At 42.3% G+C, this 121773-nt stretch overlaps 5 protein-coding genes and 1 pseudogene across 9 annotated transcripts; 2 read left to right on the top strand and 4 right to left on the bottom strand.

The window, feature by feature from the left end:
- Window positions 1–1094: 1094 nt before the first annotated feature.
- On the bottom strand, window positions 1095–13078 carry LOC129821209 (interleukin-1 receptor-like 1). Of its 2 annotated transcripts, none has more exons than XM_055878590.1 (12): window positions 12999–13078; window positions 7389–7436; window positions 7079–7178; window positions 6699–6939; window positions 5322–5505; window positions 4993–5143; window positions 4610–4678; window positions 4386–4515; window positions 4060–4208; window positions 2588–2668; window positions 2056–2220; window positions 1095–1949 (listed from the first exon to the last, which is right to left on the bottom strand). In XM_055878590.1, exons 2-12 carry the CDS (start codon window positions 7407–7409, stop codon window positions 1513–1515), a joined length of 1728 nt encoding a protein of 575 aa, XP_055734565.1. In that variant the 5' UTR covers window positions 7410–7436; window positions 12999–13078; the 3' UTR covers window positions 1095–1512. The 2 variants fall into 2 exon arrangements, with proteins under 2 accessions (XP_055734565.1, XP_055734564.1); XM_055878589.1 differs by having other exon boundaries at window positions 1108–1949; window positions 2588–2719; window positions 12999–13073.
- On the top strand, window positions 8274–14286 carry LOC129821487 (GTPase IMAP family member 8-like; annotated as a pseudogene).
- A 4093-nt stretch (window positions 14287–18379) lies between these two features.
- Window positions 18380–31502, bottom strand: LOC129821208 (interleukin-1 receptor-like 1). Of its 2 annotated transcripts, XM_055878588.1 has the most exons (12): window positions 31421–31502; window positions 26392–26439; window positions 26080–26179; window positions 25700–25940; window positions 24770–24953; window positions 24441–24591; window positions 24058–24126; window positions 23895–24024; window positions 23573–23721; window positions 23333–23464; window positions 22808–22972; window positions 18380–22701 (listed from the first exon to the last, which is right to left on the bottom strand). In XM_055878588.1, the coding sequence occupies exons 2-12, from the start codon at window positions 26410–26412 to the stop codon at window positions 22265–22267; spliced, it is 1779 nt and encodes a 592-aa protein (XP_055734563.1). In that variant the 5' UTR covers window positions 26413–26439; window positions 31421–31502; the 3' UTR covers window positions 18380–22264. The 2 variants fall into 2 exon arrangements, with proteins under 2 accessions (XP_055734563.1, XP_055734562.1); XM_055878587.1 differs by having other exon boundaries at window positions 23895–24126.
- A 5527-nt stretch (window positions 31503–37029) lies between these two features.
- On the bottom strand, window positions 37030–57835 carry LOC129821207 (interleukin-1 receptor-like 1). 2 transcript variants are annotated; one of them, XM_055878586.1, is made up of 12 exons: window positions 57638–57835; window positions 44678–44725; window positions 44368–44467; window positions 43988–44228; window positions 41497–41680; window positions 41168–41318; window positions 40785–40853; window positions 40561–40690; window positions 40235–40383; window positions 38339–38419; window positions 37800–37964; window positions 37030–37687 (listed from the first exon to the last, which is right to left on the bottom strand). In XM_055878586.1, exons 2-12 carry the CDS (start codon window positions 44696–44698, stop codon window positions 37242–37244), a joined length of 1737 nt encoding a protein of 578 aa, XP_055734561.1. In that variant the 5' UTR covers window positions 44699–44725; window positions 57638–57835; the 3' UTR covers window positions 37030–37241. The 2 variants fall into 2 exon arrangements, with proteins under 2 accessions (XP_055734561.1, XP_055734560.1); XM_055878585.1 differs by having other exon boundaries at window positions 38339–38470; window positions 57638–57834.
- A 2852-nt stretch (window positions 57836–60687) lies between these two features.
- Window positions 60688–64680, top strand: LOC129821532 (GTPase IMAP family member 8-like). Its single transcript, XM_055879202.1, has 4 exons — window positions 60688–60818; window positions 61015–61719; window positions 61879–63087; window positions 63203–64680. The coding sequence occupies exons 1-4, from the start codon at window positions 60791–60793 to the stop codon at window positions 63502–63504; spliced, it is 2244 nt and encodes a 747-aa protein (XP_055735177.1). The 5' UTR covers window positions 60688–60790; the 3' UTR covers window positions 63505–64680.
- Window positions 64681–70085: 5405 nt separating this feature from the next.
- Window positions 70086–119007, bottom strand: LOC129821206 (aryl hydrocarbon receptor-like). Of its 2 annotated transcripts, none has more exons than XM_055878582.1 (11): window positions 118637–119007; window positions 117013–117200; window positions 85659–85774; window positions 81778–81867; window positions 80490–80625; window positions 79456–79592; window positions 78949–79151; window positions 78532–78641; window positions 76280–76421; window positions 74241–75942; window positions 70086–72106 (listed from the first exon to the last, which is right to left on the bottom strand). In XM_055878582.1, exons 1-11 carry the CDS (start codon window positions 118675–118677, stop codon window positions 71957–71959), a joined length of 3015 nt encoding a protein of 1004 aa, XP_055734557.1. In that variant the 5' UTR covers window positions 118678–119007; the 3' UTR covers window positions 70086–71956. The 2 variants fall into 2 exon arrangements, with proteins under 2 accessions (XP_055734557.1, XP_055734559.1); XM_055878584.1 differs by having other exon boundaries at window positions 85659–85771.
- Between the last annotated feature and the right edge of the window lie 2766 nt (window positions 119008–121773).

Below are 121773 nucleotides of genomic sequence, written 5' to 3'. Positions count from 1 at the left end.
CAGATTGCTTGAGATTTTGGCTACTTTTCTCATTGTATAAGCACGATTTGTGCCGCTAAATATGCACATTTTCGAACAAACTCTATATGCATTGTGTAATATGATGTTACAGGACTGTCATCTGAAGAATTCTGAGAAGGTTAGTGAAAAAATTAATATATTTTGGTGGTTTACACGTTATCGCTCTTTTTGCCTTGAATCAATGCTGGGGTGATGTTTGCACATGTGGTAAACTAATATAACGCTATATTGTGTTTTCGCTGTAAGACACTTAGAAAATCTGAAATATTGTCTGGATTCACACGATCTGTGTCTTTCATCTGCTGTACGCTGTGTATTTTTAAGAAATGTTTTATGATGAGTAATTAGCTAATACACGATGGTCTCTGTAGTTATTCTAGTCGTTTTAGTGAGAGTTGTGATGGGGGCTGCAATAGTAAACTCTGATTTATACCTGAAATATGCACATTTTTCTAACAAAACCTATGCTATACAATAAATATGTTATCAGACTGTCATCTGATGAGGTTGTTTCTTGGTTAGTGGCTATTTATATCTTTATTTGGTCGAATTTGTGATAGCTGCTGATGGAGTAAAAAAAATGGTGGAGTATGGAAGTGGTGTCTTTTGCTAACGTGGTTAGCTAATAGATTTACATATTGTGTCTTCCCTGTAAAACATTTTAAAAATGATGGCTTGAAATGATGGCTTGATTACCAAGATGTGTATCTTTCATCTGGTGTCTTGGACTTGTGATTTAATGATATTTAGATGCTACTATTTACTTGTGACGCTATGCTAGCCTATGCTAGTCAGCTTTTTTACTGGTGGGGGTGCTCCCGGACCCGGGTTTCTGAGGAAGTAGAGGTTAATTTCTGTTTAGTGTCTGTTCACCTGGCAGAACTGTTTCGTTTTCTCTTCGTGGCTATTTTGTGTAGTGTTCAGTTTTTTCAATTAAAATATGACGAACACTTACAACGCTGCATTTTGGTCCTCCTCTCCTTCCACCAACGAGAATCGTTACACGTGTGCACAAATACGGAGCAAACAGAACGGGTTGGTTTAGATTGTTGACCAAATAAACTATATTTAGTCTCCAATGTTTATTGAAAACATAAAAAAGTTTCACAATGAACACTTGTTGTCTCTCAAACACATCGTTACAGTTGTTGGTTAGTAAGCAAGTACATTTTTGCCATATTAGCATAGACGTGACATCAGTCAAAATACCTAAAAACAAGACATGGTATCAAGAACAAGATAAAACTAGCTGAAATGAGCCACTTACATTCCCCACATGGCAGTTTCTTGTCATTGTTGCCATCCAGAATCACAACAACACACGGCCTTTTGCCACATTGTACATCGTTTTTGTGACGTTCTCAACTAACCTGTGTATATTGCTACACAGCACTGGAATAATTAATGATATTTCTATGACTGGAATAAGGATTATCAGAGAACCTGGGGGTGTTCTCTTCTATAACAGACTCCCAGACCTCCAACCGCACTTCAAGCCCTTAGACCTTCTGATGGTTCACATAGAACAGTCATTAACTGGTTGTTATAACTAGTCGAGTGGCGCGGCCAAGGCATCATGTAACGCACCCTCTTCCAGAAGCTTGAGTTGGGCAGCATCGACCCACGCCTTCCCTCCTGCCACATTAAGGGGACACTCTTGCGCACCAGGTGCTGCAGGCCGGGGGGCAGGTGTGTGTAGCCACCCTCCCCCATGTCCCCCAGCTGGATGAGGATGACGCTCATCTCACTGTGGACCAGAACCTGGTAGAGCCCCACCTGACAGTCATAGTCATCTGCTGTGGTCAACGAAGACGAGCATCCCCATGACCCTTGACCTCCTGAGGCTGACCATGTGCTTGAGCTGGGGGTCAGGATGACAATCAGCTTCCTGCTCAGCTGCATACAGGCCTCCACCAACTCCATGCGGTCTGGGGACAACAGAACAGAGAGGAGAAGTTAACTTTTGACTTCAGTACTGTTTATTACTGTTACATTTGCTTCTTAGAGGGTAGGACACAGTCTGAAAGAACCAACCTTCTCCAGGTAAGTCGTCTCTGCCATGGATGAAGAGTCTAAAGCCACACTTCTGCTCCAGGACAGTGGGCAGAACGCTGCTCACAAAGTGATACACTTTCTCCTCCATGTCTTTGTCTACACCATCCATCTGGTAGACAACGTAAGCATCATAGACCTTCCCATCTGAAAACACAGACAAAGAGGTTTCTGTCAAACCTCAGCAGGAAAGGAGTAGATTGTACAGATTTGATTAAATTCTATTTGAACTGAAATTGAGTTTAATATAAATTTGCCCATTACTAATACACTTGCAGTGGGATTGACCCCAGCCGGGACCTGTTGAGAAGGGCCTACTGCCTACTGCAGACAACTGCACTGCACAATCAGTGGGCCATGCTTCAGTGTGGTGACTAAGAACTAAATGTAGTAATATGTTGATATGGTATCCAATACTATATAGATCATGTAGGCTGAAGAAGCATTTCTGTACAATGAAATATCTTAGTGAAATAGCATCATTAAACTTCAGTGGGTGGCTAGATGTTCTTACCCTCAGATCGACCATAGCATTTGAAAACTCCACGGAAGAAGAGCGCCAGATCGATGTCAAACACTTTGACGGCCACAGCAGCTAGCAAGAAGAAAAAGACTAGCACCACACATAGACACATAAACATAAACCCTGTGGGGGGGAAGACAGGGAGAACACAACACCAAGAAAGTTAGAGAGTGCATGTGTGATTTTGTGTGTGTGTGTGTGTGTGACATATACAGTTGAAGTCGGAAGTTTACATACACCTTCGCCAAATACATTTAAACTCAGTTTCACAATTCCTGACATTTAATCCTAGTAAAAATTCACTGTCTTAGGTCCGTTAGGATCACCACTTTATTTAAAGAATGTGAAATGTCAGAAAAATAGTAAAGAGAATGATTTATTTCAGCTTTCATCACATTCCCAGTGGGTCAGCATTGCCTTTAAATTGTTTAACTTGGGTCAAACGTTTCGGGTAGCCTTCCACAAGCTTCCCACAATAAGTTGGGGGAATTTTGGCCCATTCCTCCTGACAGAGCTGGTGTAACTGAGTCAGGTTTGTAGGCCTCCTTGCTCGCACGCACTTTTTCAGTTCTGCCCACAAAATTTCTATAGAATTGAGGTCAGGGCTTTGTGATGGCCACTCCAATACCTTGACTTTGTTGTCCTTAAGTCATTTTGCCACAACTTTGGAAGTATGCTTGGGGTCGATGTCCATTTTGAAGACCCATTTGCGACCAAGCTTTAACTTCCTGACTGATGTCTTGAGATGTTGCTTCAATATATCCACATAATTTTCCTGCCTCATGATGCCATCTATTTTGTGAAGGGCACCAGTCCCTCCTGCAGTAAAGCACCCCCACAACATGATGCTGCCACCCCCGTGCTTCACGGTTGGGATGGTGTTCTTCGGTATGCAAGCATCCCCCTTTTCCCTCCAAACATAACGGTGGTCATTATGGCCAAACAATTTTTTTCTGAGGTCTTCTGAGGTCTTCCCTGACTTCTTTTGATTTTCCCATGATGTCAAGCAAAGAGGCACTGGGTTTGAAGGTAGGCCTTGAAATACATCCACAGGTACACCTCCAATTGAATCAAATTATGTCAATTAGCCAATCAGAAGCTTCATAAGCCATGACATCATTTTCTGGAATTTTCCAAGCTGTTTAAAGGCACAGTCAACTTAGTGTATGTAAACTTCTGACCCACTGGAATTGTGATACAGTCAATTATAAGTTAAATAATCTGTCTGTAAACAATTGTTGGAAAAATTACTTGTGTCATGCACTAAGCAGATGTCCTAACCGACTTGCCAAAACTATAGTTTGTTAACAAGAAATTTGTGGAGTGGTTGAAAACCTTAGTTTCAATGACTCCAACCAAAGTGTATGTAAACTTCCGACTTTAACTGTATTTCTGTGTGATGTTTGTTTAAGAGTGTTTGTGTGACGTGCGTCTGTGTGATGTTTAAGAGTGTGTGCACTAACCTCTTAGCTTGAGAGTAACCACTGCATAAATCCATTTCTGGTCGTTCATTGCAACACACGTGAACTTTGACTGGAGGTCCTTCATAGTCACTGTGTTTATGGTCAGGATAGCCGTGAAGATACTCCGCATTGAAGATACCTCCACCTCGCTATAGTAACACATACACACAAAACATTCACACAGCGAATTGTCAACAGTGAATCTGGGGTCTTGTTTTCAAGGAAATGTTTAAATTATGTTACCTTGTTCTCAAGAACAAGTGTGTGTGTGTGCTTGTGTGTATGCATGAATCCATGTGTGTGTGTGTGTGCATGTGTGTACCTACCTGGTGGTGTTCACTGAGTAGCCTTGCTGCTGCGAGCGCACTTTCACTCCATTCATCTCCCACCACACGTGACAGTTGTCCTCAATGTTCTGCCCACAAAACGCTTCACACCTCAACTTCTTGGTGGTGTCTATGAAGAACAAGAGATACTATGAAGACAGAGAGATTACCGCGCAAACCAAATCAAGCACAACACAAGTATTTGATCCAGGTGTGATCCCTACACAGGTCAGTGGTCTCTGTGCTTCCGTTTCTAGGCAGGTTGATCTGAGGAGGATGTGAGGCAGAGGGAGCTGAAGGAGACAAACACAGTTTAGTCAGAAAGATACTTTTGGATACATTCAAAACGTTGTCACTGATGTTATTGATGATTGTTGCTGCCACAAAGACCACATGTGATATGAGGGTTGCTTTTGCTTCTGTTTGTTTGATATAAATGGAGCCTAATGTACCTAGTGTAGCCTAATAACCTGCTGTAATGTAGCCTAGAGTTTCCATGTTTGCTGACCCTGCTGCCATCTTGGATGAGGTTTCAGCAAAGCTCAAATCAAATAAATAAAATGCTGAGAGAATTGACAGAGCTGTTATCAAGCCACAACCTACATACCTCGGATCTTTAGTCTCCTGGATGCAGAAGTGTTGAGGACCGTACCATTGTGCTCCCACGTGCACACACACGTATAGATGCCCTCGTCTGCTTTGGAGGCGCCGTACACCCACAGATTTCTCTCAGACTCGTTTGGAATGGGACTGAAATTCTGAAGTTAAAGACAAACAATTTCACAAACTTCTTTGCTGAAATAGCAGTAACACACCTGATTCCACTCATCAAGAGCAGGTGCAACCTTTAGGAGCTATAGGACAGGAGTTGAGAACCAATGGTAAATAGTTTTACAGGCTTGAGGTTTGTGTTAGCATTCCGGTCATGTTCAGTACCTTATACCAGGCTAAGTTTTCTTTTCCATCTTGGCACAGTTTTTCCACGGGCTCAGGACATGGGATAGCGATGTTGTATGCGGACTCTGAGATATTGTTAAACAGGACTGAATGATCGAACGGTTGGGCTTTGACCACAATCACCTCTGTCATAAAAATATGGCAGGTGTCTGCTGCCTTTCTCCTGGAACATAAGCATACACAGTGTACCAGTTACCCAAAAGGGAACCAACAGGCTTCTAACTGGGGGCCAGCCGAAGAACCCATTTAGGCTGTAGATAGCAAATGTTTTTTTCTAATAGTATATACAGCCTGAAACTAAGCAGTTTAAAAATGTTGAACATTTCCTTACGAGTCAGAATGCTGAATAAAATTGTATTACATGTTACCCTACCAGTTGTTTGTGTGGTTGGTCCTTAAATGGGTAGAATTTTGAGACAAAATATCCACATGAAAGTATTATTTACCCAACTTTTTAGAGTGCCAATACTGCCGTTGAAATTTCTATCACCTGTCACATGCTCAAAACCATGTAAACACCTGCAAAATTTCCATCAGTATTCATGCATCATCGTGCATGTCCTTCCGTCTTGTGCTTGGCCTTAGGTCAGGAGCAAACACATCTTTATTGCCACACACAGAGTTCTGCGTTTTGAAGTCGGTAATAATAGTTTTCTGTGGATATTATTATTTTTATTTTTTTCTAAATTTTTTTACCCCCTTTTCTCCCCAATTTTTCGTGGTATCCAATTGCTAGTAATTACTATCTTGTCTCATCGCTACAACTCCCGTACGGGAGAGACGAAGGTCAAAAGCCATGCGTCCTCCGAAACACAACCCAACCAAGCCGCACTGCTCCTTAACACAGCGCGCCTCCAACCCGGAAGCCAGCCACACCAATGTGTCGGAGGAAACACCGTGCACCTGGCTCCCTTGGTTAGCACGCACTGCGCCCAAACACTCCCTAACCCGGACGACGCTAAACTAATTGTGCGTCGCCCCACGGACCTCCCGGTAGCGGCCGGCTGCGACAGAGCCTGGGCGCGAACCCAGAGTCTCTGGTGGCGCAGCTAGCGCTGCGATGCAGTGCCCTAGACCACTGCGCCACCCAGGAGGCCCTTCTGTGGATATTTTGTCTCAAATTTCAAATCGGCAGAGTAAGTTCAAATAGAATTTTATTCAACGTTTGTGCAAGTCAAGTGATCCTTAAATTTTTTCTTTGTAAATGTGCATGCCTACCCTAGCCCTATGTACACATTCAGTTTCAACACTAACCCTAGAATCAACCCTCACCCTAACCCTCCCAAACAGGGCTCCCCCGCTCTCAATTACCAATCTAACCCCTACACACATGCACACACACAGTTGTTGTATTACCAGTAGGTGTAGTACTGATCAGAGTCGTTGATTAAAAGGGGGAGGAAGAAGAGCACCGGTCCATGATGATGCACACGCTCTTCCTCAGAGGACGGGAGCTCTTGGGTTCTGTTTCTGTACCAGGTAAACTCAGTCACGCTGGCCCAAACCAACTTACTCAGGTCATAGTAGGCTGGCAAACTAAGGGCCTCCCCCTCTGTCACAGTAGTTTCATACTTGTCAAGTAGTTTACATGGGGACTCTGCCAAAATACGAACATACATTACCCGATTAAGTTGCATGTGAAGGAAAAGAGGTCTATTGTTCAAGGTACAATATATTCACTATGCCTTGTAATAATGGGATGTAGAAATGTGTGAGATATGAAGAAGATGCTATACCTGTGTAATGACCTATTGTAGTAGGGTTTAAGGACATTTCTCTCTGGGCAGAAATCCTAGTCAAACTGAGGAGCAGAAACATGAGACCACCATCCACCAACTAAAAGACAATGGGAACAAAAAGAAGAATGTTACCTTATTGTAAAGTCGAACAGGAACTATCATTCCACACAAGACCCTATAATAAAACATCAGGACCATGCTTTACTTGTTTTTACAATAAAATACATACCTATTTTCAAGAGGGAATAAAATACATATGCAGAAAACCTTTTAAGGTTCAGAGTGAAGAATTACTGAAAGAGCTTACCCTGAAAGTGAAGGAGCACATTTTCTGCAAAACAGGAACTTGCCTCCACTGATAAGAAAGAACAAGAGTCATATTCAACATGTTGTTAGGATATCCTGTTATAGATACAGCAGAAATGATGAAAACTGAAATGTTAACATAGTGGCCATGTATTGAAATGGCCATGTAACATATTAAGCTTGAATGAAGAAACCATGACATGCAGCAAGACCTCTATGGAAAATAACCTGTGTTTGCTACAATTTTTGTTCAAATCGCTTTGGTGCTATTTTCACAAACATGTGGTGAATTTTCAAAACTCTTAGTACAAAACTCCAAACTGGTAACACTTTTAATGCAGAAAGTACTATATTCTTACACTGTTTTCACATTAGGCAATACACTTGCACTACCCATCAAAATTTACTGAAAATCTTATTGTCACCATTTCTATCCCATGTGCGATCAAAGGTGTGTTCATAGATTACATATTTCACAATAATTGATGCAAAATAGAAATGTATTGTTCAGATATAATTACAGCTAGGAATTCATCTTTTCCCCAAATTCTAACAAGTTTTAATCAAGGTAATAATTAATATTTATCCAGTGACCATTTAAAGCATTTAAAACCAAGATATGGTCTCCATGTCAGGGTTCTCCCCAAATAAGAGAGCGCTGAGCCACCTTGTTGACTTGGCTGTGCCACTACGTAATGATTTCAGAGCAAATTAAACTGATATTTAGTCATGAGTATATCTCTGATCGCCAATGACATTGTTGTGAATTTTGAAACAGGCCGTTCATAAATTCAGAGTGTTATCATGTTCCTCAATTAATTCCAGCCAGGTCACCCGTGATACATGTCAGTATTCGACGTCCATCCATGTCTGAGGACACAGGGAGATGAAGAAACCGGCCACTAGGGGCAACAGTGAGGGATGTTACCTTCAAGTAGGTTTCGGGTTTTGCTAAGGCGTTGTGGATGGGCGTAAGCATCTGCTTCTGGTGTAAAAGGTTGCATATTTCGTTTTAAGCCTATCCAAAACCTTAACCATTCTGAGCTAATACCTACTCTTAATATTTTGGAGGTAATGACTAAACTCAACCTTAAACACTTTGAAATTTGACGTTTGGAACAACTTCGAAATTGGCGTATGAAAAACATGAATGAATGTCTAAGTCTTGTTGCAGCATTCAGCGCATTTCAGCAGTAGGCTATTGTGGGAGTAAATGGTACACATAGAGACAGATATGACAATATTGAGCAAAGACAGGTGTACATTAGACCACAAGAGGAGAAGGCGACACTTGAGTGCATTTGCCATTCTGGAAAGGACAGGAAACCAAAGATTAACAGACATAAGTATAATGGCCAAAGCCATAAGTGCATAAATGCTTAGGGTAAAGAGGAGGAGGTGACACTTAAGTGCATTATCTATTATGGAAAGGGCAGGATACCAAAGATTAGATAAAGAGGAACAAACATAAGTATATTATTCAAGGCCATAAGTGCTTAGGGTAAGATAGACATATATTATTTTTAGGACACGAAAGGGTCCTACCACCATTATAATTGAATCAAGAGCAGACATAGGTGTTATTGGGCATGAACAAGCAGGAAGCCTGAACTAAAAGATAATGGTGGCAGATGACCTGAGGGAAGTAACTTAATTTACATGTGGGATGGACTCATATGCTGTGTGTATAAATACAGAGCCAGTGCTCTAGGAAAGTGTGTGTTCCGCAGACCATCTAGGCTTCTGATATACTTGTATTAAAAGCCTATATTGAATTCACAAGTTCTTGTAAGTGTTATATTTTGAAACTATTATCCACCACACTCTCAACACAGAGTGCGCCCAGGAAGCGCAGAACACATCCCGAGTATAGCTTTGTTGAATCATAAAAACTTTGTAACTGTAGTCAAACAAAAGTCCATTGAGCAAAGTCGCTAAGCTTGCTAGATAACATCCTTCAAAGAATGACAGAATACAGTGCATTATTCAGACCCCTTGACTTTTCCCACGTTTTGTTACGTTACAGCCTTATTATAAAATGGATTCAACAGTTTTTTCACACAATACACACAATACCACAAAATGACAAAGCATAAAAGTTTTTTTAGAAATGTTTAAATATGAGTCTTTTTGGGTATGACGGTACAAGCTTGGCAAACCTGTATTTGGGAGTTTCTCCCATTCTTCTCTGCAGACCGTCTCAAGCTCTGTCAGGTTGAATGGGGTGCGTCGCTGCACAGCTATTTTCAGGTCTCTCTAGAGATGTTTGATTGGGTTCAAGTCTTGGCTCTGGCTGGGCCACTCAAGGACATTCATAGACTTGTCCCGAAGCCACTCCTGTGTTGTCTTGGCTGTGTGCTTACAGTCGTTGTCCTGTTGGAAGGTGAACCTTTTGCCCGTCTGAGGTCCTGAGCGCTCTGGAGCAGGTTTTTATCAAGGGTCTCTCTGTCCTTTGCTCCGTTCATCTTTCCCTTGATTCTGACTAGTCTCCCAGTCCCTGCCACTGAAAAACATCCCCACAGCATGATGCTGTCACAACCATACTTTACCGTAGGGATGGTGCCAGGTTTCTTCCAGACGTGACGCTTGGCATTCAGGCCAACGAGTTCAATCTTGGTTTCATCAAACCAGAGAATCTTGTTTCTTATGGTCTGAGAGTATTTTAGGTGCCTTTTGGCAAACTCCAAGCGAGCTGTTCTGTGCCTTTTACTGAAGAGCCACCCAAAGGCCGTCTGGCCACCCAAAGGCCTGATTGGTGGAGTGCTGCAGAGATGGGTTGTCCTTCTAGAAGGTTCTCCCATCTCCACAGAGGAACTCTGGAGCTCTGTCAGAGTGACCATTGGGTTCTTGGCCCTTCTCCCCCGATAGCTCAGTTTGGCCAGGCGGCCAGCTCTAGGAGAGTCTTGGGAGTTCCATACTTATTCCACTTAAGAATGATAGAGGCCAATGTGTTCTTGGGGACCTTCAATGCTGCAGAAATGTTTTGGTGCCCTTCCCCAGATCTGTGCCTCGACACATTCCTGTCTCAGAGCTCTGCAGACAATTCCTTCGACCTCATGGCTTAGTTTTTGCTCTGACATGTATGACTAACCGAGGGTGAAGAGTGGAAATAGTTTAAATATCAAGGTATTTTAACGGAGGCCAACTCTGTCTAAAAAATATCCATAGCCTATCTACTGTCATATCGTTTGATGATCACATATTCTCTACCAAAGCTCTCATATGGGCAAGTAATATGAGACAGCACAGACAAGCGGGGAAAATGTTATAGCGGTATTTTGACATGCATAGGCGAGAGACGTGCTTTGATAATGCAACCTACAGTAGGCTATGTCTGTGACAGAGGTGCCTATGTAATGAATTGTCCATAGGCCTATCACATTTGTGACTGTCTGAAGAGACACAATGACAGCTCAAAGAGGCATACAGTGGGGGTTTTCAGTAGGGTTTATGAACTGCATATGGGTCGCGTGTGCAGTCCAGGGGTGTCAATTATGCTTGTGCTTTCAATTAATGGCGACTTTGTGTGTAAACACCCTAGGTTAAAGGCTTCAATGTGATAATCTGTCTGGAGAATGTGCTGTTATTTTTTGCTAATCTGATGCTGCGTATGTTGTGTATTTTGTGGAATTTAATTATTGCTGACATCGGGGAAAAATGCTGAGTCTTCCTGAGTCTTGTCATTACATTTTTGGAGGAAAAATGAAGTGTTCCCATGACAGCCCTGGGATCCCGGTCACCCATGTTAACCCCTAATTACAAAATAGGTGTACTGTAATCACATGAAACAAATGAAATGAAAATGAAACCAACATAACGTTCAGCAGGCACTAGTTTGCATCAAGCCTGTCTTTAGCATTTGGCCAAAGGTTCTCATCGACACAGTAACTATCCTTATTGTTCATGAACCTGGGGGAATTTTTTTTGTCATGGCGAATCCAAGCCTGACATGCTGTAGGTCTGGATTAATGTCAGTATATGCTTCATCCATGGCCCGAAGGAGGGTGGCTCATGGGGGTGGCAATCATACACATTCTACCTGTATTCCAATCCTGTATTGTATTTAACAATATTATGTTGCACTTATATATTTTAATAATAATAACAATAATAATAATGTATTGTATTTATATAGTGAGAGGGAAACTCACCTCATATACCACCAATGTGTGGCACCAATTTGGGTGATGATGCACAGCAATAATTTTGTGCCAGAACGCTCACCATACATTAACTAGCACTGTGGACAGGTGAGGTGTGATATACAGTGAGCTCCAAAAGTATTGGGACAGTAACACATTCCCTGCTGCTCTGGCTCTGCACTTCAGCACCCCAGAACCGAAACGATACAATGACCACCAGGCTAAAGTGCAGACTGTCAGCTCCAACCAGAGAGCATTTCACTGTAAGGTTTACAGCTGTTCTATTCGGCTCATGTGACGAATAAAATTTGATTCCATTTGATTTGATCCACATTGGGCGTACCGGCCATAAACCACAGCACCGTCTGTTTAAGACCTGGAACAAATTCACCCATACGTGCACTAAAGTAGTAAAAAATTCAGCACCTGGACCCACATTCCCAGCATGCAACAATACTTTTTTGTGGTCCTGTGTGGCTCAGTTACTCAGAGCATGGCACTAGCAACACCAGAGTTGTGGGTTAGATTCTCACTGTGGTCACATATGAAAATGTGTTGATTCATTTTTGTCACTTTGCATAAAAGTACCTGCTGTGGCATATATTACGATAGTACAGTACTGTACTGGCAATGACATTTCAGCAAAGCAGTGTGAAACCTTTCCTTCATAAAGATCCCAGCAACTTAATTTGTGATACATGTTTACTGTTTAGGAGATGCATTTGTTACATACAATCAATATAATTTATTTTATCATAATAGTCATCATCGTAATAGTATATATATATATCATGCTTTATATGTTTTTACATTTTCTTACATTTTCATTACTTAGTGCTCAAAATCTGCAGTAGACAAACCAGTTTAAAATCTATAAATTTACCAAACAGTTAAGTGATTATCAATTTTGAGCAGTCGGTTTAATTAATAGTAAAATGTATTTTAACAAATTAGAAGATAATCTTATCAAAAATTATGTGAGCATTGTATTGTAAAAACAATTATTTTATTTGATTATATGAAATATATTCTAGATGGAACACTGATTAAGTTTGGTGAAAAAGTGTCTGTATTATTTTGACAAGTGTATTTTATACTTAGTCAATAGAAAATGTGGTTCGAATTTTGAAACTGCCTTTTAAATTATCTCTTGAGTTTTGTACAAAGCGTTGTGAAAACTTACCACATTCGCAGAAAAAGTAATCTGACAAAATAGCATATTTTACAATAGTTTTTCAAATGTTGTACTGCACTGCTGGTGTACTGTAGATACTTGCTGATTAGACAACCATGAACCATATCCTGATGACAATATTTCAACCATTGGAACCTAAACATCACATAAACAGCACAATTTCAACATAGATGCATACTTTTCCACATATTGCCTGTTGAAGCTTACTCAGCTTTGCACAGAAAAAAAAACACTAACTGAACTGTAATCCAATCAAATGAATTGCAAGCCTTACCTACGCAGTAATCCTCCCTCAGTCTAAAGTAGCATCTGAGTAGAATTTACACAGTAGGTGTATATCTGGAACTAGAATCGGCTAAATATGAGCAAAATGAGCAGTGTAAACTTTTCTTGTAGGTCGGAGTATGGGCAGTGCTTTCTAGCAGGTATTTGCATATTTCTATTAGGGAAAGCCTATTCTGTGACGTGCGCTTGTGCAATAACTCAATTCTCCCTTACAGTCCTTCTTAACAATGCAAGTTAAGACTTTGGCAAAGGATAAAATCTACAACACTTAGTCCACTCTGTTCGTATCAGATTCCGGTTTTGGGAACAGAAAATTTGTATTGAGATCAAGTGTTTCATCATTGAGACAATTAACATAATGTAGGTCAAATTCCATCTGGCTCCATCTTCTCCCACTACCACTGGGCTTCCTCTCATCACCATATTTGGTAGTGATTGGAAACCCCAACCGGATGCTTCACACTTACATATATTTTTTATTTAACTAATATTTAACTAGGCAGGTCAGTTTCATTGCAAAACTGACATTTGGTCATGCTGTAATGCAAAAATTCAAGTGTGTTATTTTTCCTATAACATGCACTCTTTTCTCTAATAGGGGACCAGTATAAACTCCCTGAGCTGAGAATCATCCTCCTGGGTAGGGATTGGCTGGAGAAGAGACAAACAGGAAACACCATCCTGGACAGGAGGGACGTGGAGATGTGTATGAGGAGAAAGGGTTTAATGGACGGCCGGCAGGTCACTGTGGTCAACACATCAGACAGATGCATCCAGTACTCCGTGCAGGACCCTCTCCTTGTCCACCGTAACATAGAAGCCAGCATGTCCATGTGTCAACCATGTCCCATGCCTTCCTCATGGTCATCCCTTTGAACTCACACAAAGGCAGGGTATGGGCAGTAGAGGGCCCCCTCAAGCTTCTCAACCACATACTTTGGAGACACGTGATGGTAGTGTTTACCAGATGTGAGAAACTCAGGGCAATGTCACTGGAAGAACACATAGCGAGACATGGGTTTCTCCAGGAGATGGTGGAGAAGTGTAGGCATAGGTACCATGCTTTAAACACTAGGGCCAACACATGGGGCAATGATGTCACTCACGTCCCAGAGCTGCTGAGGAAGATAGATGAGATGGTGGCAGGAAACAGGGAGGGGAGTGATCGTGGTTATGTTGTCATGAATGAGAGGTTTTCAATGGAGACTGAGGTGAGGAGGAGGGCAGAGGAGGGAGAAGAGGGTGAACCTCAGATAGATGAATGTTCAGAGATATAGGGACACACTCAGATTTCTGCCCAGGGAAAAGAATATCAATTTTTAAATCTAATGTTTGTTACCAAATAAGTTCCCCCAAAACTTTGAGGCTGGTCACATGACATCACACAGTGTGACATCACCATGAGGGAAGTCATAGTGGTGGAGACACCCAGGTGGCATGGGCGATAATGCACTGAGGACATTTCAGAGGAAGTTAGACGGTGCATCGTGCATCTCTTTGTGCTCCCGAGCTGTACTTGAGGTTGTACAAGTGACAAAACATTCACAGTGACAGACGGGTCAAGAGCAGAAGAACAACTGAATCTGATTGGTAGGTCAGTCTGGAGTCAAACTGTTATGATTTTTATGAATAATGACTAAATTATGTATACATTTAACGTAAAACTATAAATTACAGAATTCTACCCTGTCTCTGTATAATGATAAATAATGTTTGTCCATAAGAAAGAGGGACTGTTAGCAGGCAAGGAACTGTGGCAGACAACTTGTGACCACTGTGGAATTGATAACAGGGAATGAATTCTCCCCACCCAGGGAGGGGAGAAACCTTGGGCTTGTAGTAGATTGTATAACAGGTGGCAGGTAATATAGAGTGGGGCAAAAAAAGTATTTAGTCAGCCACCAATTGTGCAAGTTCTCCCACTTAAAAAGATGAGAGGCCTGTAATTTTCATCATAGGTACACTTCAACTATAATAGACAAAATTAGGAAAAAAAATCCAGAAAATCACATTGTAGGATTTTTAATGATTTTATTTGCAAATTATGGTGGAAAATAAGTATTTGGTCAATAACAAAAGTTTCTCAATACTTTGTTATATACCCTTTCTTGGCAATGACAGAGGTCAAACATTTTCTGTAAGTCTTCACAAGGTTTTCACACACTGTTGCTGGTATTTTGGCCCATTCCTCCATGCAGATCTCCTCTAGAGCAGTGATGCTTTGGGGCTGTTGCTGGGCAACACGGACTTTCAACTCCCTCCGAAGATTTTCTATGGGGTTGAGATCTGGAGACTGGCTAGGCCACTCCAGGACCTTGAAATGCTTCTTACGAAGCCACTCCTTTGTTGCCCGGGCGGTGTGTTTGGGATCATTGTCATGCTGAAAGACCCAGCCACGTTTCATCTTCAATGCCCTTGCTGATGGAAGGAGGCTTTCACTCAAAATCTCACGATACATGGCCCCATTCATTATTTCCTTTACATGGATCAGTCGTCCTGGTCCCTTTGCAGAAAAACAGCCCAAAAGCATGATGTTTCCACCCCAATGCTTCACAGTAGGTATGGTGTTCTTTGGATGCAACTCAGCATTCTTTGTCCTCCAAACACGACGAGTTGAGTTTTTACCAAAAAGTTATATTTTGGTTTCATCTGACCATATGACATTCTCACAATCTTCTTCTGGATCATCCAAATGCTCTCTAGCAAACTTCAGACGGGCCTGGACATGTGCTGGCTTAAGCAGGGGGACACGTCTCGCATTGCAGGATTTGAGTCCCTGGCGGTGTAGTGTGTTACTGATGGTAGGCTTTGTTACTTTGGTCCCAGCTCTCTGCAGGTCATTCACCAGGTCCCCCCGTGTGGTTCTGGGATTTTTGCTCACCGTTCTTGTGATCATTTTGAACCCACGGGGTGAGATCTTGCATGGAGCCCCAGATTCAGGGAGATTATCAGTGGTCTTGTATGTCTTCCATTTCCTAATAATTGCTCCCACAGTTGATTTCTTCAAACCAAGCTGCTTACCTATTGCAGATTCAGTCTTCCCAGCCTGGTGCAGGTCTACAATTTTGTTTCTGGTGTCCTTTGACAGCTCTTTGGTCTTGGCCATAGTGGAGTTTGGAGTGTGACTGTTTGAGGTTGTGGACAGGTGTCTTTTATACTGATAACAAGTTCAAACAGGTGCCATTAATACAGGTAACGAGTGGAGGACAGAGGCGCCTCTTAAAGAAGAAGTTACAGGTCTGTGGGAGCCAGAAATCTTGCTTGTTTGTAGGTGACCAAATACTTATTTTCCACCATAATTTGCAAATAAATTCATAAAAAAATCCTACAATGTGATTTTCTGGAATTTTTTTCCCTCATTTTTTCTGTCATAGTTGAAGTGTACCTATGATGAAAATTACAGGCCTCTTTCATCTTTTTAAGTGGGAGAACTTGCACAATTGGTGGCTGACTAAATACTCCCCCCCCCCACACACTGTATATCTTCAAATATAACTAATTGGAACACAAAAGCACTAATTCAACATGGTGAATATAAAAACTCAGTACACAGAAAGCACAGTATGTGTGGATGGTGTGGTGTGTTTTTTTTATGTTTGGGAAAGTGTGGCGTTGAGTGAGAAAGGAAATGGTTGCATATCCCAGAACCAATGTATTGCTGTGAGCGGGGATGTGAGAGAGCTTTCAATGTTGTTCAGATGATGGATATACTTTTTTTATAATGAATTATACGTCTTATTTATTTATTTATTTATTTATATATTGTCCTATCATGGTGGAACAGTGTTTTAAAATAAGTTATACATTGAATTTATTTATTGTCCTATCATTGGGAACTACATTTTTCAAATAAATTATATCTAATTTATTTATTTATGATCCTATATTGATGGAACGGTCTACAAACCTATACCGTAGACACCCACCTGAATGACCCAGATACTAATGAGTAGTCCCTAACTGTTTTAGGGGCCTGCTGTAAGTGGTCTGTATGCAGCCAAAATGCGGTCAGAGACCTAGAGCAGCACTGCCCCCTCAAGATTTTGAGCCTGCTTGGCAGGGTTGGTCCTGCAAAGCCAAAGCCCCCTAAAGGGAGAGCATACTATACAAGGACATTCTCAAAGCTGCTAATGAGAACCTTGATGACCTTGTACCTAGCCAGTGGGGATTCCGGAGGGGTGCCCCCACCCAGGAAGTGGCAGTGCTGGCAACACTAGCTGCAGTAACCCATGGGGAGGGGGTCACAATCGAACATTCAAAGAGGAGGTATATTATTGTGGCCCTGATGGCACAAAATCAAAAGTCTGACTGCATAGAGATGCTTGGGAATATGGTCAATACAGGGGACCGTGTTGTGGGTGTTTCAGGCAAAAGGTGTACATTTGACCTCCATCATCTAGGACGTGACAATGGTTAATAAAATCTCAATTTCTGCTCATTATTTTAACTGTCCTGCAGGCCTTCTCATACAGCTGCAACTGTATATGCATTTGTAAATCAAGACCTTTCTTGAGTTGGGCTCTGGGATGGTGCAACTGTTGAGAATGTGAGCCTATGGTTGTGTGTGGGGAAAGAGTGGGGGTGTATGTGCGTATCCCACAACTGTTGCGAAGGAGTAAAAGAAGTTAGGGACAATATAGGATGATTCACAATAATTGTTTGCTAATATAATAAATGCTTGCAATAATGTAATTTTCGTAATGGCGAGACTGGTGAGAGGTAAAATCCTTTGCATAAATTGCCTACATGACTACAAATATTAATAGATAATTATGGAAAATAAGAAACAGGATTTTTTTTTAATATATATTTTTTGATGGCTATATATAATACAAATCGAGGTGAGGGTGATGGAAATGCATTTGGCGGTTGATCTACTTCTGTTCTGCAAATGGCACTGTGTGCTCTTTTCGAAGGATGGATCCCAGTCTTTTCAGGGCTATGGGCTACGGGGGGTCAGGGGTGGTCTGCCGGGCATTGGGATGACAACCCAACTCGGGATGAGGAGGGCTTTTAGCGGGTGGAATAGTGGGGACCAATTGGAGGTTTACTTAGTAGCACTGCAAATATCATGGTACAGTTATATAGACACTCAATCATCATGTTACTTTTTAATGGTACGTTTACAAACATATATTTTGATGAATTGAAAGTTGTGTCTCACTATGGTAAGTGGTGAAATAAGTATAGCCAGTTACAATTGTAATGGCTTAGCAGATAATAAGAAAAGACGATCAGTATTTACCTGGATAAAAGAGAAGGAATATAATAATCTATTGTTTACAGGAAACTTATTCAACAATTTTAGATGAAGGTTTGTGGAAAAAGGACTTGGGGGGGTGAAATATATTTCTCCCATGGTCAAAGAAATTCAAAAGGAGTGATGGTTTTAATTAACAGTAATTTTGATCCAAATGTGCAAATTGTCCAAACAGATCATCAAGGTATATGGATTATTTTAAATATGTTATTGGACAATTAACAGATAAGGCTTATTAACCTATAGGGCCCAAATAATGATGATCCAAGCTTCTTTGAAAATGTCTATAAGAATTGATCAACTCTACAAGCAACACTAGACTCTATTATTATGGTGGGAGATTTTAATACAGTCTTAAATACCTCTATGGACCAAAAATTCAATCACACAACAAACTATCACCCTCAGGCACTTAAGAAAATCATGAATGTCATGGATATATTGGAATTAGTGGATATTTGGAGACTTAAATACCCTGACCTCTCTGGCACCAAAAGTTTAAAAAGTGTTGATAAGGGACAGAATGCGGTCGGATCATCACATAATTGGCATATATATTACTCTTACAGAATTTCCAAAAGATCAACAGAGTCCATATTAACAAAGGAAATCGAAGGACAACAGTACAGTTAGATAGCAATAAAAACGGTACCATAGAGGCACAGAATAAGTTAGAGGAAAAAGAAATTGAGGAACTTATTCAAGAAAGATCCAGTGTAATATATTATAAAAATAAAGCGAACTGAATGGAATATGGGGAAAAACGCACCAAATTCTTTTTCAATCTTGAATATAGAAATGCTACCAATTTGTTTTTGTTTAAACGTGTAACAAATGATGGAGTCATGCATGATTCACCAAATGATATTTTGAAAGAGGAGTACTTTAAAGATATGTTTTCATTTCAGTCTCCTCCATCTCCACTAACTGAAACTAATTGTATGGATTTTTTACTTAATAATAATGTCAAATTAACAATTAACACATGTACAAAAAGACTCATGTGAAGGCCAAATTACAGAGGAGGAACTTCTTGATGCATTTAAAGCCTTTAAGGCTGGGAAAACTCCAGGGCTAGATGGCATACCAGTGGAAGTATACACAACTTTTTTTTGATATACTCAGAGGACCATTATTAGCATGTTTTAACCACTCCTATATAAAATGGTAGATTATCAGACACGCAACAAGAAGGTCTGATATCATTATTTCTGAAACAGGACCCAAGTGGTATATATAAAGATCTCGTCAATTAAAAAAATTGGAGACCTCTTACAATTCAGTGTTGTGAAGCAAAAATCCTAGCAAAATGCTTGGCGCATAGAATTAAAAAAGTATTGTCAGATATTATTCATCCTAATCAGACAGTTTTTTTTACATGGACGATACATTGGAGATAATATAAGACAAGTACTGGAAACAATAGAATACTATGAAATATAGGGGACACCAGGCCTGGTTTTCATAGCTGATTTTGAAAAGGCTTTTGATAAAGTATGACTGGAGTTTATATAGAAATACCTACAATATTTCAATTTTGGGGAACCTCTTATAAAATGGGTTAAAGTTATGTATTGTAACCCTAGGTGTAATATAGTAAATAATGGCTACATCTCAGAAAGTTTTGAACTATTTAGAGGAGTAAAACAAGGTTGTCCACTATCGGCATATCTATTTATTATTGCCATCGAAATGTTAGCTGTTAAAATTAGATCAAACAATAATATTAAGGGATTAGAAATCCGCGGCTTAAAAACTAAGGCGTCATTGTACGCTGATGATTAATGTTTTCTTTTAAAACCACAATTAGAATCTCTCCACGGCCTCAGAGGATCTAGATACCTTTGCTATCCTCTCTGGATTAAAACCAAATTATGATAAGTGTACTATATTACGTATTGAATCACAAACAGAGATGTGATAAACAGACAGAGAGGAAATAATCTCCAAAATATCGTCATTTTTTAAACCAGCCTTAGAAAGTTGGTTGCAATTTCAGTTTAATCCACCTGAAAAGACAGAACAAATAATACAACAAATATTGTGGTTAATAAATCTTCTTCTCAATAGGGGGTGCTATTTGCACTTTGTAATAATTTCGTTCCCAAATTGAACTGCCTCGTACTCAATTCTTGCTTGTACAATATGCATATTATTATTACTATTGGATAGAAAACACTCTCTAGTTTCTAAAACCGTTTGAATTATGTCTGTGAGTGAAACAGAACTCGAGTTAGAGCATTTTTCCTATGAGGATGTGAGAATGCAGAAATCTTCTTGCTGTTCTGAGATCTGTTTATAAATCTGCCTGTCTTCTATTGGTTGAGATGCACTGCATACATCTTCCCCTGGGTGTCAGCGAATAGTGAGAGTTGAAATGGGGTTGCTAGGCAGAACTGAGAGCTTATAAAAGACCTCAGAACAAAGTGTCCGGACATTTTTCACTTTGCTCTGACGCAGGAAGGAACTCTGGCTGTGGCTCTAGAACGCTCCGGTTATAGGCCTTTAGATATATCCGGTCATGTTTTTATTCATTATAGGTGTTAAAGACATCATAAGGTAGTTAATTTAAACCGACTTATAGCAGTTTATATCAGTTTATTGCGATTTTCTGGAATTCTTTGTCACGCGCTTTCACGAGTTGGACACCTCTCCTGCACATAGCTAGCGTTAGCTGCTATTTCTACAGGAGAAGAGGACATCTTTCAACCAAAAGACGATTGTTCTGGAGAAAGGACACCTTGCCCAAGATTCTGATGGAAGCTCGTCAAATAGTAAGAAGTCTTTATGCTGTTAATTCGTATTTATGTAGACAAATGTCAAACAATAATTGCGCCATGAATTTCGGTGCAGTCTCGCTTTAGCGCACGCTGTATTGCGCAGTAACGTTAATTTTAAAAATCTAACAAAGCGGTTGCATTAAGAACTAATGTATTTTTCATTTGCTGTCCAACCTGTATTTTTTTGTCAAGTTTATGAATAGTTTTCGATTAGATTAGGTGCCTCTCCAAGATGGCGCCGGACAGATTGCTTGAAGTTTTGGCCACTACTCATATTGTATAACCACGATTTGTGCCGCTACATATGCACATTTACGAACAAACCCTATATGCATTGTGTAATATGATGTTACAGGACTGTCATCTGAAGAAGTTTATGAAGGTTAGTCAAATTATATATCTTTTGCTTGCTTGTTACGATCGCTAACCTTTGCTGCTGGTAAATGGTGTTGTGTTTCTGGCTATTGTGGTAAATTAATATAATGCTATATTGTGTTTTCGCTGTAAAACACTTAAAAAATCTGAAATATTGGCTGGATTCACAAGATCTTTGTCTTTCATTTGCTGTACGCTGTGTATTTTTCAGAAATGTTTTATGATGAGTATTTAGGTAATTCACGTTGCTCTCTGTAGTTATTCTAGTCGCTTTGGTGAGAGTTGTGATGGTGGCTGCAATGGTAAACTATGATTTATACCCGAAATATGCACATTTTTCTAACAAAACATATGCTATACAATAAATATGTTATCAGACTGTCATCTGATGAAGTTGTTTCTTGGTTAGTGGCTATTTATAGCTTTATTTGTTCGAATTTGTGATAGCTACTGATGCAGTAAAAAAATGGTGGAGTAAAAAAAGTGGTGTCTTTTGCTAACGTGGTTAGCTAATAGATTTACATATTGTGTCTTCCCTGTAAAACATTTTAAAAATCAGAAATGATGGCTGGATTCACAAGATGTGTATCTTTCATCTGGTGTCTTGGACTTGTGATTTAATGATATTTAGATGCTAGTATTTACTTGTGACCCTATGCTAGGCTATGCTAGTCAGCTTTTTACTGATGGGGGTGCTCAAAGATCCGGGTTTGGGAGGAATTAGAGGTTAAACGCACAGCACTGGAATAATTAATGATATTTCTATGACTGGAACAAGGATTATCAGAGAACCTGGGGGTGTTCTCTTCTATAACAGACTCCCAGACCTCCAACCGCACTTCAAGCCCTTAGACCTTCTGATGGTTCACATAGAACAGTCATTAACTGGTTGTTATAACTAGTCGAGTGGCGCGGCCAAGGCATCATGTAATGCACCCTCTTCCAGAAGCTTGAGTTGGGCAGCATCGACCCACGCCTTCCCTCCTGCCACATTAAGGGGACACTCTTGCGCACCAGGTGCTGCAGGCCGGGGGGCAGGTGTGTGTAGCCACCCTCCCCCATGTCCCCCAGCTGGATGAGGATGACGCTCATCTCACTGTGGACCAGAACCTGGTAGAGCCCCACCTGACAGTCATAGTCATCTGCTGTGGTCAACGAAGACGAGCATCCCCATGACCCTTGACCTCCTGAGGCTGACCATGTGCTTGAGCTGGGGGTCAGGATGACAATCAGCTTCCTGCTCAGCTGCATACAGGCCTCCACCAACTCCATGCGGTCTGGGGACAACAGAACAGAGAGGAGAAGTTAACTTTTGACTTCAGTACTGTTTATTACTGTTACATTTGCTTCTTAGAGGGTAGGACACAGTCTGAAAGAACCAACCTTCTCCAGGTAAGTCGTCTCTGCCATGGATGAAGAGTCTAAAGCCACACTTCTGCTCCAGGACAGTGGGCAGAACGCTGCTCACAAAGTGATACACTTTCTCCTCCATGTCTTTGTTTACACCATACATTTGGTAGACAACGTAAGCATCATAGACCTTCCCATCTGAAAACACAGACAAAGAGGTTTCTGTCAAACCTCAGCATGAAAGGAGTAGATTGTACAGATTTGATTCAATTCTATTTGAACTGAAATTGAGTTTAATATAAATTTGCCCATTACTAATACACTTGCAGTGGGATTGACCCCAGCCGGGACCTGTTGAGAAGGGCCTACTGCAGACAACTGCACTGCACAATCAGTGGGCCATGCTTCAGTGTGGTGACTAAGAACTAAATGTAGTAATATGTTGATATGGTATCCAATACTATACAGATCATGTAGGCTGAATAAGCATTTCTGTACAATGAAATATCTTAGTGAAATAGCATCATTAAACTTCAGTGGGTGGCTAGATGTTCTTACCCTCAGATCGACCATAGCATTTGAAAACTCCACGGAAGAAGAGCGCCAGATCGATGTCAAACACTTTGACGGCCACAGCAGCTAGCAAGAAGAAAAAGACTAGCACCACACATAGACACATAAACATAAACCCTGTGGGGGGGAAGACAGGGAGAACACAACACCAAGAAAGTTACAGTTTATATGTGTGATTTTGTGTGTCTGGGTGTTTGTGTGATGTTTAAGTGTGTGTGCATTAACCTCTTAGCTTGAGAGTAACCACTGCATAAATCCATTGCTGTTCGTTCATTGCAACACACGTGAACTTTGACTGGAGGTCCTTCATAGTCACTGTTTTTATGGTCAGGATAGCCGTAAAGATACTCCGCATGGAAGATACCTCCACCTCGCTACAGTAACACATACACACAAAACATGCACACAGAGAATTCTCAACTGTGAATCTGGGGTCTTGTTTCAAGGAAATGTGTAAATTATGTTACCTTGTTCTCAAAACAAGTGTGTGTGTGTGCTTGTGTGTATGCATGAATAAATGTGTGTGTGCGTGCATGTGTGTACCTACCTGGTGGTGTTCACTGAGTAGCCTTGCTGCTGCGAGCGCACTTTCACTCCATTCATCTCCCACCACACGTGACAGTTGTCTTCAATGTTCTGCCCACAAAACACTTCACACCTCAACTTCTTAGTGGTGTCTATGAAGAATTTGATCCAGGTGTGATCCCTACACAGGTCAGTGGTCTCTGTGCTTCCGTTTCTAGGCAGGTTGATCTGAGGAGGATGTGAGGCAGAGGGAGCTGAAGGAGACAAACACAGTTTAGTCAGAAAGATACTTTTGGATACATTCAAAACGTTGTCACTGATGTTATTGATGATTGTTGCTGCCACAAAGACCACATGTGATATGAGGGTTGCTTTTGCTTCTGTTTGTTTGATATAAATGGAGCCTAATGTACCTAGTGTAGCCTAATAACCTGCTGTAATGTAGCCTAGAGTTTCCATGTTTGCTGACCCTGCTGCCATCTTGGATGAGGTTTCAGCAAAGCTCAAATCAAATAAATAAAATGCTGAGAGAATCGACAGAGCTGTTATCAAGCCACAACCTACATACCTCGGATCTTTAGTCTCCTGGATGCAGAAGTGTTGAGAACCGTCCCATTGTGCTCCCACGTGCACACACACGTATAGATGCCCTCGTCTGCTTTGGAGGCGCCGTACACCCACAGATTTCTCTCAGACTTGTTTGGAATGGGACTGAAATTCTGAAGTTAAAGACAAACAATTTCACAAACTTCTTTGCTGAAATAACAGTAACACACCTGATTCCACTCATCAAGAGCAGGTGCAAACCTTAAGAGCTATAGGACAGGAGTTGAGAACCAATGGTAAATGGTTTTACAGGCTTGAGGGTTGTGTTAGTATTCTGGTCATGTTCAGTACCTTATACCAGGCTAAGTTTTCTTTTCCATCTTGGCACAGTTTTTCCACGGGCTCAGGACATGGGATAGCGATGTTGTATGCGGACTCTGAGATATCGTTAAACAGGACTGAATGATCGAACGGTTGGGCTTTGACCACAATCACCTCTGTCACAAAAATATGGCAGGTGTCTGCGGCCTTTCTCCTGGAAAATAAGCATACACAGTATACCAGTTACCCAAAAGGGAACCAACAGGCTTCTAACTGGGGGCCAGCCGAAGAACCCATTTAGGCTGTAGATAGCAAATGTTTTTTTCTAATAGTATATACAGCCTGAAACTAAGCAGTTTAAAAATGTGGAAAGTTTCCTTACGAGTCAGAATGTTGAATAAAATTGTATTACATGTTACCCTACCAGTTGTTTGTGTGGTTGGTCCTTCAATGGGTAGAATTTTGAGACAAAATATCCACATGAAAGTATTATTTACCCAACTTTTTAGAGTGCCAATACTGCCGTTGAAATTTCTATCACCTGTCACATGCTCAAAACCAAGGAAACACCTGCAAAATTTCCGTCAGTATGCATGCATCATCGTGCATGTCCTTCCGTCTTGTGCTTGGCCTTAGGTCAGGAGCAAACACATCTTTATTGCCACACACAGAGTTCTGCGTTTTGAAGTCGGTAATAATAGTTTTCTGTGGATATTTTGTCTCAAATTTCAATCGGCAGAGTAAGTTCAAATATAATTTTATTCAACGTTTGTGCAAGACAAGGGACCCTTAGGTTTTTTCTTTGTAAATGTGCATGCCTACCCTAGCCCTATGTACACATTCAGGTTCAACACTAACCCTAGAATCAACCCTCACCCTAACCCTCCCAAACAGGGCTCCCCCGCTTTCAATTACCAATCTAACCCCTAAACACACGCACACACACAGTTGTTGTATTACCAGTAGGTGTAGTACTGATCAGAGTCGTTGATTAAAAGGGGGAGGAAGAAGAGCACTGGTCCATGATGATGCACACGCTCTTCCTCAGAGGACGGGAGCTCTTGGGTTCTGTTTCTGTACCAGGTAAACTCAGTCACGCTGGCCCAAACCAACTGACTCAGGTCATAGTAGGCTGGCAAACGAAGGGCCTCCCCCTCTGTCACAGTAGTTTCATACCTGCCAAATAGTTTACATGGGGACTCTGCCAAAATATGAACATACATTACCCGATTAAGTTGCATGTGAAGGAAAAGAGGTCTATTGTTCAAGGTACAATATATTCACTATGCCTTGTAATAATGGGATGTAGAAATGTGTGAGATATGAAGAAGATTCTATACCTGTGTAATGACCTATTGTAGTGGGGTTTAAGGACATTTCTCTCTGGGCAGAAATCCTAGTCAAACTGAGGAGCAGAAACATGAGACCACCATCCACCAACTACAAGACAAGGGGAACAAAAAGAAGAATGTTACCTTATTGTATAAAGTCGAACAGGAACTATCATTCCACATAAGATTCTATAATAAAACATCAGGACCATGCTTTACTTGTTTTTACAATAAATGACATACCTATTTTCAAGAGGGAATAAAATATATATGCAGAAAACCTTTTTAGGTTCAGAGTGAAGAATTACTGAAAGAGCTTACCCTGAAAGTGAAGGAGCACATTTTCTGCAAAACAGGAACTTGCCTCCACTGATAAGAAAGAACAAGAGTCATATTCAACATGTTGTTAGGATATCCTGTTATAGATACAGCAGAAATGATGAAAACTGAAATGTTAACATAATGTGGCCATGTATTGAAATGGCCATGTAACATATTAAGCTTGAATGAAGAAACCATGACATGCAACAAGACCTCTATGGAAAATAACCTGTGTTTGCTACAATTTTTGTTCAAATCGCTTTGGTGCTATTTTCACAAGTATGTGGTGAATTTTCAAAACTCTTAGTACAAAACTCCAAACTGGTAACACTTTTAATGCAGAAAGTACTATATTCTTACACTGTTTTCACATTAGGCAATACACTTGCACTACCCATCAAAATGTACTGAAAATATTATTGTCATCATTTCTATCCCATGTGCGATCAAAGGTGTGTTCATTGATTAAATCTTTCACAATAATTGATGCAAAATAGAAATGTATTGTTCAGATATAATTACAGCTAGGAATTCATCTTTTCCCCAAAATCTAACAAGTTTTAATCAAGGTAATAATTAATATTTATCCAGTGACCATTTAAAGCATTTAAAACCAAGATATTGTCTCCATGTCAGGGTTCTCCCCAAATAAGAGAGCGCTGAGCCACCTTGTTGACTTGGCTGCGTCACTATGTAATGATTTCAGAGCAAATTAAACTGATATTTAGTCATGAGTATATCTCTGATCGCCAATGACATAGTTGTGAATTTTGAAACAGGCCGTTCATAAATTCAGAGTGTTATCATGTTCCTCAATTAATTCCATCCAGGTCACCCGTGATACATGTCAGTATTCGACGTCCATCCATGTCTGAGGACACAGGGAGATGTAGAAACCGGCCACTAGGGGCAACAGTGAGGGATGTTACCTTCAAGTAGGTTTCGGTTTTGCTAAGGCGTTGTGGATGGGCGTAAGCATCTGCTTCTGGTGTAAAAGGTTGCATATTTCGTTTTAAGCCTATCCAAAACCTTAACCTTAACCATTCTGAGCTAATACCTACCCTTAATATTTTGGAGTTAATGACTAAACTAAACCTTAAACACGTCGAAATTTGACGTTTGGAACAACTTTGAAATTGGCGTATGAGAAACATGAATGAAAGTCTAATACTTGTTGCATCATTCAGCGCATTTCAGCAGTAGGCTATCTCAACATAGAGTGCGCCCAGGAAGCGCAGAACACATCCCGAGTATAGCTTTGTTGAATCATAAAAACTTTGTAACAGTAGTCAAACAAAAGTCCAATGAGCAAAGTCGCTAAGCTGGCTAGATAACATCCTTCAAAGAATGACAGAATACAGTGCATTATTGAGACCCCTTGACTTTTTCCACGTTTTGTTACGTTACAGCCTTATTATAAAATGGATTCAACAGTTTTTTCACACAATACCACAAAATGACAAAGCATAAAAGTTTTTTTAGAAATTTTTAAATATGAGTATTTTTGGGTATGACGGTACAAGCTTGGCAAACCTGTTTTGGGGAGTTTCTCCCATTCTTCTCTGCAGACCCTCTCAAGCTCTGTCAGGTTGAATTGGGTGCGTCGCTGCACAGCTATTTTCTGGTCTCTCCAGAGATGTTTGATCGGGTTCAAGTCCTGGCTCTGGCTGGGCCACTCAAGGACATTCAGAGACTTGTCCCGAAGCCACTCCTGTGTTGTCTTGGCTGTGTGCTTAGGGTTGTTGTCCTGTTGGAAGGTGAACCTTTTGCCCCAGTCTGAGGTCCTGAGCGCTCTGGAGCAGGTTTTTATCAAGGATCTCTCTGTCCTTTGCTCCGTTCATCTTTCCCTTGATCCTGACTAGTCTCCCAATCCCTGCCACTGAAAAACATCCCCACAGCATGATGCTCCTCACAACCATACTTTACCGTAGGGATGGTGCCAGGTTTCTTCCAGACGTGACGCTTGGCATTCAGGCCAACAAGTTCAATCTTGGTTTCATCAAACCAGAGAATCTTGTTTCTTATGGTCTGAGAGTATTTTAGGTGCCTTTTGGCAAACTCCAAGCGAGCTGTTCTGTGCCTTTTACTGAAGAGTGGCTTCCGTCTGGCCACCCAAAGGCCTGATTGGTGGAGTGCTGCAGAGATGGGTTGTCCTTCTAGAAGGTTCTCCCATCTCCACAGAGGAACTCTGGAGCTCTGTCAGAGTGACCATCCGGTTCTTGGTCACCTCCGTGACCAAGGCCCTTCTCCCCCAATAGCTCAGTTTGGCCAGGCGGCCAGCTCTAGGAGAGTCTTGGGGGTTCCATACTTATTCCACTTAAGAATGATGGAGGCCAATGTGTTCTTGGGGACCTTCAATGCTGCAGAAATGTTTTGGTGCCCTTCCCCAGATCTGTGCCTCGACTCATTCCTGTCTCAGAGCTCTGCAGACAATTCCTTCGACCTCATGGCTTAGTTTTTGCTCTGACATGTATGACTAACCGAGGGTGAATAGTGGAAATACTTTAAATATCAAGGTATTTTAACAGAGGCCAACTCTGTCTAAAAAATATCCATAGCCTATCTACTGTCATATCGTTTGATGATCACATATACTCTACCAAAGCTCTCATATGGGCAACAACTACGAGACAGCACAGAGAAGCGGGGAAAATGTTATAGCTGTATTTTGACATGCATAGGCGAGAGACATGCTTTGATAATGCAACCTACAGTAGGCTATGTCTGTGACAGAGGTGCCTATGTAACGAATTGTGCATAGGCCTATCACATTTGTGACTGTCTGAAGAGACACAATGACAGCTCAAAGAGGCACATGTTATTTTATAGGCTATACAGTGGGGGTTTCCAGTAGGGTTTATGAACTGCATATGGGTCGCGTGTGCAGTCCAGGAGTGTCAATTATGCTTGTGCTTTCAATTAATGGCGACTTTGTGTGTAAACACCCTAGGTTAAAGACTTCAATGTGATAATCTGTTTGGAGAATGTGCTGTTATTTTTTGATAATCTGATGCTGTATGTTGTGTATTTTGTGGAATTGAATTATTGCTGACATCGGGGAAAAATGTTGAGTCTTCCTGAGTCTTGTCATTACATTTTTGTAGGAAAAATGATGTGTCCCCATGACAGCCCTGGGATCCCGGTTACCCATGTTAACCCCTAATTACAAAATAGGTGTACTGTAATCACATGAAACAAATGAAATGAAAATGAAACCAACATAACGTTCAGCAGGCACTAGTTTGCATCAAGCCTGTCTTTAGCATTCGGCCAAAGGTTCTCATCGACACAGTAACTATCCTTATTGTTCATGAACCTGGGGAAAAACTTTTGTCATGGCGAATCCAAGCCTGACATGCTGTAGGTCTGGATTAATGTCAGTACATGCTTCATCCATGGCCTGAAGGAGGGTGGCTCATGGGGGTGGCAATCATACACCTTCTACCTGTATTCCAATCCTGTATTGTATTTAACAATATTGTGTTGCACTTATATTTTAATAATAATAACAATAAAAATAATAGATTGTATTTATATAGTGAGAGGGAAACTCAGCTCATCTACCACCAATGTGTGGCACCAATTTGGGTGATGATGCACAGCAATAATTTTGTGCCAGAACGCTCACCATACATTAACTAGCACTGTGGACAGGTGAGGTGTGATATACAGTGAGCTCCAAAAGTATTGGGACAGTGACACATTCCCTGCTGCTCTGGCTCTGCACTTCAGCACCCCAGAACCGAAACGATACAATGACCACCAGGCTAAAGTGCAGACTGTCAGCTCCAACCAGAGAGCATTTCACTGTAAGGTTTACAGCTGTTGTATTCGGCGCATGTGACTAATAACATTTGATTCCATTTGATTTGATCCACATTGGGCGTACCGGCCATAAACCACAGCACCGTCTGTTTATAGTCCCCCCACCCCAGGGGAGCAGAAGACCTGGAACAAATTCACCCATACGTGCACTAAAGTAGTAAAAAATTCAGCACCTGGACCCACATTCCCAGCATGCAACAAAACTTTTTTGTGGTCCTGTGTGGCTCAGTTACTCAGAGCATGGCACTAGCAACACCAGAGTTGTGGGTTAGATTCTCACTGTGGTCACATATGAAAATGTGTGGATTCATTTTTGTCACTTTGCATAAAAGTACCTGCTGTGGCATATATTACGATAGTACAGTACTGTACTGGCAATGACATTTCAGCAAAGCAGTGTGAAACCTTTCCTTCATAAAGATCCCAGCAACTTCATTTGTGATACATGTTTACTGTTTAGGAGATGCATTTGTTACATACAATCAATATAATTTATTTTATCATAATAGTCATCATCGTAATAGTATATATATATATCATGCTTTATATGTTTTTACATTTTCTTACATTTTCATTACTTAGTGCTCAAAATCTGCAGTAGACAAACCAGTTTAAAATCTATGAATTTACCAAACAGTTACGTGATTATCAATTTTGAGCAGTCGGATTAATTAATAGTAAATTAGAAGATAATCTTATCAAAAATTATGGGAGCATTGTATTGTAAAAACAATTATTTTATTTGATCATATGAAATATATTCTAGATGGAACACTGATTAAGTTTGGTGAAAAAGTGTCTGTATTATTTTGACAAGTGTATTTTATACTTAGTCAATAGAAAATGTGGTTCGAATTTTGAAACTGCCTTTTAAATGATCTCTTTTGAGTTTTGTACAAAGCGTTGTGAAAACTTACCACATTCGCAGAAAAACTCATCTGACAAAATAGCATATTTTACAATCGTTTTTCAAATGTTGTACTGCACTGCTGGTGTACTGTAGATACTTGCTAATTAGACAACCATGAACCATATCCTGATGACAATATTTCAACCATTGGAACCTAAACATCACATAAACAGCACAATTTCAACATAGATGCATACTTTTCCACATATTGCCTGTTGAAGCTTACTCAGCTTTGCACAGAAAAAAAACACTTAGACTGAACTGTAATCCAATCAAATGAATTGCAAGCCTTACCTACGCAGTAATCCTCCCTCAGTCTAAAGTAGCATCTGAGTAGAATTTACACAGTAGGTGTATATCTGGAACTGGAATCGGCTAAATATGAGCATAATGAGCAGTGTAAACTTTTCTTGTAGGCCGGAGTATGGGCAGTGCTTTCTAGCAGGTATTTGCATATTTCTATTAGGGAAAGCCTATTCTGTGACGTGCGCTTGTGCAATAACTCAATTCTTCCTTAAAGTCCTTCTTAACAATGCAAGTTAAGACTTTGGCAAAGGGTAAAATCTACAACACTTAGTCCACTCTGTTCGTATCAGATTCCGGTTTTGGGAACAGAAAATTGGTATTGAGATCAAATGTTTCATCATTGAGACAATTAACATAATGTATGTCAAATTCCATCTGGCTCCATCTTCTCCCACTACCACTGGGCTTCCTCTCATCACCATATTTGGTAGTGAGTGGAAACCCCAACCGGATGCTTCACACTTATATATATTTTTTATTTAACTAATATTTAACTAGGCAAGTCAGTTTCATTGCAAAACTGACATTTGGTCATACTGTAATGCAAAAATTCAAGTGTGTTATTTTTCCTATAACATGCACTCTTCTCTCTAATAGGGGACCAGTATAATCTCCCTGAGCTGAGAATCATCCTCCTGGGTAGGGATTGGCTGGAGAAGAGACAAACAGGAAACACCATCCTGGACAGGAGGGACGTGGAGATGTGTATGAGGAGAAAGGGTTTAATGGACGGCCGGCAGGTCACTGTGGTCAACACATCAGACAGATGCATCCAGTACTCCGTGCAGGACCCTTTCCTTGTCCACCGTAGCATAGAAGCCAGCATGTCCATGTGTCAACCATGTCCCCATGCCTTCCTCATGGTCATCCCTTTGAACTCACACAAAGGTAGGGTATGGGCAGTAGAGGGCCCCCTCAAGCTTCTCAACCACATACTCTGGAGACACATGATGGTAGTGTTTACCAGATGTGAGAAACTCAGGGCAATGTCACTGGAAGAACACATAGCGAGACATGGGTTTCTCCAGGAGATGGTGGAGAAGTGTAGGCATAGGTACCATGCTTTAAACACTAGGGCCAACACATGGGGCAATGATGTCACTCAGGTCCCAGAGGTGCTGAGGAAGATAGATGAGATGGTGGCAGGAAACAGGGAGGGGAGTGATCGTGGTTATGTTGTCATGAATGAGAGGTTTTCAATGGAGACTGAGGTGAGGAGGAGGGAGAAGAGGGTGAACCTCAGATAGATGAATGTTCAGAGACATAGGGACACACTCAGATTTCTGCCCAGGGAAAAGAATATATATTTTTAAATCTAATGTTTTGTTACCAAATAAGTTCCCCCGAAAACTTTGAGGCTGGTCACATGACATCACACAGTGTGACATCACCATGACGGAAGTCATGGGCGATAATGCACTGAGGACATTCCAGAGGAAGTTAGACGGTGCATCGTGCATCTCTTTGTGCTCCCGAGCTGTACTTGAGGTTGTACAAGTGACAAAACATTCCCAGTGACAGACGGGTCAAGAGCAGAAGAACAACTGAATCTGATTGGTAGGTCAGTCTGGAGTCAAACTGTTATGAATTTTATGAATAATGACTAAATTATGTATACATTTAACGTAAAACTATAAATAACAGAATTCTACCCTGTCTCTGTATAATGATAAATAATGTTTGTCCATAAGAAAGAGGGACTGTTAGCAGGCAAGGAACTGTGGCAGACAACTTGTGACCACTGTGGAATTGATAACAGGGAAGGAATTCTCCCCACCCAGGGAGGGGAGAAACCTTGGGCTTGTAGTAGATTGTATAACAGGTGGCAGGTAATATACAGTGGGGCAAAAAAGTATTTAGTCAGTCACCAATTGTGCAAGTTCTCCCACTTAAAAAGATGAGAGGCCTGTAATTTTCATCATAGGTACACTTCAACTATGACAGACAAAATGAGAAGAAAAAAAATCCAGAAAATCACATTGTAGGATTTTTAATGAATTTATTTGCAAATTATGGTGGAAAATAAGTATTTGGTCAATAACAAAAGTTTCTCAATACTTTGTTATATACCCTTTGTTGGCAATGACAGAGGTCAAACGTCGTCCTGGTCCCCCTCATACCACTCTCATGGAGTCTGTTTCTGACCGTTTGAGCAGACACATGCACATTTGTGGCCTGCTGGAAGTCATTTTGCAGGGCTCTGGCAGTGCTCCACCTTGCACAAAGGCGGAGGTAGCGGTCCTGCTGCTGGGTTGTTGCCCTCCTACGGCCTCCTCCACGTCTGATGTACTGGCCTGTCTCCTGGTAGCGCCTCCATGCTCTGGACACTACGCTGACAGACACAGCAAACCTTTTTGCCACAGCTCGCATTGATGTGCCATCCTGGATGAGCTGCACTACCTGACCCACTTGTGTGGGTTGTAGACTCCGTCTCATGCTACCACTAGAGTGAAAGCACCGCCAGCATTCAAAAGTGACCAAAACATCAGCCAGGAAGCATAGGAACTGAGAAGTGGTCTGTGGTCACCACCTGCAGAACCACTCCTTTATTGGGGGTGTCTTGCTAATTGCCTATAATTTCCACATTTTGTCTATTCCATTTGCACAACAGCATGTGAAATTTATTGTCAATCAGTGTTGCTTCCTAAGTGGACAGTTTGATTTCACAGAAGTGTGATTGACTTGGAGTTACATTGTGTTGTTTAAGTGTTCCCTTTATTTTTTTGAGCAGTGTATATTTTTTGATGGCTATATATAATACAAATCGAGGTGAGGGTGATGGAAATGCATTTGGCGGTTGATCTACTTCTGTTCTGCAAATGGCACTGTGTGCTCTTTTCGAAGGATGGATCCCAGTCTTTTCAGGGCTATGGGATACGGGGGGTCAGGGGTGGTCTGCCGGGCATTGGGATGACAACCCAACTCGGGATGAGGAGGGCTTTTAGCGGGTGGAATAGTGGGGACCAATTGGAGGTTTACTTAGTAGCACTGCAAATATCATGGTACAGTTATAGACACTCAATCATCATGTTACTTTTTAATGGTACGTTTACAAACATATATTTTGATGAATTGAAAGTTTTGTCTCATTATGGTAAGTGGTGAAATAAGTATAGCCAGTTACAATTGTAATGGCTTAGCAGATAATAAGAAAAGACGATCAGTATTTACCTGGATAAAAGAGAAGGAATATAATAATCTATTGTTTACAGGAAACTCATTCAACAATTTTAGATGAAGGTTTGTGGAAAAAGGACTGGGGGGGGGGGGTGAAATATATTTCTCCCATGGTCAAAGAAATTCAAAAGGAGTGATGGTTTTAATTAACAGTAATTTTGATCCAAATGTGCAAATTGTCCAAACAGATCATCAAGGTATATGGATTATTTTAAATATGTTATTGGACAATTAACAGATATGGCTTATTAACCTATACGGCCCAAATAATGATGATCCAAGATTCTTTGAAAATGTATATAAGAATTGATCAACTCTACAAGCAACACTAGACTCTATTATTATGGTGGGAGATTTTAATACGGTCTTAAATACCTCTATGGACCAAAAATTAAATCACACAACAAACTATCATCCTCAGGCACTTAAGAAAATCATGAATGTCATGGATATATTGGAATTAGTGGATATTTGGAGACTTAAATACCCTGACCTCTCTGGCACCAAAAGTTTAAAAAGTGTTGATAAGGGACAGAATGCGGTCGGATCATCACATAATTGGCATATATATTACTCTTACAGAATTTCCAAAAGATCAACAGAGTCCATATTAACAAAGGAAATCGAAGGACAACAGTACAGTTAGATAGCAATAAAAACGGTACCATAGAGGCACAGAATAAGTTAGAGGAAAAAGAAATTGAGGAACTTATTCAAGAAAGATCCAGTGTAATATATTATAAAAAATAAAGCGAACTGGATGGAATATGGGGAAAAACGCACCAAATTCTTTTTCAATCTTCAATATAGAAATGCTACCAATTTGTTTTTATTTAAACGTGTAACAAATGATGGAGTCATGCATGATTCACCGAATGATGTTTTGAAAGAGGAGTACTTTAAAGATATGTTTTCGTTTCAGTCTCCTCCATCTCCACTCACCGAAACTAATTGTATGGATTTTTTCCCTAATAATGTCAAATTAACATCTGTACAAAAAGACTCATGTGAAGGCCAAATTACAGAGGAGGAACTTCTTGATGCAATTAAAGCCTTTAAGGCTGGGAAAACTCCAGGGCTAGATGGCATACCAGTGGAAGTATACACAACTTTTTTTGATATACTCAAAGGACCATTATTAGCTTGTTTTAACCACTCCTATATAAAATGGTAGATTATCAGACACGCAACAAGAAGGTCTGATATCATTATTTCTGAAACAGGACCCAAGTGGTATATATAAAGATCTCGTCAATTAAAAAAATTGGAGACCTCTTACAATTCAGTGTTGTGAAGCAAAAATCCTAGCAAAATGCTTGGCGCATAGAATTAAAAAAGTATTGTCAGATATTATTCATCCTAATCAGACAGTTTTTTTACATGGACGATACATTGGATATAATATAAGACAGGTACTGGAAACAATAGAATACTATGAAATATAGGGGACACCAGGCCTGGTTTTCATAGCTGATTTTGAAAAGGCTTTTGATAAAGTATGACTGGAGTTTATATAGAAATACCTAGAATATTTCAATTTTGGGGAACCTCTTATAAAATGGGTTAAAGTTATGTATAGTAACCCTAGGCGTAATATAGTAAATAATGGCTACATCTCAGAAAGTTTTGAACTATTTAGAGGAGTAAAACAAGGTTTTCCACTATCGGCATATCTATTCATTATTGCCATCGAAATGTTAGCTGTTAAAATTAGATCAAACAATAATATTAAGGGATTAGAAATCCGCGGCTTAAAAACTAAGGTGTCATTGTACGCTGATGATTAATGTTTTCTTTTAAAACCACAATTAGAATCTCTCCACGGCCTCAGAGGATCTAGATACTTTTGCTATCCTCTCTGGATTAAAACCAAATTATGATAAGTGTACTATATTACGTATTGAATCACAAACAGAGATGTGAGCATACTCAGTATACAAATCACAAAAGAAAGAAATGATCTCACTCAAATAAATTGTTATAGAAAGTTAGCAAAAATAGATAAGATCTTGCTACCATGGAAAGGAAAATACCTGTCTATTTGTGGAAAAATCACCCTGATTAACTCTTTAGTCATATCACAGTTTACCTATTTGCTTATGGTTTTGCCTACACCTAGTGACCTGCTTTTTAAATTATATGAACAAAAAATATTCAATTTTATTTGGAATGGCAAGCCAGACAAAATTAAAAGGGCCTATTTATATAACGAATATGGGCAGAAATGATCAAATACTAAAGCATTAGACCTCTCACTAAAGGCATCAGTCAAATAAAAGTTATACTTAAATCCAAACTGGTTCTCTAGTAAATTGGTAGGAATGTCTCATCCTATGTTCAAGAAGAGCCCTTTTCCCTTTATTCAGATTACAACTGCTCACTTTCGGTTGTTTGAAAAGGAAATAATCTCCAAAATATCGTTATTTTTTTAAACCAGTCTTAGAAAGTTGGTTGCAATTTCAGTTTAATCCACCTGAAAAGACAGAACAAATAATACAACAAATATTGTGGTTAAACGCACAGCACTGGAATAATGAATGATAGTTCTATGACTGGAATAAGGATTATCAGAGAACCTGGGGGTGTTCTCTTCTATAACAGAATCCCAGGCAGGTGTGTGTAGCCACCCCCTTCAAGTCCTCAGACCATCTGATGGTTCACATAGAACAGTCATTAACTGGTTGTTAGAACTAGTCGAGTGGCGCGGCCAAGGCATCATGTAACGCACCCTCTTCCAGAAGCTTGAGTTGGGCAGCATCGACCCACGCCTTCCCTCCTGCCACATTAAGGGGGCACTCTTGCGGACCAGGTGCTGCAAGTCGGGGGGCAGGTGTGTGTAGCCACCCTCCCCCATGTCCCCCAGCTGGATGAGGATGACGCTCATCTCACTGTGGACCAGAGCCTGGAGGAGCCCCACCTGACAGTCATAGTCCTCCGCTGTGGTCAACGAAGACGAGCATCCCCATTGGCCACATGACCCTTGACCTCCTGAGCCTGACCATGTGCTTGAGCTGGGGGTCAGGATGACAATCAGCCTCCTGCTCAGCCGCATGCAGTCCTCCACCAACTCCATGCGGTCTGGGGACAACAGAACAGAGAGGAGCGGGAGAAGTTAACTTTTGACTTCAGTACTGTTTATTACTGTTACATTTGCTTCTTAGAGGGTAGGACACAGTCTGAAAGAACCAACCTTCTCCAGGTAAGTCGTCTCTGCCGTGGATGAAGAGTCTAAAGCCACACTTCTGCTCCAGGACAGTGGGCAGAACGCTGCTCACAAAGTGATACACTTTCTCCTCACTTTCCTTGTCTACACCATCCATCTGGTAGACAACATAAGCATCATAGACCTTCCCATCTGAAAACACAGACAAAGAGGTTTCTGTCAAACCTCAGCAGGAAAGGAGTAGATTGTACAGATTTGATTAAATTCTATTTGAACTGAAATTGAGTTTAATATAAATTTGCCCATTACTAATACACTTGCAGTGGGATTGACCCCAGCCGGGACCAGTTGAGAAGGGCCTACTGCCTACTGCAGACAACTGCACTGCACAATCAGTGGGCCATGGGCCATGCTTCAGTGTGGTGACTAAGAACTAAATGAGTTAATATGTTGATATGGTATCCAATACTATATAGATCATGTAGGCTGAATAAGCATTTCTGTACAATGAAATATCTTAGTGAAATAGCATCATTAAACTTCAGTGGGTGGCTAGATGTTCTTACCCTCAGATCGACCATAGCATTTGAAAACTCCACGGAAGAAGAGCGCCAGATCGATGTCAAACACTTTGACGGCCACAGCAGCTAGCAAGAAGAAAAAGACTAGCACCACACATAGACACATAAACATAAACCCTGTGGGGGGGAAGACAGGGAGAACACAACACCAAGAAAGTTAGAGAGTGCATGTGTGATTTTGTGTGTGTGTGTTTGTGTGACATATACAGTTGAAGTCGGAAGTTTACATACACCTTCGCCAAATACATTTAAACTCAGTTTCACAATTCCTGACATTTAATCCTAGTAAACATTCACTGTCTTAGGTCCGTTAGGATCACCACTTTATTTAAAAAATGTGAAATGTCAGAATAATAGTAGAGAGAATGATTTATTTCAGCTTTCATCACATTCCCAGTGGGTCAGAATTGCCTTTAAATTGTTTAACTTGGGTCAAACGTTTCGGGTAGCCTTCCACAAGCTTCCCACAATAAGTTGGGTGAATTTTGGCCCATTCCTCCTGACAGAGCTGGTGTAACTGAGTCAGGTTTGTAGGCCTCCTTGCTCGCACGCGCCTTTTCAGTTCTGCCCACAAATTGTCTACAGAATTGACATCAGGGCTTTGTGATGGCCACTCCAATACCTTGACTTTGTTGTCCTTAAGTCATTTTGCCACAACTTTGGAAGTATGCTTGGGGTCGATGTCCATTTGGAAGACCCATTTGCGACCAAGCTTTAACTTCCTGACTGATGTCTTGAGATGTTGCTTCAATATATCCACATAATTTTCCTGCCTCATGATGCCATCTATTTTGTGAAGTGCACCAGTCCCTCCTGCAGTAAAGCACCCCCACAACATGATGCTGCCATCCCTGTGCTTCACGGTTGGGATGGTGTTCTTCGGCGTTCTGCAAGCCTCCCCCTTTTCCCTCCAAACATAACGATGGGCATTATGGCCAAACAGTTCTATTTTTGTTTCATCAGACCAGAGGACATTTCTCCAAGGAGTACGATCTTCGTCCCCATGTGCAGTTGCAAACTGTAGTATGGCTTTTTTATGGCGGTTTTGGAGCAGTGGCTTCTTGCTTGCTGGATTGCCTTTCAGGCTATGTCGGTATAGGACTCGTTTTACTGTGGATAATGATACTTTTGTACCTGTTTCCTCCAGCATCTTCACAAGGTCCTTTGCTGTTGTTCTGGGATTGATTTGCACTTTCACACCAAAGTACGTTCATCTCTAGGAGACAGAACGCGTCTCCTTCCTGAGTGGTATGACGGTTGCGTGGTCTCATGGTGTTTATACTTGCATACTATTGTTTGTACAGATGAACGTGGTACCTTGAGGCATTTGGAAATTTCTCCCAAAGATGAAGCAGACTTGTGGAGGTCTACAATTTTTTTCTGAGGTCTTCGCTGACTTCTTTTGATTTTCCCATGATGTCAAGCAAAGAGGCACTGGGTTTGAAGGTAGGCCTTGAAATACATCCACAGGTACACCTCCAATTGAATCAAATTATGTCAATTAGCCAATCAGAAGCTTCATAAGCCATGACATCATTTTCTGGAATTTTCCAAGCTGTTTAAAAGGCACAGTCAACTTAGTGTATGTAAACTTCTGACCCACTGGAATTGTGATACAGTGAATTATAAGTAAAATAATCTGTCTGTAAACAATTGTTGGAAAAAATACTTGTGTCATGCACTAAGCAGATGTCCTAACCGACTTACCAAAACTATAGTTTGTTAACAAGAAATTTGTGGAGTGGTTGAAAACCTTAGTTTTAATGACTCCAACCAAAGTGTATGTAAACTTCTGACTTCAACTGTATGTCTGTGTGATGTTTGTTTAAGAGTATTTGTGTGACGTGCGTCTGTGTGATGTTTAAGATTGTGTGCACTAACCTCTTAGCTTGAGAGTAACCACTGCATAAATCCATTTCTGGTCGTTCATTGCAACACACGTGAACTTTGACTGGAGGTCCTTCATAGTCACTGTGTTTATGGTCAGGATAGCCGTGAAGATACTCCGCATTGAAGATACCTCCACCTCGCTACAGTAACACATACACACAAAACATTCACACAGCGAATTCTCAACGGTGAATCTGGGGTCTTGTTTTCAAGGAAATGTTTAAATTATTATACCTTGTTCTCAAAAACAAGTATGTGTGTGTGCTTGTGTGTATGCATGAATCCATGTGTGTGTGTGTGTGCATGTGTGTACCTACCTGGTGGTGTTCACTGAGTAGCCTTGCTGCTGCGAGCGCACTTTCACTCCATTCATCTCCCACCACACGTGACAGTTGTCTTCAATGTTCTGCCCACAAAACGCTTCACACCTCAACTTCTTAGTGGTGTCTATGAAGAACAAGAGATACTATGAAGACAGAGAGATTACCGGGCAAACCAAATCAAGCACAACACAAGTATTTGATCCAGGTGTGATCCCTACACAGGTCAGTGGTCTCTGTGCTTCCGTTTCTAGGCAGGTTGATCTGAGGAGGATGTGAGGCAGAGGGACCTGAAGGAGACAAACACAGTTTAGTCAGAAAGATACTTTTGGATACATTCAAAACGTTGTCACTGATGTTATTGATGATTGTTGTTGCCACAAAGACCACATGTGATATGAGGGTTGCTTTTGCTTCTGTTTGTTTGATATAAATGGAGCCTAATGTACATAGTGTAGCCTAATAACCTGCTGTAATGTAGCCTAGAGTTTCCATGTTTGCTGACCCTGCTGCCATCTTGGATGAGGTTTCAGCAAAGCTCAAATCAAATAAATAAAATGCTGAGAGAATTGACAGAGCTGTCATCAAGCCACAACCTACGTACCTCGGATCTTTAGTCTCCTGGATGCAGAAGTGTTGAGAATCGTCCCATTGTGCTCCCACGTGCACACACACGTATAGATGCCCTCGTCTGCTTTGGAGGCGCCGTACACCCACAGATTTCTCTCAGACTTGTTTGGAATGGGACTGAAATTCTGAAGTTAAAGACAAACAATTTCACAAACTTCTTTGCTGAAATAACAGTAACACACCTGATTCCACTCATCAAGAGCAGGTGCAACCCTTAGGAGCTATAGGACAGGAGTTGAGAACCAATGGTAAATAGTTTTACAGGCTTGAGGGTTGTGTTAGTATTCTGGTCATGTTCAGTACCTTATACCAGGCTAAGTTTTCTTTTCCATCTTGGCACAGTTTTTCCACGGGCTCAGGACATGGGATAGCGATGTTGTATGCGGACTCTGAGATATCGTTAAACAGGACTGAATGATCGAACGGTTGGGCTTTGACCACAATCACCTCTGTCACAAAAATATGGCAGGTGTCTGCTGCCTTTCTCCTGGAACATAAGCATACACAGTATACCAGTTACCCAAAAGGGAACCAACAGGCTTCTAACTGGGGGCCAGCCGAAGAACCCATTTAGGCTGTAGATAGCAAATGTTTTTTTCTAATAGTATATACAGCCTGAAACTAAGCAGTTTAAAAATGTGGAAAGTTTCCTTACGAGTCAGAATGTTGAATAAAATTGTATTACATGTTACCCTACCAGTTGTCTGTGTGGTTGGTCCTTCAGTGGGTCGAATTTTGAGACAAAATATCCACAGGAAGTACACTGCTCAAAAAAATAAAGGGAACACTTAAACAACACAATGTAACTCCAAGTCAATCACACTTCTGTGAAATCAAACTGTCCACTTAGGAAGCAACACTGATTGACAATACATTTCACATGCTGTTGTGCAAATGGAATAGACAAAAGGTGGAAATTATAGGCAATTAGCAAGAAACCCCCCAAAACAGGAGTGATTCTGCAGGTGGTGACCACAGACCACTTCTCAGTTCCTATGCTCCTGGCTGATGTTTTGGTCACTTTTGAATGCTGGCGGTGCTCTCACTTTAGTGGTAGCATGAGACGGAGTCTACAACCCACACAAGTGGCTCAGGTAGTGCAGTTCATCCAGGATGGCACATCAATGCGAACTGTGGCAAAAAGGTTTGCTGTGTCTGTCTGCGTAGTGTCCAGAGCATGCAGACGCTACCAGGAGACAGGCCAGTACATCAGGAGACATGGAGGAGGCCGTAGGAGGGCAACAACCCAGCAGCAGGACCGCTACCTCCGCCTTTGTGCAAGGAGGTACACTGCCAGCGCCCTGCAAAATGACCTCCAGCAGGCCACAAATGTGCATGTGTCTGCTCAAACGGTCATAAACAGACTCCATGAGTGTGGTATGAGGGCCCGACGTCCACAGGTGGGGGTTGTGCTTACAGCCCAACACCGTGCAGGACGTTTGGCATTTGCCAGAGAACACCAAGATTGGCAAATTCGCCACTGGCGCCCTGTGCTCTTCACAGATGAAAGCAGGTTCACACTGAGCACATGAGCACATGTGACAGACGTGACAGAGTCTGGAGACGCCGTGGAGAACGTTCTGCTGCCTGCAACATCCTCCAGCATGACCGGTTTTGCGATGGGTCAGTCATGGTGTGGGGTGGCATTTCTTTGTGGGGCCGCACAGCCCTCCATGGGCTCGCCAGAGGTAGCCTGACTGCCATTAGGTACCGAGATGAGATCCTCAGACCCCTTGTGAGACCATATGCTGACACATGCACATTTGTGGCCTGCTGGAGGTCCTTTTGCAGGGCTCTGGCAGTGCACCTCCTTGCACTAAGGCGGAGGTACCGGTCCTGCTGCTGGGTTGTTGCCCTCCTACGGCCTCCTCCACGTCTCCTGGTGTACTGGCCTGTCTCCTGGTAGCGCCTGCATGCTCTGGACACTACGCTGACAGACACAGCAAACCTTTTTGCCACAGTTCGCATTGATGTGCCATCCTGGATGAACTGCACTACCTGAGCCACTTGTGTGGGTTGTAGACTCCGTCTCATGCTACCACTAGAGTGAGAGCACCGCCAGCATTCAAAAGTGACCAAAACATCAGCCAGGAAGCATAGGAACTGAGAAGTGGTCTGTGGTCACCACCTGCAGAATCACTCCTGTTTTGGGGGGTGTCTTGCTAATTGCCTATAATTTCCACATTTTGTCTATTCCATTTGCACAACAGCATGTGAAATGTATTGTCAATCAGTGTTGCTTCCTAAGTGGACAGTTTGATTTCACAGAAGTGTGATTGACTTGGAGTTACATTGTGTTGTTTAAGTGTTCCCTTTATTTTTTTGAGCAGTGTATTATTTACCCAACTTTTTAGAGTGCCAATACTGCTGTTGAAATTTCTATCACCTGTCACATGCTCAAAACCAAGGAAACACCTGCAAAATTTCCATCAGTATGCATGCATCATCGTGCATGTCCTTCCATCTTGTGCTTGGCCTTAGGTCAGGAGCAAACACATCTTTATTGCCACACACAGAGTTCTGCGTTTTGAAGTCGGTAATAATAGTTTTCTGTGGATATTTTGTGTACATTTCAAAACGGCAGAGTAAGTTCAAATATAATTTGATTCAACGTTTGTGCAAGACAAGGGACCCTTAGGTTTTTTCTTTGTAAATGTGCATGCCTACCCTAGCCCTATGTACACATTCAGGTTCAACACTAACCCTAGAATCAACCCTCACCCTAACCCTCCCAAACAGGGCTCCCCGCTCTCAATTACCAATCTAACCCCTAAACACACAGTTGTTGTATTACCAGTAGGTGTAGTACTGATCAGAGTCGTTGATTAAAAGGGGGAGGAAGAAGAGCACCGGTCCATGATGATGCACACGCGTTTCCTCAGAGGACGGGAGCTCTTGGGTTCTGTTTCTGTACCAGGTAAACTCAGTCACGCTGGCCCAAACCAACTCACTCAGGTCATAGTAGGCTGGCAAACTAAGGGCCTCCCCCTCTGTCACAGTAGTTTCATACTTGTCAAATAGTTTACATGGGGACTCTGCCAAAATATGAACATACATTACCCGATTAAGTTGCATGTGAAGGAAAAGAGGTCTATTGTTCAAGGTACAATATATTCACTATGCCTTGTAATAATGGGATGTAGAAATGTGTGAGATATGAAGAAGATGCTATACCTGTGTAATGATCTATTGTAGTAGGGTTTAAGGACATTTCTCTCTGGGCAGAAATCCTAGTCAAACTGAGGAGCAGAAACATGAGACCACCATCCACCAACTACAAGACAAGGGGAACAAAAAGAAGAATGTTACCTTATTGTAACGTCGAACAGGAACTATCATTCCACACAAGACCCTATAATAAAACATCAGGACCATGCTTTACTTGTTTTTACAATAAATTATATACCTATTTTCAAGAGGGAATAAAATACATATGCAGAAAACCTTTTTAGGTTCAGAGTGAAGAATTACTGAAAGAGCTTACCCTGAAAGTGAAGGAGCACATTTTCTGCAAAACAGGAACTTGCCTCCACTGATAAGAAAGAACAAGAGTCATATTCAACATGTTGTTAGGATATCCTGTTATAGATACAGCAGAAATGATGAAAACTGAAATGTTGATATAATATGGATTATTTAAATGGCCATTTAACATATCAAGCTTGAATGAAGAAACCATGACCTCTTTGGAAAATATACAGTGTTTGCTAAAACATCAAATCGCTTTGGTGCTATTTTTACAAGCATAAAGTGATTTATTTACACTCTTAGTACAAAACTCCAAACTGGTAACACTTCAAGCATAAAGTCACATTCGAAACCTTTTATTGTGCATTAATTTTGTTTGGAGATGTATTTCACCACACAACCTATTATCCAAAATATAAGTTCACTGTGAAATACCATGCAAACATTTATTTAATCAGCAAATACATCTTCTCAATTTAGTCATTTTAACAACCAGTTAAAGCATTAGAAAAAATGCTGTACAGAAAAATTGCAGTACATTACACTGTTTTCACATTAGGCAATACACTTGCACTACCTATCAAATATACTGAAAATCTTATTGTCATCATTTCTGTGATCAAAGGTGTGTTCATTGATTACATATTTCACAATAATTGATGAAAAATAGAAATGTATTGTTCAGATATAATTACAGCTAGGAATTAATCTTTTCCCCAAAATCTAACAAGTTTTAATCAAGGTAATAATTAATATTTATCCAGTGACCATTTAAAGCATTTAAAACCAAGATATGGTCTCCATGTCAGGGTTCTCCCCAAATAAGAGAGCGCTGAGCCACCTTGTTGACTTGGCTGTGCCACTATGTAATGATTTCAGAGCAAATTACACTGAATTTGTAAGTCGCTCTGTATAAGAGCGTCTGCTAAATGACTTAAATGTATATTTAGTCATGAGTATATCTCTGATCGCCAATGACATTGTTGTGAATTTTGAAACAGGCCGTTCATAAATTCAGAGTGTTATCATGTTCCTCAATTAATTCCAGCCAGGTCACCCGTGATACATGTCAGTATTAGACGTCCATCCATGTCTGAGGACACAGGGAGATGTAGAAACCGGCCACTAGGGGCAACAGTGAGGGATGTTACCTTCAAGTAGGTTTCGGTTTTGCTAGGGCGTTGTGGATGGGCGTAAGCATCTGCTTCTGGTGTAAAAGGTTGCATATTTCGTTTTAAGCCTATCCAAAACCTTAACCATTCTGAGCTAATACCTACTCTTAATATTTTGGAGGTAATGACTAAACTCAACCTTAAACACTTTGAAATTTGACGTTTGGAACAACTTCAAAATTGGCGTATGAGAAACATGAATGAATGTCTAAGTCTTGTTGCAGCATTCAGCGCATTTCAGCAGTAGGCTATTGTGGGAGTAAATGGTACACATAGAGACAGATATGACAATATTGAGCAAAGACAGGTGTACATTAGACCACAAGAGGAGAAGGCGACACTTGAGTGCATTTGCCATTCTGGAAAGGACAGGACACCAAAGATTAACAGACATAAGTGTAATGGCCACAGGAAACCAAAGATTAACAGACATAAGTATAATGGCCAAAGCCATAAGTGCATAAATGCTTAGGGTAAAGAGGAGGATGTGACACTTAAGTGCATTATCTATTATGGAAAGGGCAGGATACCAAAGATTAGATAGAGAGGAACAAACATAAGTATATTACTCAAGGCCATAAGTGCTTAGGGTAAGATAGACATATTATTTTTAGGACACGAAAGGGTCCTGCCACCATTATAATTTAATCAAGAGCAGATATAGGTGTTATTGGGCATGAACAAGCAGGAAGCCTGAACTAAAAGATAATGGTGGCAGATGACCTGAGGGAAGTAACTTAATTTACATGTGGGATGGACTCATATGCTGTGTGTATAAATACAGAGCCAGTGCTCTGGGAAAGTGTGTGTTCCGCGGACCATCTAGGCTTCTGATATACTTGTATTAAAAGCCTATATTGAATTCACAAGTTCTTGTAAGTGTTATATTATGAAACGATTATCCACCACACTATCTCAACACAGTGCGCCCAGGAAGCGCAGAACACATCCCGAGTATAGCTTTGTTGAATCATAAAAACTTTTTAACTGTAGTCAAACAAAAGTCCATTGAGCAAAGTTGCTAAGCTTGCTAGATAACATCCTTCAAAGAATGACAGAATACAGTGCATTATTCAGACCCCTTGACCTTTTCCACATTTTGTTACGTTACAGCCTTATTATAAAATGGATTCAATTGTTTTTTCAAACAATACTCAAATGATAAAGCAAAAACAGGTTTATAGAAATGTTTGCAATAAAAAAAAATATAAACTTAAATATGAGTCTTCTTGGGTATGACGCTACAAGCTTGGCACACCTGTATTTGGGGAGTTTCTCCCATTCTTCCCTGCAAACCCTCAAGCTCTGTCAGGTTGGATGGGGAGTGTCGCTGCACAGCTATTTTCAGTTCTCTCCAGAGATGTTTGATCGGGTTCAAGTCCTGGCTCTGGCTGGGCCACTCAAGGACATTCATAGACTTGTCCCGAAGCCACTCCTGTGTTGTCTTGGCTGTGTGCTTACAGTCGTTGTCCTGTTGGAAGGTGAACCTTTTGCCCGTCTGAGGTCCTGAGCGCTCTGGAACAGGTTTTTATCAAGGATCTCCCTATCCTTTGCTCCGCTCATCTTTCCCTTGATCCTGACTAGTCTCCCAGTCCCTGCCACTGAAAAACAACCCCACAGCATGATGCTGATGCATGATAAGAATTTGTTCTTAACTGACTTGCCTAGTTAAATAAAAATTGTATGTTGTGTTAAACTTTGTATTGTACTCATTTGTGGATGTCCATCATCCATTTCGTATTTTATGTTACGAATTAGAATTAGAATGATATGTTACAAATTGCAATTTGTTATGGCTAATGTTAGCTAGGTTATCTAGGTGGTTAATGTTAGCTAGGCTAGGGGTTAGAGTTAAGGTTATGAGTTAGATTAAAGGGTTAAGGTTAGGGTCAGCTAACATTAACCTGTCTAGGATCAGCGTGGCGCTAGCGGCACCCCCCCCCCCCCCCACTGAAAAACCAGTGCCGCGAAATTCAAAAAAAATATTTTTTTAAAATATTTAACTTTCACACATTAAAGTCCAATACAGCTAATGAAAGACACAGATCTTATGAATCCAGTCAACATTTCCGATTTTTAAAATGTTTTACAGGGAAGACACAATATGTAAAGATGTACATCTATTACCTAAAAACACATTAGCATAATCCACCATCTTTTATTTGTCCACCAACACCAGTAGCCATCACCAATTCGGCTAAACTAAGATATTTATAGCCCCTAACCAACAAAAAAACTCATTAGATGACAGTCTGATAACATATTTATGGTATGGGATAGGTTTTGTTAGAAAAAAGTGCATATTTCAGGTAGATGGCATAGTTTACAATTGCACCCACCATCACAAATGGACTAGAATAATTACAATGAGCAACGTGTTTACCTAACTACTAATCATCAAACATTTCGTAAAAATACACAGCATACACGAATCGAAAGACACAGATCCTGTGAATACAGACAATATTTCAGATTTTCTAAGTGTCTTACAGCGAAAACACAATAAATCGTTATATTAGCTTAGCACATAGCAATTAGCAGCCCAGCATTGATTCTAGCCAAAGTGAGCGATAAAAGTCAACATCGCCAAAAGATATTAATTTTTTCACTAACCTTCTCAGAATTCTTCCGATGACACTCCTGTAACATCACATTACAACATGCATATACAGTTTGATCGAAAAGGTTTATATTTAGCCACCAAAATCATGGTTAGACAATGTGAAATGTAGACAAGCTGGTAAAGAAAACGTCCTTGCGCCACTTAGACAGTGATCTACTCTTATACATAAATACTCATAAACGTGACTAAAAAATATAGGGTGGACAGGGATTGATAGACAATTTAATTCTTAATACAATTGCGTTATTACATTTTTTAATTTATCCTTACTTTTCAATACAGTTTGCGCCAAGCGAAGCTACGTCAAAAAACATGGCGTCCTAAGCCACTAAAATGTTTCGACAGAAACACGATTTATCATAATAAAAATGTCCTACCTTGAGCTGTTCTTCCATCAGTATCTTGGGCAAAGGATCCTTTCTTGGGAGAAATCGTCTTTTGGTGGAAAGCTGTCCTCTTGCCATGTGGAAATGTCAACTACGTTCGGGATGAACTGAAAAGCGTGCCCAACTTTTCACATCGTTGCAAAAATAAATGTCCCAAAATCGCACTAAACGGATATAAATTGCTATAAAACGCTTTAAATTAACTACTTTGTGATGTTTGTAACTCCTATAACGAGTGAAAAGATGACCGGAGAAATATAACAGGCTAAACTAACGCTTGGAACAGGAGAGGGTCGGTGTCTTCCACGCGCGTTACGCAGCAAGAAAAGACTTGCTAGCTAAAGGTTTTTTTCATTTGTAGGGCCTGTGAACGAGCAATCGAGCCCGTTGGAATCGTCATCACGTAAAGGCATCCAGGGGAAGACGTAAGAAGTGTCCGTATAGTCATAGCAACGACAGAGCCCTTTTAAATGACTTCAGAAAAGTGGCCAACGTTTCTCAAATCTGACTCCATGTCAGGGAAATTGCTGTAGAATGGGCTCTGTTCCACTTAGAGACAAAATTTCAACTCCTATAGAAACTATAGACTGTTTTCTATCCAATAATAATAATAATATGCATATTGTACGATCAAGGATTTTGTGGGAAGCCGTTTAAAAAATTAGCCACATTAGCATAAATAGTCTAAACAGCGCCCCCATCCCCAACAGGTTAAGTAGTAGCAAAGAAGATAAAAGTAGCTGAAAAGTTTCTAATGATCTAAAATGCTAAGGTTGTCCGTGATGAGATTCAAGCATGTAACCTCTGGGTAGCTAGACGTTAACTGTACATGCCTGACCAACCACCCTACTTTCATTTTTGAGTTAAGTAACCTTCTCTCTTATGTAACCATACCAAATGTAAGATATAATACTCATTTGCATGTCCCAGATTTACATTTACTATGTTACGTCTAGTCTAGGAGACCAGGCTGCAGCAGTTTAGGAGTTGTGGGTTAAACTATTGAGCTCATCTCCACAGTGTCCTTCCCATAATTCCAAACTACAATACTGTAACGACCTTACTAGATCATAAAGGAACAATTGTCCAGACAGAGTGTTGAGTTTACGAATTGACGGTTTATTAACCCAACTTTACAGAGGCTACTGTTTGGCCGTAGCCCACGCCAAATAAACAAAAGATACCCCACAAGCCAACCGTGACCTTCTCTTGTGAAGACAAGACGTAAGAGAGAGAACAATGGCTAAACCTAGTCTTAACTCCCAATGCTCCATCCCCCTGCCCAACCCCCCTCCACCAAACACCAGGATGCCCGGCATCAGAACATTCCAGGAATCCCTGTGATTGGCAGATAGCAGGTTGATTGGCATGTCGGACCCCGCGAACACTGGTAAGTACAACACAACCCACTAATAGCCTACCACATAACACACCGCTGTCTGTGCGGGTCGCTACACAGCCCCCCCCCCCCAACACAAAGTCCCTCGTCCCTGAGGGAACAAACAAAGTCTCTGAAGCGACCCAGAAGTCTCCTTTGCCTGCGTGACCGCAATTACATTTACATTACATTTAAGTCATTTAGCAGACGCTCTTATCCAGAGCGACTTACAAATTGGTGCATTCACCTTATGACATCCAGTGGAACAGCCACTTTACAATAGTGCATCTAGATCTTTTAAGGGGGGGGGGGGGGGGCAGAAGGATTGCTTTATCCTAGGTATTCCTTGAAGAGGTGGGGTTTCAGGTGTCTCCGGAAGGTGGTGATTGACTCCGCTGTCCTGGCATCGTGAGGGAGTTTGTTCCACCATTGGGGTGCCAGAGCAGCGAACAGTTTTGACTGGGCTGAGCGGGAACTGTACTTCCTCAGTGGTAGGGAGGCGAGCAGGCCAGAGGTGGATGAACGCAGTGCCCTTGTTTGGGTGTAGGGCCTGATCAGAGCCTGAAGGTACTGAGGTGCCGTTCCCCTCACAGCTCCGTAGGCAAGCACCATGGTCTTGTAGCGGATGCGAGCTTCAACTGGAAGCCAGTGGAGAGAGCGGAGGAGCGGGGTGACGTGAGAGAACTTGGGAAGGTTGAACACCAGACGGGCTGCGGCGTTCTGGATGAGTTGTAGGGGTTTAATGGCACAGGCAGGGAGCCCAGCCAACAGCGAGTTGCAGTAATCCAGACGGGAGATGACAAGTGCCTGGATTAGGACCTGCGCCGCTTCCTGTGTGAGGCAGGGTCGTACTCTGCGGATGTTGTAGAGCATGAACCTACAGGAACGGGCCACCGCCTTGATGTTGGTGGAGAACGACAGGGTGTTGTCCAGGATCACGCCAAGGTTCTTAGCGCTCTGGGAGGAGGACACAATGGAGTTGTCAACCGTGATGGCGAGATCATGGAACGGACAGTCCTTCCCCGGGAGGAAGAGCAGCTCCGTCTTGCCGAGGTTCAGCTTGAGGTGGTGATCCGTCATCCACACTGATATGTCTGCCAGACATGCAGAGATGCGATTCGCCACCTGGTCATCAGAAGGGGGAAAGGAGAAGATTAATTGTGTGTCGTCTGCATAGCAATGATAGGAGAGACCATGTGAGGTTATGACAGAGCCAAGTGACTTGGTGTATAGCGAGAATAGGAGAGGGCCTAGAACAGAGCCCTGGGGGACACCAGTGGTGAGAGCGCGTGGTGAGGAGACAGATTCTCGCCACGCCACCTGGTAGGAGCGACCTGTCAGGTAGGACGCAATCCAAGCGTGGGCCGCGCCGGAGATGCCCAACTCGGAGAGGGTGGAGAGGAGGATCTGATGGTTCACAGTATCGAAGGCAGCCGATAGGTCTAGAAGGATGAGAGCAGAGGAGAGAGAATTAGCTTTAGCAGTGCGGAGCGCCTCCGTGATACAGAGAAGAGCAGTCTCAGTTGAGTGACTAGTCTTGAAACCTGACTGATTTGGATCAAGAAGGTCATTCTGAGAGAGATAGCAGGAGAGCAATGGTCGCGGAGTGTCCAGATGTGAAACAGGGGGCTCCATCCGTGCCAGGGGGCTGCCTCTCTGGGACCCAGGGGATAAAGGAAGGGATATGAGGGACAAGGAAACGGGAACAGGGAATACAGTCCGTGGCTCCGGGGAACAACGCAGTGACACAGGGAGGGAGACAGGGGGAGTGGGCTGTCTGGAGCCTTGTCTGCGGCACCTGGGGGTGGGTGCCTGGAGAATGTCAGTGCCAGAGAGGGGAATTGTGGGGGTCCCTGGGGTTTGGGGAGAAGAGGCCCCTCTGTATGGGGCTAACCTGTCCCGGTGCACCTTTCTCCCCTTGGGAGGAAGCTGCACCCGGTAAACAACCTCCCCTACCCTCTCCAGGACACTACAGGGTCCCACCCAGTGACTGTCCAACTTGGGGCATCTGCCTTTTTTAGTTGGGGAACCGCCCAACTACATCCACACCCACCCTCTCCATGGGAGCCCCCACTGGGAACTGTTGGAGCTGAGCATGAGAGTGGCCTGGGGGGCACTTTCTTGCTGTGCAGTTGTCACAGCGGCAGCAAAAATCTTCCACATCCCTCTTGTGCTGCCCCCAGTAGAAGCCCTGACGGAGGAAGCGCAGTGTTTTTGTGACCTCAAAGTGTCCAGTCCCCACCCCCCCATGAGTACTCTGGAGCACAGCCTCCCGCAATGCTTTTGGGACCACCACCTGCCACCTCTCTTCTCCCGTAGCTGACTCCTTCCATGCCCGCTGTAGCACGCCATCAGCAGTCGCTCAAACTTTGCCCACAACCCTTTGGTCGCGAGTGAGAGCGCTGTCACCTCTTCCCATGGTGGCCTCACCTGCGCCTCTACCCACTGTAGCACTGGCTGTAGGTCTTGTGTCCCGTCCCTGCTGCTGCCCCCATTCAGCCACGTCGACAGTCTGCAGCTCACAGCAGACAGACCAGCTCGCCCGACACACTGTGGCACAGACCCTCTCCTCTGCACACAGCTCTCTCTCCCGTCCCTCTCTCCGCTCACAGTGGCGGCAGCAGTCAGCAGTACAGGGCCGAAGGGACATGGCGTCGGCGTTGGAGTGGCGTGCCCCTGCCCTGTGCACGGCTGAAGTCATACGGCTGAAGCTCCTCCAACCAGCGTGCCACCTGCCCCTCTGGCTCTGTGAAAGACATGAGCGACTGGAGAGCAGAGTGGTCAGTCCTTACAGTAAAGGGCAGGCCACCCAGGTAGTACGTGAAGTGTTGGACGGAAGCCACAACAGCCAAGAGCTCCCGCCGGGTGATACAGTAGCGGCGCTCATGTTTGTCAAATGTTTTGCTGAAGTACACCACCACTCTCTCCCCCTCTGGCCCCACCTGGACCAGCACCCCACCCATGCCCACATTGCTCGCGTCTGTGTCCAGGATAAAGGGCAAGGTGAGGTCAGGGGGGGCGGGCACGGGGGCCTCGATCAGTGCACGTTTGAGGGTGTTGAAGGCCTCCTCACACTCCACTGTCCAAGTGGAAGCCTTGTCCTTCGGCAGCAGGCGGTTCAGGGGAGCAGCGACGCTTGAGAAGCCTCCGTACAAACCTGTAGTCTCGGACAGCCCCCACCTTGTCCTCCATGGTGCTGATCCCCTCCTTCCCCACTCGGTGGCCCAAGAAGGACACCTCTCTCCTCATGAAGTGGCACTTCTCGAGGTGGAGCTTCAGACCTGCGGCAGCCACCCGCTCCAGCACACGCCGTAGCGCCACCAGGGCTGACTGGAAGGAGCTGCTATGGGCCAGGATGTCATCGAGGCACACATACCAGACACTGCTGTCGGGGGATGCCATCCAGCACCCTGTCAATCAAACGCTCAAAAGTAGCTGGAGCGTTGCACAGACCGAAGCACAGGACCTTGAACTGCCAGTGTCCTCTGTTAGTGGAGAACGCAGTTTTGGCTCTGGCCTCTGAGGAGAGGCACCTGCCAGTAGCCACTGCGGAGGTCTAGTGAGGAGAACCAGGAGCAACCCCTAACCAGGTCCAGCGACTCATCTATACTTGGTATAGGGTATGAGTCCTTCCTGGTTACCTCTTTCAGCCGCCTGTAGTCCGCAAAGAACCTCAGCTTGCCCCCCTTCTTCGGAACCATGACGACTGGCGCCGCCCAGGGGCTGTCTGAGGGCTCGATGAAGTCTGCCCGCTGCATCTCCAACACAGCCTTGTCTGCCGCCTCCTGGCGTGCCAGCGGGATACAGCGGGGACGCATCTTGATGGGTCGAGCATCACCGGTGTCGATCTCATGCTGCACCAGATGAGTCTGACCCACCTCTTCCTCACTCAGCACAAAGCTGTCTCTGAATTCAAACAGCAACTGCCACAACCGTTCCTGCTGCTCGGGGTCAAGACCAACACAGTTCCTCCCCCATATCTCCCTCACTGCAGACAGTGTCCTCTCCTCTCCCATCTGGGGTAGCTGGGCTGGGAGGGTGCGGCCCAGGCTCACAGAGGGCTGTGTCGTGGAGGTAGCTGGGGGAATGTAACACACAGCCGTAGGTGACAGGGGGGCTGGGGAAAGGTCACACACAGATGTGGGGGGGGGGGGGGGGGCAGCCACGAGTCTCTGCTGCTTTAACTGGTGGAGTAAAGGGTTTGTTGGGTTGAGTGAATGTGACATTAGAGGGGGCCATGGTGACTGCCGGCCCTCCCTGGAAGCTCAGTGTGCCCCCATTTAGGTCTAACTGGCAGCATGTGCTCCTAAGAAAGTCCAACCCCAGTATACAAGGGTCCTGCACAGCTGCCACCCACACAGGATGACGCACAGACCTGCCCCCTACTGTCAGAGTCATTATTCCCTTCCCTTTGATGGGTGCCAGCTCACCTGTGACTGTGCGGAGCTGCACAGTTGTGGGCTCACACTGAGTCCAACCTGGCACAATATCTGGCCTCACCAGGGTTACTGTGGACCCAGTGTCCACCAGGGCAGAGCAGGGCAACAACAGGCTCCATCTGCTTGCCCTCGTCTGCTTCTGGGGGAAGTGGAGCCTTGCTTCCCCGTCTGTGCCGGTGGCCTCCTCCTGAAGAAGATGGTGGTTGGGATAGAAAGCCAGGGGTGCGCACTACCCGGTCTACGCGGACCCCGAGCCGTTTCCCTGAGCTCTGGGGGACATGGGGCAACCACGGCGCAGATGGCCTGGCTGGCCACAACCCCAGCAGACCCTGGGACCAGGGCATGTGTTTCATGCCGCCTATAGCGATACAGCACAAATGAGTTCTGTCATTTCAGCCACCCATGCAGGCTTTTCCGGCTCCGGGCTGCTCTGCCCCCCAGCTCGTACAGAGGGTCTGTCTCCCGGCACCCCCACCAGTCCCAGCTGAAGCCCCAGCCCACACCAGCTCCCTCTCCAAAGCCATCTCCAAGGCTATCTGCAATGACCCAGATTGAGCCAGCTGGGTCTGTATGCGCAGCTCCGTAGGAGAGAGCGCCTGTATGAACTGGTCCCGTGCTAGCTCGCTCTGCACGGAGGGGGGCATGTGAGCATATGCCCGCCGAGAGGCGCTCTCAATGTCATTAGCTAGCGCCCGTAGAGGCTCTCCAGGCTGCCTGCGCCTATTACTCAGTTCGGAGCGCAGTAGCCCGGGCTGTACACACTGTCCATAGCGCCTCCTCAGTGCTCCCACTAAAGCACCATAATTACGTCTGTCCTCGGGGCTAATCAATATCAAAACAGGCCAGAGCTTCATCCGTGAGGCATAAAGCCAACGCAGTGCCCTATGTTCATTCGACCACCCCCTAAAATGAGCTAACAGTTCAAACTGAGCATGAAAAGCTTCCCAATCCGCCTTACCGGAATATTTCGGGGTTTTAACAGATACGGACGCAGCCGGGAACTGGGCGCCGCCATGTTTGTTTACATCCTGAGCCCCAGATTCCACGTCGACGTCACCCCTTCGGGCGCCCATTCCACGTCGACGAAGGACTCATGCCCGCTTCAGCTGCCATCACTCTAACGTCCTCCCTCAAGCGGCCCCTGGGCTCCGACGCCCTGGCGATCTCCTCAGCCAGATCCTCCGACGTCCATGCACACGCACCCCCTTGGCCATAATTGTCCCCTACCTCCACTTTCGGATTTCCTCTAAGCATTTTCAACCCCCGTTCTCACCTACGGTAGCTAGCCACAGAAGTCAGCTAGCTAGCTGGCTAACTTTTATCAACGTTTTTACTTCTGACACCAATGTAATGACCTGACTAGATCATAAAGGAACAAGTGTCCAGACAGAGGGTTGACTTTACGAATTGACGGTTTATTAACCCAACTTTACACAGGCTACTGTTTAGCCGTAGCTCACAAGCCAACCGTGACCTCTTGTGAAGCCCAGACGTAAGAGAGAGAACAATGGCTAAACCTGGTCTTAACTTCCAATGCTCCATCCCCCTGCCCAACCCCCCTCCACCAAACCCAGGATGCCCGGCATCAGAACATTCCAGTACAACACAACCAACTAATAGCCTACCACATAACACACCGCTGCCTGTGCGGGTCGCTACAATACCCACCAGACACTGGCGCCGTCTAACCTCTCCCTCAAATATCTATCAGTCCAGGGTTGCGTTTCGAAAATCAAAGTACACAGCCCTCTGCCCTAAGCCCTTGGGGGAATCCCCGCGGCCATATTTATTGTCGGTCCAAATGATTAGCAAAGGGTGGTTTGCAACGGTAGCCCCTCAGCCCTCGTTTTTAATAAGGTTTGCGAGTGTACAATTATGTTCACTTCGGGGACTGAAACGCCCCATAATTAAATTCGCGATGATTGTACATCAGCTAAGAAAAGTCTTCCAAAACTCAAACGTCAATATGTAGTCAACATACAAGTCTAACTAAAAACGAATGTAAATAAGTTAGAAATTGTGCTACTAATGCACAACACGTGTCATAAAATCGATTGTTTTTGTTTGGTTAGCTTCTGGAAATTGTAGAAATATTTTTTTCCCTTATTCACACTAATGTTAGTTGGCAAATGAATTTGCTAGCTATTATACAGTAGGTGTATATTAATAAGTATATAGTTAATATAAGTTGATACGCAATCATGATTGACGTATCGCCTATAAAGCACCCTACAAGCTACCCTTAGCTGAAAACACCAACATCGCGGGATGATCGACTGACGAATTTCCGGTCAAGGGCGGTCCATTTAAAAATTATTCCTTCCTCCCTAGCCCTGCAACTCGTCAGACGTCATCAGAAGTATCCACTTAATTTGATGGCTGAGGGGTTAGCGTGTCTTTTAAGTGTTTGGAATGTTGCCCAGCTGTGTGTGTATATTTCAGGGACAAATACAGAGAAGTTTTAATGTTATTTGACACAACACTGGAAAGTTTTTATTGGAAAAATCCAACTACTCCGTAGCAGTGCATGGGTAAAATGTGTTGTGATAATTGCGATGTTTGTTCTATAACCTGTTAATTCATATGCCTTGCGACCGTGACAAAATCCAAATAAATTCAATCACACCTTTGTTTTATCACAAAACCAGATCGCAACCTCTGTCCAGTGAAGTCCACAATGCATATTGCATGTACAGTAACAGACCGTTACATGACCTACAGCATGGCCAAGTAAGTTTCCGACATTTTCGGACCACTAAACAACTAACGCTATTGAACCACAGAGTTACCGCAAGTTACAAAGAAAACATGAGCTGCCTCCACTATTCCAGCACCATTTCAACATAATCAAATCACCTCTGCTTAGTCTAATACAGTGACAACTAAAATATACACAATAATTTAGTTCAGTCAACGTAAGCTAAATTTAATGTGGCTGTCTGATTTCTGTGTGCATGTAGAAAAACATGTTGACTCACCGTACTTGTAGAGAAACCGTTTTGTCATTAGCGTTTATCACTTTGTCATACAGTACACGCTTTACATTTTTGTTGTCCTAGGCTACCTGGCTAAAATGCTTTTTCGCTAGCCTAACAAAATATGTGTATAACTAAACCAAGATAGACCACATCCTGTCCTTTCAAAACGGAACAATTGAGTCATAGTGGGCAGAGCCAAGCACGCGCTAGCACACGTGCGTAATTCCGTTAGGAAACGCCTACTCTGAAGTGGGCGTGTGCAGTTACTCAATTTGCTTTAGCACTCCTTCTGAACGACGCAATTTTTAAAAAATTTGGCAAAGGGTAAAGTCTACAAAACTTAGTCCACTATGTTTGTAACATATTCTAGTTTTGGGAACAGAACATTTAATTTATAACAAATGTTTCATCGATGAGAAAATTAGCAGAACGTCTGCCAAAATCCATCTCTTTCCATCTTCTACTACTGCCAGCCACTGGGCTTCCTCTCACTACCATATGTGGTAGTGAGTGGAAACGCCAAGCGGATGCTTCACATTTATACATCCGGTGAAATATCTGTCTCATTGTTCCGTGACATTACTTCAATTCCTGTGCAATGTTAGCTAGTTAACATTATCCTTCTACATCTAACTACATGTAACTTAAATCCTCTCAGGCCAGGGGCAAAACAATGTATTAATTAATGGTTGGATCAGAATTGGCGTTATAATCATTGGCCAGTACGGAGAATTAAGTAAAACCACAAGTCCAAATCCCTATCTCCAGCCATGGCTAATTTAGGAAAGGGACAATTTTAGCTAGCTGGCTATGTGATGCAACAATTCAAGTTTTTCTGTCAATGACATGGACTAAGTTTGTTGTAATAAATATATAAGACAAATTCTTCATTCACAAAACCAACTTACACCGAGAGGAAAGTTTTTCTGGAACATGCTTATTCCTGACATTGTCTGGAAAAATGCATGGTTAAGGCCTTACAAATACTGTATACCAAACAAAGTTAAGGAAGTGCACTTCAAAATTTTACATAAGATATATCCATGTAACTATGATTTCCAAATTTGTGGCTATTGATGATATCTGCGTTTTCTGTGAAAAAGAAGGTGAGAATCTGTCTCACTTGTTCTTTGAATGTAAATTTGTGTCAGAATTTTGGGAAAACCTTGCAAAGTACTTATTTACCATTATGAACACTGCCTATAATTTTAACATAAAATATATAATATGTTACTATTGCAATGATAACAAAACCACTGAAATGATTGTTAATTTTTTTATTCTTGTTGCCAAATACTTTATACACAAAAATTCTATACCAAAATTACCAATTTTTCTGATTGAATTTATTTATCTAATAAAACACTAACCCTAGTGAATGACAACAAGAATAACACCTTCATGAATCATTATAATAAGATATTTTCAGAGTGAATATAATTGCACTTAAATTGTTTATTTTTTGTATTTTATTTTTAAAATTTTTGTATGTTTGAGCATTGTTAATACCTGTGTTTGGTTTGCTAGACATGTTTGATGTAGCAATGTAAGTGGATTTTTGTATTATGAATAAAATACATTAAAAAAATAATTAAAAAAGACATGGACTAACTTTTGTAGACTTTACCATTTAGTTATGATTATTTTATTTATCTTTATATATATATTTTTTTTTAAATATATATAATAATCTAGGGCCTCCCAAGTGGCGCTGTATCACAGTGCTTGTGGCGTCACTGCAGACCGTGGTTCGATCCCAACCAGCTGTGACCGGGAGTCTCAATGGGCGGTGCACAAATGGCCCAGACTCGTCCAGGTTAGGGGTGGGTTTGGCCAAGGGGGCTGCATGACTCGACCTTCGCCTCTCCCGAGCCCGTTGGAAAACACAAAATTGGGGGTAAAATACCCCCCCAAAATATATACAGTATATTCTTCCGCTTTGACATTACATATTAGTTTTTGTAGATTGTTGATAAAAAAACAACAACATGTAATCCATTTTGATCACACATTGTAACACAATAGGATGTGAAGAAATCCAGGAGGTCTGAAGACTTTGGCAAGGCACAGTATTAGTCACAAGCTTCCCACAGCCATATCACATTGAAACACCCATGTGTTACAAATACCCATGGTTTATATGCAAGTCCTACCATAGACTTGGACTATGTGTGTTCCAAACTCTGAGGAGCTGCATATAATAGAAATATACAATTTACATAATGTAAATAATGAATATGTTGTATTGACTGAAATTATAATTGTATTTAGCAGAACCTTTGCTCACGTGCTTTGGCAATAACAGACCGTTTGAATGACAAGCTGAGAATCAACTATCAAATCTTACGCTGATACTATGATGTCTAAATGGCATTTTCACTAAGGAGGTGGGAAAACACAATTAATAATAGATCTCTTGCACAAGCAGGTTGAAGGGAGTGGGTCTCTTCAGTCCAGTCTTCAGCTGTATCTGAAGAAAATACTGTACACTGGATTGCAAACTCAGCCCTGCAAACTTATTATTTAAGCTTAAAAGCCCTCAGTGACTCCAGGAAGTCTTGCAATAATATCTCTAGGAGAGAGCTTGTTAAGTATTTTTTGAGAATGACAGTAATTAATCAGGATTTCTTAACTGTAGCCAAGGCCCTATTACTTTGTGCATGGCTTGCAATCAGTTAATTCTCACTCAGGGATTATTTTACAGCCTGGCAGTGGAACAGCTGTTACATTCACTCTGCATTTGAATCTGAATAATAAAAGCTTTTTGAGGAAGCGGATAAATACTTTTGTAAGGCACACCATTCTAAACTTTACTTGATGTTAGATTAGCATTTTTGTATGGATAATTTTCTGACATTTGGTGTTCAATGACATGACAGAAATCATTAGATCCACTACTGACTACCTATATAACTGTGTCTGTCAGTCAATGTAATTTGCTTTATGAAGATGTGTTATTTTTACTGAACAAAATGTAATTTCTCAGCAATGTGGGTGGAGTTACATTACAGTCAGGAGAAACTGGACTTTGACTGTTGAGCGCCCGCATGACCAGCAAGTCAAAACGAGAGATAATGGAAAGGATATTAGGGTTCAATGAGTATACTTCAGGGAAGTCCAACAAAGGGAGAACGAGAGAGAGAGAGGCACTAAATGGCTTCCAGAGCAAAGAGACAGAATGGTCAGTAACTGAGTTATATCTACCTTTTCAGTGCATTGTTTATAGTTTTCTCACATTTTATTTACAGTATATAGGCCTCGTCATCAATAGTCATATGTTATGTTGATTCTAGCTAAAATATTGTATTTGGTAATACTGTAATGCCTAAATTCAAGTCTGTTATATTTTATAAAACATGTACTCTTCTCTCTAATAGGGGACCAGCGTACTCTCCCTGAGCTGAGAATCATCCTCCTGGGGAGGGATTGGCTGGAGAAGAGTCAAACAAGAAACACCATCCTGGACAGGAAGCTGTTTGACACCAGGAGGGATGTGGAGATGTGTGTGAGGAGACAGAGTCTAGTGGACGGCCGGCAGGTCACTGTGGTCAACACATCAGACAGATGCATCCAGTACTCCGTGCAGGACCCTCTCCTTGTCCACCGTAACATAGAAGCCAGCATATCCATGTGTCAACCAGGTCCCCATGCCTTTTTCATGGTCATCCCTTTGAACTCACGCAAAGGCAGGGAATGGACAGTAGAGGGCCCCCTCAAGCTTCTCAACCACATACTCTGGAGACACATGATGGTAGTGTTTACCCAATGTGAGAAACTCAGGGGAATGTCACTAGAGGAACACATAGCGAGACATGGGTTTCTCCAGGAGATGGTGGAGAAGTGTGGGCATAGGTACCATGCTTTAAACACTAGGGCCAACACATGGGGCAATGATGTTACTCACGTCCCAGAGCTGCTGAGGAAGATAGATGAGATGGTGGCAGGTGGTCCTGGTTATGTTGTCATGAATGAGAGGTTTTCAATGGCAATTGAAGTTAAGAGGATGGCAGAGAAGGAGAGGGCGAGCTTGAGACGGATGACGGTTCAGAGACAGAGGGAAACACTCAGATCTCTGCTCAGGGGTGAGGATCGGGAGAATTCTAAATATATACTGTATATATATATTTTTTTTTTACTAAATGATTTCCCCAAAACCTTTACCCTTACATTTGAATTGGTTCGGTACAATATCTGAAATCATGCAAATAGATTGTAATCTAATATAAATATCTCCCATTTAGGTAAGTCCCACCAACTATCTGAAGCTGAACAAAGAATCATGATAGTGGGACCTCGACTGGTTGGGAAGAGCTCATCTGGAAATAGCATCCTGGGTAAGAAAAACTTTGAGGCTGGACACACGACTTCACACAGTGTGAAAAGACAGGGTGACATCACCGTAAGACAAGTCACAGTGGTGGACACACCCGGGTGGCATGGGCGATACTGCACTGAGGACACTCCTGAAATAGTAAGAATTGAGATTACCCAAGGTGCATCTCTTTGTGCTCCCGAGCCGCACGCTGTCCTCGTGGTCGTACGCTGTGACGAAACATTCACAGAGACGGACAGGTCAAGAGCAGAAGAAAAACTGAATCTGATTGGTCGGTCAGTCTGGAGTCAAGCTATAGTGTTGTTCACCTGGGGAGACAAGCTTGGCGACACAGCCATCGAACTTCACATCGAGAGATGGCCTGCCCTTCAGTGGCTTGTTGATAAATGTAGCAACAGGTACCATGTCTTTGATAACACATGCCCGGCTGGAGGCCCTCAGGTCACAGAACTTCTGGAGAAAATTGAGGAGACAGTGGTGGGAAACGATAGTGAACACTGGCTCAAAATGTACTGGGAGCTCAGGGAGAGCAACAAGAAGTTAACAAAAAGCTCTGAGGAGATTGGGAGAAGACTAGAGGAGGAAGAGAGGAAGAATGACAAGCTTAAAAGGATGATTGAAGAGAAAGAGAGGGAAGTAGAGGAAATAGATAAGCGACATGAGAAGAAAGATGGAATGTTGAAAGAGATGGAGCAGAGAAACACAATGAGAGAAAAGGAGATAGAAGACATACGTATGGAGTTTGAAAAAGAGAAGGAATCCCTCAAACAAATGTGTGTGGAGAAAGACAGAGCATTGGATCAGATGGAGAGGAAGCATGAAAGAGAAAGTAAAGAACTGAGAGACAAGATAGAAAACCTGGAAAAGAGAAAGTTTGAAAGAGAAGAGGAGTTGAATGCCATGATTGTTGAGATACAGGAGTTACAAGAGAAAAAACAAAGGTATGAAATGAAAGAAGTGAAGATATCAATGCTAGAGAACAATGTAGCGGAGTTTAAGCAGCAGAATAAAGTGAGAGAAGACATGATCAACCATGTGAAGATGAAGGAGGATCGAATACAACTACCCAGAGTGGAATCTACAGCACCTGCGGACATGGTGGACAACTCTTATCTAAGTGAGTGCGTTAACTGCCTCTATATCAGATCTCATTTAGCTATAAATGTAGTTAAATAAAATAAAATATGGTTATTGTTAATGCTAAATCATAATGCATGCGCTCTCTTTTACAGAGACTCAACATAGAAATTTGAGAAAGACACAGATGTTGTCACAGAAGGATGGTGAGAGGCAGAGGGACACAGCAGGACGAGAGCAGAGAGTTGGAGATGAACAGAGAGAAACACCATGGTTGAAGGTTGGGGCAGCAGTACTGGGGGCAGTGGTTGGGGCCATGGCTGGTTCTGTGAGGGCACCACTCAGTGCAGCCACAGGGACTACTATAGGGGCTGCAGCAGGGATTTTGCTAGGGAGTTTGCTGATACAAAAGGAAGAGGCCAGAGAGAATAAAGTGGAGTCTGATTCCCCTGATTAATTAAAAACTTCTTCAGGATTGGTGGGTCCCCAGCAGGACGTTTGAGCTAACGTAGGCTAATGCAATTAGCATGAGGTTGTAAGTAACAAGAACATTTCCCAGGACTTAGACATATCTGAAATTGGCAAAAAGCTTAAATTCTTGTTCATCTAACTGAACTGTCAAATTTACAGTAGCTATTACAGTGAAATAATACCATGCTATTGTTTGAGGAGAGTTGCACAGTTTTGAACATGAAAAGTTATTAATAAGCAAATAAGGCACATTTGGGCAGTCTTGATACAACATTTTGAACAGAAATGCAATGGTTCACTGGATCAGTCTAAAACGTTGCACATACACTGCTGCCATCTAGTGGACAAAATCTAAGTTGAACCTGGGCTGGAATAATACATTATGGCCTTTCTCTTGCATTTCAAAGATGATGGTACAATTCTTTTTTTTTAAACGGTTGGTTTCTTCTTTGTATTGTCTTTTACCAGATCTAATGTGTTATATTCTCCTACATTCCTTTAACATTTCTACAAATGTAAAAGTCTTTCCTTTCAAATGGTACCAAGAATATGCATATCCTTGCTTCAGGGCCTGAGCTACAGGCAGTTAGATTTGTGTATGTCATTTTAGACGAAAATGGGGAAAAAAGGTTCCGATCCTTAAGTTAACCATCGAAACAAGTATTTCGCTACACTTGCCTTAACATCTGCTAACCATGTGTATGTGACCAATACAATTTGATTTGATTTGAACAGCTGACCCAGCACACTGTAGAATCTGTTTGAGAAGCAGAATAGTAGTTCTGTAAATAGTTTTAGGGAGACCGGTAAAAGGTAAAAGGAGCAACTAACGTCTTTGCATGAAGGGATAGTTTGCCCAAATTACATATGGTTTCCTAATTACCTTGGGTGACTTTCCAGAACTTTTCATAGTCCGTGGCGCTAAGGTTATCTTTCATGAATTGCCCACGTTTTTCAGATTTTGTTTACCGGATTTGTAGTATACTTTTATGTCTTTTGTATTTATACTGCTGCAATCAATTTACTCTATATTGAGACAGTAAAGAATTCCTGTATCTGAACTTGGTATCTATGAGTATTTATTTCACAGAGGCTTCGGGTGCATAGCAATATGTCTGTATTGACCATTATAATGTATAATCATCTATAGAGAATTGTAATGGATGGGGTAGGAATAAAGATGATAATCTCAGTTTCAACTGACTATGTTTTGCGATTGGATATGAAATGAATGGTTAATTACTTTTTACTACTGGGTCTCACTATGACAATTTAACTATCCCACTCCCATTGTAGCGACAGATACTCTTCAATGTATTCAGAAAGACAAACATTATGCTGACTCGGACACCAGTAATTTCGGCCTACTTGAAAATGTTGACATCTCCCACCCCCTGGGGGCTTTGGAACATTGTACCATTTAGACCATTTAGTTCAGTGCTGATGCTCGCAAAATTAGTCTTCGTAAGCAGTGAGAGCACACAGGACTCGCATCTAACCAATGAGCCTGTGACTGGCTAGAGGGGGTCGTAATCAACCATATACAGCTACATAGGCCTGGCCTCCAGGTATTTGTCCTCCCCAGAATCCCTCGCTCAGAACTAATCAGATCGAGATGTGTAACGAGATCCACGTTTCAGTGCAGGAGGAGTGGATGGAGGGAAAGAGGGAAGAAGGGAAGGAACAAGGTATACGGGAGGAGAAAAGAGTGAGCGGAGAAATAGAAAACCGCCAGAGGTCAACTGTGATGAAAGGTCACGATGACAAAATATGTATATCAGCAACATCAACACAGCCACAACAACATCGCTGTAATTGAAAACAGAATACGTGAGCAGTTCTGGGAAAACTCAACCCCTCCCAAGGATCGGATTTGCTGACCACACCTTTGTTTGGAGAAAAGCAGGCTGTTGACCAGGGACCACTATTTCTGCTTTAACTTCTCCTAACCCGTCTGGTGAATAAGATAGCTTGGACCTTAAATATAGGTTAAATACTTTTAAAAGTTTTATTAACCAAGTTGAATCCTTGCCTAAACTTAACCGATTTGGTCTTTTTGCATTACAGCAGTCATTATTTTGACCAGCTAATGTCATAATTTTGACAAGTCAGGTCACTCCAAGTCATAATTCATCTTTCCAAAAATCCAGCTGTTAGACAAATATCAAATATTGCAATGACATGAGATCAAGTTAATTCAATGGTAAATGTCTGTTGAATAATCTCCAGTGACATTGATGTTGCAGTGTTCCATCAGTATATTTGTCGCGGAGTGCGACTGAAACAACGTTTCACCCATGTTGAAAACCACGGTTTCATTAAAGAATGCATGCTTATTTAGCTTTTTGTTCTACGAGTTGACTGACAGCGTGCATGTAAATGGATTTCAGTGTGTGTGTTTTTTCTCCGAGTCGCATCTCCCCACAGGCCCGTGATGGAACACAGCTGAGGGTGATTGACCTGCTTGTTTCCCTCATGCAGAATGTGAAGTTTCTGACAAATTCTGACAACTGCAGCCACTGTCTATCACGAAAAGCAAGACCAGAGGTAAGAGCCGCTTTGGTTTCTACTGTCACCTCTTATCCTCTATAGGTTCTTGCTATTAATTACCTGTCATTAGGGTGACCAGGAGACACGCACCCATATAATCTGGTCATGGTGGATGTGTTCTCTCGGTTTGCATGGGTGGTGCCCATCAGAAATCAGACTGCTAGTTTCACTGTTAAGGCATTATGGCAGCATGTAATACAGCCCTTCGGATGTCCTGAGCACATTCACTCAGACCGAGGAGCTATGTAATATGCATAAGGAGCAGCTTTTGAGTCAGCCATTGTTGCCGAACTGAGTAAGATGTATGGAGCCACACCCTACTGGCCACAAGGTAATGAGCCAGTAGGAACATTTAACCACACCCTATTGTCCCTTTCAAGTTCACTAGAGGAGGAAGAACAGACCCACTGGGTGTACAAACTCCCTGAGCTGACACATGCTTATAACAACAGTGTTAATCAAATCAAATTGTATTTGTCACATGCACCAAATACAACAGGTGTAGAGCTTACAGTGAAATGCTTACAAAATGACTGCACTAGTCTGTCTCCTTTCTATGTGATGTTTGGCAGGCATGCCTGTCTCCCAGTGGACATGGTAATGGAGACAAGCTTACCGACCAGGGGGAACACAAGAAGCTACAGCGGGCCAATGAAACTGTAGCAGTACAAAGACAAGACAGAGACTAATACTGATGCGACAAATGAGCCAAGGTATTGCCTCTACTCCCAGGAGAGAGACACTGAGAAACTTTAGTTGGAGGGCTCAGGGTATGTTTGCCCCAAGATGGAGACTAGAACGCTTTGTAATAGTTGCCTCCTTATTCCCAGATGACCCCGTGTACAGAATTAGGCCTGAAGGACAGGAAGGACTAGAACGGACAACTCACAGGAATAATTTGAGAACATGCCCTTACCCTGTTGTGCCGTGGGAGCTGGCGCCACAGAAGACGCCAGCACCCATGGAACCTCCAGGAGAGGTGCCTGAAAGGGTGCCAGCACCCAGGTCTCAACCTGACCCTCCAGGAGAGGTGCCTGAAAGGGTGCCAGCACCCAGGTCTCAACATGACCCTCCAGGAGAGGTGCCTGAAAGGGTGCCAGCACCCAGGTCTCAACATGACCCTCCAGGAGAGGTGCCTGAAAGGGTGCCAGCACCCAGGTCTCAACATGACCCTCCAGGAGAGGTGCCTGAAAGGGTGGATCAAACAAACCCTACTCAATAGGGCCGAGGAGAGTTGAGGACAGAGGACCAACAAAGAAGGTCCAGGAGGACCAATCTAAGGGTAATGCCTGCCCGATATTGCAGGTCAGTAAGGTTGGTCGGCACGACAACCCATCGCGGAGTGCACCTGAAACTCTTTTTCTTTTCCCATTCAAGTGTGAACCATGTTTTCATAACAAACACATGCTTATTTTACTTTTTTTCTTTGAGTTGATTGACAGCGTGCACGCAAATTGATTGTGTGTGTGTTTTCAGTGTGTGTGTTTTCCAGAGTTGCATCTCCCCCAGGTCCGAAATGAAACACAGCTAAGGCTGATTCACCCGCTTATTGCCCTTGTGCAGAATGTGAAGTGGCGCCGGCCACGATTGGAGTGTCCTCTTTGCAATAGACTCACCTGGCTGTCATTGGTTGGTAGTCCGGCAGTATTTCTGGTACTAGGTTCTCGGTGTGGAGAACGGAGGAACTCGGCGCTCATTCATGGGGTAGTGCCTTGATGGACAATTGATTTTAATTGTTTTTAAACCTTTTAATCTCTGGAGGAGTTTGCTTGTTTTACACAATGTTTTGGATGTCAATGAGAGCAGTAGGCTATATTGCGACTGGACAGGTGCTGTGATAAGAGGGGAGTGAAATCATAGGCGAGTAGGCTACATTCATATTCACCCCAAATTACTCTGTGCCTTGCAAGATTGTCCTTTGGATGTTCTCACGGTCTTTCTGGGACCTCAACTTCTGTCTCCCTGTCTAAGCATGCTCAGTGGTGGCAGAGAAATTGACCCGCTAGTGTGGACGTGTAGATCCTATTGGACACTGTGGACAATATAAGGATTGCGCAATAAGAACATTCTCCCCAACCCGAAGTGGACTCTTAAAGCACCAGGTTCCGGTTTCAGAAGATCCTGATTTTGGGGCGACTCTTAAAGGGCCAGTGGCTCATTTCAGAAAATACTATTTCCCACTTCCCTCAACCACCCTCACCTGAAGATCGAGAAACTCTTGACTACTTGGCAACTCTGTGTGGTCTCTGTCAAGTGGTGAATTGGAGAGATCGAATCTGTGTGCCTTTAGTCCTCTTTTACATTGCTCTTAATCTTCCTTTCTACAGAGGTTCTAGCCCTCTTTTAAACACTAGGTGGCGTAGTACGGCTACAGACTATACTGTGACGTATGCTCCAGCTACGTAGGGCTCCGTTTTTTCCGGCTGGGAATCAATGCCATTAAACATCCCACAATGACACTCTTCATCCGTTGTGAGTGTCTAAATGTTTCTTATCTTATAGGTCGAGAGCGGAAAGACCCCTCTCCCCTCAGCTAGTCATCATCAGATTCAAAGTGACGTCCACTCCGCCTCTCGTTGACATATGCCTAAAAGAACCGAAACATATCCCCTTTCAATTGAAAAATAAGACAAGTTCAGGACGTTTCCCTTGGCCATATGTCAGAAAGCCACAGGATGCATGGATAATAATCACTGCACCCCTCTGCTCTTATTATGGGCCTTTTCCTTGTCACTTTCCCTCACATTACCTGTAGGCTATGCACTATACAGTTGCAATGGCACAGTGGTGATGTCAGCATTTTGCTTTGGGTAACACCATCCAATACTATTAAACAGAGTTCCTTAAGTTTGCTGTTTGTTGAGTAGCTTAAGCCCAAGAGAGAGTGAGAGCTTCAAATTTTACGTGGTGAAAGTGACAGAGAGGTGGCGTCCGCCCCTAGATGTATATTGTAATGTACACATTGTTCATTTTGTATAGACAAGCTGTTCCTTATGAATTATGAAAGGTTAGGGCATAAGTCCTATGTGATCTCTGTTGCTCAGTCACTAACCTGGGGGAAGGAGTATGATGGAGAGACAGCCTGCTGAAGCGTAACCATGGTGTAAGGACCATCACAATATTGTGACTGCTCCTCCTCCCCCCTCTCTCCCTCTTCCCTTCTCAACCCACACGGCCTGTGTTCCCCTCTGGCGGCCCGCTGGTCACAAAGCATTACGGTAAGCTCTGTGGGCTGAGACGAGGTTGCTCAGTCTGGGTCACTCGACTATTAAGGCTGAAATAGCACTGACAGGAGCCTCCTCAGCTAACCCAAATGTATCTCTTCTCTTTTCAAAAAGCCCCAGCCAAGCCACGGGCTACAGACTACTGAAACAGCACCGACAGAAGCCTACTCAGCTAACCCAAATGTATCTCTTCTCTTTTCAAAAAGCCCCAGCCAAGCCACGGGCTACAGAGACTACTGTGCACAGAAAGATTAAACAAACATACAAACAGAAAGCATCAAGCTCAAATGAAGTAGTCTGCTTTTTTCACAACGTCGGTGATGTCAAATGCAAAACTTTTATTTTACAAAAATAATTAAAGAGGCCTAGAGCCATCTTTCTAAAATAAAAAGGGTTCTACTCAGCCTTACAATGTCTGGTTTTCGGCCTGGGGTATGATGATGAAAAAAGCAGCCGTGGCCTACTCTGAAATCCCATTAAGAAGCAGAGAGAGAGAGAGCAGTCTAGCCAAAGAAGCAATATGTATCAGTACGGAAGAGAGGACAGTGAACAGGCCATCCCTTTTAAAGCCTGTGTGAATATTTCTGAAGTACTGCTGCGGTAGAGCCGGGGCCAAAGTTCAAATGATCATAAAGAGATACTGTATTTTAGTCTCCCTCTCTGATGTGATTCATGCTATTCATTTAACTCTCCATTGGACACGGTGCTTGGACCCAAAGACACTTAACATATGCCTTGTTAAAGAAAAATCTAATTTGAACATATTTGTCAAATAATAGTAATATTATTCAAGTTTCAATGTGATTGCAGAAATCCTTTATTTCAAAGGACCAAAGGGATACATTTCAAAGAAGCAAGGGACATGGGTAAAAATGTATCCATTTTCTATCATTATAACATCCGCACCTGCTCCTGTTAGCATGTTAATGTAAATTCAATGTGACTACGTAAAAGACAAAATAAAGTTCTCAAAACATTAAATTCCTTGAGTGTCAGTAGTATGGCACAATTTTGTAATTTCAGAAGAGTGACATGAGAGTAAGTACAGTATATGTACAATCAAAACTGAATCAATACAAGAGTTCAAGCAGCAGTGTGTTTTAAAAATAGTGCTTAAAACAAGTGAAATGACACAGAACCTAATTATATACTTGTATTTCTCAAAACCATTGTTCGTTTTAATGTACAAATTTTTTATCACATTGTTAATAGGTCACATCAATCATATTATATATATCAAACATTTTCATAGTAAAAAAAGAAAGCGGGAAAGAAACCAAGTTGATTCTGAAAACATGTAACCACTTGTATCACATTTCAACTTAAAACTCAAAATACTAACAATAATGATGATGATAATTATTGTACCAACTACAAGGAAATCTCTTTTCAGCATCTTCATGATGACATAATTCTATTCAGCATTACTTCCCAATCATTTACTATTTACATAAAACATTCAAAATTGTATCCTTCCAGAAGAGACCTTATAATAATCACATTTGGTTTTCAGTGTTTACAAATCTGTCAGTGAACTGTCATTAGATCGTCATCTTAAGACCGGAATAGTTGTTGGAAACCTCTAGATTCTGACAATATACTTCCTCTCTCACCAAGATGTTATTCTCTAATGTATTGTATGTTAGAGGACATGAATGACAATTGATGAAAACTTAATTGTTGTAAAATAAATAAATACTGAGGTCAAATGAGTGTCTTCTGCTAGTTCAGTCACAGCCGACTTTAGTATTGGACAAGCTCTAACCCAGAGGTACAAGATGTCAATGACAACATCAAAAGGATAATTCAAGTGAAATAAATATTATTATGACAATTGTATAGAAGTGTATGTGCCTGTGAGGACATCAATCCATCACCTGAAATATAATACTATTTGTTTTTACAAAAAAAAGACAATTATTGTTACAGATTCCCCAACATACATCAGTAACAGCCACCTTAAATATTAAAACGTAAAAAAAAAAAAAAATTGGACCTAAATAACCCTCGTATCTCGACCGACTTCCGTATCAGCATCAGTGGGTGGTTGAAATAAAGTGCAGGATATTCTAGACCAAATTCACATATTCTAACCCTTTTTTTATTTTTTGTACTTGACATCACGTATCTCATTTTCTAAGACAATTCAGTACATTACCCATTACAGTAAACTTGAGCATTGACCTTTGCATTTGAAAGTTACATTCCTATTGTATGACAACTCGTAACACTGATGATGATGTCATGTGTCACAAATCATAAAGATGATGGTGCCATTAGCATCTATATATGCTGGGGTAGGTAGTGTCTCCATGACTACCAATTACCATGCTGTACTTCAAATGGGAGGAAAAAGAGAGTACTTTTTTTTACATGAAAAACACAGAAACAACAGTTAAAAGACTAATTTACTTTTCTGTGTTATTTTTAAAAAACGTAATAAAACTCAACTTTAGCGCTCTGACAGCATTTTATAAACAAAGGACTCAAATGATAATTATGTTATTATAAAATGTCAAACAAAACAAAAAGTACTGAAATTAGGCCTACGTCTTGTTTTTGATCCATGTTATCAACTAGTTGTACAGTACAAGGCTGGTCCAGTGGTAGGATGGGTGGTTGTGACCCTCCTTCAGTCAGTCAGTGTCCCCTGGTGGTCCCCAGTCAAAGGTAAAAGCCTGAGGACTGGGCATCAGGGAGGCTGGATAAAGTGTCAGGGCAGGGGAGCTGGCCGTTAAAGGGCACCACACCATTCCCATTGGGCAGAACACAGCCTCCTGAGTAGGTCCCGTTACAAATGGAGCCATTTTCCATCTAAGAAAAGAGGAAGAAGAAGAAGAAGAAGACAGGGAAACAATGACGGGAGACTGCATGTCAGCTTGTGAATGATATATGACCGTTGATGGTTGATTACCATCAGCAGATTAACACATGACATATCTATGACTGCATTGTCAAGTATTGGCGATTTAATCAAGAGTTGTTGAAAGATACATTCTCAATATCAAACCATCAAAAATCATACATCTAAAAAATAATTTTTTACTTTACCCAGATTGTGATTAGAAGTTATTCTTGAATTAATTGTGATCGTAATGATTTATCTAAACACAGTGTGGCCATGAATTGCAATTGTCCTGGTGTGAACTATGGATAATCACTGTCACTTCTGACTAATTTGCCTCAAATCTGGGATCACGTACTTGTCAGTTCCCTTTAAAAAGTCTCCATTAATTCAATGCCTGGTCTGAATTGCAGTTCCAGGTGGTCAGTAGGGCATTAGAGAGTGCAGCTTAGGATAACCTACAGTATGTATGTCTCTTTCATGGTTTTGCACTGGCGGTTGTACTATGCCAACTAGAGTCAATGTCCCAGTAGGCCCTGTTATGAATGCTCCAAATGTATCCACTCTCTGTCCATCAGAAACAATGGGACAATCCACTTTGAACTGAAAATGCTGACTGGATTCTTTTACAGGCGTCACTGAAAGCCTGCCGCTGGCCTCTATCCCCACCCCCTCTTTGCCTGAGCCTCTGTGTGTCTTTATTAGGTAAAGGTACAGTAGCAGAGCAAATTCGTAGGTCAGGAAAAAAAGGAAAACAACTCATGCTGGCCAGAAGGCCTTTTATCTTAGATTCATACTGGTGACCCTGAACATACACACAGAACAAGTGGCACAAAATGGGTGGTGGTAACTGTTCCTTGACAGATTCCTACTTTCACTCCTCCTCACTCTTGTCAACAATAAGATCATTATTTTGTCCCCACTTCTTTATGATTATTTAACAATAAACTCTCCATTATGATTCTGATTATGATCAGTGCACCAGCTGTTGTTTACAAGAGCGCACAACAAAGCCTACTCCACCTCAGGAAACTGAAAAGATTTGGCATGAATCCTCAGATCCTCAAAAGGTTCTACAGCTGCGTCATCGATAGCATCCTGAATGGTTGCATCACTGCCTGGTACGGCGCAGCACATCACTGGGGCCAAGCTCCCTGCCATCCAGGACCTCGATACTAGGTGGTGTCAGAGGAAGGCCCTAAAAAATTGCCACCCTAGTCATAGACTGTTCTCTCTGCTACCGCACGACAAGCGGTACCGGAGCGCCAAGTCGAGGTCCAAAAGGCTTCTTAACAGGTTCTACCCCCAAGCCATAAGACTCCTGAACAGCTAATCAAAGGGCTACCCAGACCCCTCTTTTACGCGGCTGCTACTCTCTGTTTATTATCTATGCATAATCACTTTAACTCTACCTACATGTACACATTACCTCAATTACTTCAACTAACCGGTGCCCCCGCACATTGACTCTGTACCGGTACCCCCTTTATATAGCCTTCCTAGTTATTTTACTGCTGTTGTTAAATTATTTGTTACTTTTATTTTCTATGTTTTACCTATCTATTTTTTACTTAACTTTTTTTTCTTGTTTTAAGAAACATTGTTGGTTAAGGGCTTGTAAGTAAGCATTTCACTGCAAGGTCTAAACCTGTTGTATTTGGCGCATGTGAGAAATACAATTTGATTTGATTTGAAAATAAACAATGCAAAGCAACTAGGGGGATGATTCAGAACTTTGTCTACCACTGTCCAGCTTTCATGGCCTCTGAGGCCCTCTGTTAGGGACCATTGTCCCAGCTAAAGCCTCTGCTGGATCATGCATTGGTCTTCAAATCCATATGAAGGTTGGGGAAGAGATGTAAAAACTGATGAACCCTTATGCAAATTATCTAGCTCTTAGGCAGTGCATATTCAATTAGGAGATCCATAACCCTAACCTTAACCCTACCATTCACAGTAAAAAAAAGCCATAACCTAACCTTAACCCTAAATGTAACTCATTTCCATCCCTAGCACTACCATCAACTCTAATGCCACTGTCAGGAGCTCTCACTCAAAGGAATAGAATTAGAATATATTAATATATAATCACTGTGGTCTCACCTTACTGTGGTTGGGGTCATGAGGGATGTCAGAGGTCACCATGCCATAGGCCTCCACTGAGGGTAGCTGTCTGTAGGACTGTCCAACCCCCAGGATCTGCTCCAGGGTAGCGTTTGGCGGAGGGCACTGCGAGAGGCTGGACAGCACCTGAGCCAAGGGAGGGGGCAGCTGCTCCTGCTGTTGCTCCTGCTGTTGCTTGTGGTTCATCCTCTGGTAGGATGAAACGGCGCCCTCTGTCCCCTGTTGCTCCTCGTTCCCCCCATACGAGCATTCGTTGATGATATAATCCATGCCGGGATTATCAGTCATAGTGAAATCCATACAAGCGTCTACGGTGGTGTGTGTGACTGGGGGTATGTGGCCATTGCTGAGGCAGGGGTTGCTGTTCAGGGTGGTTTCCCCAAGGTGGCTGTAGCTGTAGTCCTGCCACTGCTGTTTACCAGCTGGTTGATGCTCTGTGTGTGTGTTTGGAATGCCATACACTCCGTTGAGATTGGCGTCCGGCTGTTTGGCATGGTACAGAGGGAGCTGGCTCTGGACCATGTCCTGCTGTTGATGCTGCTGGAGGTAGTGTTGTTGTTGGTCGGCTTGCCGCCGGTGAAGATCCCCATCCAACTCTGACGCCCTTCCATTGAACAGAGACTGGGGGGTGTGACAGTGGTCAACCGGGACCCCTGTACTGGCTAGAATGTGCTGGGATGTCCATTGTCCATTGTGTATGGGCTGACTCTGCCCCTGGAGTCCATGCACCACGGGATGGGGAAGGTGGTTGTTATGCTGGGCCCAGTCTTGGACCACCATCCCTGGCCGCATACTGAGGTACTGCTGCATCTTCTGGGAGAGCTGAACTATGGGTGCCTGCCCCACTACGGAAGACTTATGGGGAAGGTATTGAGAGTGCACATTGGTGGCAGAAGTGGGATTACTTTCAACAGGTGCCTTTGTTGTTGTTGTCATCGTTATTGGGGCAGTTGTAGCTGGGATAGTGGAGGGCACCTGGCACCCGTCCTCTGCCGCGTCAGTCTTTGCCTCCAGGGAGTCGTGGATGTAGGAGAGGATTTCGTCGTTGGTCAGCAGGTCATCCAGTGTAGGAACCCGCTCAGGGTCCATCTCCACCTGGATCATCCTTTCGTCCAGCAGCAGCAGCTCCAGGTCCTCGGCGCTCAGCCCCAGGCCCTCCAGAGCTCCAAAAAGCTCCCCATTGGAACAGGCCTCCCCGTTGCCTCTGTCCCCTTCCCCGTCCACCACACCCCCCTGACCCTCCAGGGACAGGGAGTCTAGGGTCGCCAGCAGTGGATCAAAGCTTGACGCCGGCTCTGGAAGACCCGGACCCACTACACCATTGGATGACTCATCCCAGCCCTGGAGCAAAGCAGTGGGGTCGGAGTCAGAAAGGCCGACCCGGTCCCCAAACAGACTGCTGTGGAAGGACAGCTTGGGCTCCAGGGCCGGCTGGCAGACGTACACAGATTTATCCTGACTCATCAGCGCCCCCAAGAGGGAGCCTGGGTCCAGGCCATCCCTGGAGACCCTGTCAGTCCGTCCCTTCTTGGACTTGCTGACGTTATTCTCAGAGCCCTGGGCACCGTCGTTGAAGCGTGCAATTGGGTGGTTCGACTGGTAGAGCAGGGCCTCTCCTGTCGCGAAGGTGAAGGGAAGGTGCATAGATCGTTTACATAGGTGCTCGCCTCCTTCCTCCTCCCTAGATGGACAGAAAATAAACAACACCTGTGAGATTGTCATGGTCGGAATTCACCACTGTTAAAACGGCGTGTTACTGTACTGCCATATGATTGTGTGGAAACTGATCTGAAAATGGTCTCACTGAGATCATATACACACGATAATCCCTTCCTCCATCTGTGTTGTCTGGTGTTCTCGACACATTAGAAAACACAACTATGTCATTACTGTGTCCCTATAGCTATTAGGACTGTGAATATTTCCTGGCCATATGACCTGACTAGGAAAAACTACTGTTCCCAGATAGTGTGTGTATTTGGTGCTGGATGTGACAGGGCCCAGGGGAGTTCACGTACATCAGAGGCCTCTGCGTGGCGATGATGTAGTCTGGTTTGCCGTTCTTGTAGACCAGCCTGGCGTTGGCCTGGACCCACTTCCAGCAGTTGTCCTTGGTGAGGAGTCTGAACACGGTTAGACCGCTCTCTCCTGTCTTCATCACTGAATCCACAGGACACAGTCTTTTAGAGTGAGGCTTACACATGGTAAGTAGTACATTTTGTCAAAGCTACAGTACTCTGCAGAAGTGACAATGGGTAGAGTTCTACTTCTGTTCTACTTAATGATTCTAAATACATATCTAGCTAGCTATCGTTGCCTTATCGTTGCCTTAAGATTGTGCTCTAGCAAGGAGCAATGGTTGGTAGATTTATTTGTTTAAGAAACTAATCTAGGAAAAATTCCAATGTGACGGCAGAGTAGGTAGCTAGATAAGCTAGGTAGTCCCTGTAATATTTCTACGTAATTGTGGGGCTGTGTTGATAGCTATAGTGCCGTCAGAAATGATTCACACCGCTTGACTTTTTCCACATTTTGTTGTGTTACAGCCTGATTTTAAAATGGATTACATTTTGATTTTGTGTCACTGGCCTACACACAAAACCACACAATGTAAAATAGGAAATTTTTTGAAATGTTTACAAATTAATAAAAAAAAGCAAAGCTGAAATGTCAATAAGTATTCAACCCCTTTGTTATGGCAAGCCTAAATAAGTTCAGGAGTAAAAATGTGCCTAACCAGTCACATAATCATTTGCATTGACTCACTCTGTGTGTAATAATAGTGTTTAAAATAATTTTAATGACTACCTAATCTCTGTACCCGACACATACAATTGTCTGTAAGGTCCCTCAGTCGAGCAGTGAATTTCAAACACAGATTCAACCACAAAGACCAGGGAGGTTTTCCAATGCCTCGCAAAGAAGGGTACCTATTGGTAGATGGGTAAAAAAAAAGCAGACACTGATTATCCATTTGAGCATGGTGAAGATATTAATTACACTTTGGATGTTTTAACAATACACCCAGTCACCACAAAGATACAGGCATCCTTCCTAACTTAGTTGCCGGAGAGGAAGAAAATCGCTCAGGAATTTCACGATGAGGCCAATGGTGAGTTTAAAACAGTTACAGAATTGAATGGCTGTGAGGAGAAAACTGAGGATGGATTAACAACATTGTAGTTACTACACAATACTAATCTAATTAACAGAGTGAAAAGAAGGAAGCTTGTACAGAATAAAAATAAAGCATCCTGTTGGCAATAAGGCACTAAAGAAAACTGCAAAAAAATTGACAAAGAAATGTACTTTATGTTCTGAATACAAAATGTTATGCTTGGGGCAAATCCAACACAGAACATCACTGAGTACTACTCTTCATATTTTCAAGCATGGTGGTGGCTGCGTCGTGTTATGGTTATGTTTGTCATCAACAAGGACAAGGGAGTTTTTTTGGGATAAAAAGAAACAGAATAAGGCTAAGCACAGGCAAAATCCTAGAGGAAAACCTAGTTCAGTCTGCTTTCCAACAGACACTGGGAGACAAATTCACCTTTCAGCAGGACAATAACCTAAAACACAAGGCCAAATATACACTGGAGTTGTTTAACAAGATGACATTGAATGTTCCTGAGTGGCCTAGTTACAGTTTTGACTTAAATCGGCTTGAAAATCTATGGCAAGACTTGTAAATGGCTGTCTATGATAAACAACCAATTTGACAGAGCTTGAAGAATTTTAAAAAGAATAATGTGCTAATATTGTACTGTCTAGGTGTACAAAGCTCTTAGAGACTTACCCAGAAAGACTGTCAAAGGTGATTATAATATGTATGGTTGAATACCTTTTGTCTTCCACTGACATTACAGAGTATTTTGTGTAGATCGTTGACAAAAAATTACAATTAAATAGATTTTATCCCAGCTTGTAACAGAACAAAATGTGGAAAAGGTCAAGGGGTATGAATACTTTCTGAAGGCACTGTATATGGATCATTGCTGGTACTCTGCTCATGTAGTGGATTTGTGGGCCTATCCTATCGGCTCTGCGGCTTTGCTCAATCTGCTCCGTAATCTACTGGGATTACTTGGGAAAGCTGTCCGAACTCTGTGACCACCATCTTTGACCTGGTCAAACCCGGCCTCACTGATGTTTGTGGACAGAAACAATTCAACCCAATCCAAATAAATACTCCCATGTTTGTATTTTTTCAAAGCTTGAACCCCTAAATAACCTGATGATAGGTAGACGTAATAGACGTGAGGCTTACTTCGGACATGGTTCTCAGCGCAGTACAACATATCCGCTGCATGGATAAACTGATAGCCGGAACCTCGCACCCGAAGTTCAGCTTCAGTATACCCAAGCACAATTTTCCCCCTGCAAAAAGACAAAGGATAATGTCAATAAACATGATTTCACTTCATATGATAACAAGTGCTACATTACAATAGCATTATGACTGTGACAAATGACAGTCTATTCAGTACTATTGTAAATCAGTCCAGTTATTGGTCCCATGTGGCTCAGTTGGTAGAGCATGATGCTTGCAACGCCAGGATTGTGGGTTCGATTCCCACAGGAAACCAGTATGAAAATGTACGCTCTGGGTAAGATGTAAATGTATTTCAATGATTGCAACTGCCACAACATCAGCATGATAATGAGCAAGTCAAAGTGAGCGTACTTTGCGTCACATGCCATGGGGGTGAAGTCCAGCTTGTGTTTGGTTCTGAAGATCATGTTCTTGGTCCTGATCTCCAGGATGGAGGGGGGCTGGAGGGGCGTAGCGATGGCAAACAGGGCCAGCTGGGGGGGCGCCTTGCTCCCGTTATCCTGGCGCTGGTTTTGACCATGCAGGAACTTCAGCCTGCCTTGCAGACTTAGGGCCTGGCAGGGTGGGAGAATGCAAACATTTGTTTAAGACATTATGTATATTTTCGTCTTCGATTGTCCGTGTGTTTGATTCTCTGTCCAAAGCCCATCTGACAATATGTTTAATTGAATCTGATGTCCATATTAATCCATCAAAATCGCATTGCAATGTATTAACATGTCACACTAACTCAATGTGAGCTTGACTCTGGGTGAGCCTAAAAGACTGTTAGACACACATTATTCGGCGATTGAAGGCATTTGGTTGGGGTGAGGGGTGTTCGGTCGGGCTGATGGCTGGGGTGTCAACAACACCTACCAGGAAGCCAGAGGAATTGTCCAGGAGGCATCGGAAGCGACACACAAAGTTCCTCTCCAGGAAGGAGGAGTTCTCTGGGGGGAGCTGCTCAGGGTTATAGGTCACAGTGGCAGTAGTGCTGCTGTCCAGCTCCGCATCTGTGGGTCAGAAGATATGACATGTTCAGACCAGGCTTTACCATCAAAATTCTCTAACCACCTATTTCACTATACTTGGAAATGATCCTCAAGATTACAGTATACAGTTCAGTCATACAGTAGAAACAGAACAAATCTGTGCCACTTCTCTAAAATGGTAATACAAACAGTTGAGGTAATCACTGATAAAACTGCTTATTCATCTCATTAAATAATTATTATTTTTATGTTCGTAAAGGAATTCATCAACACAAAAAGCTAAAAATGAGTAACAACATTGTTGACTGAGTGTTGACATGAATGGTTGGGCTCGGAAGAAAAGCTGATGTGAGGTGTCTGGCTAGGGTGTCTGCTGAGGGATGTGTGTCATGATGAAATTTTAAACAAAGCCGTATTCAATATCTCTCAGCACATTGTAACTGCTAACTGTGCTGCTTTTGTCCTGTTCTGTTCTGTGTGTGGCCTCTCTCTGGTGTAATTATTGACCCGACTGTGGTCCTCTTCTTCCAGCTCTGTTGAAAATACACTTATGTAATTAGCCCGAGAGGCTAATGTAGTCTCAGCACGCCATGTGACAGCTTCCTCTCTACCAGAAGGAAAACCTTGCAACACTACCCCTAGTGGAGAGGTAGTTCAGTGCAGAGGTCTGAGCCTTTCTCTAAAACAATTTGCAAAAAGGATTGAAAACCCATGCTCAAAGGTTTTAGATGTTTATGAGTAGTTATTAGTTATAGATGTTTACAAGGTGTTAAAACGGCATTTGTAATGCATTATGAAGAGGGTATTCATAGGAAATTCTACCAAAAGTTACGCATTAATTTCTGTTTGAATATCCCTAAAAATGGTTTCATAGATGGAGGTGGTGTTTCAGGGTCTAACATTGAGGCACGAGATCACCTGAGGGGGTCTCTCCCAGTGGGGTCACAGGGGCCACGATGTCAGGTGGGTTGAGGGCCCAGTGGAGGTTACTCCTCAGCTCCTGCTGGTCCTCAGTATGAACCAACTCATACACACTCTGGTGCATAACATCAGTCTGTGGAAGGAGAGAGAGGCAGGAGGGAGAGGGAGTGAGAGAAGGAAGGAAGGAAGGAGGGGGTAGGGAGACAAAGATTGGTAGATTATATAGAGACAAACAAAATAAAGGTTTTGGAAATATACATAATATAAAGATAGTTAAAATAAAGATTATGGAAAGCATGCACAATACAGACACACACAAAATCTACATTATTGAGGGCATCCTTATGCAAATTACATTGAGGGAACTTCGGACACTATACTGCTAAACAGAAGGAGTGATGTTATGGGAACATCGCTATAGTGAAAGAGTCTGGGATATACTGTATCTCCAAGAGTGTGTTGAATTCCCAGTGTCTCAGTGTGTACTGAACTTCTCCAGGGTCTGAATTCCATACAGTAGACTGCATAATGTGTGAGAATTGTTTTAATCCTTCGTGCCTCTACTATCCCTCCATCCCCCTCCATCCTCCCATCCATCTCTTCAGCGTCTGTGGCGCTGTCGTGCTGGCTAGTGCTGCTGCCCACTGCCCACTACCATGGCTGGTGGTTTCTTTCCACTAAAGGTCATGCTATTAATAGACTGGTCTCTCCCAGTTTCTCTCTGTGGACCTGCTGAGCAGAATAAGACTACACACTGAGCAGGCAGGGGCCACAGCCCAGACAACGGCCCCCGACAAATCGCAGCAGACACCGCACGCAACACGCAACACCCAACCCCAAACCACAACCATAACGCCAATTAATATTATGTTCATTTAACCAGGTTTATACAGGTTAGTCTCATTGAGATAAAATCTATTTTGCAAGACCATAGCATCTATAGGCAACTGTCTCTATACGGAAAACCTCTAGAGTTCTACAGGGTAACATTGGATGTCCGTATTGCATGTAATTAATGATCAAAACCTCGATCAGAGATGACCAGGTGTCGATGGAGGATTATGTGTTAACGTTTGCAAACATGCATGCCAATGCTGCACTGGGGTAACCCAGCTGTAGAATGAATGCTATTATTCAGTCAAGACCACAAAGATGATCAAGCTGCCTCACCAGATGCCTGCTTGTCCATTATGAATGAGCTGAGGCACAGAACAACCTGGTCATGTTTTAGGGATATAACCTTCACTGGGCTACGGAAAGGGAGGGGGGACAATCTGTACGGTACCTGGTGGAAGCCCAGGTAATCCTGGATGGTGTGAGAGGAGTAAAAAATGGTCCCATCATTAGTGACCACCAGGATGAAGCCGTTCAGAGCCTGTAGGTCAAACATGCATGAGATGAGGAAAGATTGTTAGACAACACAATGCTCACTTATTAAACTTCTGTTAGGCTTAGTCCTCCTTTCTTAGTCCTTCCTTAGTCCTCTCATATCTCCGGGTTCTGTTAGAACATGCATCTCATTCAGAATTTTGCTGTGTGTTTTGATTATTTTAGCAAAAATGTGACTGTAGTGGTGGTCATGCAGATGTAGGATTTTCATTTGATCACCTTTTTGTTGCTGATAATTTTGTAGCACCGCAGGAAATGCAGATGAGCTTTGTGATTTACAAAAATTCACTGAAAACCCACACTAACACACAATTATATTAATGTTATTGCACTTTTCATGAAGCCTACTTTTGGCCAGCTAATAGCCTAACCACCCATCAAGCAACATTATGGTCTAAAATTTCAAATCCTTTTGCTGCAGGATTATTTTGCTGTGACAACATAGGTCAAATTATGATCTCACATTTGTATGTATCCTACAGTGAGATTGTTGCACTCTAAACCCTAAGAGAGGATGAGGTGTTGTCAGTGTACTGTATGCAAGACAGGGTTGTTCTGAACTAGAGGTAATCAAATAATATCAGGAATAAGAGATTAGTCACTCATTTGTTTTATCCCAAACGGGAACAGCTGCTCCCATGTTTCCACCCCACTAACCACACACACACTCCCTTGCCCTCACACATAAGAACATGTAGTAAACAGACTTACAAACAGGCATATAACCACATTTACCTTATTAAAACAAAACAGACATTAGCATGTTCATCCATCGCCTGATCTGCTAACACACACACACACACACACACACACACACACACACACACACACACACACACACACACACACACACACACACACACACACACACACACACACACACACACACACACACACACACACACACACACACACACACACACACACACACACACATTAACACTTGCTGACATGAACAAACTCATATACGGACAGTGCAATGTGTGCAAACACAGAAAATGCACTCAGTTTTCCCAGGGGCTGAGCCATCACTAAAGTATGGCGATGTCATGTTGCTCTTTCACTAATAATCAGTGATTCACCCCAATTATCTGCACCAGATCCTCTGTGTGTAAGCACTGCAGTCCAGCAAAACACAAACATCATCATGTCAGCTTGGATGGTTTAAGCAACACTTCATTACAGTATTGCACATTTGGAAGGCTAAATAGATGGTATTTTCAATGAAGAAAAATTGTGTGACTTGCTTCAGCTCTTTAAAAGTATTTTTGTGGTAATTGAAGAAGTGAAATATATTAAAATATCTGGTCTCATTATTTTGATAGACTACTACAACAACCTTATTACTTTGGATACACTCAGACTACTACACTTTTGCTCGCGAGGAATTAGAAAAGTTTTAGCCTATCATTTGGTGAGAGAAATATGATGGTGCGTCTTGTGGAAGAAATTTTGAATTGTGTTAGTGTTGAAAAATTGAGGCTGGTGTAGTAGAGGGAGTGACTGTTTTATAAATAGTGGATAGTATCCTTCAGTGGGAGACTAAGTAGAGGTAAGTAGCCCAGAGGTGCTAGCAGTTGTACATTGCAGTAGTAATACTGAATGTTTAAGATAGGTAGGTCATGGGTTAGCATTAATAAGTGGGGTTGTTATTGTAGTTTGGTTAGTGAGTGTGGGGGCTGGGGTGAACTGCATGGCATGAGAAGTCATGAGAATTTGTAATAATAGGGCCTTTAGAAAGTATAAATGTAATCAAAAAGTTGTATGCAAACACATTGGTGCTGACCAGTCTGCAGGTTTTATAGTTTGAATGGCATTTCTTACTTAAACGGTGTAAGAGGAGTAGCGTTGCAAAGAATAACTACAATAAAAAGTCTGAAAAAAGTGGTACATTATTTAAAGAGTGTCTGCTTTCGCAAGCCACACTAAATAGATAATACAGCTATTAAACATTTGCTGTTGTAGCTGGTATGTTGAATTATCAAAAAGAGAGTGATTTTCTGAAAAGAAAGTTACAACTGGTTGAGTCCAAGTCCGATTCGCCACTGGTCAAGTCCGAGGTGGGTCACGAGTCATAAATATTGTGACGTAAGTCTGAGTCAAGTCAGAGTACTGGACTCGAGTACTAAAACACTGCATTGAAGTGAGTATTTAATGTCCTTGAACTCTTGCAATTAGAGAACCACAATTTGTGCAAGCTAGATTGTAGACTTCCTGGTTGAGCAGAATAGAGATCACATCTCCAATGGGTCTCCATTTGAGCATGCTTGTACCGTATGAACACTTACAGTATCTGCCAGCATTCTGCAGAACTACTTTCCCACTTGGCGGTAGTGTTAGGCTTCTGGGGGACTACTTTTAGTATAAGAGGTTGAAAACAGGCTGTCCTCAGTCTGTCTATTTTCAACAATGACAGTGAAGGGTGAACACTCAATTAATCTGTTTTGCCTCTCTTTTCCTCCTCCTCTCCTGCTGTAAATAATGAATGACCTCACAGCTCCTCTATAATTCACTACCAAGTGTCTGACGTTGAACTACAGAGAAGAAAATGAGGAGAGAGAAAATCAGACATGGTCAGAAATAGCCCTCTTCACCGCTCACCTTCTCTGCTTCTTCCCCTAACCTTTTCTTCCTGTCTCCCAGTCTTTTACAATGTCCCATGGCCGTTATCTCAATCTGAATAAAAGATTCCATCTTGACTAATTCCTCCTCCCCAGAATGAGCTTTCATGCTTCACTAACACATTGGAGAGATGTAGGTTTATCATAATAATGAAACTTTGTTCATAGAACAGGGATGGCTGGCAGACTGTTTGCTCTGCTGTACTCTGGAATTCCACTGTGCTGCACATAGAGGGGAACTGGACTGGAAAATCAATGACGTATCCAAAAGAGATTTGGCAGCCAACTAGCTCACTCTCCACTCAATAACACATATAGAGAAACAAAATTAAAATAGCTCCCTAGAGTTGGAATTTTAAAGTAAATGACAATGAATACTAGAATGACAAATTGTGGTGTAGCGTATTAGTGTATTCTGGAGCCTTGGGAATTAATTAGCAGATGTACATTTCCGTCATTTAACAGACACTCTTATCCAGAGCGACTAGGGTTAAATGCCTTGTCAGGTACATGGACATATTTTTAACTAGTCCGCTCTGGGATTTGAGCCAGCGACCATTCAGTTACTGGCCCAAAACACTCTAACTGCCTAGGCTACCTGCCCTGTTACATGTTGTATTAAAGACAAAGTGCTGGCTAATGAGTTATGAGGTTTATCCGACATTTCATCACTGGATATTAAGCCTTGTAGTTCCCAAAAGAGGAGTGTTTTTTTTGTTTTTTGTTTTAGAAGATTCCACATTTTGATGTTCATTATTTTTGAAAAGGACATGTTTTCTCAAGTGCTTTGGTGCCTATCTTGCAAAAATATCCAAAGGGGCATGTTAAGCCACACGGTTAGCCGACTCAGCTGACTCCAAGTGGCACTCACACATTTCATATGGGAGCCTCAGACAGACATAGACAGGAGCAGACATATTGACTGATACGCTATATCCCTGAGTCCCCTGTCTCTGTCTCCCTGCACAAACTGATTTGCAACGCGGTCCAGACTCACACACACACACACACACACACACACACACACACACACCCACACCCATACCCACACACACACACACACACATACACACACACACACACACACACACACAGAGCGATTCAGCTGGCAGTGCAGTCAGCTGAAGTTAGGCCATGACGAGCCCTTAGCGCTGACCTGCAGCAAGAGTTCGCCTTCAGGCAGCCAACTATTGGCCAATCCCGTGGCTTTGCCGTTGTCATCGCTACCACCATTGGCCAGCTCTCCGTTGCAAGCACAGTTCTTCAGGGCTACTGCAGAGAGAGTGTGAGAGAGAGAGAGAGAGAGAGAGAGAGAGAGAGAGAGAGGAGAGAGAGAGAGAGAGAGAGAGAGAGAGAGAGAGAGAGAGAGAGAGAGAGAGAGAGAGAGAGAGAGAGAGAGAGAGAGAGAGAGAGAGAGAGAGAGAGAGAGAGAGAGAGAGAGAGAGAGAGAGAGAGAGAGAGAGACAGAGACAGAGGGAGAGAGAGGGAGAGAGGGTGACAGGCGTTAGTCCTGTAATAATGTTTACAAAGCACTGCTGTGAATGTCAGAATGCTTTATGTTTAGTACACTAACCACACTGTACGCACGACAGGATCCCAGCTCATAAAAGTTTCCTCAAATAGCATCTTAAAAATTACTATCCAGACCTTTTATCTATGTCTAACCTGGTGACATCATAATGGCTTGGGAACCAACACATCAGCACGTTCATGGTTGAACAAAAGAATGGGAGGTCATCCCAGCGTTCTAAACAGACTGTGATGCTTTGAGAGTTCTCACTGATTTTTCACACATTTGTTTGTGGTCATTCACCTTAAGACTCATAGTGTATGGTGTCAAAAAAATATTAAATCACTGGTCTGTTGTAAAAGTAGTCTTCAGTAGCAACACACAGCAATAGTCTTTGGAAAATTCTGTCGTCCAACAGCGGAGAGTGAAATGAAAAAATTAAATACAAATTGAAACATCTTTGACACGCAATGATATTCAACAAACACAGTGACACGTCATTTATTGTGCATACCGTAGCCTACTGTCTATGGCTGAATTAAGAGAAAACAGCATTGCTGGAGAAGCAGCACTCAGAGGGAGAGTGAGAGAGACACATTAATGCTGCATCAGAGTGAAATGAGGTGACAACTCCTTCGGGCGTCACTATATTTGCACTTTTCTTTCTCTGTTCGCTGAGCTCTATCCCCCTATCCCCTGCTCCCTCTCCCATGCTCCTTCTTTCTATTTTACCTTACCCACCCTCCCTCAATTCATCCAAGAATCGTCTCTGAAAATTCATCTCATTCCACTAGAGGGAGTCCTCTAGTCCAGGGGTTCTTAAACCTTTTCAGCCTGGGACCCAAATGAGAAATTCTATGTTTTCCTGAGGCCCAAGATAATTTAAATATGCGTAAATATTGGTTAATTTCATTAACCTTATGCCTAAAACAAATGGAATATAGATAAAAACAAAGACACAATGAAATGAAATAGCCATATGAATAGCTATTCATGTATATTGTTCCCCATTAATAACAGTCTTACATATCTGTCTAGGTTGGAACTGTTGCTGTTAAAATACAATAAATAACTTTAATTCTGAACTGGAATAAACTGATTGATCACATCACATGTATAACAGAACACACACACACACACACACACACACACACACACACACACACACACACACACACACACACACACACACACACACACACACACACACACACACACACACACACACACACACACACACACACACACACACACACACACACACACTCAGTAACAGTACAGATGAAACATGATCAGGCTTACTGTAGAAAGTAATGTTGAAAAAAAGTCTAAATTGGAACTGTTGCTGTTAAAATACAATAACTATTTGTTTATTCTGAACTGGAATAAGCTGATAGATCAAATCGCACAGGTTGACGTTTTCAACAAGCATGTCTATTCTAGACTCAGGTAATGACAGTGTAACACGGAGGTCATGCTCAGCCTTGAAACTGTTTCTATACTTGTTTTTTAAGTATGCCAGAGTTGACAACCCTGACTCGCATAGGTATGTGGTGCCAAACTGGACCAGAACATCTACTCATTTCTCAGTCAGGCAGGAGACCGCTTCCTGCTGTAGATGAGCAACCCAGAACTGTGTGAGTGTTTGCCTCAAAAAGCATCTTGCTTCAATCAGTTTATTCCAGTTCAGAATAAAAATGAGGACTTGTATTTTAACTGCAACAGTTCCAATCTAGATTTGTTTGCAATAATACATTCTACAGTAATATGTACAGTAGGCCTGATCATTTTTTATCTTAATCTGTATTTACTGTTACTTATGGTTGCACCATCAGTAGCTTGCTGGATTGCTTTGGCTAACGTTAGCTATTAACTGTGTACAAGGCCAGGGGATTGTTTGAAAGAGAAACTCACATCTACTAGTATGCGAGATAGTACTCCCTTATTTCGCTTACCATCACCTGTTATAAAATGACAACAATGCCTTGCTAGCTGACTTACTTTTCCACTGTTGAAGCACTGTTTCCTGAAGCATTCTTCCCTGTTCTGCAAGAACTCCCTAGGTTTACCCTCAGGCTGTGGATGTTTGGACAGGACAGTGTCGTTTTATTTATTTGTTCGTATTGAGACTCATTACTAAGCACTTCCCCGCACAAAACACATCGTGGGCGCTCCTCGTTATTTCTCAAAATTTGTATGAAACCAAGAGAGAGAAACTAATCGCTGTATTTGCGTTTCATGACAACTGAGCTCAGTCAGAACTTCTGGCTAGCTTGAGTCCATTTGATGACAGTGGTAAGTGATGGCGAGTGGGAATGACAAGTCAGTGACTGACAGCGCATCATCTGCTGCTGAACGACAGCGCTGCAGCGTGTGGGTCGCGGAATGATCTTCAAGAAAACTGCAGAAAAACATATCCGGTAAACCACGAATCACACGGGCATCTCCCTCTTGCGCAGCTGCCAAACTGAGCAGAGAACGCTGCTAAACAGAGAACGCACTGAACAATGAGCGCAGTTGCACTTGGCCAAATCAAATCCAGTAATCAATTATATAATTATACATTTACTCTGACACGTTGCGACCCACCAGTAACAGGTCCGCGACCGACACATCATTTAAGGAGAAGTGTATCTAAAGTTCCACATATAACACTTGTATTTTCATCAACATTTATGATGAGTATTTCTGTAAATTGATGTGGCTCTCTGCAAAATCACCGGATGTTTTTGGAACTACTGAACACAACGCGCCAAAGTGAAAACTGAGAGTTTTTTATATAAATATGAACTTTATCGAACAAAACATACATGTATTGTGTAACATGAAGTCCTATGAGTGTCATCTGATGAAGATCATCAAAGGTTAGAGATTAATTCTATCTCTATTTCTGATTTTTGTGACTCCTCTCTTTGGCTGGAAAAATGGCTGTGTTTTTCTGTGACTTGGCTCTCTCTGATCTAACATAATCGTTTGTGGTGCTTTCGCCGAAAAGCCTATTTGAAATCGAACACTGTGGTGGGATTAACAAAAAGTGTATCTTTAAAATGGTGTGACATATTTGTATGCTTGAGGAATTTTAATTTTGAGATTTCTGTTGTTTGAATTTGGCGCCCTGCACTTTCACTGGCTGTTGTCATATCGATCCCGTTAACGGGATCTCAGCCATAAGAAGTTTTAAGAAAGGATGCTCTAGTCACCTCGGGAAACAGATTATAGAGAATTATGTAATAATAGACTCACATACTTTATTTTCATTTCAACCATTTGATGGCTATGATGTACTAAGTGCTTAGCTAAAGATGTAGGGGCTGATTCACTTAATCCCTTTTTACTGCAGCTCTCTGCCCCACTTATTGCAGAACCGTTGACCTATATCTTTAATTTGACAATTGTTTCTGGTGTTATCCCTAAGATCTGGAAAGTGGCACATGTCCTCCCCTTACATAACGGAGGACATCCTTCTGACTTAGATAACTACCGTCAAATCTCAAATGATCTTGCCTTTCCAAAGATTTTGAATCCCTGGCCCAGAACTTTTTAAACTTCTCATTCCATTCTTAATGTGCACCAATCCGGTTTTAGACCTGGACAAAGCGCTGTTTCAGCTGCTACGCTTGTTTTTAGATGATGTGTTAAATTGCTTAGATCATAAAAATCACTGTGCTGCCTTGTTTATTATATACCTACCCAAGGCCTTTGACACTGTTGACCATCACACTCTCATTCAAATGTTGACTGAAATATGCCTGGATCAGGCTTCTTGCAAGTGGTTTGAGAATGATCTGTCAGACTGGACACACTGTGTAATTTCTGATGGTGTTAAGTCTAGGTTCCTGGATATTTTTAAAGGTGTACCAAAGGGGTCAGTATTGGGACCTGTTCTCCTTGCTATTTATATAAATAACACTGGCCTATCTGTTAAAAAGTGTAATATGTATCTGTATGCAGACGATACTATTATGTATGCCATTATCCCAACTGTAGACCAGACATTGTTAGAGCTGCAATCTGACTTTGTTGCCTTACAAAAAGTCCTGGTTGGTTAAAAACGTGTACTTAATGTGGGCAAGACAAAATATACACTATATACAGTACAGTCAAATGTTTGGACACCTACTCATTCCAGGGTTTTTCTTAATTTTTTACTATTTTCTACATTGCAGAATAATAGTGAAGATATCAAAACTATGAAAAAACACATGGAATCATGTAGTAATCAAAGAAGTGTTAAAAAAGAAAAATAAATATTTCTATTGGACATTTTCAAAGTAGCCACCCTTTGCCTTGATGACAGCTTTGCACACTCTTTCCATTCTCTCAACCAGCTTCATGAGGTAGTCATCTGGAATGCATTTCATTTAACAGGTGTGCCTTGTTAAAAGTACATTTGTGGAATTTCTTTCCTTCTTAATGCGTTTGAGCCAATCAGTTCGGTTGTGAGAAGGTAGGGATGGTAATATAGAAGATAGCCCCACTTGGTAAAAGACCAAGTCCATATTATGGAGAAAAAAAACAGCTCAAATAAGCAAAGAGAAATGACAGTCCATCATTACTTTAAGACTTGAATGTCAATCAATCCGAAAAATGTCAAGAACTTTGAAAGTTTCTTCAAGTGCAGTCGCAAAAACCATCAAGTGCTATGATGAAACTGTCTCTCATAAGGACTGCCACAGGAAAGGAAGACCCAGAGTTACCTCTGCTGCAGAGGATAAGTTCATTAGAGTTACCAGCCTCAGAAATTGCAGCCCAATCAAAGGCTTCACAGAGTTCAAGTAACAGACACATCTCAACATCAAATGTTCAGATGAGACTGCGTGAATCAGGCCTTCATGGTCGAATTGCTGCAAAGAAACCACTACTAAAGGACACCAATAAGAAAGAAGAGACTTGCTTGGGCCAAGAAACACAAGCAATGGACATTAGACCAGTGGAAATATGTCCTTTGGTCTGATGAGTCCAAATTTGCGATTTTTGGTTCCAACCGCCATGTCTTTGTGATGATCTCTGCATGTGTGGTTCCCACGATGAAGCATGGAGGAGGATGTGATGATGTGGGGGTCCTTTGCTGGTGACACTGTTAGTAATTTATTTAGAATTCAAGGCACACTTAACGAGCATGGCTAACACACAGCATTCTGCAGCGATACGCCATCCCATCTGGTTTGCGCTTAGTGGGTCTACCATTTGTTTTTCAACAGGACAATGACCCAACACACCTCCAGGCTGTGTAAGAGAGATTTGACCAAGAAGGGAGTGATGGAGTGCTGCATCAGACGACCTGGCCTCCTCAATCACATGACCTCAACCCAATTGAGATGGTTTGGGATGAGTTGGACCACAGAGTGAAGGAAAAGCAGCCAACAAGTGCTCAGCACTCCACCAATCAGCTTTTATGGTAGAGTGGCCAGACGGAAGCCACTCCTCAGTAAAAATCACATGACAGCCTCCTTGCAGTTTGCCAAAAGGCACCTAAAGACTCTTAGACCATGAGAAACAAGATTCTCTGGTCTGATTAAACCAAGATTGGACTCTTTGGCCTGAATACCAAGCGTCAGCATGGTGGTGCCAGCATCATGTTGCGGGGATGTTTTTCAGCAGCAGGGACTGGGAGACTAGTCAGGATTGAGGGATATATGAATGGAGCAAAGTCCAGAGAGATCTTTGTTGAAAACTTAATCCAGAGTGCTCAGGACCTCAGACTGGGGCGAAGGTTCTCCTTCAGGACAACGACCCTAAGCACACTGCCAAGACAACGCAGCAGTGGCTTCGGGACAAGTCTCTGAATGTCTTTGAGTGGCCCAGCCAGAGGTCTGGTGAGATGTTTGATGTAATCGCTGCCTAAGGTGCTTCAACAAAGTACTCAGTAAAGGGTCTGAATACTTATGTAAATGTCATATTTTATTATTTAAAAAAAATACATTTCAAGAAAATTCTAAAAACAATTTTTGCTTTGTCATTATGGGGTATTGTGTGTAGATTGATGAAGGGAAAAAAATATTTAATCTATTTTAGATCAAGACTGTAACATAACAAAATGTGGAAGAAGTCAAGGGATCTGAATACTTCCCGAATGCCCAGTAAATGGTTTACTGCTAAGCTTAACACTATGATCACTAATACAATGCAATGTACTGCAATACAATGGCATATTCTAACCCAACAATCTCCACAGAAGCGATACAGCACTGTATTAGTTCCAAACAAAAACCATGGCTTTTCAACTTCGGAGTTTTCTATTCAATCAATCCATTGAGTCAGTCTCTCATTGATTAATTAAACGAACCCAACAAACGGAGAAGAGATGATGGGCGAATGAAAGAAAAGTTTGGAACCCTGATGATGTCATGGAAATGGGACCAGCTGTTGGCCGTATTCATCTCTGACCCCTATGACAACACCGTGCTGTGACCTAAGACAACCCTTGACTCCTAAGGTGATGTCTTGACATGATTGTGTGAATGGGGTCTGGGTCAGCCCTTTTGTTGTCTGTGAAGGGTCACCAGAAAAAAAGAGTAGGAGAGGATTGGAGGGCTGGGGCCGACACCTGATGACATTAGATCTTTTGTATGGGTGTTTGACAAGGCTTGGACCTCTCGCACGGAGCTTTGGTGCAGGCCGTTGAGTGGACACACTGACCTAATTTCCACGCCATCAGGGGTTTGACATATCATATCATCTTATGGACATCAGACATATCATATGGACTGTGAGTATTAGTGAGTTGAAAATGTCCATGCCCTGTTGTGTTGCTGTACCAACTCAAACGAGCATCCATTGACCCTAAAGACAAATGGTCTATGTCCACCGTCACATCAACGCTAAAAACGTGCTTGCAGAAAGTAGAAATCATTACCTTCCATAATAGGTAACCATACATTGATATTCAGATCTTGAGCTAGCCCTTTCATGGTCTGTTGACATACATTGCATGACGCAGCGACTGGGTATGTAGCAAGCTGTATTACCCAGGCTCAGTGTCATGTCCTTTGGCCTGAGAGGCGTTTTGTCAGCCAGTCTGCTGCGGTAAACGTTGTTGTTATTGATGCCATTGTAGTAAGTCACTGCGCTTTGTGGTGCTGCTCTGTCACATGGCTCTCCAACGCATCCATGAGGAAAAAGATACGCCTCCAAACTGATTACTGAAGCCCTAATGTGTTGCCTGAGCTTTATATTCACTGACGAACTCATCAATTATAGATCAACTAAATATATTTGACATTGGTTTCTCATTAGCGGTGCTGGGCTTCACACTTTTGCCAGAGTACTATCCATCAAAAGGACAGCCTTTATTTTTGACAGTTGTTATTCCTTGTTTTTCCACTTAACTCGCTCAACAAATCCATTACTATGCAATCACAACAGTACCATGTACTGTAATTACAGTGTACCTACACAGCAATAAGAGCAACTTCATTTAAAGTCTTAACCAGGTGTAAGGTAGTGTGTACACTTATTACTATGAAATTATTAACGAGGCACCAGTCCAGTTATTGAACAAAATGGCCTTCTAAGAAGCCCCGACTTCTAAGTTATTTTAGTAATAACTATCAGACTACAATTAGAATAATAGTAATACATTGATTAATCTAAAGGTATAAATTCTTTGATAATCAATTGGAGTTCTTTCCCAGAATAATAAGACCAACACAAGTTCTTTATACAATCAACATTTAATACAAATCAAAATATTTACAAACATAATGAGAAGGATCATGAAACGGTAGGAAATAGATTGAAAGCAAGAAGTAAAGACCTCGTGATTCTTAACGTTAAGATGTTGTACTCAATCTGTGATCCAAATCTGTTGTGGTTTCTTGATTGTTCAGGCCGCATGGAGGAGAACAAAGGAAGAAGAAGGCTGTGTCCTTTCTGGTTGAGTTGGGTGGTTCCTCCTTTGGTTCTGAGTTGGTGTCCTTATGCTTGTTGATCTTCAATGCTGGCTCCTTGCTTGAGTTGCAGTTGTGCTCTAATTGTCTTCTCCTAGAAGATGGATAGCTTAAATGTACCGTTCAGGCTGCACAAGCTCTTTAAGACTAAGTCTCCTTCTGTGATTGTTTAGTGCATGGGCTCTTCCGTCCCAATTTCTGTACTGGATTACAAGTACTATTCTCGAAAAATGTACTTTCCCTAACTTACCAGTTCACCAGTTCTTGCGATTAAAGGTGAAGGTCCAGGCCCTGTGATCGGCCTACTGAACAGGTTTTTCTCCCTCCTTGAGAGAGGTCCAGCTTGAGAGGTCACATGGTTTCGCTTGTAGTCTTGTGAGATCACATGGTATCACACCTAGGTTTGAAGAGACACTTTTATGACACTTTGACTTGGAGAAGAAGTATAGATGGATGGAAAATAGTGTGGAACTCTACCAAAAAAACTATTAGGCAACAACAAATTCAATCCCTTCTGTACAATTTCTTGGACAAAATGTTTCACTGTAATAGTGAAGGTGTAAACTTAGCAGTAGAAAACCTCAACAGTATATTTTGTAACGGTTCTGTAACGACAGACCCTGGGAGACGAGAAGCAAGTGCAGGGTGTAGATTTAATAATACATAGACATGACATAAAACAAGAACAGCGTCTGGACAGGAGAAACACAACATCAACGCCGACTCAGGAATGAAACTGAGGAAGTGTCAGATATAGGGGGGGTTAATTTTTTTTAAAAATAATTTCACCTTTATTTAACCAGGTAGGCTAGTTGAGAACAAGTTCTCATTTACAACTGCGACCTGGCCAAGATAAAGCAAAGCAGTGCGACACGAACAACAACACAGAGTTACACGTGGAATAAACAAACATACAGTCAATAACACAATAGAGAAAAAATCTATCTACAGTGTGTGCAAATGAGGCAAGACAATAAATAGGCCATAGTGGCAAAATAATTACAATTTAGCAATTAACCTGTTGGGGATGGGGGCGCTGTTTAGACTATTTATGCTAATTTGGTAATTTTGAAACGGCTTCCCACAAAATCCTTGATCGTACAATATGCATATTATTATTATTATTGGATAGAAAACAGTCTATAGTTTCTATAGGAGTTGAAATTTTGTCTCTAAGTGGAACAGAGCCCATTCTACAGCAATTTCCCTGACATGGATTCAGATTTCAGAAATGTTGGCCACTGTTCTGAAGTCAGTTAAAAGGGCACTGATTTTGCTATGACTATACGGACACTTCTTACGTCTTCCCCTGGATGCCTTTACGTGATGACGATTCCAATGGGGTCGATTGCGCGTTCACAGGCCCTACAAATGAAAAAACCCTGAGGCTAGTCATTCTTTTGGAGCTGCGTCATGCGCCTAGAGGACACCGGCGCGCACCTGTTCCAAGCGTTAGTTTAGCCTGTTATATTTCTCCGGTCATCTTTTCACTCGTTATAGGAGTTAAAAACATCATAAGGTAGTTAATTTAAAGCGTTTTATAGCAATTTATATCCGTTTAGTGCGATTTTGGGACATTTCTTTTTGAAACGATGTGAATAGTTGGGCACGCTTTTCAGTTCATCCCGAACGCAGTTGGCATTTCGACATGGCAAGAGGACAGCTTTCCACCAAAAGACGATTTCTCCCAAGAAAGGATCCTTTGCCCAAGATACTGATGGAAGAACAGCTCAAGGTAGGACATTTTTATTATGATAAATTGTGTTTCTGTCGAAACATTTTAGTGGCTTAGGACGCCATGTTTTATGACGTAGCTTCGCTAGGCGCAAACTGTATTGAAAAGTAAGGATAAATTAAAAAATGTTATTCCGCAATTGTATTAAGAATTAAATTGTCTATCAATCCCTGTCCACCCTATATTTTTTAGTCACGTTTATGAGTATTTATGTATAAGAGTAGATCACTGTCTAAGTGGCGCAAGGACATATTATGACCAGCTGAGTTACATTTCACATTGTCTAACCATGATTTTGGTGGCTAAATATAAACGTTTTCGATCAAACTCTATATGCATTGTGTAATATGATGTTACAGGAGTGTCATCTGAAGAATTCTGAGAAGGTTAGTGAAAAAATTAATATCTTTTGGCGATGTTGACTTTTATCGCTCACTTTGGCTAGAATCAATGCTGGGCTGCTATGTGGTATGTGCTATGCTAATATAACGATTTATTGTGTTTTCGCTGTAAGACACTTAGAAAATCTGAAATATTGTCTGTATTCACAGGATCTGTGTCTTTCGATTCGTGTATGCTGTGTATTTTTACGAAATGTTTGATGATTAGTAAGTAGGTAAACACGTTGCTCTAAGTAGTTTTTCTATTCCATTTGTGACGGTGGGTGCAATTGTAACCTATGCCATCTACCTGAAATATGCACTTTTTTCTAACAAAACCTATCCCATACCATAAATATGTTATCAGACTGTCATCTAATGAGTTTTTTTGTTGGTTAGGGGCTATAAATATCTTAGTTTAGCCGAATTGGTGATGGCTACTGGTGTTGGTGGACAAATAAAAGATGGTGGATTATGCTAATGTATTTTTAGGTAATAGATGTACATCTTTACATATTGTGTCTTCCCTGTAAAACATTTTAAAAATCGGACATGTTGACTGGATTCACAAGATCTGTGTCTTTCATTAGCTGTATTGGACTTTAATGTGTGAAAGTTAAATATTTTTAAAAAATATATTTTTTGAATTTCGCGGCACTGGTTTTTCAGTGGGGGGGGGGGGGGTGTGCCGCTAGCGCCACGCTGATCCTAGACAGGTTAAACACTCGAGTGATAGATGTGCAGAAGATGAATGTGCAAGTAGAGATACTAGAGTGCAAAGGAGCATTAATAAATAAATAACAGTATGGGGATGAGGTAGTTGGATGGGCTATTTACAGATGGGCTATGTACAGGTGCAGTGATCTGTGAGCTGCTCTGACAGTGAGCTGCTCTGATGGCGCTTAAAGTTAGTGAGGGAGACATGGGTCTCCAGCTTCAGTGAATTTTGCAATTCGATCCAGTCATTGGCAGCAGAGAACTGGAAGGAAAGGCGGCTAAAGGGGGAATTGGTTTTGGGGGTGACTAGTGAAATATACCTGCTGGTGCGCGTGCTACGGGTAGGTGCTGCTATGGTGACCAGTGAGCTGAGATAAGGCAGGGCTTTACCTAGCAAAGACTTATAGATGACCTGGAGCCAGTGGGTTTGGCGAAAAAAATGAAGCGAGGGCTAGCCAGCATACAGGTCGCAGTGGTGGGTAGTATATGGGGCTTTGGTGAAAAAACGGTTGGCACTGTGATAGGCTGCATCCAATTTGCTGAGTGGAGTGTAGGAGGCTATTTTGTAAATGACATCGCCAAAGTCAGGGATCGGCAGGATATGATGACGTGATGGAGTCCAGGTGAGTCCCATAATTAAGCGCAGGTGTGCGTAACGATGGTGGCAGGTGTGCGTAATGATGAGTGAACTGGTAACCTCAAGCACCAGAGACAGGGATTGGGAGCAGACGTGACAATAAAGAAATTGAGAAACCTATCCAACCAAAAACATAGAGACCCAGAAAACCTGAGCCTACGCCTTCACTATGGGGAATCACTAAAACAAAACAGAAATGCACTATGGAAAAAGAAGGAACAGCATGTCAGAAATCAGCTCAATGTAATTGAAGAATCCATAGACTCTAACCAATTCTGGGAAAATTGGAAAACTCTAAACAAACAACAACACCAAGAGTTATCTATCCAAAACGGAGATGTATGGATATACCACTTCTCCAATATTTTTGGCTCTATAGCAAAGTACAAACAGCAAAAACATATACATGATCAAATACAACTCTTACAATCAACAATGAAAGACTACCAGAACCCACTGGATTCTCCAATTACATTGAATGAACTACAGGACAAAATACAAACCCTCCAACCCAAAAAGGTCTGTGGGGTTGATGGTATCCTAAACGAAATGATAAAATATACAGACCACAAATTCCAATTGGCTATACAACCTATTTAACAACCTATTCAGCTCTGGCTTATTCCCCAATATTTGGAACCAAGGACTAATCAACCATGGACTGATCACCCCAATCCACAAAAGTGGACAGACCACGTATTCACCCTGCACACCCTAATTTACAAACGAACAAACCAAAACAAAGGCAAAGTCTTATCATTCTTTGTTGATGTCACACCAGCCTTCGATTTGGCTCCCCCTCCTGTCCAGCTCCTGTCTAGCCCTTCACTCATCAACCCCGGACTTGTCTCATCATCATTACACACACCTGGTTCCAATCCCCACTCTATCACTGTATATATACTCCCTCAGCCATTTGTCTTTGTCGGTCATTGTAAATGTTACTTGTTTTCCTGAGAGGAATCTCTCCTACTATTTCCTGAGTACTTTATATTTTGCACTTTGGGTTCGCCCTGTGCCTTTAAGTTCATGAAGATATATTTTGAGCAGCACAACAGCGTTTGGGTTTTGTCCCGCTTTGTTCTATGGTGCTTTAAAAAATTCAGTAGTTCTAAACCTGTGACTGCCTACTCCTCTCTACACCAGTGACAGTTGATTTCAAAAAATCTTTCGACTCAATTTGGCATGAGGGCCTGCTATACAAATTGATGGAAAGTGGTGATGGGGAATAACATAGAACATTATAAAATCCATGTACACAAACAAGTGTGTGGTTAAAATGGGCAAAAAACACATTTCTTTCCACAGGGCCGGAGGGTGAGACAGGGATGCAGCTTAAACCCCACCCTCTTCAACATATACAATACCAGTCAAAAGTTTGGACACACCTACTCATTCAAGGGTTTTTCTTTATTTTTACTTCTAAAAGACACCAACAAGAAGAAGAGACTTGCTTGGGCCAAGAAATATGAGCAATGGACATTATACTGGTGGAAATCTGTCCCTTGGTCTGATGAGTCCAAACGTGAGATTTTTGGTACCAACCGCCGTGTCTTTCGTGAACAAGACGCAGAGTAGGTGAACGGATGATCTCAGCATGTGTGGTTCCCACCATGAAGCATGAAGGAGGATGTGTGATGGTGTTGGGGTGCTTTGCTGGTGACACTGTCAGTGATTTATTTAGAATACAAGGCACACTTAACCAGCATGGCTACCACAGCATTCTGCAGTGATACGCCATCCCATCTGATTTGCGCTTAGTGGGACTATCATTTGTTTTTCAACAGGACAATAACGCAACAGACCTCCAGGCTCTGTAAGAGCTATTTGACCAAGATGGAGAGTGATGGAGTGCTGCATCAGATGACCTGGCCTCCACAATCACATGACCTCAACCCAATTGAGATGGTTTGGGATGAGTTGGATCGTAGAGTGAAGGAAAAGCAGAAAACAAGTGCTCAGCATGTGGGAACTCTTTCAAGACTGTTGGAAAAGCATTCCAGGCGAAGCTGGTTGAGAAAATGCCAAGAGTGTGCAAAGCTGTCATCAAGGCAAAGGGTGGCTACTTTGAAGAATCTAAAATATATTTTCATTTGTTTAACACTTTTTTGATTACCACATAATATGGACTTGGTATTTTACCAAATAGGGCTATTTTATGTATACCACCCCTACCTTGTCACAACACAACTGATTGGCTCAAACGCATTAGGAAGGAAAGAAATTCCACAAATTAACAAGGCACACCTATTAATTGAAATGCATTCCAGCTGACTACCTCATTAAGCTGGTTGAGAGAATGCCAAGTGTGTACAAAGCTGTCATCAAGGCAAAGGGTGGCTACTTTGAAGAATCCATTTTTTTAACACTTTTTTGGTTGTTACATGTTTCCGTATGTGTTATTTCATAGTTTTGATGTCTTCACTATTATTCTACAATATATAAAAAAGTAAAAATAAAGAAAAACAGACCCACAAAGAATTTGAAAACAAATCAAATGTTGATAAACTCCCATATCTATTGGGTGAAATACCACAATGTGCAATCACATCAGCAAGATTTGAGACCTGTTTCCTCAAGAAAAGGGCAACCAGTGAAGAACAAACACCATTGTAAATCAAGATATATTTATGTTGATTTATTTTCCCTTTTGACCTTGAACTATTTGCACATCATTACAACACTGTATATAGACATAATATGACATTTTAAATGTTTTTATTCTTTTGGAACTTGTATGAGTGTAATGTTCACTGTACATTTTTTTATTGTTTATATCACTTTTGTTTATTATCTATTTCACTTGCTTTGACAATGTAAACATGTTTCCCATGCCAATAAAGCCCTTAAAAATGTTAATTGAATTAAGAGAGCGAGAGAGCTTGGAGGAACTCAGTAGACCATAACAGTTCAGCATTATAGATAGACAGTAAAAGGATGTTCAAGATTGTTCAACATATGACATTAAAACAACATGTCACTAAACAGGGAAATCCAAATGTTCACAAAACACGACTTTATTTTTCAACATCTAAAAAGTAGGCCACCACCTGCCCGGCTAAATGTCCAGAGGAGCACAAAGAGCATCAAAGGTTATCAGGCTTCAGTGGGCAGCAGTGTACATAATGAAAAATGTACATGGCCATCTCATACATATGGCATAATAGTGCTCCTGAAATCCTTGAGGGCATTTTTTGGTTTAGCCAAATATGCCTAACTTAGCATAATGGACCTAGAGAGCCACCAGCCAACAAGCAATAAAAACATAAAAATACATATTTCATAGGATGCCCCTATGTACTACCACTTCCACCCAAAACCGTTGTCGGATCTCCAGACCAACGTGTGTGCTTTCTTTGTGAGTGACTACACATTACCTTTACTATTTCTTGTTCATTTTCTAATATTTTCTTATTTAAAGCCTATAGGCTACAGCAAAACTAGACAGAACTGGCCTCCTACCTCTCATAATATGTGAGCCTGAGGCAGGCTGAGAATTTGATTAAGCAAACCCGACAAATAAGCAGTGACCCTGAAAATTGGACAGCTTGTGAAAGGGCCATGGACTCTACAACTCAGAATCGCTGACTTGTCATCGGTGTGTGGTGTGGTAGGAGGAGGGGAGTGGGGTTGAAGTAGTGGGGTGAGTCGGGAGGGAAAAATGTGGATATATACTGCTGAGGTACCTGGGACTGAGAATGGAGCTCCAACTATGGACATCCAGACACCCTCCCCCATCCCATCTCTGGGCTCATGACCCAGAAGCCATATTGGAAGCGATCCAAGCCTTCATCATGGAGGCATCACATCACATTGTGTTTAGTGACTCTTTCTGTGGAGGAGAACTCATAACCCGATCCAGGTATGTTGTTTGGGATCTGTCCGACAGAGAGGCTTGCTTGCGGCAAAACCGTAGGAACCCATTTCAAAACACTGACAATATTTATCAAATGTTTGACGATTTTCTATTTGTCCCATCATGCTATTTACAAGTGGATTACAGGAATGTTCTAGAGCTCTTTGCATCCCTTCAATTTGCAGCGCCAATCCCTTCCTGACACTGGCATCTGGCCATAGCGTTAAAAAAGCCACTTGATACACTAATGTGGATGATAGACACAAAGACAAAACAATGACACAGCCAAAAACAGAATTAGTAAACAAGCAAGCCCACATCCAGCCACTCAATAAGATGTTACCAAATAAGGCATTTAGTTCAACATGAAGGGCTTTTTTCAGTCACATTTTATTTGGAGTACTGCACTCATTGATAAACCTGTTCCGTTCAAAAACCCGACTGCAGCTCACACCTTTCGTTTGAGACTGGACAACGGAGCTGAGTCCTATGTTTGCATCACCAATGAGGTTCTCGATTGTCACGTTATGCAGAATAACAAGTGCAGGACCCTGAATCATGAAATGGTTCTATATTTGGATAGCATTAGCGAAAAGCATTAAAGCCAATGGTGGGGTGGGATCATAATGACACAGACCCCTTTTAGAAATGTGATGTACAAGAGCCATGGCTGTGTGTATTGGCCATGGGGGAAACTGCCCCACCCAAATGACCCAGATGGGAGACATGATTGGGTAAAAACTGGGGAAGTGGAGGCCAAGGCTAACATTTACTTTGGATCGCTGCCCGAATCAAACCACCCCTGCTAACACCAACCAAGCTCTTTCTGTGAGCGCGCATGTCTGTGCTTCTGAATTGCTGTGTTTAGAACAACAGAGCCAGAGAAAGAGAGGGACGTAGAAAAAGAGAATGTGTGTGTCAGCACATACAGGTAACTGCCAAAATAAAGGAAACACTTGAGTTAAATGAGGGATACAAAGTATATAGAAAGCAGGTGCTTCCACACAGGTGTGGTTCCAGAGTTCATTAAGCAATTAAAACATCCCATCATGCTTAGGGTCATGTATAAAAATGCCCAGTTGCCCATAATGTTGACTAACATTACCAGAAGAAGAGATTACATTTATATTTGAGTAATTTAGCAGACGCTCTTGTCCAGAGCGACGTACAGTTAGTGCCTTCATCTTAAGGTAGCTAGGTGGGTCAACCAAATATCACAGGCATAGAAGGTCCATTTTTCCTCAATAACATAGAAGGGGGAAGGGGGGAGAGGGTGAAGAAAATGATTTAAAATACTGTCTGAAGAGATAGGGTTTCAGATGTTTTCGGAAGATGGGCAGGGACTCTGCTGTCCTAGCTTCAGGGGGAAGCTGGTTCCACCATTGGGGTGCCAGGACAGAGAAGAGCTTGGACTGGGCTAAGCCGAAGCTGCCCTCCCGCAGGGGTGGGAGAGCCAAGAGACCCGAGGTGGCAGAACGGAGTGCTCAGGTTGGGGTATAGGGTTTGAGGTAGGGAGGAGCACTTACTCTTGCTGTTTCATAGGTAAGCACCATGGTCTTTTAGTGGATGCGAGCTTTGACTGGAAGCCAGTGGAGTGTGCGAAGGAGCGGTGTGACATGAGAGAACTTGGGAAGGCTGAAAACCAGGCGGGCTGCAGCGTTCTGGAGTTGCAGGGGTTTGATGGCACAAGCGGGGAGCCTAGCCAACAGCGGGTTGCAGTAGTACAGACGGGAGAGGACAAGTGCCTGGATTAGGATCTGTGGGCCATGGACATTAGACCAGTGGAAATCTGTCCTTTGGTCTGATGAGTCCAAATTTGAGATTTTTGGTTCCAACCGCCGTGTCTTTGTGAGACGCAGAGTAGGTGAACGGGTGATCTCCGCATGTGTGGTTCCCACCATGAAGCATGGAGGAGGAGGTGTGATGGTGTTGGGGTGCTTTGCTGGTGACACTGTCTGTGATTTATTTCAAATTCAAGGCCCACTTAACCAGCATGGCTACCATAGCATTCTGCATTGATACGCCATCCCATCCGGTTTGCGCTTAGAAGGGCTACCATTTGTTTTTCAACAGGACAATGACCCAACACACCTCCAGGCGGTGTAAGGGCTATTTGACCAAGGAGAATGATGGAGTTCTCCATCAGGTGACCTGGCCTCCACAATCACCCGACCTCAACCCAATTGAGATGGTTTGGAATGAGTTGGACCGCAGAGTGAAGGAAAAGCAGCAAACAAGTGCTCAGAATATGTGGGAACTGTTGGAAAAGCATTCCAGGCGAAGCTGGTTGAGAAAATGCCAAGAGTGTGCAAAGCTGTCATCAAGGCAAAGGGTGGCTACTTTGAAGAATCAATTTTTTTAACACTTTTTTGGTTGTTACATGTTTCCGTATGTGTTATTTCATAGTTTTGATGTCTTCACTATTATTCTACAATATATAAAAAAGTAAAAATAAAGAAAAACCCTTAAATGAGTAGGTGTCCATACCTTTGACTAGTACTGTACATTGGTGTGCATATGTCTGTGTGTTAATTATTCTAGCACTGTGTGAATGGCCTCTTTTTCTGACTGTGTGGGAGCAAATATAGAACATTTCAACTCCCTCGGCCCCGACACAATGCTGTGCACGAACACACGATGCACACAGCCCCGCACCCACTGACATACACATGGATACACAAAACACACACACAAGTTAACAAGAACACGCGGTGGCTAATGCAGGCAGTAAGCACGAAACCCTGCACTGCCTATTTGTCTCCGAGTTCTGATCACATGTTCACATATTCAGAGGTAGGGGCTGGAGGGGCGGTCATTACCCATTGCCCATGCCTTCCCTTCGGTGCACTGCATTCCACAATGCACCAGGCCACATGACAGACTGGGGGATGGGGGTTGGCTTAGCTCGGGAAGACGGGGAAGAGGGGGAGGAGGAGAAAGAGAGGGATGAAGGGATCACCCACTGCTGATCATGGAACCCGGAAAGAGAGAGAGCTCTGCCTTTTCCTCATCTGAGTGCAGAGGACGGACAGAGAGGGGGAGGGGCTGGAGGGGGGAAGGGAGGTATGGGGGTCCTTGAAAAAGCCTCTGCGACCCGAACTGAACAACGCCAATGAGTATCATGACATGTCACAAGACTTTTTAAACAGCCATGCAGCTTATGTAACAAATCTGCATCCAAATGCTACAACGACTTGTGACTATTTCCAGCTTGTTCACAGGATTTGGATACATGCCCTGTCACAGTGGCAGTATATATAGAATATTCATTACACTAAAGGTTGTTTACACAATTATGACTTGGCATTATTCACTGAGTGTACAAAACATAAGAAACACCTGCTCTTTCCGTGACATAGACTGACCAGGTGAATCCAGGAGAAAGCTATGATCCCTTATTGATGTCACCTGTTAAATCCACTTCAATCAGTATAGATGAAGGGGAGGAGACGGGTTAAAGAAATATTTCTAAGCCTTGAGACAATTGAGACATGGATTGTGTATGTGCGGCATTCAGAGGGTCAATGGGCAAGACAAAAGATTGAAGTGCCTTTGAACGGGGTATGGTAGAAGGTGCAAGGCGCACCAGTTTGAGTGTGAGAACTGCAACGCTGCTGGGTTTTTCACACTGATCCGTTTCTTGTGTGTATCAGGAATGGTCCACCACCCAAAGGATATCCAGTCAACTTGACACAACTGGGGAAAGAATTGAAGTCAACATGGACCAGCATCCCTGTGGAATGCTTTCGACACCTTGTAGCAAAAGGGGGTGCAACTCAATATTAGGAAAGTGTTCCTAATGTTTTGCACACTCTGTGTATAATGGCATTACGTTGACACATTTCAGTGCAGATGTAGCCTATAGCGACATGTGAAGCAAAAGCAAAGCACTGACTAAATCCATTTGATTTGATTGATGTATATTTAACCCCATGTCATGTTTCACACAAGAGCATCTCCACATTTACATTCAACATACAGCAGCATACAACCATAGCATTAGAATTAGTCTAACCACAAATTTGAATTGTATGCATACAACAAAGCTATACCATTGTCATGGGGGATATTGCAATACATTATTTATTTTCTATAGCTATGTCCTGATCAATGAAGAGTTGCATAACACATGTGTCCTAGGTCTGCATGTCCATGTTAATTTGTATTGCTGCCTGTGCCTATTTATATACTAAAGCCATTCTAAGCTTGCCTTTACATTGGATATAATCAGTGGTGTAAAATACTTAAGTAAAAATACTTTCAAGTACTACTTAAGTAGTTTTTTTGGGTATCGGTACTTTACTATTTACATTTTTGACAACATCTACTTTATACATTTTTTTAGCTTTATTTAACTAGACAAGTCAGTGAAGAACAAATTTTTATTTACAATCACAGCCTACTCCGGCCAAACCCGGACGACGCTGGGCCAATTGTGCGCCACCCTATGGGACTCCCAATCAAGGCCGGATGTGATACAGCCTGGATTCAAACCAGGTACTATAGTGATGCTTCTTGCATTGAGATGCAGTGCCTTAGACCGTTGCGCCACGAGCCCTAAAGAAATTCCTAAAGAAAATGTTTATTAAATTGTGCCGTCTGGTTTGCATAATATAATCAATTCTAAATTATTTATACTTTTACTTTTGATACATAAATATATATTTAAAACCAAATACTTTTAGACTTTTACTCAAGTTGTATTTTACTGGGTGACTTTCACTTTTATGTGAGTCATTTTCTATTGCGGTATCTTTACTTTTACTCAAGTATGACAATTGGGTACTTTTTCCACCACTGGATATATTGGCACACCTACATGGAAACTTGTGAATAATTAATTTGACATTCTCTCAGCCATACTCTGAGATGGAATTCATGTCATAAGAAGGAATTCCCCTCAACCACGCCCACAAATTGGGGGAAACAATCTTTCTTTCCCTTTGACCGCCATTTTAAAAGAGCCAACTTTGTCGTCAATGTTTTTTATAAAGAAATAACAAAACATACCGAAAAGCTGCTGTGCTGTTCAATGTACGTGTAACCTGGTCAAAAATCCCAACCTACGGTTCGCAATGCTCCCATGTAGGGAAATAGATCCTGCGAGAAGAGCACTGTGGCTTCAGGCTATTCGGTGTGGAAGCGTGGGAAATTTTGGGGAGCCGGTGTCAAAGTAGGCTACATGTAGCTACGTGTGTGGAAAATATTTAATCACAGATAAGACATTTAACTTGTGTATTATAGTCTGTTTGTAATGCCACTCACTACTTGTGAAAAGGGAATGAGGGCAGCCCTACAATATTATGTTTTTCTAAGTAGTGAGAACGCTTGGGAGCAGGCAATGCTGAGAAGTATTTACGTCTGTAATAAAGCCCTTTTGTGGAGAAAAAACTAATTCTGATTGCCAGGGACTGGCTGCCAAGTGGGTGGGCCTATGCCCTCCAAGGTTCAACCATTCCTGCACCCCTGCCCAGTCATGTGAAATACATAGATTAGGGCCTAATACATTTTTTTCAATTGACTGATTTCCTTATATGAACTGTAATTCAGTAAAATCTTTGAAATTGTTGCGTGTTGCGTTTATATTTTTGTTCAGTATATGTTGAACCAAAGGATAATGGTGCCTTAAAGGCAATGTTGAGGAGTAACTGATTTCATGTAATCAGTTACATGTAATCTGATTAAATATTTTGTGAATCAGTTACATTTTCAGTTAAATTATTGTAATCAGATTATAGATACTTTTGAAAAACTAGATGATTACTTCTTGGATTACTTAAAAATGTTATGTTTGCGAAAACATCAAATTTTATTTGTCACATGGTGTAGACCTTACATTGAAATGTTTACATTATGATACCTTTCTGTTTTCTCAATGACATTCAACTCATGAAAAGCCCAAGTTTAAGTTTCTTCCACCAAAGCGAGTCTGACCACAAGCCCGAGACAATTATTATGACACACCAAATGTCACGGCTTCCGCCGAAGTCGGTCCCTCTCCTTGTTCGCGCGGCGTTCGGTGGTCGACGTCACCGGCCTTCTAGCCATCGCCGATCCACTTTTCATTTTCCATTTGTTTTGTCTTTGTCCTACACACCTGGTTTCAATTCCCCAATTACCTGTTCATTATTTAACCCTCTGTTTCCCCATGTATGTTTATTAGTAATTGTTTGTTGTATTGTGGTCTGTATTGTGGGCTTGGTAATTCTCTTGTATTTTGATGACTTTGCTTTTATTTACTCATCTCTGCTATCCTGCGCCTGACTCCTCTGCACCAGCTACACACAGACCCTTACACCAAATGTATTTGATGGATCCTTTTTGTCTTTTTCTAATGCCTCTTGGGGGAAACTAATCAAAAAGTAATCAGATTATGTTACTAGTAACTGTAACCGATTACATTTAGAATGTAACCTACCCAACCCTGTTGACATTAATTCTAGAACTGAGATGACATTAGGGAGTAAGGCCTTTAACATCAGTGAAAACATGTTCCTATGTTGACAACAGCAATGAGCTCAATAAGAAAACTTTTGTTATCACTTAATTGAGTCGTTCAAGAAAGACCCTTGTTGGGATATTCTTACTAAACCGTTTTTTTCCTATTCTCTGTGGTGAAAGATAAGAAAATGAAACAAGATTTTAAAACTAGTGGTTGAGTAGTGATGCATGGAGCAAAAGTTGTTTGCTAATTCCAGTATTAGTCTGAACATGCTGGCGAACATCCCTCCAAAGCAATCAGAATCCTTTCAGAATCCACAGGGATTATTCATTCTAATCTCAATCTATATTTACAGCATATGCCAAAGGTTTTAGTGCACTACAATCATAACAACCATACCCCTATAATAGTATCACTGGATTACATCTGTTATCCTAAACAATGGACCTGCATATCCCCCACTCTGTCTTAAGATGCAGCTTTTTGATAAGAAACTGAAAATATGGACTTGTTGAGTTGTGTAAATTGCACATGCCATTTTAGATTTATGAGTATTAAAGTAGGCCATGATGCCAATAATGCACTGAAAGAAGAACAACATTAAACATCAGCACAGCTGTCCCATTTGCACACAGTGGCCATTAGGCCTAACCTCTCAATTTTGTTGTTAGAATCAAACTATCAGAACATTTTATCAGGATGTTCTCAGAATCAGACGCTCTGCAATAACCTCTGGGTAAAACTACTACTTAGTTAGCTTCACACCAAAAAGCACATGACTCCATTGAAGGGGACTGGGTCAGATGTAATATGGCGCCGGAGCAGAAGGCAGACGTTATACGTGCCCCCAACCGATTGTGTTTTTGTTCGCTTACCTGCGTTGTTTGTAACTAGTTTCTTTACTATTTTTGTACATAATGTTGCCGCTACTGTCTCCTTTGACCAAAAATAACTTCTAGACATCAGGACTGCGATTACTCACCACGGAGTAGCAGAATCCTTTTTCTTCTTTCACGACTCTGACGAGCCAGAGGCGGAGGATATACAGTTCCCTCGGGAACAGGCCCCGACCCCAGTGATCTGCATGAAGAGGAGGCGGAGAAAGAGAGGCCAGAGGGCGGGCTGCCTTCTGAGAAGTCAGAGGCGATCGGATAAAACCCCACTCCCATCAATTCTGCTAGCAAACATGCAATCTTTGGACAATAAAATGGACGAGTTATTGGGAAGATTAACTTATCTAGGGTAGGGGGCAGCATTCAGAATTTTGGATGAAATGCATGCCCAAATTAAACTTCCTGCTTCTCGGGCCCAGAAGATATGATATGCAGGAAACTGGTAGATTTGGATAGAAAACACTCTAAAGTTTCCAAAACTGTTAAAATAGTGTCTGTGAGTATAACAGAACTGATTTGGCAGGCGAAAACCTGAGAAAAATCCATTCAGGAAGTAGTTTTTTTTGTGGTTTTCTAGTTTTCTATTCAATGCCATTACAGTATCCATTGACTTAGGACTCAAAATGCAGTTTCTATGCCTTCCACTAGATGTCAACAGTCTTCTGAAATTGTTTCAGGCTTGTATTCTGAAAAATTAGGAAGCAAGAGCAGTCTGAATGAGTGGACCCTAAAGTGTCACAGAGCTTTTTCATGCGCGAGACAGAGAGAGTGCCTTTCTTGTTTACCTTTTAAATAGACGACGTTATTGTCCGGTTGAAATATGATCGATTATTTAGGCTAAAAACAACCTGAGGATTGAATATAAACATCGTTTGACATGTTTCTATGAACTTTACGGATACAACAAAACTTTACGGATTTTTTGTCTGCCTGTTTTGACTGCGTTTGAGCCTGTGGATTACTGAAGAAATTGCGCGAACAAAACGGAGGTTTTTGGATATAAAGATACTTTATCGAACAAAAGGCACATTTATTGAGTAAATTAATGTCTGCTGAGTGTAACCATATGAAGATCATCAAAGGTAAGGGATTACTTTAATCTCTATTTCTGACTTGTGTAACTGTTCTACTTGGCTGGTTACTGTTTGTAATGATTTTTCTGCTGGGCTATATTCTCAAGTAATCGTTAAGGTATGCTTTCGCCATAAAGCATTTTAAAATCTGACACCGTGGTTGGAAGTTAATCTTTAAACCTATGTAAAATATGTTTTGTTTTCTGAATTTTTATAATGAGTATTTCTGTATTTGAATTTGGCGCCCAGCAGTTTCACTGGCTATTGAAGAGGTGGGACGCTAACGTCTCACGTACCCAAGAGAGGTTAAACTACCAACGGGACATTAAAAACTGTAACATCTTATACTTCACGGAGTCATGGCTTAAAGACGACAATATCAACATACAGCTGGCTGGTTATACGATGTACCGGCAGGATAGAACAGCGGCGTCTGGTAAGACAAGGGGCGGTGGTCTATGTCTTTTTGTAAACAACAGCTGGGGAGCGATATCTAAAGTAGTCTCGAGCTATTGTTCGCCTGAGTGTTTTTCATAATAAGCTGCAGACCACATTACCTACCGAGAGAGTTTTCATCTATATTCTTTGTAACTGTTTACATACCACCACAGTCAGAGGCTGGCACTAAGACGGCATTGAATGAGCTGTATTCTGCCATAAGCAAACAAGAAAACGCTCACCCAGAGGCGGCGCTCCTAGTAGCCGGGGATTTTAATGCAGGGAAACTTAAATCAGTTTTACCAAATTTCTATCAGCATGTTAAATGTGCAACCAGAGGGAAAAGAACTCTGGACCACCTATACTCCACGCATAGAGAAGGCATACAAAGATGCATACAATCAAATCAGGACTAAGATTGAGTCGTACTACACTGGCTCTGACGCTCGTCGGATGTGGCAGGGCCTGCAAACCATTACAGACTACAAAGGGAAGTACAGCCGAGAGCTGCTTAGTGACACAAGCCTACCGGACGAGCTAAACTACTTCTGTGCTCGCTTCGAGGAAAATAACTCTGAAACATGCATGAGATCACCAGCTGTACCGGAAGACTGTGTGATCAAGCTCTCCGCAGCCGATGTGAGTAAGACCTTTAGACGGGTCAACATTCACAAGGCTGCAGGGCCAGACAGATTACCAGGACGTGTACTGCGAGCATGCGCTGACCAACTAGCTAAGTGTCTTCACTGACATTTTCAACCCCTCCCTGTCAGAGTCTGTAATACATCAACATGTTTTAAGCAGAACACCATAGTGCCTGTGCCCAACACGTAGCATTCACATCTGTAGCCATGAAGTGCTTTGAAAGAATTGTCATGGCTCACATCAACACCATCATCCCAGAAACCCAAGACCCACTCCAATTTGCATACCGCCCCAACAGATTCACAGATGATGCAGTCTCTATTGCACTCCACACTGCCCTTTCCCACCTGGACAAAAGGAACAGCTATGTGAAAATGCTATTCATTGACTACAGCTCAGCGTTCAACACCATAGTGCCCTCAAAGCTCATCGATAAGCTCAGGACCCTGGGACTAAACACCTCCCTCTGCAACTGGGTCCTGGACTTCCTGACGGGCCGCCCCCAGGCGGTAAGGGTAGGTAACAACACATCCGCCATGCTGATCCTCAACACAGGGGCCCCTCAGAGGTGCGTGCTCAGCCCCCTCCTGTACTCCCTGTTCAATCATGACTGCACGGCCAGGCACGACTCCAACACCATCATTAAATTTGCCGATGACACAACAGTGGTAGGCCTGATCAAGTTCCTTGGTGTCCACATCAACAACAAACTAACATGGTCCAAGCACACAATGACAGTTGTGAAGCGGGCACGACAAAACCTATTCCCCCTCAGGAGACTGAAAAGATTTGGCACGGGTCCTCAGATCCTCAAAAGGCTCTACAGCTGCACCATGAGAGCATCCTGACTGGTTGCATCACTGCCTGGTATGGCAACTGCTCAGCCTCTGACTGCAAGGCACTATAGAGGGTAGTGTGAACGGCCCAGTACATCACTGGGGCCAAGATTCCTGCCCCCCAGGACCTCTATACTAGGCGGTGTAAGAGGAAGGCCCTAAAAATTGTCAAAGACTCCAGCCACCCTAGTCATAGACTGTTCTCTCTGCTACCACACGGCAAGCGGTAACGGAGTGCCAAGTATAGGTCCAAGAGGCTTCTAAACAGCTTCTACCCGCAAGCCATAAGACTCCTGAACATCTAGTCAAATGGCTACCCAGAGTATTTGCACCCCCCCCCCCCCCCCCCCCCCCCCCCACTCTCCACACCACTGCCACTCTCTGTTGTCATCTATGATTAGGTCACTTTAATTAACTCTACCTACATGTACATACTACCTCAACTAACCGGTGCCCCCACACATTGACTCTGTACCCCCCTGTATATATTGTTATTTTATTTTCTACTGCCACTCTTAATTACTTGTTACTTTTATCTCTTATTCTTATCCGTATTTATTGAAACTGCACTGTTGGTTAGGGGCTCATAAGTAAGCATTTCACTGTAAGGTCTACACCTGTTGTATTCGGCACATGTGACTAATACAATTTGATTTGATTTGATCAGCTACCTAAGGATGAGGAAGTTCCGCAACAGAAAGCAAATGAACAGTGGGAAGGATGAAAATAAAGGGCAGTCCTGCCTCCTGGTTTATTTGCAAGTAAACTCAGCTTTTCCAGGAATCCCATGAGTGCTCTTATTGGATAAGTTAAGTTATCTGAGGGCCTGGCCACTTCCCACCTCGCAGGAGAAACGCGTGGTGACATGGTGGCCCTTTTCACCCCTCTGTCTTTACAACAAAACACCTCACAATAGAAGGGCCATACCTCGCTCCCATGGGGCCCCGAGGCATCTTTGTTGGAACAACGGAATGAAAGAAAAGATGGTTGTTACAAATTTAGGGCAAGTGTATTTTCATTGTGTTGTACTTATGTGAAATAGTGTCATACAAAACGCAGATGTCTATTTATAAAGCTGGAGGTCGATGCACTTGACTTTATGTCAACAGAGTTATTCAGCCTTCCAGTTCAGCCTTCTAATTATACCTTCTAAATGAAGGGCTTTCCCATTTACACCGCTCAAAATATTATGAGTGCATTTGATTTGTGTACTCATTTTTGTTCATCATCTGCCAGGCAGGCAGGATGAAGAGCTGCACCGTGCTAAGGTACAGCGAGCCAGAGAGAAACACAACTGAAGCTTGGCTTGTCTGTGGTTGTTAGTGTGGGGACCTCCATCACAGCGGGAGTGGTCCATTAACAGAGGAAACACTGACAACATATTACAGCCCAGAGCCAGAGCTCTGAGAGGGCTTCTTTCAGACAAGCTATACAGCTTTACACACAGTTCTAATTGCTGCATTCTTATAACAGCAGCGGGAAGCCATAGTGTGTGTGAGACTCCAGTATGTGTGCCTGTTAATGTATGTCAGAATGACTTCCTCCCCTATTCCACATATAGGGAGACTTGGGAGTGGAATTGCAGTTGACATGCTGACTCATGTGCACACACACGCACACACACACAAACACACACGGGGGGGGATGGGAGGAGGAGGGGGGGTTGGAGATTGCACAATAGCAGACTAATAAGCATATCATTGATTCTCAAGGGTGAAATATCAATGAAAAAGAAAACTTACAAAGCCACCAGCAAAACTAAGACAGTATTACATTAGTGTTCACGCTACAGTAAATATCTAGCAGAATATATTACCATCAACAGCAGTTGACGGGTGCGTGCATAACACAATATACAGAAACACATTCTAAATGGACACGTTGACATTCAAACACAATCCAAATTACCTGAGGCTACCATGGTGTGTCACAGAGATGACACCCCAATGGCACCCTATTCCATGTATAGTGCACAACCTTTGACCAGGGTCCATTTGGGACACAGACACCACCAAGCTGCCTTCCATCTGAGACTAGGATGTTATAACCTCCCATGTTTCGCTGTGATGAAATTACACCTGCCCCTGCTCCTGGTGGTTGTGTTGTGTAGATTCTGGGTACGGGTAATCCTGGGAGTGAATTGTTGTTTGCTCTAGTTGTAACCAGCTAAGCACAGGGGGCAAGGCCTCTCTGGGTAGCCACCCGCCTGGTCCAGTTACAGGATAGAAGGAATCTACTTAGGGCTCGGACACACCGGTAGCGTTTGCCGGCCGAGGGTACTTAGCGTCTCTGAACAGAGTGCTGGCTGTAATTTGCAAACCGAGCACAAACTGATTCTACATGTAGAATCGTGGGAAAATGTTGTCAGTGAGACGTCCACCAGCAGGTCATCCATAAAGCACACCACCTCGAATGAAAGGCAGATCAACGGCAGATCAACATTTGGTACGGTATGTGTGGTCCCTTAAGCACCCAGAACATAAAATGTTTAATTTGGAACAGGACAGAGTACTGTCTTTATCTGAGACATTAGCATAGACCAAACCGAATGGTGCCTAATGTACCATCAAATATTTTCACATCCAGTCCATCAAAAATGCAAACAACAGCTGTGAGAGAAGCTGTGGCCTAGTCTATAGGGGAGAAATGCCTATGCATACTGTACACAGAATCATTTGGTATTTACTGGTGGTGCTTTAGGTTTTAGGCACTCCTGCTCTTATTCCTTAAAGGCCGAAAGCAGCTGTTTTTATATCAATATCAAATCATTTCGGGGTAACAATTAAGTACCATACTGTAATAGAGTTCCATTAAAATGGGAAAAAAATTGCTTTTTAGCAAAAAACTATTTCTCAAGCAAGTATTTTGCTAGGACTGCCTGGGGATGGTTTGAGTGGTGAGGGGAAAACTGAAAACAAGCTGTTATTGGCAGCGAGGTTTGGAACTCTCGTTGTTATTGGTCTATTAACCAATTTACTGCATGGTATTGTCACCATGGAAAGCCGAAACTCCCGCTCATGCAAATCTGCTGCTTAGAAGGTCCTGTGTATATTGCATTTTCAACAAGAAACTAACACTGATCACATTTTTTAACACTTTTACATTGTTAGTTTCATCAGCTGTTGTACAATATGATACAAAACAGGAGAAACTGCATTATGACAGCACTTTGCCTTTAAGGCTGGAAGAGGAGGGATGCAAGAAGGCCTAAAGACAAGGGTGAGAGGAGGCAGCTGGGATGGATAATACTGTCGGACGGATTATACGGGCTCTGCTAGGCTTTGTTCAACTTGTACAAGACATTTAATTACACACACAGCAACAACATTGAACTATGGTACAACACACACATCCTGCTGCCGAGATAAACAAAATACAACAGAGGGCATCTGAGGTATTAAAGAAAAATACAGAACATGGCGTCCCTACCATAGCACAATGCTAGTTCACTCCGGTTGTTACTAAACCAACACTACACAGCATTAACTGCAGGTAGACTTCATTCATTAACAGCAATTAGTTGGGTAATGATGGTGATGGCTACATGGACTACTAGCCACCATACAGACGCATGGATGGTAATGAAGAGCTAAACCAACTCTCCATAAACCACCCACCCTAAACCCAGCACACAGAGCAGCATTTGGTCTGTTTACATACAACAAATTATGGTGGGACACAGACACACAGACACATAGCGAGAGACTATGGGCCTGCAGGCAGGCAAGTAAGCAGGCAGGCAAGGGCCATGATCGGCTGATGCTGTTGATAACGCTGCAGGTTAGGGTTCACTCTCTCGTCATGTACTTCATGAACACCGGCAATGAATCACTGACTGTCAAGGAAGGAACTACGCTAATGCAGTTACACAACAAAGATAAGAGGGCTTGTCAGCACGCTTTAGCCTGTGACGCTGAAATACAATATCAACAATATATTTTGACAGGCTGAAGACGTGTTAGACCCCTAATACAATAATCAGTTAACCTATAGTGCACCTATCATGATGTTTCATATTCAAGCAAAGTCAAGCAATTTCAGAGATTAATCAACCCCTCGATGACCCGAGAAATGACTTGATTTACCAAGGTAAGAATACTTTCATATGGCTTTTTCAACTGATTAAAGCGATAGATGATATAATCCCATAACTAAGGTCTGGTCTGGATTCACCCCCCCCCCCCACCCCTTCGGGCAGCGTTTCCCAAACTCGGTCACGGGGTGCATGTTTTGGTTTTTGCCGTAACCACTACACAGCTGATTCAAATTATCAAAGCTTGATGATAAGTTGATTATTTGAATCAGCTGTGTAGTGTTAGGGCAAAAAACCAAAACATTCCCCCGTTTGAGGTCCCGAGGACTGAGTTTGGGAAACCCTGCCTTAGGGCATCTCCAACCCTCTCGGCAAAGTATTTGTACATGTGCACTTAAGGCATCCCCCTCCCTTCACACCTGGAAAAACTACGCATTTGCAATATCTCCCCCCAACACACTGGTATCACGAGCCTTGGATCCCGTCCGTCTCACCCCAAACAGCCATTTCAAAAAGCTACACTCTTAAACAAACATTGCTCTTCCTCCATTTCATAAATTCTTTAAACTCTGAGGTTTCTCTCAATTATTAATGCTTCGAGTACATCCAACGCCCGCATTGCAGCATTCTCTTTAAAAGATCACTGCCTAAAATAACAGTGTCTTTCCCTCACAACATAGGAGAGAAAAAATACAAATCCATCCTCCTTGCATGCAATTCTTTTGTTCCCTCACACACACTTCTCGGTTTTTAATGGAGCCCCTGCTTTCTCTTCCATCCTTAACTCCAAATACAGGCAGAGTCACGGGCCTCTATGAAATATTGAGGCCCCCTCTTCTTCTCCAGGATGAAATCATGTGCTGGCTGCTGCTCCAGCTGGGGCTCTTTCCTTCCACATCACAGCTGATATGTGCTTCGAAGGCATCGGGAAACACAGGCCACATGAGAGACTCAGGAGCTTTATTGTTTTGACATCTTCATAACAGTTATAGGGATGGGAGCATGAATGGGGAGGTTTAGAAAGTCACAGTGGCTCCACACAGTGCTTCCCACGGCGATGCACAGCAATTACTGCTCTGTTCAACTACTTAGTGTACAGGCAAGACAGCAAGGCAGCACAGAGACGCTGAAAGGGGCTCAGGCTAACTGCTCTGTCAGCTCTCTGCTCTGATGCTGTTTAAGTAGAGCATAATTTTAGGATGGGCTTTAGCTACATACTGTAGTAGCCCTGTGCTATGGTAACGCACCCTTGTTCTGTACAAAGTGAGGGATCAGTGGCCCCCTGTTTGCATCCAAGGAGCATCCTTATGTCTACACAGAAAGCACTACATTTCAGGAAGCACTCGATTGAGGACCTCAAACTAAGGGCCCTATTCAATCAATAGTTCAAGAGCAATAAGGGCATTCTTTGTGGACTACTTCTTACCAGTGAAGAAGTTCTTGGCTCGGAGGTAGCTGACACTTAGGCGGAGGATGGAGAGTTTGTCCAGGCTGGTGGTGACCTCCTCTGGGAAGGGCAGGAGGCTGGCCAGTCTCTCCAGCTCTCCATTTAGACGGTCCCGGTGGCGCTTGGAGGGGTTCGACTTGGCCCCCTCTGATGGGGGCTGTTTCACCCTGAGAGAGAAGAAACCATTCATTTAAACGTAATATTTTTACCGAAAATTATAGGTAGGTCTTCTGATAAATTATAATTATTGTTGTTCATTATTAAAAATGATTACCAATATCAATATTTTTTTATAATTATAATTTGTAGAAATAAAAAAATCATTCAAATAATTCAAAAAAATGTTTTAGAGAAACATTAAAATGATGAAAACACATAAGGAAAATACAAAAACATGAATTTCCTTGTGTGAATGACAAAATGTTTTTTATTGTTAATTAATACACTTTGAGTTATCATGTGTAGTGCTCCAACAACCCACTCATGCTTTAACAAATAATTTCAATAAATGCCCCCAGAGCATTGAATGCACTGCAGGCATTGTACCATGAACAGCAACACATTCTCCACTCACAACAAACAATGTTGCTTCAACAAAGACGTATGTATGTAAACAGATGTTAGGACTATATTCATGTTAGGCCAATTTTCCGTATTAAATTAGTAAATTACTAAATAGGCCTATTTCAAAAATAATAATACACAGGCTATACATGGAAATGCAATAATAGTAAAAAGCCATTTGTTGTATGAATTTGCACAGTGCATTTTGACGGAGGAATGGTTCTATTTCAGTGAGGAATTCCAGCAGGTGGAAGGTGCAATTGCTCTTAAATATCTGAAAGTGCTTGCCTTATGCACCTGTACCTCCATCACAAACATTGGACATTGTCCCATTTGTTTCCATCAAACATTTTTACCCAGAACCAACGGAAGGTAGTGTTGACATAAAATCGCGCCGCATATTTGCAGCTGTGGTAGAATTGCATCATTAAAGTGGATGTAAACACGTTATTTCAAAATGCAATGTTTACAGTTAAAGACTTCGTTATAGACTTTGGTTAAAACATAAAAAATAATGCAATGAAGTTAAAAGTAAATGTAGACTACACCTGATAACAAAATAACAAATGCAAAAACAATAATTTAGGAAGACAAGTGAAACGTTCGCGAGCATGCTACTTTAAGCTTACTGGGAAATCGAATTAAATATCGAATTACGATCACATTAGATATCCAGAAAATGTTGTACTATTGATTTATGGTAGCCTATATATTCTGTAACAAATGAATACTCGTATAGTCAAATAAACTGCTATAGTGCCTGGTCGAGGCCTTTCTTACACTGCCCTGCAGGGCGCACTAGAAGTAGTTGATTTGTCCTGTCGTGCGCCATCCACTTATCAATTTAACTCAGGTTAAAATATGCTATTTAAGTTTGCACAATTGATGACAAAATGACATCTATTTCGAGCTGTCATGGATGGCCTACTTACAACGGGCGCTAAAAGAGGATAGCTGGTATGGGTGCAGGGCTTAACAACATTACGCTATTTCTGTTTGCAAAAATACCTTTCAATTCATAGAAATACGATGTACTTACGCTCTCTGGACTGGTTTTCTCCTTTTACGTCCAGCATACATGATGTGGCTGTATTGCAAGCCCGATGAATCTCCCAAAAAATGATATTAGCGAACAGCTGCCTTCGAGCTACATATAGCCCACAAGAAATGTTGTTATACTAATCCTTCAGATGAAGAACGTAAACACATTAGCGAGAGGCCAACCACATCTAAACGAAAAACAACAAACAGTGCTACTTTTAGTTTATATTTTGTCATTTAACTGTACGCTGATATAGAGATGGGAGAATAATTCAAATGTCTATAAATGCATGGTGATGCATGGCATCGTTGCGCGCTCAGATTGCCATCCAGACTGCCTCCGTTAAAATTGATAAAATGTATTAAAGTTGCAATTGTAACGGATGTGAAATGGCTAGCTAGTTAGCGGGTACGCGCTAGTAGTGTTTCAATCAGTTACGTCACTTGCTCTGAGACTTAAGTAGGGTTTCCCCTTGCTCTGCAAGGGCCGTGGCCTTTGTGGAGCGATGGGTAACGACCGTGCTTCGTGGGCGACCGTCGTTGATGTGTGCAGAGGGTCCCTGGTTCGCGCCCGTGTCGGGGCGAGGGGACGGTTTAAAGTTATACTGTTAAATTGATGCTGTTGACCCGGATCACTGGTTGCTGCGGAAAAGGAGGAGGTTGAAAGGGGGGTGAGTGTAACGGATGTGAAATGGCTAGCTAGTTAGCGGGTACGCGCTAGTAGTGTTTCAATCAGTTACGTCACTTGCTCTGAGACTTAAGTAGGGTTTCCCCTTGCTCTGCAAGGGCCGCGGCCTTTGTGGAGCGATGGGTAACGACCGTGCTTCGTGGGCGACCGTCGTTGATGTGTGCAGAGGGTCCCTGGTTCGCGCCCGTGTCGGGGCGAGGGGACGGTTTAAAGTTATACTGTTACACAATGCTGTTTATAATCCATCGACAAGGTTAATTGGTCTGCAAAACAATGCTTCAAACCAATATACAACCAAAGTAATTATTCTCCTCGTCTAGCGGAATGGTGATCTTGATGTGCAGTGCCAGTGCGTTTAGGAATGCTTAATCCTCTTCCATGCACCTTCTATGCACCTTTCCAATGATTTCCCAGGCAATTTTTTTCATATTTTACACTGATAATAATCGAACAACGTTGTTAGGATATTGTATATATTGTATATTAGTCCTATGCTAAACTTCCGCTATTTCCAATTATCGAGTCAGGTTCGGGCACGCGCATCACCCTGCCAGGGTCCGGGGCACAGATTTAGCCGGGCACGCGCAATAGACATTAGGCAAGCATGAGAGGTCTGCGGGTGCATCATGAGAAAATCTCCTGGAAACACAAGCAACCACGTCAATGTTTGCGCGTTCCTGAGCGGCCTGTTTCGTCCAATCAGAGTGGAGATGAGAGAGTAGCGGTTAATGTTGAGCCTAAGTGGCCTTTGCTGTATTTGGGTCAGAGGTTAGACTTTTAAATAATGAAACCATGCTATTCTAAATTCATGATTTAGCATAGCCATGGTGTTGAGATGCAATGCAATAAAAAAAAATGTGTCCACATTTCTACACTTTTGTGCCATAGCATACATTTGATTCATAAAAATGTTTACATACCTGCTGATATGTTACAAAATTCAAACATAGGCCTACCTATTTGCATATAAATTCATGATTCATCTGATTACTTTTTTTGTTTTCATTTATAGGCATGCTTGAAATAGTTTGCCCGGAACTGTGTCTGTCTAGGTCAAGGCCTAATAAAATCTATTACTGCTGGAAAGCAGCTGAGCTTCTCATAATCTTAACAAAATGTACACAGGCAGGCTCAAGTGAATGCTTTCACAAAATAACTATGATAATGCATACATGGAGTCATGTGACTGGCGATCCCGATGCTGAGAGAGCAGGGCCTATATATCCTGGGCTACGTGAAGATGAGAGAGACACATATAGAATCATGTATGTAGAGCAGAGCCTTTTGTTTCTCAGTACAACACATGGTGGCATATGTATGGTGGCTGGTAGCTCACCATACATATCATTGAGCCTGCACCACAAATATGTTGTTTATGATTTTTTCATGGCTTTTGGGGAATTATGCATTCTGTGTAGTGTACCAAAAATGAAGCAGTGTACATAATATGCTAAACGAGATGAAAATAGTACAAAATGGGTATGGTTTGGGACATTTTGTTTGTTGTTGGAAACCACTTATACTATAAAAAATAAATATCAACTACAACCAACCCGCAATTCTCACTAGCATTTCAAAATGTCAACTGTCAGTCCCACCACTGCTCAGAGCAGAACAAATATGATCACTGATGGCATTGTTCATCTTCCCTGCTTTGACTTTTCGTCTATTCAATGAGTGGGGACCAGGCAGTTTTGTTTAGTTGTTTGTCGGTTAATTTGTTTGTTTGCTCTGAAACACAACACCAAGCCAAATGGATAGCAGAAATCCCATGGGCCATGATGAGTGTTTCTGCCATGAGAGGGGTTGTGTGTTTGTTTAGACACAACCAGTCCCAGGGGCCATCACCTCCTTTCCCCTTCTCTCCTCCTTTCTTCACTACCACAGCTGTGAACGTGTTTTCCATGCTCACTCAGATCCCAGCAGGACCAAAGACAAAAATTCAAGCTGTGTCTCTCTTTTTTGTGCAAACCGCAAAGGGCTTTTTGGCTAAGTGAGTACACTTGGTTGTGAATACAATACTCAATGTGTTATTGTGTCTGAGGGAGGTGTCAAATTTGTGATTTTCTGTCTGCTCTGCACCTTATTCCAAAGCTGTGAATGGTTCATAATGGTCAACATTACTACATCCAAACTACTTTGTGAAAAATTATCATATGTGAATCCGAAAAGTCATAGACTACAAATTGCAAAAATAGATAACTTTGGAGTCATATAGCTTATTAAACACAAGAATGATGTTTCAAGTGAGAATTAGGCAGGTCTGATGCCCAAAACGAAATGATTGCCTACTTCACACCTATTTTATTGTATTTTTTGCAAAAACAAGTAGTGCTTAGTTCCAGTTGTTAGATAGACTGTTACATGGCAACAACAAAAAATATTAACAACTGAAAACACTACTTAGATTTGAATTTAGTTAAACTACCACCAAGCTACTGCAAAAT

The sequence above is a fragment of the Salvelinus fontinalis genome, chromosome 23 (genome assembly GCF_029448725.1).
Source record: "Salvelinus fontinalis isolate EN_2023a chromosome 23, ASM2944872v1, whole genome shotgun sequence".
NCBI classification, from domain to species: domain Eukaryota; kingdom Metazoa; phylum Chordata; class Actinopteri; order Salmoniformes; family Salmonidae; genus Salvelinus; species Salvelinus fontinalis.
Note: the sequence above shows the minus strand (reverse complement) of the source record. Positions and strands in the feature narration are given on the sequence as shown.

Coding starts and splice junctions, on each gene's coding strand:
- LOC129821209 (XM_055878589.1), bottom strand. CDS start 7,409: ATGTGCTCCTTCACTTTCAGG. Junction 5,506..6,698: donor GATCAGTACTACACCTACTG/GTAATACAACAA, acceptor CTTATGTTCCAG/GAGAAAGGCAGCAGACACCT. Junction 2,221..2,587: donor ATGCTATGGTCGATCTGAGG/GTAAGAACATCT, acceptor CTGTGTTTTCAG/ATGGGAAGGTCTATGATGCT.
- LOC129821208 (XM_055878587.1), bottom strand. CDS start 26,412: ATGTGCTCCTTCACTTTCAGG. Junction 24,954..25,699: donor GATCAGTACTACACCTACTG/GTAATACAACAA, acceptor CTTATTTTCCAG/GAGAAAGGCCGCAGACACCT. Junction 22,973..23,332: donor ATGCTATGGTCGATCTGAGG/GTAAGAACATCT, acceptor CTGTGTTTTCAG/ATGGGAAGGTCTATGATGCT.
- LOC129821207 (XM_055878585.1), bottom strand. CDS start 44,698: ATGTGCTCCTTCACTTTCAGG. Junction 40,384..40,560: donor TACTCAGTGAACACCACCAG/GTAGGTACACAC, acceptor GTGTTACTGTAG/CGAGGTGGAGGTATCTTCAA. Junction 37,965..38,338: donor ATGCTATGGTCGATCTGAGG/GTAAGAACATCT, acceptor CTGTGTTTTCAG/ATGGGAAGGTCTATGATGCT.
- LOC129821532 (XM_055879202.1), top strand. CDS start 60,791: ATGGCTTCCAGAGCAAAGAGACAGAATG. Junction 61,720..61,878: donor ACTCAGATCTCTGCTCAGGG/GTGAGGATCGGG, acceptor TCTCCCATTTAG/GTAAGTCCCACCAACTATCT. Junction 63,088..63,202: donor GGTGGACAACTCTTATCTAA/GTGAGTGCGTTA, acceptor TCTCTTTTACAG/AGACTCAACATAGAAATTTG.
- LOC129821206 (XM_055878582.1), bottom strand. CDS start 118,677: ATGTATGCTGGACGTAAAAGGAGAAAACCAGTCCAGAGAGC. Junction 78,642..78,948: donor CCCATGGCATGTGACGCAAA/GTACGCTCACTT, acceptor GTCTTTTTGCAG/GGGGAAAATTGTGCTTGGGT. Junction 72,107..74,240: donor ATGACCCCAACCACAGTAAG/GTGAGACCACAG, acceptor CTCTTTTCTTAG/ATGGAAAATGGCTCCATTTG.